Source organism: Larimichthys crocea, chromosome III (assembly GCF_000972845.2).
Source record: "Larimichthys crocea isolate SSNF chromosome III, L_crocea_2.0, whole genome shotgun sequence".
NCBI classification, from domain to species: Eukaryota; Metazoa; Chordata; class Actinopteri; family Sciaenidae; genus Larimichthys; species Larimichthys crocea.
In genome coordinates, this window is record NC_040013.1 from 48,891,201 (window position 1) to 49,018,164 (window position 126,964).

At 41.7% G+C, this 126,964-nt stretch overlaps 2 protein-coding genes across 7 annotated transcripts; both read left to right on the top strand.

The window, feature by feature from the left end:
• The first annotated feature begins 11,504 nt into the window (after window positions 1-11,504).
• sema4c (sema domain, immunoglobulin domain (Ig), transmembrane domain (TM) and short cytoplasmic domain, (semaphorin) 4C) lies at window positions 11,505-96,953 on the top strand. The gene is made up of 17 exons (XM_019266036.2): window positions 11,505-12,158; window positions 38,776-38,900; window positions 55,648-55,856; window positions 70,133-70,287; window positions 75,125-75,187; window positions 77,174-77,272; window positions 77,664-77,760; window positions 78,279-78,398; window positions 79,814-79,968; window positions 82,219-82,394; window positions 84,612-84,756; window positions 85,276-85,489; window positions 88,486-88,601; window positions 89,978-90,135; window positions 90,729-90,820; window positions 91,062-93,615; window positions 95,697-96,953. Exons 3-16 carry the CDS (start codon window positions 55,733-55,735, stop codon window positions 91,955-91,957), a joined length of 2,610 nt encoding a protein of 869 aa, XP_019121581.1. The 5' UTR covers window positions 11,505-12,158; window positions 38,776-38,900; window positions 55,648-55,732; the 3' UTR covers window positions 91,958-93,615; window positions 95,697-96,953.
• A 3,217-nt stretch (window positions 96,954-100,170) lies between these two features.
• cdca2 (cell division cycle associated 2) lies at window positions 100,171-113,430 on the top strand. 6 transcript variants are annotated; one of them, XM_027277975.1, is made up of 15 exons: window positions 100,171-100,535; window positions 101,057-101,237; window positions 101,504-101,640; window positions 103,614-103,782; window positions 104,108-104,262; window positions 104,696-104,842; window positions 105,567-105,687; window positions 107,149-107,474; window positions 107,699-107,732; window positions 107,844-107,918; window positions 108,586-108,698; window positions 108,797-108,856; window positions 109,083-109,154; window positions 110,114-110,270; window positions 111,579-113,430. In XM_027277975.1, the coding sequence occupies exons 2-15, from the start codon at window positions 101,057-101,059 to the stop codon at window positions 112,547-112,549; spliced, it is 2,718 nt and encodes a 905-aa protein (XP_027133776.1). In that variant the 5' UTR covers window positions 100,171-100,535; the 3' UTR covers window positions 112,550-113,430. The 6 variants fall into 6 exon arrangements, with proteins under 6 accessions (XP_027133776.1, XP_027133777.1, XP_019121402.2 ...); XM_027277976.1 differs by having other exon boundaries at window positions 109,086-109,154; XM_019265857.2 differs by having other exon boundaries at window positions 100,172-100,535; window positions 108,794-108,856.
• Window positions 113,431-126,964: the final 13,534 nt, after the last annotated feature.

Here is a 126,964-nt window from a genome sequence, read left to right on the forward strand (position 1 = left end):
ATCTCCATCATTAAATTACCATATGTTTTTTTCATTTGGCAACTGCATCTCCAATTCTCTGGTTGATCCAATCAAATAACACCTCAGCAAGTCCCTGTTTCTAACAAGACACTGTGTATTAACTAAACAAAAGCGTTTGTTTTTGTATGTTAGCTTCATGATAACAAGTCTAAGAGTTTACAGTCATGATACTGGCTCAGAGAGGCTGAGCTAATTGATAATGTAAGCATGCTATGCTCACAATTGTTATGCCCACCTGCTGATATTTATATTATTATTATATTTGAGTGCAGCTAGGGTTGATGGAATTTTATTCGTTTTTTAATTTGGTCACAAACCATATTTTGACTAGATGATGAATCAGGGATCATCAAATTTGTAACAATTCATTCTGAGTAAGACGAATGTCTGTCTGGCCCATTTCCTGCCTTTAGTCAGTTTCCTGAGTTGTCCTTAGTTGACTTGTCTACTTGTCTGCATTCTGTCTGCAATCAGGTCCTAGTTCCATTAGCGCATAATACTTTTGATTCATCATTCATCAGTGTTTGTATTAGACACACAATATCATATGGCTCTCCAGACACTGTCTATGCACACCAGCTATATAACCATGCAGAGCAAATGAAGGTAAAATAAAACTCTAGTTCTTTGCTACCTATTAACCAACTCCTATTTCCAGAATTATGCATACACATATTGAAAGTGGGACAAGTCTGGCCTTAAAGAGGGTAATTCTGCCTTCATATGCTCCACATAAACCCTTCCTTTCAGTCATAAATATGACTTAAAGGCAGTCAAGTTTTTTTGTTCAGAGAAAAGCTGACACTATAACCAAAGTAAGCTTTCAACAGCACACAGGTACTTCCACCGCAGAGATGATAGCATGCATCAGGAGTACAATGGATTATATGTAATAAAATGAAAAATGATGACTGAAATAAAACATAGGAACATATGGCACTAAAAGAGATTTAAAAAAAATAAAAGCTATGTCTGTCCTGTTTGCCAGCAGGTGTTGGCTCAGCTTCCCTGCTTTATTATTCCCTAAAGGTCACATCTCTGCAGTTCAGACTACCATGTTTAATGTTGTGCATGTGTGCGTAACTTAAAATTACAATAGTTCCACCAGCATTTGAAGGCAGCATAATTACTAAAGCGGTGCTGCCCAGTCCCCCACCCACCATCCACCCACCGCCCACTCCTCTCATGGTCTTACTGGGAGGGTTGTTAGAGAGCTGGTTGTGTTTTCTTTGTGCGGCTAGGCCTCGCTATCACATTACTGCACACATGCTGATGCAGCAGCTCCTGCAAACCTCCCAACCCCCCTACCCAACCCCATCCCAACCTTTTTCACAGAGCCACCCTACAGTGGAGTGAAACAAATTACTATTTCAATTTAAGTAATGCCACATTAAACTTTCCAATCGCAGAAATAAGTCGTTACTTTTGTTATCACCACTTCTAAATATAAGATTAAAGTTGAATTATCCAGGAAATACACCCTACCCCCCAGTCGCCGTGATTAATTTTCACAGAATTAGACATCGTCCCCTCACACATTGTGCTGAGCTCAGATGAGAAATGGCAGAAAAGTTAGCTTTGCCTGGAGGAAATATTCTCTCAGCTTTGATTTTATCAAGGAGCACACAGGGAAATTAAGTTGAGTCCCAATTTTAGAGGATAAGAGGATGCAGCTGACAATTTTACAGCATAGGTTATATAGTGATGTAAAAAAAAAACTTTCCAAGGGAGTAATAAGTGAATGAATATATTACTTCTTGAAAGGAATCCAAGATTTCTGTGAGTTACATTACGTCGCATATTAATGATAATCCTCTTTGGCAGTTCTCTCTCAGTCAAAATATAACTCAACTGCCTCTCCTGTCAGTGTTCAGGGACACCAAACAGATTTGGCAACCAATATTATTGCAATATGTTCACTCAGTAAAATTAGGGAGTGTAAGAAAATTATTCAGGTGGGGGAGTGTGCTGAAGCTGCCAGCATGCTCCATCAGAGCTGCTTGTCAGATAGCCTCCAAACTCCCCTCCCTCAAACCTCTCAAAAAACTGCAAAACCCGACAATCCGACATTCACAGTCACTTTGTGCTAAGGTGAGAGAGCAGCGTGGTTGTCAAATGCTCTCTCAAACTTTCTCTTTTTGTTCATTACACTTTGGTGCAATGGTGTGTTTGTATTCCAGCAGAGAGTTTGAAAGATTATTACTTCATCTGCTTCTCTATAACCGCCAATGAAAATCCTTTGAATGCCTTTCAGAACTGCTACAGTACACTTTCTTTTTCCTGACCATGAGCAGTCCCTCAAATAGAAGATTGAATAGAATAGAACAGACATAGAGTGAGGAGACCAGCAAATATGCTGAAAACTTGTTTTTGGATCATTTAACTACAGCTGCTTCTTTTTTTTTTTATATTCTCCTTTCTATTTTACCTTGAAACCAGTACAGTAACTGGAATTAAAATAATGTTGGATTTGTGACAAGCAGTCTCCCAAGATACCAAATCTTTTGCCTCCCTCTGTCATGAAGAGCTCTTTAAATGCACAAACACATTTTAATGTGACTTTTCTACAAGCTAAAGATGATGGAGATGGTGGACAGGACAGGGAAGCCAACAGGTTTTGGTTGGGAACTGTAGTTACAGTAGTGCTCTATGTATTACCAGACTGAAGCAAAAGAAAAAGAAAAAGGATCAGTCAGGGTGTTTATTTTTCCTCCCAGCAGAAAAGGCCTTCAGTGATGGTTTTGGATATGCTGCCCTTTTGGAGACACAGAGCAGTTTTGACCTGGCCTTTCTTCCCTTTTCCTCTCTTTCCTCCCCTCTCTCTCTCACCCAGGAGCTGGAGGGGAGCTTGTAAAGTCAGCAGCCATACGTTGTGTTATAAAAATAATCCAGGTTTTATTGGGATTGCCATGGGAGGGTGGCATGGGTGGGGGTTGAGGGTTAAGTGGTTATACAGCACAATTCACCTCTCTTTCCAGAAAGAACTGCACTGTTATACACTGTACTGACTGCTCCACACACACACACACACTGGGAGACAGAGGCGCTATTGGAAATGGTGATTTCTTGGAGATAGAGCACAAAGGTAAGAGTGTGGACGTGTATGTGCTTTTCCATGTGTATGTGAAGAGGCAGTATATGTGAATCAGCGTGTGGGGGTATTAACAACATGCTGGTATTTAAACTGCTCCTCTAACAATGGGTCTTAAGTCTCTAGCCAGTGCCCACAGTCTGTCTGCTAATGGTACCAGTCCACTCACTAACCCAGCAGGATGGAGACACTCCAGTGGCTCTGTGGAGTGCCAGGAAATGCTAAATATCACTAAATGATCCTATGGAGCCCCATATAAATGCCACATCTGCCTGTAAACAACTCATTTCGGCTTGTGCAGGAGTGTCTGATAGAGATTTCCATGACTCTGACAAGCCTTATTTGAAACAGGGAAGAAGATATGTCAGGTTAAACTCGGAGAACATCTCAGTCAAGTTGGTTTTGGCTAAAGGTCATCGAATAAATGGGTTTGAGCAAGTTCAGACAGTGTCCAAGGCATTTTCAGGGTGATACAATCAGGCCCACATGCAGCACTCGGCTTGAAGGACAAAGGGCTCTAGAAGAAATTGATAGATTAGAAAAGGGCACGGTCAGTCATTTGTCTTTTGTTTTCCCTATCAGAGGCCTTCAGTGTTGCCGGGGACAACATTATAAAGCATGAAAGATTGCCTAGCTTATAGGCATTTATGGCAAGTGTAAGTATTTCGACTGTTTTTCATGGCTGAGCAAGTTGCCCTTTAGGATTGCAAAGATGCCTCGGAAAGGCTTTCCTACGCCCAGGCTCCAGAGAATGCAAGATGTGGTGTAAGGCAGAGGGCTTTGGCAGACAGAGAGAGAAGCTCAGTGTCTGTCCGTCATTGTCCAGACGTCTGAGAGGCCACGCAGGGTCACAGCAGTGGAAAATGCCCTCTGTGGGATGGGCAAGGGTGTGGGAGGTAATAGCGGCTGTCTCCAGAATTTAAACACCGTCAGCCCTTCATATCTGTCTCATCCCTAACAAGATGAACCTGTAAAATTAGCCGGCTGAAATGGGTAGTAGTTACGGTGGCAGAGGGAGTGTCGTGACAGGGATATTTGTCAAGAATTGGATTAAAGCAGATGGCTTTCCTGAAACCTCAAACCAGTGAGATTAGATTTTCACCGATGTACACTGATTGAAGGATGATTGCATTAGATGACATGAGGGTGGAAAAATACAGACAAAAACAAGCTTGATTTGAGCAATGTGGCAGGATCATAATCCTCTGTTGCTTGCACATGGATGCCTTCACCAGGCCATCGTCCTCTGTGTTCGTGAATATAACATAAATGTCATGTGAGGGATGTCACATGCTACATTCCGTTTAATCCAGAGCTGTTATATTTATATTTGTTTTATGTAATGTTGTCATGTTCGGGTTAGGGTTAGTCATTTATTCCACCACGTTGTTCCAAACTGAAATATCTCAAGAGCATGTGAGCATGCTGATGTTATCACTGAGAATATAGGTGTATACAGTATAAACTGTATAATTATTGCTTTAGTATTCTATTGTTGTAGTTGCTATACAGCAACAGCTTCATTAAACATTTGTACTGACAAGAAATTGCTATGACAAACTATAATATGTGTGCCAAATCATGACCCTCAAACTACAACCTTGGAACTTTGCAAATTAAATTTGACAAATACTGCAGATTTCAAAATGTTTTTCCAATGGTTAGATAGTTAGCTTTTAGTTATTTGATGTCCATGAAGGTCTTTTACCACCATCCACGATTTGTTCTGATATTTTGGAGCTGTGAGTAGCTCCTCCATTTCCTTTGTACATTGCATTGTGGTGGAATAGTGCACACTCAAAATTTCACAGGCTTGTAGTCTGAATACTGTTTGGCATATACGTCATTTTGTCATTTTTCCAGTCACACCCAGCATAATTAAAATCCGCTTAGATTTAGTATCATGTATTTAAGACACAGCTTTAGTATTGTTAAATCTAATCATGCATTTAATGAGAATCTACCCGTGGATAAAAAATGCACAGTCACAAAAACACATTTTCAATGCTGCAGTTGGTAGAGCTCGCCACATTCAACATTCGCGGCAGCTTTCTCCAAGCAAACAAGTGGACACGAATGATGTGCATTCATAGCCAACCACCAACAAGCCTAAGGCAGAAAATGGCCTTTTAAAAAAAATGCTTCAATTTTGTTAAATCAAGGATTGTTTTTATTCAGACACTGGCTGAACTTTTGGCATCCCAAATGATCGAATCAAAATGCAGAGATAACCAGAGCCTATTCCCGTGTATCTTCCAGCAAAAGAACAGTACAGTGTAGGAGTTAAGCTGCCCATGTATAATTTCTCTCATGTATTTCAGTGTGTTTGCATATGCATAGCTTCTGAAGAAGATTCATCAGGCAGACTTTGCAGCAACAAGAGTGATGGAGCTGAGGGGAAGTAAGGGCACTGGCTGCTGTTTATTATAGTAAGCCAGCCTAGGGGCCAGGGGCGGAATAGAAGATGGAGAGGGGGAAAGATACAGGGGTCCCAGGGGCCCCAGCCCTGCTTCCCTCAGCAGTTTTTCCCTGTACACTGACAGGCAGCACACTCTCGCTTTGGGACTGGAGAAATCACACTTTTACGGTTTCCAGTGGAATTTAATAACCTCCTGAAATGATTCCCCCTTACTTAAGACAAAAAAATTAGCACTCTGTTATCCCATCAAGAGAGAATGTACAGCAGTGAGGCAATCTATGCAGATATCCAAATTCAGCAGAGATCCAATGCTGATTTATAGGCTTGGCGAATTAAGTGGTAGAAACTTAAGGCTGAACCAGTGGTTTATCTCTGTCATCTAGCTGATCTATCACCCCGACTTAAATTAAGCTCCTTTCTAGTGTAGGAAAAAAAAAAGCACTCTTAAACTGAGCTACCTTGCTTTTTATGAAAGCCTCATTCTTGCCTTTTCTAATCAAGCACCAAAGTTTCAGCTGCAGGTTAGATCAGAAAGATCAAGAATGTTTATGAAGCAGTCATTAAAAGTAATTCTTAGACGATTCTTTTTCCCTCCTGAAAATCCTCTGATTAAAACCTTGCTTGTTGCTTCCTATCGCCCTTTAATGAATATACAAGTTGAATGAAAAGATGTTCTCTTGAGCTGTAATTTCCATCTTCCGTTGGGGGGAAGAGGGAGCTGCTCTTCATATGGGGCATGCTTTAATACACTCATCTCAATAGATATTAACCACCAGGCAATTGCAGAGGCAATGAAACATTTGGGCCATTCATTTCCGTTGAAGACAGGAGACTTCTCCACTTCGTTCCACAAATGTTTACCCATGAAATTGCAATGAGATGAAATGTGACAGATCAGCAGCGGCTGAAAGCGGTTTTCTGTCAAAAAGCTAACGTTGCGAAAAGACCTCTAGATTGATTATGACAACTTTGGTTCTCCGTCGTTTAGAATCAAAGTGCCACTACAGGGTTTTAAAACCATTCATTACTTTTCATTTCAATCTCTTTACGATCCAGCTGATCATCTAGTATCCTAGTTCTGTTCTAAGGTCAGCTCTGCTTATTTTAATTGCACTGATGTCTGTCAAATACAGATTGTGGAAAATATCTATTAGGGAAGTTGTAATAGTTGGATAACAATGAGTTTAATCAAGACATTAAAGAGTCTAAATACTGTAGGCTTTAAATCGTCAGCTTCCTCAACATGTGACACCAGACACATTGACAGATCACATCTTACTGTGATGTTGAAAAAGCTGTGAATTTGACTGTGCTGTTAAAGTCTCCTGCAGACAGTGAAAGGTAACATGAGGTAAATGAGGTAATCGCTCAAAATAACCGTTTCCCAACTCAAACCGTTCCCCGGTATAAGTCTCAGCCAAAGTAAACCCAAAGTCTCACTGTGATGGAAAAGTCCAAACAGAGCAAACTGAGAAGAGCGATGCAAAGAGAGCAGAGGCCCACGGGAGGTGACCTGTGCTCTGCCTCGTAATGAGACTTCACCCCCTTTTTCACTGCCTGGCCTGCTTTCTACATTTGCCAGACGTGTGCTAAATAATGTTGCCGCTTGTCACTCTTTCAACCATGGTAGCACCAGTTCTGAGACACGTTAGGGCTGGAAGAGGTACAAAACAATGATTTTGCATTGAGTCCACCAAATGAGGATACATGAAAGGATGGATATATTTTTTTTGTCCTGCCTTGAAGCTGAAGCTCTTTAGGGTTTAGTTCCCATCAATACGAGCCAAATCTCTTTCTCTGTTGTTGCCGGGGAAGATTGACCTGAATTGTGAATCACTAGAGTTAATCCCTCCTACGTTTACTATATGAAGAGCTGGATTCCCTGAGCCAGCCTCATACAGAGTGTCCTGGAAGCTAACAGTGTGGATTAAGCTGCATTCAGCATCAGGTTGATGTCTGCTTGCACACTGTAGACGTTTCATGTCTTTATGTTGAATCAGTCCTGTCGCTAAATTAAAATGTGACAGGGTACAAAAAAAAATTCAAGATCACGGCAGGATTAGAACAGATATGATAGATGCCAACTACATAGTGCAATGAATACATAAAGTGGGGAGACATTGAAGTTGCAATAAAAAGTTAAATACAGCAATTGCACTTGAGTGGATTAAATTGGTGTGTCTGATACAGCACGACAGTAGTGCAAAGAATACACTTGGCAATGGGATTGACTTAAAGTCCAATAGTTGTTTGAAACAGGAGTAAGGACAATAGATCTGAGGCAGCTGCCCAGAGTATTCAGGGTTTTATTTAGGGGATGGGAGTTGTTGTTTCCGATGATCAAGAGCTTGTCGATCATCTCTCTCGCTCTCTTTAGAATCTAAAGAGTATCCGAGAACAAAGCTGACCTTCCTCGTCAGTCCGTCCAGCCTCTTCTTGTCTGCTATTGAGAGGCTATGGCCCAGCTGACTAATCCATACAAGATAGAAAGAGTAAATGTTCAGGAGACTCCTAGCAGACTCCAAAGGACCATGTGATCTCGTACCTAACCTGCTTTGGGTTCAATCGAACTCTGGTGTGTTTGGGTTGGTGTGAATGGGTCTTTTCAAGCACCAAGCAGACGCTGGTTCAGCCCCGTTTGCAGTGTGAAAGCGAAGCGAGAAACCTGCGGTTTATTGAAAGACCTTATAATCTTAGGATGATCTATTGAATCTCCTCTAAAGTGAAAAGCATCTCCATCTTTTTATCTTCTCATATTAATTTCTGAAAAAGAAAAAAAAAACACATGCTGCTGGAATGCTGTAATTACTTGCGTATCCTTGTTATTGTTTATCAGATGCTGTGAGTAAGCGAGAGCTCCGAGCTGCTGAGTCGCTATCAGCCGCTATCTTTCTTCGCCGCTCTGTCAGCCATTAGCCTATAATTTATACTTTCACACTCGCAAGGCCATTACGCTCAAAGCAATGGCAGTGCTGTATGTGGGAAAGTTTTCACTTTGAGCCTGTTGACGGCTGTACATTGACTGATAAACAGAAACGCTGGCAAATTGAGTGCTCCTTCACGCCCACTGCAGGTGTTCCAACAAAAAAAACTTTCAAAAAAAGGGGGGGCAAAAAAAGCTCCCATTGGACTGGAGGTATGAATTAAATTCCAGTGCAGTTTAGCATGAAACGTGATACATTTTTAAAGTTTAGAAAAAAGAAAGCGAGCCCAGTCTTTGAATGTGCTCTTGTGATGGACAGTTCAAACAGCCCCATCAATCCAAAAAAGGAATATAATAGCGATATGATCATGAAACAGAAGCTGGAGTTGCTTCTAGGACATTTTTAAAGATTTCAAGCAAAGCAGAAAGACTACAATATTGTCTGATCAGCACCATGGATTTCTTAAGTAAGATCTGAATGGCTTTCACAGGCCTAGGGGCCATGAAACTGGCTCAGCATATAGGAAATTGAATAAGAGAATGAGTAAAAAAAACACATATAAAGTTGTTTTGGAATACTGAAACCCTTTTTTTATTTCCCACCAACTGCTGAATCTGCAGCACAGAACATCAATAACAAATTGAACTCGAGGTCAGGAACTTCACACATGACTGCTTCTTCACAAAATACATCTGAAGTCTATTTTATCCAACCTTGGGTGCAAATAATCTCTGCAAATTAAAGTTCATCATAATCCTTGATTTTAAAGTGTTATTGACTGAGACAGACAATGAAAACATAGAGGGAAGGTCATGGTCTACTAATTTCTTGTTTTAAAATGCTTTCTTTTTATTTCAATTCCTAGAAGATCACATTCATCACACTGAGCTCAGCTCTCTAGCTTGAAACCTACATTGCAACAGTGTCTCTAGATGTGGCCCGAGGCCGTGCTACTTCTACTTTTCATCACTGAGCTGTTTTTAACCCACTGCGGAATGAGAGTCCAACTCCAAATTAGTGTCCTAAATCCAAACTCATTAACTTTCAAATCAAATAAATCTGTGCCAGAGCATCTTCACCCTGATGTGTGTGAGATTATGAGCATTATGACTCAGCCTTGTTTGTTTGTTAATCTGTCTGTGTGAGGATTTAGGCAACTATCTTCACAGCATTTCCATTAGGCAGCATGTATATTTAGATGCAGACGGTTCAGGCTTGGCAGAGAGGTGCTAGACACATGCTCACAGACGGCAGTGAACAAAAGTTAAAGTGCTGCGTGTAATCCTGCAGTAGAAGAAACAGTCGAAGATAAGGGGGGGTTAGGCCTGTGTCAGTCTTGGTTTATTGATTTGTGCTCGGGTTAAAAAGCCCCATGGTGTCTGCAGCTGCATCAATATACGGAGGCCAAAATAATTTGTAATATTTTCTGTGCTAATCCACAGAGATTATCAATCTAATATCTAAAATCTTTAAACATAATCTGTGCATTTAATCTTTGGAACATAATCCCATGTGTTGTGTTTTTGTCCTCAGGATTATTAATCTAAAAATTGAATATTTAGGAGGCTGCACGATGCTGTTGTTCAGTCATTGTAACTCATATATTTTATATTCCATCAGTTTAAAATTATTTATATATTTATTTTGTAGTCTAAGTCAACCTAAAATGAGTGGTTTCCTGTCTCCTAAATAATTTCATGCATTCCTGAATTGTTACTGGAGCGTTTGTGTTTTACAATTCCGTACAATTCGAAAACGATTTTATACATAAAGTTCAGTTTACAAGTTACAAGAAGTGCAGCTGTCTGATGTCTTCTGTCTCTGCAGGGAGAATCTAAAACGAGTCTATTTGTTAGAAGGGATTTAGGAAGCCCAATGAATGAATGGTTACATTAAGAGAAATGTAGGGTTTAGTGTTTTTGGAACGTGATGCATATTAGGGACTAAAAGTAATTATATTCCAGCCTCTGCTGCTCAGATTTAGACTAGATGTGTATCTTGTAAGTCCCCCAACTCAATCAAAGTGCAATACTGAATCTCTGGAATATCCCTTAAAGAGATGGTGAGCAGTATTTAGCTGTTTGTACAGACCAAAACTAGTAAAATGTGTTCAAGTGAAAAAAAATAGTTATGGTTATAGATAGACCCTCCAAGGCAATTGTTTGGTTAAAAAGCTTAAGATGTGTCTTCCTGAAGATACTTCAAGTCTTAAACAGATTTTTGGTCTGCCGGTGGATGAAAGTGAGAACAGCCTTCTGGTGTCAGACTCTGTGGAGTGAAGTAACAATAATCAAAACAAAGGGAGGGGGGGGGGATTTTTTTTCATATGTTTGGCATCTTCAGGGCAGAATGTGAACAGTAACATCAGCAGATTAACAGCGATTCACGTTATGATCACAGTGCTGTCACGGGGAGAAGATGCTTCAGACCACAAACCATCCGTTTATAAAAATCACATTATTGATCTCTTCAAGAGACAAAGACAAAATGAATAGAAGATACCGGAAACTATAAAAGTTACATTTACAGTTAAAGGCTCCGTGTGGAAAGAGATGACTCAGAAACAACAGATTATTTTCCCTCAGCTCAGTGCAAACAACTGTGAAGGCGACAATAATAATAATATCACTGTATTAATGCTGTATTGATTTCTTGCAAAGCATTTTCTCTGCCACTGAACAAAAGCCAGGCTGAGACACAGAGAAGGCTTGGAGCATGTGCCTTGCTCACTGGCTCTGCTGCTGGGGCAGGAAATGATGGAGAGTCTAACAATGGTCTCTTTTAACAACAAGGCCACCCTGCTCCTCGACCCCGGTTAAAGGGACCTCGGAGTGTTTCAGGTCAGACCTCAGGTTGGGAAGCAAAACAGACCTTCCCTTTCCTCACAATGAAAATGTCTTAATCAAGCAGTGTAATGGCTGCTGGGGGGCCCCTCGTCTGTGTCGGGGCCCTTGTTCGGAGAGGCTAATGGGCGGAGACCTGTTAGTGTGCCTTTTTTGAAATCCTCCCAAGTCCCTGCTGTGATGCGTACTGCAGAAGTAAGCTGGGGGCGCACACACGCTGCAGCGCCACGCACCCCTCGCTCTCTGTCTCTCTCTCTCTCACACACACACACACACGCACACACACACACACACAAACATCATTTCCAGTGGAGACTGGCACAGAGACGCAGCGCCACGACCACTCCGATATGTCTGTTTGGTGCGGACCGCTGAAAGTTCTGCGCAGAGAGGCGGATAGATTCATCTAGCTCGTCCCAGATAGCGGATTAAATTCACGCTTTGGTTTCTTTCTTTCCTTTTTTTTCCTCCTCTTTTCTCCTCCTCCTCCTCCCTCTCCTCCTCCTCTGGTTTCGTGTTACAAAGCCTTGGGAGGGAGTTGCGCGGAGAGCCAGTTTCTCTGTGCAGAAACTGCATGATAGGATCATATGGCTTGATTTGCCTTATAGTCCAAACATTAAAGAGAGAAAATAGAGGACATAAGAGAAGAGAGAAACCGTGGTCCATTACATCTGTAACTGATGAGGATGTGGAATAATTTATAACTCCGATTCAAAAACAAATCCGAGATAACGGAGAGAGAGAGAGAGAGGAGGGAGAAGGAGAAACGGATACTGGATCTGTCGTCAGAGAAAGACGGAGAGGAAAGCGCAGGACGCGTTGACTGGAATCATCAGCAGCGGGAGCACCGTGATAATAAGGTAAGTTTGGAGCCCCTTTTTGTCGTAATGGTGGTCGCAGTGCTGTGAGGCGGCTGGATTAAAAGTAGACGAAGGAAGCAGAGGCAGAAAACATCCTGATCCGGAGTCTCCGGATCTCCAACTGTTGCCATGAAGCCCCCCTTTTTTTCTTCTTCTTGGAAATAGGACGCCTTCAGGTTCAAAGCGTTGTCTGCACAGATCACTGAGGTGTTGCGTGTTGTCATTTTGGGGCACAATGTGATGCAACTTTATCTCCATTTCGCGCAGTGTAAACACAGCGCACTGCGGTCAGGAGCAGTTGGAAGGGAATCAACTCCGGGCTTTCACTGTAGTCTCTATATCAGAGTGTGTACTGCTGCACAATAACAGTCCAGTTATATATTATGTGTGTTATACCATGGTTATCATGTGTACCGTTTGTGCTCTGATATTATTTATTATGCAGCACTTCAGGGAAAATCAGGTCACATTCTGTTGTTTGTCTGGAGTGTCTGTGCTGCCTCCTAATGAACTTTATGGAACCTTTATTTTTGCTTATTAGTGTTTTGTACCCTCAATGACTTCAACACAATGTTCCAGTAATATTCCTAACTTACTTTGTGACTTGTGCCGGCTGCCTGCACACAGAGTTTTATAGTTTCTCAGAGATGTTATGGCAAAAAAAACACACACACACAAAGTGTACTGCACCCCAGCGTCCTGCTAGAAACATATATATAGATTTAAATAGCCCATCTTCACAGTAGTTCTAGGTGCCATATATGACAGCCCTCATCCTCTTCCAATGCTATAAAAGAGTCTATTGAAATGCTGCGTCTCTTTCCCGCTTGCTCAGCTGGCACTCAAAAATTAAGCTCTCATGGCGACAATAATCCACTGACTTGAGATATTACTTTGGAGTGCTTTCCCCCCTTATTCCCCTTCTGATTTTTTCCCCCTTAATGAAGTAAGTATTAGCTTCAGTTGAGTGATTATTGTAATTACTAAGGGGGCAGGCATCCACACTGGACAGTGAGTAAGGATTTGTGTAAAAAGGTGGTGGTTTAGGAGGAGAAGGAGTGTGTGTGGAGGGGGGTCTGCCTGTTTTTTTGTTTTTTTTTCTTTTTTTACAAGCTGGATGGTGCCACTGCCTGTTAACTAACAGACAGTAATAAAGACAGTAAGGTTTGTGGGGTGAGTTAGTGGAGTCATGTTATTGCCATGTGGGACGGGGGAGGTAGACATCACGACTTTTTATGGCCCGTATTGTGCTTGAACTTTCTGCTTTAATATTTGTGCAATTTTCTCCTAAAGTTTGTCGTAAGATTTCTTTTTCATAAGGCTTGTCGGAATATGTGTGCGTGTTCGTGCTTGGCACCGTGTCATTTGCAAAGATTAATGAAAGTAATATACTGGTAGGATTCAGAGTTAGCTTTGAGCTGCAAGTTGACATTTGCAGTGTAGCGATGTAGCGGAGGATAATCCCACCAAAAATTCACTTTACTCACATTTTAATTTGTGAAATCAACCTCGCAGACCTTTAAGGACAGGAATAATCCTTGATATAAATACACAGAGTCGATTATAAGAGACTGAAGCAGGTTACAAGGAGATGTGATTGAAAACCAGTTTGGCTGTTGCAGCTTTTCCTTCCTGACATCCCTGAAAGAAAAAGCCTTGAGAATACAGTTTTATTCAGGGCAGTTGCAACAAAGACACACACACACACACACACACTGCAGCCCTCTGGCCCCAGATGTTAATGCCTCCATTGAGAGAGCCACAGGACTCCTGCCGACTCGATCTCTACATTGTCGGACAGACAATAGACTCCACATCCTGACCGCCATCCTCCTTCACATCTTCCCTCACACACTCCTCATGCTACTCACACACACACACGCGCAATTCAACAGCACACATTTATGCAGACAAAGAACCACATGCATCATACATATATGCAACCAGCATGCTTTTACAGTTGTGTCGTGTGTGCACATGTGTGTGTATTTATGTGGTCCCCTCCGGGTGGTGTGTTGTACATGTGTCCCAGCTGCCGTCCACTTAACGATGGAGCTGCCAGTAACATCTGCCTGTTATTTTCTCCATCAATCGATTGATTATTTTGTCAATAAAGTGGCAGTAAATAAAGCAGGATGCCCGTCAAAGTTTCCAAGAGCCCAGGGTGACGTCTTCAGATGTTTTTTTCGTCTTAAAGCCAAAGCTGTTAAATTTATCATCACATAAAACGAAGAAAATCTGCAAAATTTTACAAAAACACTCCCAAAGAAACAGTTATAAAAGCTGTTTGAGAAGCAAATCAAGTGATGAATCGGTTCTCAAAATAGTTGCTTGTTAATTTTCTCATCAGTCAGTTAATCAAGCAGTCACTCCAGCTGTATATATCAGTCTGTGAGTTTGCCCATGTGTGACATAAACTGTGTGTTTTGACACCAACGGGCCAACATTGCATCATAGCGGTTATATCGTCACTGCGCCAGATGTCTCCTGTCTGCTGTTTGTGTGTGTGTGTGTGTTGTTAACTCTGTGTCAGGTGCATCACGTCAGTGCAACACACACTGTGGCCCCACATGGCGAGCAGCTGAATGCACGGTAACCTCCTGTGATAACGGGATTTGATTTTTGATGATGGAACTCGTAAAGCTTTGCATGCAGGAGCACATACATCTTTCTTCTTGCTGTTCATTCTGTGGTGCTCTGAGAGCGTATGGATCTGAATTCACCGATGATAATGTATTTTCAATGGTGGTAGATGATTTTTTTTTTTCCCACACCTTCTCCTAAGCAACAGTTGATGTGCCAGCTTCCCACATGAGGGTTTTTTTTTTTTCATTCCGCCAATGATTTAATTTCTCTCGCTCTTATCTGCTTTTCTTTTCTTTCAAAACTCTCGCTCAGAAGCAGATTTGCTTTTTGTTTTTTTCGGCTATTCCAAACTGGTCTGTGTTTCCTGCTGGGTTGGAGGGAGTTCACATCTCTGGCCATGCCCTCTGTGTTCTGATGCTGCATGAACAGAATCGCCCTAACTCTTTTTTCTTTTTCTTTTTTTTGATGCTTCACGGTGTGTGTGTGTGTGTGTGTGTGTGTCTGTGTGTGTGTGTAAAAGAGTGTTGAACAGAGATATGGTTCATGGCAGGCCAGATGCAAGGTCTGGAGAGCAGAAGCAGATGGGTTGTATATGTGTGTGTGTGTGTGTGTGTGTGTGTGTGTGTGTAAAAGAGTGTTGAACAGAGATATGGTTCATGGCAGGCCAGATGCAAGGTCTGGAGAGCAGAAGCAGATGGGTTGTGTGTGTGTGTGTGTGTGTGTGTGTGTGTGTGTGTGCATTTGTGCTGGAGGGGAACAGCGGGAGGCGGGGTTGTGCTGGACAGGCTGATGTTTAGAGAAGAAGGAAGGGAAGGGGCTTGTTTACAAGACCATTATGGTAAATGGGCTTTGGCAGGGTGTAGGGTCAAAGTGATACAAACCTTATTTTTCATGCTTCCAGTGCACATATGCCTGCATTATTATTGCCAGTACATGATCAAGGACCCTATTAGGTATAGACACTTGTGTGTGCATGTGTGTGTGTGTGTGTGTGTGTGTGTCGAGAGACACATCTGTGGACTTAAAATGACGCAGTGACACAGGAACGGAATCTGCCTCACTGAATCACATTAAGGATTTTTAAACATTAGCATATCATTGTTATAATCAAAGATGATAAGACGTCTCATTTCTGTTGTTTAGTTAAAATTAACACCAAAAAGCATGAACAGCATTGTTCCTCTAACTAGGATATTGCTTCTGGTCCTTCCTCCCTAACATCTAGTGATGTGCCCTCATTTCTCTTTGCCTCTCCTGGAGAGGATAAATGTGTCGGGAGGCTTTTTTTGGTTGTTGCGTTGACCTTTCTCCCTCGCCACCATCTGCCATGGTGGAAAAGTTTTACTTCTACAAGCAGAACAACACCCAATCTGCTTCTTCTGCGCACTAAAGTAATATTAATTTGTGGTGCAAATAGATAATGCAACGCTGCAAGTCAAACACACAAAGGAAGCTAGTTAACACATTAGAAGAGACACTGGTGAACATGCCCGCTCCGGCTGAAGTGACTGATTGTCAGTGATGTTGGAAAACAAGCTCCGGCTGAAGTGACTGATTGTCAGTGATGTTGGAAAACAAGCAACATTTAATGTTTGCTGATAATTAGCACATTGTTCTTGTTTTTAGTCCCCCCCCCCCCCAAGAAACCTGTTGGTGAGGTATCTGTGTCTCAGTTCCATACTACGTCTTACATTAAAAACAACACAATATAGTCGGTGTCTCAAGACGGCGTTTATGCATACACAAAAGAGACACACCTCATGACTTGCAGCATTATCTGTGTTCGCAGGGTGTTTCTTTGCGCTGCATATGTGTTGTGAAATCTGCGTTCGTACGTGTCATATTTATGCACAACATTTTCTAAATGCCATCATCAATGTGTTGACGATTCTTCACTTTGCTCATTTCTTTCTTTATTTGCAGCGCGTTGAGCTCTTCTTGGCTTTTCTTGGCTCATTTGTTTACAGAAGTGTTTGGAATGTCCTAAATGTCATGTAGCTATAATTCAGCGATGTTAACAATGCGACAAAAGGCGCTATTAATACAGAACATAAAGTGTGCATGAGCCGAAGCGTGCACACACACACACACACACACTGCGCAACCTCCAGCCTTGTCTCAGTGGCTTTAAGGTCTGTTGAGAACTTTCCATCAGGCACTGAAGATGGATCCACAGGGTTTTGGCAGTGGCTGTGATTGCAGTTGTTCCGAGACGAGAAGCTTTTGCTCTTCTGCAGCTTAGCCCTTCCCTTTGAGCTCTCTCTCTTTCTCTCTCTCTCTCTCTCTCTCTCTATCACCCTCTGTCTGTCACCCACTCACGCACATTTACTTTTTCCCTCCTTCCCTCTTTCCCACTCGTTTCAGGGCTTGATTCGAGTTGCATAATGAGGTCATTTTTGCATTGCCAAAGTGTAAGCACTTACCACTTAAATGGCTCAACTTTAATTGAACAGACAAGTGCGTATTCAGCCTATAGTGAATGAAAACTTCCTCGTACAGAGGGAAGTGTTATACTCCGTTTGGTGACTCTTGCAGTAGTCGCAGTACTCTGGATGTCTTTGTCTCAAATCAATTGAGTTATATCAAATGAAGTCTTATTGGCAGTGCTGTCAAAATTAACATCAATGCCAAAAAATGCAATACTCTCAGAATATAGAACACAAAGCAGTAATAAATATTTGTCACTCTCAATGAATGATGCCCCACCCCACCCCTTTGGGGCAATCAATAAATGAATAAGCCCTGAGGGAGGAAAAGTGTTTCCAGAAAAGTCCGACTGGTGGAAAATTCAATATGGTGCATAGTGACGTCCCTGGAGGCGAATCTGTAAAGCAAGTATAGCTGGATGCACCAGATCTTTTCATTCTTGCAATGTCGACGTTTTGTTTATCGCAGCTTTTTATTCTGACCTGTAATTTCCTCCGCTGTCAGGCTGATCAATGTCATTTTAAAAATGTCAGAATGCAGTGGCGAGAGGCATCACCCAAATCTAATCACTGTCTGAAACAAATGAAGGAACAGATGGAGAGTAATCCATAGACCCCCGCCACAAGGGTGCTTTTCTTATACCCACAACAAAGTCTCTGTCTGCCCTTATGTGACTTGCTCAGGGCCGTTAGAAGGAGCTCGGTGGAGGTGCTGCGCATGGCCTGGGTCGTCTGCATTATTTATCAGTGGTAGAATAGAAGTGGAGGAGAGCCCTGACCTGCTTGTTTGGTAGCAGCTGACCACTATTGGCCATCTGCTGCCCACTAGCTCCGCACTCTCCCTCCCCCTCTCTCTCTCTCATTATCACTCTATCTGTGTTGCTTTCTGTGTATGCATCTGATCTATCAATAACTGGGTTTCATTCCAAGTTTTTATGGAAAGCAGAACACGTAGAGTTGGAGAGGTGAAATGGATTTTTTGCTCACTTGTGATTGAGCAGGGTTCAGTAAAAACAATTGCATAAGAAGTGTTGACAAGGCAGTATTTCAGTACCATACAGCGGGTGTGACAGTGAAAGTGCTAGTGTGTGTCTCTCTGTTTACAATATTATAGTTAATTACAGGAATCATTAAGGAGTTATGAATCTGGATTGATGAAAGTTGCGCTTATCTCAGCATAAAGCCATTTCCTGTCTTTGCTGGTTGACGTGACAAGCTCTCAGTGAAAGCACGACTCCAGGAGGAAGAAATAGTCCAGCGAGTCAACAACTTTAAAACTGCAACTCAAACTTTTTACACTTATGTATGGAATAAAAAGAATTGTTTGACATTTTGGGAAATATGCTCATTTCCTTTCTTGCCAAGCGTTCGATGCGTAGATGGATTCTGTTAAATATAAGGCTGCAGTGAATGCTGAAGTCAAATATAGGATTAATTAGAGAGCTTTGAAGGTGCTGGTAGATGGCTTTTGTTGCATTTTGACAAAATCAGGCGCAGTAGCTCTTCTCCATTGTTTTCTGACAGTCTACACAGCTAAGCTAAGCTAAACTAACCAGCGTCCAGTCAGTCATTTTCTCATCTATCTTCCAAAAGGACAAAAGTGGAAAGCATATTTCCCAGAATGCTGAAGTATTCCTTTAATGAGTTGCCACTGCCGTAACATCCTTTCTTGCTGCTAAGTCATTTCAGTTTCATGTGATGGTATCTACATGAATATCCATACATTTACAGCATCTTTGCCATGTAATGTGTTTTTTAATCTCCTAACTGAGTCAAAGACATACTCAGAGAGAGAAATCTTCATCATATTTGATACTTATCCAGTAATTTCTTTTTCAAATAGCAGCTGGCCTCATCTTTCTTGATTCATCCCATTTCCTGGGTCTGCCCATACTTGGCTGTGGTTGAAATTATAAAGCTGGATTGGGGATAGAGAGATAGTAACATGAACGGCCAAAAACCTTGTCAGCAAGCCAACTGTGTTTCGGGGGCACCATGTAAGGTATTAAGTTTGTTTTCCGAGGCCCCCCGACGCGCCTGTTCGTCGTCTGCTTGTTGTTTTGTGTGTTCTAACTCAGCAGATGTTTTTCTGGCTCAGTTGTCCGCACTGTGTTCTGTGTACAGAGGACTGCTGGAGTTGTTCTCTTTTTTGTTATTCTGGTTTTGGTGACACGTCAAAGCTGTTTGGACCCAGTGTGAATGTGGAGGTTCCTATTGTTTACTGTCAGTTGCCGCAGTGCTGTGTGTGTGTGCACTTTGCATAGAGTGTATCCCCATGCATATTCAGCTCTTGTTTCTTGCTGTTTTCATGCATTGTTATGTGGATAGTGTATGCAAATGTGTATGAGCTACTAGCAAAAGATAACAGTAAAACAGTAAAAACTCACAGGCTGAGTATCTAAGATTGTGTGTGCATGTGGTAATGATGCAGATGTAGTGGGCAGCGGGGGTTGTGTGTAGAGGAAAGTGGTCCCATACCCTCCTCTTTCCCGTGTTAACCAGAGCATAGTAGTTTGTTTTTATGACAGCCTTTTTTTGGCATTGTTCTGGTCCGATAGAGCTCGCCCTTCCTACCGTGGGACTGGCCGTTAGAGGGCAGGAAGTGCCGGGAGTGCGCAGCATGAGCACACACGTACACACATACCGTATTGTACACACACACACACACACACACACACACACACCCTTCCTAAGCTATTGCCCCACATTCACACATAAAGTTTTGAAAGGACAATAAAAAGTTACCCTGCGGCTCACAGGCTGGTAAGCTGCAGTTTATCCAGGAAGGTGCTACAGCCGGGCTAATGGCCTCTCTCCAGGGTAGGCACTACAGTGGGGCCCAGTTCAGGCTTATCAGCAGCAGGAGGGCCCCTACATGGTTGCTCAGTGGAGCTAGTATGTGAGAGGAGCTGTCGGGAGAGCTACCCTTGCTTATTACCTGTTGTGTTTGTCTAATGTTGTCTAATCTCGGCAGAATAGGAAAATCAAAGTTAGTCGTTTAGACTCCTAAATGAAAACATAGATGTTTACTCAGTGTAGCATCTCTAATTGGAAATTCAAAGTTAACTTAGCGTTGCAGCATTTCCTAATTGAACCTGGGCTTATCAAGTCTTACTGGAAAGTCGATACAAGCCTTGTATTGTTGAAATGATCAATTATAGACCAGTGTGGAACAGTAGCACCCGGCCCATTTGGCAAGTGTGAAGATGATGGCGGATAATGTGTGAACTTCAGTGTCTCCACAGAGACCATGGATGCATTTCTTTTCATTCATTCAAGATGTCTTAGGAAATAGCCGGCATGTGTAGAATACAACTGAAAGTGAGATGAACTGACTGACTAATCAGACTTTCCGTCATGAACGTTCGCTTCAGTGTTATCTGAGCCCGTGACTCACCGCTGCTTTTCTTCATCTATAGTGAAGCAGGAAGTGATACAGTGTTCACAGCAGCTGCCGGCTGTACTCCGGCGAAGTAATATGTCACTGTTATTCCAAAGAAAGATTTGCGACATATCCATTGTTTTCATTGAATGAAAAGTAAATAGAAGGTTGTACAGTGCTGTGCCTAAATATCCTGAACCTGCTGTTTGTTTCTGTTGATGATGAAAGTGGTGATATCAGGCAGACAGCAGGAACAACACAGTAAATACTTAATACAGACTGACATTTGGATATTTGATACTGATATGGACAGCAATAGGATAGCCTATTTTTGGATGGCCTGCTTAAACTAAATTGAATATGTTTCATTATTAGAGCTGTGTTGAGGATTTATTATATGGTACGACTTTTAATTCAATTCAATTCAGTTTTATTTATATAGCGGCATATCATAACAAAAGTTATCTCATGACACTTTTCACACAGAGCAGGTCTAGACCGTACTCGAGTAAGGTTTAGGTGCCTGTAATGTTTCACAACATATAACTCCAACACTGTCAGTCTGTGGAAGTCTTCCACAGATAAACTGGATTTATAGTTGTCTATGGAGGAGTTATATTATGGCATAGCTATCTAGCCTGCAGATGTAGCTGCTGTGGCTATACAATATCAAACAAACATTCTTGCCACGAACACTCATTTTTAATTGTCATTTCCAATTCTGGGGAGCGAGATGATAGCTGTTAACCCACAGTAGCTTGCTCGATTAAAGAGCATGAAAATGTATACGTTATAAAATATAAACGTTTGTTACGCTTACATAAAGTATGAATGCAGCTTTATTGAGACATTTCCCAGGGTCTGCTCCTTATTAAAACAGCACTGCTAGATTAGCTGGGCCTGGTTATTAGTGCTAGCTCTGGTTAGCACCTTATTAGCCTCACCTCAAAAATCTCCTTTGAGCCCAGCTGTATCAGCAGCTGCAGATATAATAGTCCTGTTGTCAAGGTGTCGGTCTGGCTTGTGTGCAGGGGGGGGGGGGGGGGGGGTTTAAAGAAGAGAGACAGAGTCTGTGTTTGCCCCCCCCCCACATATACACACATACCCGCCCCCAGTCCTGCTGCAGACTCACCTTTAACCTCGGCTGGTTGCAGCCCCCCCCCCCCCTCTCTCTCCTGCTGCTCTTTTCCAGTCCACTGCTCTCTGCATGGTGTCTGACCGTCTGAAGGGAGGGATGGAAAGAGAACAGAAACATGCCCAATGGGATGAGACCACAATAATATGACAGAAAGGAGATAAAAGAGGAGAGATTGGGAAGAATACAAGGTCAGGGTGGGAAAAAAATAAAGAAAAGTATATAGGTTGCCAGGTTTGCTCCAGTCCTGAGAGAGACAGAGATTCGAAAGTGAGCAAGAAGCCAGCTCACGCAGACAACAGCCCTGAGAAACCAAGATAAGAGCCGACCAGCAGTCAACAATTACACCATCAATTTCCAGGCTGGCTTTCACCTCCTTCTCTCACTCTCTCTTTCAATCTTTCTCATCTTTTCCTTCTTGGAACACACTCTTATTCTCTTTTCTCCCCTTAAGTCCCCACTGCTCTCATCTCTGTGTATTTCTGTAACAGAGCTCTCCACACACGCACGCTCTCTCATATATATATACTGTATTACACTCTGACACATACTGTACAATAATGAAATTACTGTACTTCAGCACAGTTATGAGCTACTTGTATTTTATTTTATTAGTATTCTACTCCACCATATTTAAGAGGGAAACTATTGCACTGATATTAGTTCACTAGTTTATAGGTTGTAAGATTTTATGTAGCAAACCAGCTAAACAAAATTGATGTATTAAATAAAATGAGGTAGATCAAATTATCTGAACCTAACTTGTAATAGAGCATTTTTACATTATATTGCTTTCTTGAGAGAGTTCTCTTTCACTTTAGTGTTCCCAATCTGTGTTCAGCTGAAGATAATGTGAGGCTGCCGAGACCCCACTGGGCACGTCTCCATCATGTCATGGCCACCACGCTGTTTGCGTATTCCTGGCGGAGCCACGATTCTGGGATGCTTCTGAGACAGACTTGAAACATAGACTAGAACAGCCACAATTAGCTCCGGCGGCTGCAGCACATGCAGAACGTGTCACATCCGTGCTAGTGGAATTTTAGCTTTTAGTCAAATTGAGCAGGTATCCTGAAATTTACTGTCCTGTAGGTAAATTTCCCCTTGAGTTCCCCCTTGATTTTCTGCTAACCTTGCACACAGCTACCAGAATGAATAGTTTTCAATGAGCAGAGACAATTGTTGCTCGCTAGTTTGACTTGAGGAAAGGATCAGAATGTTTCTATTATTCGTGTTTTTGCACACACACACACACACACACACACACACACACACACACACTCACAGCCTCTCAAACGCACTCTGACATCAGCGAAATATGCAAGGCCATGTGCATTGTCTCACAAACTCTCACCTGTTCTAACACATTTACACATGTACGCAATTCCACGCACACCTTCATACGCACACTTCAGCTCACACATTGTCTCTATCGTCTCTCTCTCTCTGTCACACACACACACACACACACACACGCACAGGCATATGGAACAGTTTATCTCGCAGTGTTATTTTTTTTTTCATACCTATTAGGCAGAGTCTTTTTTAGGAACGGCAGGGAGGAGGGAAAGGCAAACTCTATTATGATTTTTCCGCCCGAGGATAGATCAGCTTTGGAGAACAAATACACACACATAACACACACAGGCATACACACACGCACACACACACACAAACCTCTGAGCCCCCCTCTGCTTCTACGCGTCAAAAAATCAATAACACATCTCTTTAAAAAATCCTGAAAACTAATGGAAAGAGACAGTGAGAGAGTGTGAGAGGGCTTCTGATGAACCCAGTCAACACACACACGCTTGATGACTGCTATAGATAGATAGATAGATAGATAGATAGATAGATAGATAGATAGAAGTGTAACAGTAAGGTAAGGGAAGCCAGAGTTGTGTCAAATTGAAGCGACCGAGTTAAATCGCTCTCCCTTTTTAAAATTCACTGACCGTCCATCCCTCCATTCCTCCATCCATCCCGTCCTCTCATATCGCTGCAGCTGAACAGCTCTGATTTGTGTACCAGGATTAAATTCCTCAAATTTGCCTTTCACTCCCTGTGGGAGAGGACCATGCTTTTTAATTAATTGATTTTGAAATGAAGTTAGCTGCTCTGTGTGCGTGCGCGTGGGTGTGTGTCTGTGTCTGTTAACCATGTGTGTGTGTGTGTGTGTGTGTGGTTGTGGTGCAGTGTGTCTTTCTCAGCAGAGGGGTGTGGATGTGTGTTTTTCGCTGAGTGTGTGCCTGTATTGTCTGTGCCTTTGTGATTATCTACAGTCGGAGAAGCTGAAGAAAAGGATGCTAAATCTACAGTAAATCAGAAGTGTAAAAATGTGTGTTTTTTAATGGGAGTTATTAGCCGGCCAATTTATTTCCTCTGGTTTTTGTACAGTTTAAACACAAACATAACATCATAATTAGTGAGCTATAGAGGCTTTAGGACAGAGCCAGGCTAGCTGTTTCCCCCTGTTTCCAGTCTTTGTGCTAAGCTAAGCTAATCAACTGTTGGCTGTCGTATTAGAGCATTGATCTTTCATGTCACACTCAGCAAGAAATGTAAGACATATATGTGTTTATATATATATATATATATATTATAGATATATGAAAAAAGTGAAATACCTAAACACCAAAGAGGCTTTAGTTCTTGTTAATCAACAGCAGAAGATCTGATCAAGCCCCATGCACTTCACCTGTCGCTCCACATCTACATTTAGAAATGTGTCGTCCACATAGAGACAGATAGAGGGTATATGAGGGCAAGTTTTAGGAAGTTAGTGGGACTTTGAGACTGTATGCATTATTGTGTCACGCCATCTCAGTTTTGTCTAATAAATGCAACAGTTGCATTTTATGCTGTAGGATTACTGGTGGAACAGATACAGACTTGACAAACAGTGCTGAACTGCTGTGATAAATGGTAATCAGAGCTTACATGAAAAAGGCTTCCCTCAGCATAATTACACGCTTCTACATCTTTTCACCAAACCACTTCTTTGCCACCTGTGTGGTACTCTTTTTTCTGTTTTTTTCCCCTGTTTTTTTGCTAAGCAACGTAGCACCTCGAGTAGTGCTTTTAACTGCAGCTGCTAAAAGGTTGTTGTTCATGAGAAGCAATGTTAGTCTCCATTTTATAGACCATTCATCAAGTTTTACTAAACATGTAGGAAAATGTGTCCATGCAAAATGTTCAGCCTGCTGACCAGAAATCTGAAACTGAAAAAGTATCAGATATAATCTCACATATGTAAGCTGCATGTAAAGTGGAACAGGAATGATTTGTACCTAACACCTAATCTGTTTCATAAGTGTCAGCCCTAAATCATTTCCCAGCAAACTGTCAAGCGAAGGAGGAAGCTGTCATAAACGAGCATGAATTCAATCATGCATGCATCACACGCACAACCTGACAAACACCTGACCTCCATGACAAATTCAGCCTCCCAGGGCGATAAAGTGTTGCCACCAGAAGGTGGGGAAATTTTTATGGCCCAGCCGACAGAGCGAGCTGTAGAGTTGCCACCAAAAAACCATAAGCTGGCAAGTCATAGCCGCTTTAATGTGAGGGTTGTGTCAGCTAACTGTGTGTGTTCTCACTGCTTCATAATTATTAACCAGTGTCAGTATGTGAGGGCGTGAGCACTCCACTCTGCTCTCTGTGTTCACGTGTGTGGGATTTCTCTGTTTTGCAGCTGCATGGACACTTGCTTTGTTCCACAGAGGTGCTGCTGAACGTCTGCCGTATTATGCAGCACACAAAACCGTCCTCTGTAGAGCTGCGTTCGCTCTTAACGTGTGAGGATTGTGTCGCTCATCAGCAGGCCACAGTGTGTGTCACAGCGCTGCTGGTGGATGTGCTGCATGCTGTCAGACCCGTGTGTCTGAGTGTGTGCCTTTGTTTCTCTGAGTCGTCTGCGTGGCTGTTTCTTTGTGTCTGCATCTATGTGTGTGTGTGTGTGTGTGTGTGTGTGTGTGTGTGCTAACCTGTGTGCATCTTGATCTCTTTGTGTCTGAATGCGAGTGTGTAGCACGTGTGTGTATTTGTATCTGCTTCAGTGTTGTTTTGTGTCTGCATCTCTTTTAGTCTTATTAATTATCTTTATCTGCATATTATATGTGTGTGTGTGTGTGTGTGTGTGTGTTACCACAGTTGTATGACAGACAGAGCTCCCGCTAGACTTTATTAACAACATTTACTAGAAACTCTGCTGGGTTCGTCTAAGCCGGGAAGATTAAGACGTGCCCATATACACATAGACACACTCACACACGCAGACACTGATACACACTTTGACACACACTGACTCACAAAGTCACCAGGGGTTTGGGAGGAGAGGAAGTGCATGTGTGTGTGTGTGTGTGTGTTTGTGCGTGGGGGTGAGCTTTGCAAATTTCTTGCCTTGCAACACATACACCATAGAATTCCGACACATTCACACACACTATGTTCTCATTTTTCTGTTCTGTCGTACATACTGCGTCACATCTCCCACACACACACACACACACACACACGCACGTCTCTTAAACATACACACACACACGAGCAGTTTGTAATTAGTATGAAGGCATTAATGCTTGTAGTTATGATTTATGTGTGTGTCTCTTCTCACTCGGGTTGTAGCACTTAGTATGATATCTTAGCTGTCTTGCGTTCCTGCTACGACACGGCCTCCGTATAGCTGATCGTGGCCGTTGTAGACAGTCTAGACAACCGCTCTGCTCCACTTCAAATCTGACAGAAGCTGCGTCAGGCTCCACAAAGCAGATCGAGCCGGGGCAGGAAGTCATACACAGGAATGATCGTATATCGCACTAAAACAGACGAAGAAAGAAACTTTTACTACATGCCCTACTTACTTAAAAGTCAAGTAAATCTGAGCAAGATGACAAAATCAGGCAGCAACATGTTCTGCTTCTGAGACACTCCTGATGGGGTTTGAAGAAGAGGACTTTAAGAAAACTGTGCAGCAGTTACAACGTTATAAAGGCGTGTCCGGTGGAACACACACACAAACCCTCAAACATCTTAGAAAGTGCACCAACGTGTCATTACCAAACTATGAAGACATCAATGCATTTCTCAGTAACTGTCAGTGTGTTTGTGTTTGGTCCATTGAGCATTAAGTTGGAGTTGGTCTATTGGAAATTAGGACTAGTCAATTTCTCATTCTTCATTTAAAGGGAGGGACTGCACCGGTACACGCTGTTCAGACCTGACAGTGAACAAGATGGAGAAAAACAACCTGAAAAAAGTTCAGGGAAAAATTCAACATTTTGAAATTCTGAAAGTTATATGATGAGCTTGGCACTATTTTCACGTCTGTGTGTTATGTACAGAGCTGGAGGACATGATTAGCCTAGCACAGAACATAAAGCATGAAGACTGGAAGATGGAGAAAACAGCAAGCCTGGCTCTCTCCAAATCTCTACACACACAGTTTGTGTTGTTGTTTTTTTCAGGGAATGGCATGCTTGTGAATCGTGAAGTGTTCGGCAACCATATTTCTTTATAAATTGTTCATTTGTAAGCTTTGGTTTGTGTTTATTTTCATTGTAGTCAAAGTCATATTTGCCGTTTTCCTCTGCTTTCAGTCTTTAAACACCCTGTCTTTTCAAACTTCAAAAACGACTTTCATATAGAACTACTACTGTTATTAGAACTACTGACATATTCCTTTATATTACATATATTATATGCTTCAGTTCTATGTTCAGTGTACACAGACAAGAGTGGAATCAATCTTTTCATATAAATCTTAAACAAAACGTGTATTTCCAAAAATGTTTCACCATCGCTTCAAAGAAAAGTGACTCGAGACAGAGATACAGCATCAGGTAGCTAAATAGACTGCAAATAATTGTAACAAGGAGGCAGAGAGAGACAGTCCAATAGACACAAAAGGAAGTCGGAAAGTGCCAGACAAAGCTGAGAAAAAGAGAAAATAGAGGCTGAAATAAATGAAAGAATAGTGAAAACTCAGATAGAGTGAATGGAAGCCAGAGAAGTGTCTGAGATGATGGAAGAGAATATAAAAAAAAAGTGAGATAGTGATGCAGACAGGAAAAGGAAAGCGGCAAAATACTGCAGATAAAAACAACAGAGGCAGAGTGTGTGATTGTTGTCGTCAGCAGCTCTCTGACTTCTGCTCGGTGACCACAGGCCTCCTCTGCACTTCATTTATTGTCAGTCTTTATTTGATTTCTTTGTACCGCTGTCATTTTACCCCCTCCCAGTCCGCCACCCAGACACCCAGCCACTTTTGTTTTTCCATTGCAGCAACAAAATGGCCTAGTTCTTTCCTCTAACCTTGACTTAAAAGGCCAGGGAATGCTCTTTCACTCTTTCAGGCACTATTGTGGCGTGGTGCTTTTGACTTTTTTTTATTCATAGTTTCAGTTAACAGATGCTAATTGAAGTGCTGTGCTCAGTTTTAAGGGTTTTATTTCTACAACTATTAGCGACTACTTTTTAAATTAGCGTGCTGTTGGAGCATGTTCCTTTGAAAATCCCTGCATGTGCCCTAATTTTTATTTCTTTCAACAAACAACAAAGATAGCTGTGTCTTGAATTTGTCACGTCCTTTTTAAGCATACCAATTTGTATTTGTATGCTGCCAGTCTATCTAAACAGTCGGCCCACCACTGGTTTTGGTTATGTGCAGATGTGGCTTCAATTTACCAGACTGCAGACATTTTTCCATCTCAAATTGACTGCTGAGCTTTTGATTCAAGGGCTGACAGCATGTGTCAGCCACCAGCGAGCTTCGCATTTATTCAGAGGTAGGTTTGTTTATGCTGATATTATTCAAAATGGTCTGCAATTAGTGACGGTTGATGGAAAGTTGAAAAAGCTTCCCAGTGACAAAGCTGCATGTGATGACAGTTTGTATGAATAAATTATGGGTTCTAAAAGCTGATCTTTATGTTTTGGTTGGAATAATATCAAGAAGATTTTATTGAGTCGCCATCTGTGATTGTGATGTAGGTGTAATGACTTTTCTCTGGAGCTTTCTTGGCTGTCGGCCTGCGAAACCCTGCAGTGAAGCTCGCCTTAAGGAGCCGCGAACGCACCTTAAAGAATTAGTTTGTACGGTTTTAATTGGACGTCACATGACACTATAAAAGCAGCTTCAGAGAGTTTTCCACCCTGATTAAATCCAACTTGCTCTTTGTAAAAGTCAAATTCCTAAATCCTAAATATGGAGTCGAGCTTCACTCCAATTCAACCTTCCAAACTCCAAATGAAACTGCATCTCCTATTGATGATCGCTCCCTTTCCCACTCCCCCACTTGAAAGAGCAAATTTATCCTTACAACATTACAAGGCGAGCATTCTGCCCGCATCGAACGGCCAGCAACTGCATTTAACAGGTAGCATTACACTTTAACACGGTTTCTCACTGAGCATTACTGCACCATTGATTCCAGTTAGGCTCGCACTGAAAATGGATAAGATGTAAGTGAGCTGAGGGTTTGAGTTGAGAGTTTCATCTCATCTCCACTGGTCCTGACAGTTTAAAGCACATCGAGCAATTGGCTTCAGGCCCGCTAGGATCTCATGACGAGGTGATATAATCCTTGTTGGTCATGGTGTCTGGGCTGCCAGTTGTTTACCATTTAGTGAGCCACAGAGTGCTGAGAGGAGTGTAAATGCCTGGCATCTCTTTGCGTCTATTTCTGAAGAATCATTGAATTTACATTTATATATATACAGTACACCATAAGGCACAATAGTAGATATAGCCTTCCTCAAGAGGACACTTCAGTTCGTTTCTCGTGTGAGGATACACCAAGGCCCGCACTGGAGAAAAAGTATTTTGGGATGTCCTGGGGCTTCAGAGGTTCAAGCTGTATGACTCATACCAACAACACTGTGCTGCTAAAGCTCAGCTGGCAGCATTTGTGTTTGTACCCTCACTGTCTTTGCCATCTCTCCGCTGCATGGCATCCAAAAGAAGCACAGATACCATAAAACAGCTTCGTTGAGGTGGAAAAAGAAATTGCCTTTAAACCAAATGTTAAACGCAGCCTAACCAGAGTGAATGGATGAAATTCACCAGCTGTTCTGCATTTACTGCGCAAGACGATCTGCTGAGGTTGAAGTGTGTCACATGCTCTGCTCCTGAACTCCCTTGAAGGCCTGTAAAGACTTGTAATTTATCATGTAATATGTAACTTACTGCCTATAACAGGACAAACCTTGTTTCATGGTGGGATTCATTAATATGATTATCTGCCACACCCTTTGATTCTGCGGCTGCTGCAAAATAACACTCGTGATTAAACATACATTCAGTTCATGAAAGCTTTTATTTGTTTTGTACTGGAGCTTTGCTGTAGTAAACACTCAGTGTTATGTAATTCATTCCCATGAAGAATTCTCTGGAACAAGCAGCATCATGGGAAGTAGTGTGTCTTGTATTTGGCAGCAACAGCGGCAGTTTGTTTGGAACAACTAAGGGATGTATCTTGTTTAGCGTCCCTCAGTGACAGCCAGCGTGTCTTGAAAAGGAAAAGAGTGCCACCTACAGAAGCCCAAACTTCATCAACAGAACAAACAACAATGAAATATCATATGAGCTAAACTTAGCAGCCTCCTCATTCATTTAAATTAGAACGCTGCATCGGCACAGCAGGGGGGTCTGGATGCAAAAAGATGAAGGGCTGAAAAAGTTCAGACTGACTCTTGATTCACAGGTTGATTTATGCGCCAGACCTCACCTATGCTAATGAGCTTTGCATAGAGACTGAAAGCGCAAGGACATGTTTTATAAAAAAATCAATTTTTGGCTGCAAACGGATGGATGGACACAGTTTACATCACATGGACTTTAGCTTTAACAACAAGTTTTGAAGCCTGATTGGGATGCTCCCTGGTGGCCTCCTTCTGGTGGCCACATCCAGCTGTCAAGACCAAACACAGGGATTATGTATTCCATATGACCTGGGAATATCTCAGGATCCACTAAACAGAAATGGAGGATGTAGCTAGAGAGAAGGACAACCTTGCTTAGTCCAACCTGGGTCTGGATAAGCAGCGGGGAAGAGGATAAATGGATAATCTATAATCTATATGAATATGGATGGATCGATGGAAACAATGCACTGCAAACTGAGAACTATAAAATGTTGTCTTGTAGTGTTATAAACCCGTGTGCAGTGTTCCAAGACCTTTCATGATCATATTTCTGAACGCCTGCTTGCAAACAGATGAAATTCCACCTGTCCTGTTGCATTTCTTTGCTCAAGGGCACTTGAGCATGCCAAATGGCTTTTACACTACATTGATCACAAGTAATATTCCACCTTAAGCCCTGCAGAGCAAACATCACACACACCCAAACACTGAAAGATAAACATACACAAACAGATATGATAGATAGATCAAATATGTGTGGAATCTTCTGCAAACACATTCTTAGGTTTTGATGCAAAAATAATTTTAGCTCCATTCCTCTGCTTCTCTTCTTCTGACTCACTCACACACGCTCACACAACACACCTGTCCCCCTCCCTTAGGCACATCTTGTGGAGAGCCATCCCTCTCCTCTCCTGTCACTGGGAACAAATGAGCCGGGGCATGTTTCTTAGTGTGTGTCTGTAGTGTGTGTGCAGGGCAAACTTCCTGTCGGTCCAGCCTTCCTCTCTTTTGCTTCCCCACCTCCCCAAAAACACACAAGCTCACACACACACACCTGTTCTGCACTGTTACCCTCTGACAGATCACTGACATGCTGTCTCTAGGCCATCCTGCACTGTTGTGTGTGTGTGTATCTGTGTGTGTGTGTGGCTACAGACAACCCCCCTACTGTGTCAGTCTGGCAATTGCCATTTCTCAAGGAGCTAAAGAAGGGAGGGAGTGTGGAGTAAGGATGGAGGGAGTGCGAAGGCCTTGATGTGAGTGCGTTTGTTGTCAGAGGGTTTATTAATAAAGATGACCTCAGCCAGAGCCGCTCAGAGGGTGTGTGTGTGTGTGTGTGTGTGTGTGTGTTATCCTCCCTTTTTTTTTCTCCCATTGTGACTCCTCGATCTAGTCAAATTATTATTATTTTGAGAGGAAGAATTCTAGTTTTATGCATACATTTCGCTGCCTTGTCCTGTCTTCTCTCTTACTCTTTTGTCATTTTGTGGAAACAGTCTGAGGTTGTTGCACTATGTTTGTGTGGACTCATCATGCGTCTTTGCGTGCGTGCAGACTCATCTGTGTGTGTGTGTGCGTGTGTGAGTGTGAGTGTTTGTGTGGGTGGGTGGATACAAGGATAATCCTTCTTGATATAACTCCTTTGTGTCTCGGCGTCCATGGATGTGATTATGTGCTTCATTATGTCGGACTAAACAGGTTGAGTACGATGCGTGCGTGTGTGCAGACGTCAGTAACCTGCTGTGTTGTGTTAAGAAGACCAGATGTCCTCGCAGGAATAGAAAGATGAGTAATTTCCTTCAAAGTGCAGGCCGTTTCTCCTTCTGTCGTCGACCGCCGTCTCACAAGTCACAAGTTTGACTTGGTTAATAGTTAAAGTATCGGTTCATCCAAATGCCAAATAGGCTCCTCGTGGTATCTGACCATGTTAATTACTTTGGTTTGTTTATTAATACGATGATGTAACAGGGTCTAATTGGCTCTAACAAGCAGATAATAATGTACAAACTGAGGCTGATGTTACCACCATCCATTAAAAATGAAACCTTTGAAATTCTGAGCAAAATAAACCCAAAATGAACTACAGTGTTCAGGAGTAGCAAAGTTAGGCAAGCTTGATAAACTATATGTGGAGTCATGTTTGGATGAGGTAGACATGGTCAGTAGTGGGAGGTGATCTCATTTGTTTAGCTGTCGAGCTCCCCTCTGTATCCGTCCCCCAGGGTTGGATCTGGAGCCTGAGTGGGACAGCCAGCCAAGCAATGGCCCCCAGGGGTCCAGCAGTTACTATGGAGGGGGAGGGCAGCCCTCAATTTGCCCTCTGTCTTCCTCACCACAATGAGCACAGAGGCCATTAGGGACAGGGTCCTCCTGCTGCCTGGGAGAGCAACGTAATGAGATAATGCATGAAGTTCACACTGCCACCTACACACACACACATAGACACACACATGCACATGCAGGGGCAGATGCATGTACGCACATGTGCACAAATTAAGCTTCACAAACAAATAACACCCAGTGGAAATATGCAGGTTGCACGCGTATGAACTCACACACGCTCACAGGAGTATATGTATGAATCGATCCCCGTTCAAATATATTACTCTTTAACCTTCCTCTCTGTCAATAATCCTCCACCCATGTAGGGTTCCCTGGCTACTTACTATTTCAGTTGCGGCTCTGACCCCCAGCCAGTTACATTTTGTTGGACAGACAGCAGCAGGAGTGAGAGGAAAGCTAATGAAACAGGATATCCCTGCCTCCAGTTATTCCACAGGAGAAGAAGAAGAAAAATCACACTCGCTCTGACCTTGAATGAGTCTATAAAATGACAGAGTGTGCAAAGAGCGGCTGCATGTTTACCCGCTTTACTTATTCACTGCCAGGCACCATTGTTCTTCAAGGCCCACACAAGACCTGAAATGCTGCATACTCCCCCGTAATGGCTTAGGGTCCCCTTCAGGCGAGACACTGACTCATCAGTTATTCTTCTTTGGAGAGTTCAATCACATATATAATGTAAGGACCGCTGCTGTAAAAATGCAGATACAAAAAAAAAGATGTTTTTGTCAGACAAGCCCAGAGGTCATGAAACTTTGCTATCGCATAAATGTGTGTGTCAACATGCAGCTTGCAAGAGAAACATCCATCCATCCATCCATCCATTATCTGTAACCACTTATACTCATTCAGGGTCACGGTGGGGCTGGAGCCTATACCAGCTGACTTAGGGCGAGAGGCGGGGTACACACTGGACAAGTCTGCAAGAGAAATATAAATTATCTAAAATACAAGACATACTAAATCAACATTTTATCAAACTTACTTTACTTTACTTACTTTTTTAAAAATACAACATTCACTCTTCCCCCATCAATAGATAAAAACAGTCAAACCAAAACAATGAGCTGAAAGACACTAAGTCAGTTTAGCTAAGTGAAAGTACAAAGTCAGATGCTCTGTTTGTCACTACCTTTTAAAGTACATCTAATTCTTGAATCCATTTCTAATAGAAAAATATTTATCCGTTCAGCTTTAGTAAAACTTTTTTAGACTTTACAGACAAGCACTGTTTGTTTGGGATCACTGGCTATAAAATAACATATTTACTTTCTGGCTTTTATTTTGTGAGCAGCACTTTTTCAGCATTCACACCATGAACCGACAGATGGGAAAAGTTGACTTGAGAGGCTATGGAAAGTTGCAGGTTTTTATCATGGGGGACCTCAGCAGGAGGGATTTGTTTGGCTTTACTCCTTTATGAAACAAATATTGGGACTTGGCCTTGTGAATAAGTCCAGGGCCCAAGCCAGTGCTTTACCATCACATCCTCCTGCTTATGTAAACAGATGTCTTTACAGAACACACACACATGCGTGCACAGAGTCTTCTCAACTCATGCACTTATCCCACTAATTTTAGTGGGATTTCCTCTTCTCATGCACATTCACCTTAAAAATAGACTTCATCCAGACCTCATGGTGTGATTCAATCAATTCTACCTTTCAAAACAGATACAAACTTGTGAATTATGTCCCTGTGATACAAAGCACCTGCGATTATGTTGTGGATATATTGACAAATGTGAGTATTTTCCTCTTGTGTGTCTTGCCTCAGTTTGGTTCACACACCAGGTGCTGCTCAGTATTTCGTGTCCACTGTGGCTCCTGTGTTTTCTGGCACAGTGAGAATAATAATCACAGCTCCTCGACTCAAACCAATATCTGTTGCCAAAACCACCCAGCACCGACTCTCTGCCTCACACAGGAAATGAGTGGATGATAGTGGAAAGGTCCCACTTTACTGAAAAAAAAAACAAAAACAAAGAGAAAACACTATCACTTTATCTGTTGACACCAACACACGCAGCGGGGTTTCTTCTTGTCACAGTGCAGAGACAATAGGACTTCCAAACGGCTTGTTCACACTGCCAAAAAATGGTCGATGTGCTCACACCAACTGCAGTGCCAGAGGCTTTGATAGCATCTGTGCTATGGGCTGCAGTTACAAAGACTCTGCAAACTAGGCATTTTCCTCAGGAAAAGTCTCTCTTATTGATGGTTTATAACTAAACTATGCAACTTCATTAAATGCTTTAGTTACAAGTAACAAATAAAGTAACTAAGTAAGAGAGAATATCAGAAATAGACACAATATTGCACATACAAACATGGGCAGACTGGGACAAAAAATCGGCCCTGGCATTTTGGACCAGAGCAGCCCACAAACCCCCTCCCGAGGCGAACTTTTTTCTCGTGCGCCATAGATGCGCCATGCGGCCTAGCCTAACCAGCCCCCCCCCCCGCTCCTGCGCAGCCCACATTGCCCATCGCTAAGCCCAAGAGTGTGTTTGGGGTGTGTGATCTACTCCTTAAATATATATATATCGGAACTTGCCGACCCAAATAGCACGTCGGCCCACCGGGCAAATGCACGGTATGCCAGATTGCCAGTCCGACCCTGCATACAAAGCATGAAGACAAATTCTAAAATGTGTGTGCATAAGAGAATTTCGATGAATAATTGATCCTTCAGCTGAATATTGATTGACGACTCTCACGAGGGATCTCAGTGGGAACTGACTCTGTCGTGCCTGGGTGCTAATAATGGCCCCAGCAAATGGCGGCTACCTCTTAATTTTTGCTTGTAAATCACAACCCTGCGAGTAATAGGCAGCACTTAGAGTGGCCAGGCTTACGACTAAATCACTCTGAAAGACAAAACACTGTAAAGGCGAAATTTGCAGCTCAATCTTATTTTTTACAAACTCTTTTTAAAAGGGGGGGGGGGGGTTATGGTGTGTGAGGTGTGGGTGGATTGATAAGGGGTTTGGAAGTTGGCATTCTTTTCTCAGATCTAACTCTGACCTTGGCCAGATGTCCACCAAGATGGAGTGTGTATATGTGTGTACGTGTGTGTGCCGCCAGCCTGGTTTTCGGAGAGTACTCGGCCCTAATAGGGACTGGCAGGCATTTTGTTGGGCTTTATTGCCACATGCCTCTTCCAATCCTGCTGCTGATTAGAGCTGCCATTACTGGCACACACACACGTGGGTGCACTCTTACAAGGCAGACTCACACACTTTGGCACACGCTCAAAGCTCGGGCCTTTGCATGTGATTAGCATCCCATTGCGTTGTCTTGTGCAGCGATCAAACGGAGCACAAAGTTGTGCTCTTGTCGAGGCAGATTGGAGGAAGTGACGGGTACATCGTCACTCCACTTTTATTCTGCTCATCGGGGTGCTGTCAGCTTAGACAATGTCAAATTTGGTGCAGAGCAATTAAAGACCTTGGCTGTCACAATTGGGCCTGATAGGGGAGGCTCATATAGTGGCAGCGAGCAGGCAAACGCATCAACACAACACATGGATATGCAACACATCCGCCCACGTATGCACGCACACATACATTAACGATAAGCATGCTGGCGATTAGCTCAGAAAGTAAGGGTTTAAACTGTTAGTCATTGCTGATTCACAAGCGGCTGGCTGGGTTCCACACAGCTACTCACTGTGCTGCCTGTCAAATACACACAGGCAGCAAGCAGCTGGAGGTGTGTGTGTGTGTATGTGTGTGTGTGCAGGTGTTCTTGAAATCCAGTTTTTTAACCAGACCCCTCTACTCCCCCTCCACTCCACCCCTCATCCTTCTTTTTGGCCTTGCATGTGTGTGTGTGTGTTATAGACACGAATGCATATTTATGTGTGTGTGTGTGTGTGTGTGTGTGTGTGTGTGTGTGTTTGTGTGGAGCCTTGCAGGGTTTTGGCTGCTGTGTTCTCCTGGATGAAGCCAATGGAAAGCTGAGGTCTGGATGACTTACTTATTTAGGAAAAATCCACAAGAGATGGCCAGTATGCTGCTGTGCTGTCACATAGCGGTGTGTGTGTGTGTGTCTCTGTGTGTGTGTGTTTGAATTCATCCAGCCCTATAGGTAACCCAGCCAGTGGCCTCAGTAGCAGCAGTATATTTCATTTTGCAGAGATTTTTTTTTCCCTAACAGCCTTTAAAGTTATTCTGCTGTTGTTAAAGCTTCAGCAGACACGCCGCCGGTTCAGTCCCAGGTGGAGACACTCACCGAAGGGTTAAACGCTCTACCAGAAGCGTTAACACACACACATACACACACTCTGGCTCTCATATGGTGAGTTACTCATAGCCGTGAGGTTCCTCATTAAGTCTAAATTCACTTTCCAGCACATTTAATTGAACTAACTGGATTTCAGTGGACCTGCCATCAAATAGAGTTTCAGATTTTTACGTAACCTGCTTTTTATTTTCTCGCAACACTCAGAGGAGGGGTCGGGTTACATTTAGAAGCAAGTCAATAGCAGGTTTCATTTTGTCAGTATCCAGGACATTTTTTTTTTATGAGTTAAAACATCAGTTCTTTTAAAAGTCATTGTTAAATGTTAAAAACGTGTTTAATAGAGATTAAAACTGAGCTTTTTCATTTAAGATTTCACATAAATTCACCAAGAAGTCTAAATTGAGAAGTTTTTTTTAAGATTTCTTTTATATAAGAGTTTTGTCAAGGGTCTGTGCAGAGTTTGAGGGGGGTTTGTGTTCAGTCAATAAAGTCTTCTCCAGTCGATATAGTGCAGCTGAGTTTCCAGTGTCTACTTTATTGACAGCAGTGGATGAACTATGATGATGTCAGAGGTGGTGTTGCCTTTGTATGATCCCTCTGTGTAACTCTAGCCAGCTCATAAGTTACTGACAGTATCTGCCTGGCCCTCAGCGTTCTCACTGTGATTACTGAGCCATTGATGTTGACATGAATCTCAGCCTCTACACACACACACACACACACACACACACACACACACGAACCACACACAAACTGGCTGAGACTTGGCAGTTAGTTATGTGATCCGCAGTGTGAACCCTTAGATCCAATGAGCCTTGAGGGTTCAGGTGTGTGTGTGTGTGTGTGTGTGTGTGTGTGTGTGTGTGTGTCTGTGTGTAGATGTGTGTGGCTTTGCATGTGTGTTAATGCATATTAAGACCAAGCTACAACCTCAGTGGCTGTGAAGTGAAGCCAATTCGGTGCCAGAAATTGCAGGTCCTTGAACGTCCACTTGAGGCTGGCTACAGAACAAGTCAGTCTCCATAAGTCCCCATGTTAAAATGTTCACAGCAGAAATAAACATGTTTACAGCCTTTTTGAAACTCACCCACGCAAATTATACTAAGGCTTAAAGTTATGCATTCTACCACACTTTGAGCTCTTCAGAAACCTGTCACGCATATGCTGTCCATTCTTTTTTCTGTCAGTGATTAAGACATAATGAGAAAAGCAATTAAAGCAGCAGATTTCAACATGGAAATTTTTGTGGAACTTGGTGCATGAATTTATGCCATGTCCAATGACAGTGCTGAACTTTGGGGATGAAGGATGAAGGACGCTTAGCTTGTTTCCTCATCTACTTTTATATAATAAGTATATAATATGTAATTATATATTCATTATAAACTCTCCTCAGTATAATTTGCTCCAAAATTGAAGAATGATATACAGTTATGAGATTATTGTTCAAGCTAGAAAGTTTAGCTGAAGTAAGTACACAGAAGATACAAAGTCTGGATGGTTGTTGAGAATCGAAACCACACAATGAATTCTCTCATTCAGTGTTTCTTTTATCGGCGTGTCTGAAGAAAATGAAGCATGTTTGTGGAGTTTAAAACTGGTATAAACTACAGCACTTGCTGTTAAAACTTGAAACTGGTGTGCATATTAGTGGATTAGCACGGTTGGTTGTTTGTGTGTTTATCTGTACTCATGAGTGTGTGCAGGTGCAAGGTTTTCTCCGAGGGAGACGTGAAGATGATTACAGCGGTGTTGCCAATCTCACATACATGTGTGTGTGCACAGAAACACACAGACTTCCACCTCTTCACTCATCATCCCTCTTCTTCTTCTTCTCTGTCTGCTTTAGCCCGATGTGACCTTCATCCGAGCTGAGTGTCTCTATTCAACATTCACGAAGAAGACGGGCAGAGAGACTGCAAAGGACATTAAGAAGAAAGCACAGAGACGCACGAGGGAGGAGGAGAAAATCAAGTAAGAAAGTAAAAACAGAACAAAGGGTGGGGAAGAAAAACACAGCAGCATCTCTTCTAGATCCTCTGAAAACATCCTCTGCAAACAGCACGACTGGCAGGCTAAATGAGAGATGAGAACAGAGGAGAGAAAAGAGGAGGAATGGGGGAGCATGTAAAATGAGTGAAGAATCAAAAGAAATAACGTGGATACGAGGAGGGAAAAGAATAACCGTGCAGGAGGGTAGCTGTTGTCAAAACAGGACGTGGAAATTATAGGCATTTTCAGGTAGTCCCAGAAAAAGAAAAAGAAAAAGATTCTGAAGCAAGACAAAGAGAAAGAAGAGAGAGATGCAAGGGCTGGCAGATAAGAAAAAAGCAAACAGAAAGAAATGGTTGAACTCGGGTAGGATATTGGATTTCAGAGCATTTTGTTAAGATGTTGAAGGTTGGGGTGTGAGAATGCGTGTGTGTGTGTGTGTGTGTGTGTGTGTGTGTGTGTGTATACTCCCCCCTCTTCCTGATTGTGTTGTGTGAGTGAAAGGGAGGTGGCCATATTTCGCCTAAAGTAAAAGAGTGAAAAGCAAGAAATAAGAGAGAAAGAGAGGTAGAAAATAAATGAATGGGTTACAACACTGCCACTTGTAAAGTGAATATGACCATGCACAGAATTCTAAAGCTCAGGTTTACGGGAAATGCTTTTTTGACATGGGTCCAGTTCATTTAACCGTCATCAACTTTAGTCTAAGTCAAAGTCCAAGTGTTTAGTTCATTTAACCTTCATCACCTCGTCTAAAAGTACAAGTACAAGGCATTTCCACTTTTTCAGTTTTAGTTTTATCAACTCTCTAAAATCACTTTGTGAAAATAAAAGCCAGTGTTCAACTGTACAGCTAACTACATTTATATGAGAGAGGTTAAATGCTGCCTTATTACTGTGTACTCATAATATGCTTTATAAGAAGCAGTGTGTGGTTTATTACCTACATGCAGACTGCCCTATGATAAAGGTTGTTGTGGTTGTATGCAATTCAATACATCATCAACTTCTTTTTTGCAATCATTTTCCACCTTACATTGATAAAACTTACGTAAGACATAGACATAAAATTGAGAGTGGTATCAATCAAGTCATCTACCCATGAAAACAAAGCAAGTGGTGCAGATTCCCAAACAAGTAATAAATTAATAAAATGACTGCAACATAACTGACACACAAAGAATATGGGTTGGAAATTTGAAATTTAAAATGATGCTGGACAAGTTGTTAATAAATAACATACAACTATTTATCATTAGGCACATTTATTATGTGATTTAAAATAATTTCTTAATTATTTTTCTTGGATTACTATTATCTGAAAGCACAATAATCATTTGTGTGTGCTACTTGCCACAGATCAGAACAGAGCCCCAACTAGCTGACTACTCCGATACTCATTGTAATCCGCAACCAAGTCTCCATTGTACTCCCTTTTCTCATGAAACCAAAGCCATGGCCTTGTCACTGTAGGACACAGGATATCGCCATGGGTGATATGTATGTGTGTGAGTGTGAGTGCAAGTGTGTAGATGAGTAGGTGGCCATCTATTGTTAAAAGTGTGTGATGAACGGCTCTCTCATTTACAGTCAGTTGTCTTTTTGATCGATCGACTGCAGCTCCGGCAGACTTTAGTCAATTGCCTCGGATTATAAAAAGTCATTTATCCTAACTCACGCCTTCAGAATACAAAGATGCAGAGGCAGAAGAGAAACGCACTTAAACACACAAACATGCACACACATTCCATGACTCCGCACAATAAACACACACAATAAACACCAGACTTGCAATACCAGCCTCAGGCAACACTGCTCTACTCCTCCGAAAGGAAAATTATTCAATAACCTTCAGGACGCCGTCAGACTTTTAAGATAGATTATTTTAACTGTAACTTGCATCAAGGGAACAACTTACCTGTGGTTCAGTAAATGTTTAAAGGTTCAAGGGAAAGAATGACATGAAATGTCATGAAAGCTTTTCTTGTCTATCTCATAGTTTCAACATGGGCATTTTAAACCAAACACAAAACATTATGTGTTGGGGTGCAGTTGCCATTACAACTGTCAATTTGCAACTTCCCTAAAGCTGAGCACACAGTAATCATCTCTGCGCATACTAATATGTAAGGTCACAAATACTATACTTTAAACTGGACTTTCTTCGTTGGTGTATTCATTTTCATCAGTAAGCGAAAACTGTTGGTTAAGCATTGTTTTAGTAAGTGCAGTGTAAAGTCAGTTTCTGCAGGAGTCCCCTGATGCATGGAATGCAATCAGCAGCCGCAGGAAGACGACATTAACTAGACAGAAGTAAAACCAGGAGAGTGGGTGTTCATAAACGTCATCAAAAGAAAGAACTGGTCCAGTCCACGGAAGGATGGCCCGGCAGGCACAGTAACTAGACAGAAGTAAAACCAGGAGAGTGGGTGTTCATAAACGTCATCAAAAGAAAGAACTGGTCCAGTCCACGGAGGCATGGCCCGGTGGCCACAGTAAGTAGACAGAAGTAAAACCAGGAGAGTGGGTGTTCATAAACGTCATCAAAAGAAAGAACTGGTCCAGTCCACAGAGGGTAGCCCAGCGGCCACAGTGTAAGAAAGCACCATTAAATCCAATGACAGGTAATGATTAAAAACAAAACTAATCTCAACATGTCTGACTACAAGGGGGGTGTCACCAATAGGGCCACTCGTCTCAAGGTCAGTGAAGAAACCAACAACACCTAAGGTGATAGGAGACAACAAAATACCTGTAACATAGCAAAACCACAAACTATACACCCAGGCTTCTGTGGCCTGAGGGGAACGATGTTTTGTATTATAATACTAACCATTCTGTTCTTATCTCCTGTTATTTGGTACGAGCTCCGGCTGATGAAGGACCAAGTTGATTATTATTGATGTAGATTATTCAGTAACCTTTTATACCATATATGGTTACAAAACATTATGCGTTGGGGTGCAGTTGCCATTACAACTGTCTGTCAATTAGCAAGATCCCTGAAGCTGAACACACAGTAATCATCTCTGCGCTCACACATACGCAGGTCATAAGTGGGTCATCTCTAAATAGAAAAATAGTGAAAGCATAAAGGATAATACAATTTTTCTAACATCCTCAACCCATATTTTTTCTGCAAATTTGTGTGTTTCTCTCTCTCCCTCGCTGTCACAATGCACTTATCCCTCCTTCTCTCTAGTAATTCTGGATCTCTCTCTCTCTCTCTTTCTCTCTCTCCCTCTCTATCTGTCTCTCACAGCGTGTGTTTATCTCTGTGAGGATATTGGTTGCCGATCATAAATAGCTTTCTCTGACAGGGTGCCATCTGAGAGCTTGGGGAGGGAAAGGTGGAGGGAGGGAGAAAGAGGAGGTAAGAGGGACATGACAGTGAAGAGGGGAGAGATAGAGAGCGCGATAGAGGGAGGAAGAGGACGGGTAAAGGAGTGGAAGATGGATGAAAGATGAAGGTTTGTACATCAAAACAGCTTGACAGGTGTCAGGTATGCACATATAAATGTACTTCACCTCCATGCACATGCAATCACAAGGCAAGGACTGATGTGTTAATGCACACTAACACAACTGTGCACATTGAAATACATGTAGGCTGCATTTAATAGAAAGCAAAGTACTTCTACATTTTTAAGCTCCTGTCATGACTCATTTCCTGCAATAATGTTTCACAACCTTACAGAGCACACAGTAAGTGAGACCTGGTGGGCTTTTAAAGGTCCAGCATGTTGGATTTAGTCCATCGTCTTGTAGTCTTGTAGCAGATTGCAACCCCCTCTTTTCACCCTCTCCTACTTTGGCCATAAAGTGTAAAAGGGTTAGGGTTCTCTATAGCCAGTGCTTAGTTTGTCTCTTCTGCGCTACTGTAGAAAAATGGCAGTTCAACCTGGTGGACAACTGTAGATATAAAAGGAATTCCAAGGAAACAAAATCACAGTTCTCACTGTCAGGTCATTATACACTAATGAAAACATAGTTATGAATATTATATTTCATTTCTGCCATACTTTGGAAATAGAGCTCTGCAAATTATACACACTGGAAGTCAGGAAGTCACTGTGTCTGACCACTAAACAAGAATAACAAGACTTAATATAATTTAAACATGTTATTATGTAAAACTGTTCCTTTAATATAAATCCTCACTGATTCATCTCAGTCTTATTTTTCATTCTCTTAATCTGCTGTCTATGATACTCAACACTAGCTACAACAATGTTTCACAATAAAAGCTTTACAGCAGCCCCAAAACAGCATCAGCCTGCTATTTCCTGGTAGACTTTTAAAGTGAAGCATCTGCAGGAAATGTACTAATCAATGAAAAGACACAAAGTAGCAGAGATTAGAATTATTTAGTAGATGAGTACAGCGTTTCTCTTAAAAATATATGTAGAGCAGCGGATTGATCAGCAGGACATGTTGTTGCACTGATGGAATTAGTGCAGTGCTATTGTACGTTATGTTGAAATGCTTTCAGGGTTGTTAATCACATCAGCTCTTATTTGAGTAATGGCTTCTATGAGAAGTGCAATATATTTCTTTTGTTGCAGTAAGCATACAAGAAGCTTCTGCTGCCAGTTATATTGGCACACACACACACACACACACACACACAAACACGTATACACACAAGCAAGAGATGATGCTTGCCCAAGTGTGCTGGCACACACACAGGTTCCCCTCCGTCTAGTTTGATGAGGTGAACGAGTGTGAACCTGCCGCATCTCGCATTCCTCCGTCCTCTCTCTCCACGCAGCAGCAGTCCTTGTCTCTCTATCGATCTCAGCTTATCTTCCCGTAAACCTGGGCCTCTTTTCTCTCCTGCTCGCCTCGGCACCTCCTACCCTCCTCTCCTCCCTCCTCATTGCTATCGATCAGCCGTGTGTTCAACAAAGTAGAGAGCAGGCAGCGGTTAATGTAGAGCCGGACTGGAGGAGCGCTGCTCGCGGTTCGAGTATCACCTTTCCCTTCTAATGGGCCCAATCAGCCTCTAATAGACCCTGGGCTAGAGCATCGAGGCCCTCCGTCGTCTTCTCACTCCTCTCACCTTTCACTTCTCTCTTGTCTTTGACAAATATCCGCCCGCACTGTATGTCTGCCAGGTACATTTTTAGCTGATGACCGTTGATTTCACTAACTGATCCGATAGCTGCCGTTGGCAGATTTTATTTTATACATTTATTCATCCATGGAAGGATTTGCTCCTGCTGAGTATGCACACGCTTCTTTCAGAAATGTCCTGCTGTGCATTTTTTACAGTAATGCACATTCATTCTTGGGAGCTGCCCAGTTCAACCACATGCTAATTTTGGCCACTGGGAACTGCCCAGTACCAGGAATTCAAGTCTTTCATTGTCTTGAGACATTTCTCAGTCACTGAGCCCATTGAATGCAGCTGGGTTAAGTGCCTTGCTCAAGGGCACTTTCATTGTTAATAGCTGTTGAGTCAGCAAGTGTCTTGCTATTTCCCTATAGGCCTACAGTATTTACTTGCCTTCCGGGCATGTTAAGGTCTTATGAATGAAAAGTAAAAGACTAAAAGTAAAAGGATAAAACTATAAGTGCGTAACAATCGGCACAGGCTACAGAACGCAACTAAAACACATTCTGTTTAAATCCACGTGCATGCTAATGGTTCAAATGTTAACATTACTCAGCAATTTAAGTCACCAATTTGTGTTATTTCTTCTCTCTCTTTTGAAATAGCACATTGTTCTTCTTACTTCGTACTTCTTCCGCTGCTACCCTCCACTATAAAAATTGTATACTTTTTTTAGACTGTCCTGCGACTTACCGTATTATTTTGCCTTTCTGGGTTTCAAAGAACAGAAGAAATCTTTTTTTGGTTCAACTTGTCACATCCAGTAAACGTACAACTGGCATAATAAGTAGACGCTGCTTTGTTCTAAGGGTTCACGAGCAAGCCATGAGGTTGGGAAACTTTCATCTAACCACTTTATTTGGAGATAAACTCAAAATGAACTCCTCTGAAATGTCCATAACAATCATTCATTGGACAACAACTACCAGTTATTGCATGAGTTGAAAGCTGAAGCAGAAAGTCAGTCTGCTTGTTTTGCTCCATGTGTGCACGTTAGCTGTTACGCACATGCACGAATGCGGATTGTATTTTTAGGGACGTGGTTGTAATGCTCACATAACGTCAGACTAACCCTCAGCTCATAAAACCCACAGCAGAGCCTGAGATACGCAACTTCTCATGAACGTGAACACATCTCGGGAGAAAAGGAAATTTGAATTCAGCCGAATCTATATGCTAATTCAGGAGGCGGCTGGAGAGATGGAAAGAGTTAAATGTGCAGGAAGCAGGTAGTGGTTTAGCAGCAAGATTGCAAAGCTCGGTGTCGATACATGAAGAATGAGACAGGTGTGTATGGTCTCCAGAACAACTTCTAACTGTTGCCAGGCTCTTTGGAAAACTTTAAAACTATATAAATATATATAAAACACTCATGTCCCCGAGTAAGAAACTTTAACATGAAAGGCTCGGCCCACAAAGTCCCTCTAACCCTCAACATTTACACTACAGTTGCTCGTATGGTTCCCTTTCAGTCTTGTTTTTCCTCCATCAGCCGTCATTCATCTCTCTGTCAGTGTAACCCTCCTTCCCCACCTGAGTGCCATTAAGGTGTGTGGCTTGTTTTCTATAGGAGTCCAGCTAGGTGTAACCTTTCTGCCCTATGGCACCTCACTGAGATCCAGAGCCCTGGGCTCAGCGTGAACTCCTGAACTCTACCTCAAAAGACCGGAGCTGAAAAGAGAGGAGAGAGGACAGAGAGAGTGGGAGGGAAAGTGAAAGAGCTCTACTGGACAATTAGCCCCCCCAGGAGCATTGTAGGCGGCCTCCCCAAGCCAGAATACGCTGTGAGAGAAACCAAAGCGAGAGGTACTGATTGTGTGGGAGTGTGTGTGTGTCTGTGTGTGCGTCATAGTGTTTTGCATTCACACGCCCAGCGGTTGTTGTTGTGAAATGAGACAGTACGTCGGGTGCCTGCAGGCGTCAATAGGACCATTTCTATTATTCAGAGCTGATTACGGCGCTAAATCGTACAGCAGTGAATACTTTTTAATGAGCTTTGAAATACAACAGAGAAAGTTTGTCAGCCTTTTTGTTCGTCTGGATGTGGCTGGCGGGGGAAAAGAGAATATTTGCCTGAGTGATTTTATTAGTGCTGGTGTGTGAGAAGCAGGTTGCAAGATGTGGATGTATGTGAATCTGCGGCTGTGCATATGCCACGTGATAAAGCATTAAATTTTTTTTTGGGTACATGGTATTTGTCTGGTGTATATATAGGTGTGTGTGCATACATGCAGGAAAATAGTCCATGTACTGTATGTGTCCAGAATTTATATTTAGGATGTAAACATGCACCAGAAAACAGGGTCAATCGTTTGTGTGTTTGTTAGGCAGCTGTTCATAAGCCAGTCCATTGCCTTGAGCAAGGCTGATCGACCGACATGGTGATGATGAGCTTGCACACACACACACACACACACACTCATGTATGTGAATTGAAGACATGTCAAAGCGCCATCCCAACATCCCCATGGCCTGCACAAAGGGGGCAGGCAGGTCGAGGAAGGGCAGAGTGCACGTGGGTTTTTATCATTTCTCGCTGCACTCTTGTGCACTCATCAGAAACAACATATGCCGTGTCGACAGCACAAGGTCGACCAGAGAAGAATCTAAAAGGGAGTCTCAGATGGAGAGACGGAGAGAGGAAAACAGAGACGGTGCTCTCACATCAGAAACCTTGTTATTGTATTTTGTTCAATCTAATTTTTAAAAAATGGTTTCCACAATCAAGTTAAAAGATTTTAAATCTTGAATCTCTCACTAAGCTGATAGTAGTTTTTCACTAGTTCATATCCTGTATATTTACAATTGAAATAGCTTAAACAACCAATCAGCTCAAAGTCCAGTCATAGTTATCTTAATAGACTGATCCAAGCTTGTCTCCATTTTTGCAGCCATTTTGTGATCCTGCATACAAAACTTTGAGTTATGTTTTCCTGATTGTTGGATTTATCAGGATAAAAGTGAAACTATATTATCATATTTCAAACTATATATCACAAAGTATTTAATTCCCTATTTTATCAGTGTGGAACAGATGACCAGCAGGTCTGTTCATTTACTGATTAGCACCTAGGGCTAATGCACAGCTGCTATAGTGATTGGCTGGAATTAAAAAAAATAAAAAAAACACCTCCCTGGGCACAAGGTTGAAAACGTTAGAATTATCTATGAACAGTAACTCTCCAGTCTGGAACTGCATAGTTGTCAACTCTTTGAGGTACATATAAATAGCTTCAGGGGGATTTCATCGATTCAGTCAGACACCTGTCAAATTTGTGGACATGGTAGCAAACAGTTGCCTATTTACACACCCAGCAGATACAGAGCAACATTAGCATTTTTTTCTTTTTTTTTTCTGTTTGTCTGTTTGTTGAATGTTAATCCAATATTCCTTCTCCTAATACCCGGCTCCTCTTCACTATATTCAACAGCTAGTGGCTAACTTTGTCTGTCTTCTGTTTAGTGGCAGGCAGGTAGCGTACAGTGGCTTTATCAGCACTTCTTCACTGAAATCGGCTGCCTGCGGCGGCTGCGGCTGCAGTGAGGTTGATGAGAATGGTGTGAGTGAACCAAAACATTAACAGTGAGCTGAGAGATGTGATCAGAGGCTGCTCCTGCTTTCTGCACATGGGTCAAACTGGGGATGAGCTATTGTTGATCAATAGGTGAGAAATATTCCTACACCATGTTCACTCCCCAGATGTTTGAAGTAAGAGCCGCTCCCATCAGGCGTGCACAGCCCAAAAAACACAGATGGTGTCCGATTAGCTGGACATCAACCTCTCCGGTTTCATCTCTCCTGCGCCTCCTCTTCGTCAGGTCTGAGCAGGTGTTTGGCCCGCAGTCAGAGTCCAAATCAGATCCATTTCATCTGTAATCAGCTGGAGCCATTCGCACTGATGGAAGAGATCAGAGCGCGATCAAAGAATTATAAGCCGACCACGCCTGACCAGCAGACCATGACATGGACAAGGCGGTGAGGGTTGGGGGGGGGCAGTGGGGGATGGTTGTGTGGGCAAGCGAGCATGAGTTACAGCAGGGATGAAAGGAGAGAAGATGGAGATTTGAAGGCCAGTAGAATATCCCAGGAGAGAGACATGAAAGAGCAGGGTGCTGCGGGGGGAGGCTGAGATGTTACACTGCAAACTCTCATGGGAGGTTTTTTTTCTTCTTTTTTTCTGACATTTCCATCACGTGGTGTTTTAAGTCAAATGCGGTGCTCAGTTCCGCTTCAACTTGACGTAATTAGGATGGGAAGTGAATTCCTATCACAATGTGAAAGGGAAGTCAATGACATTAACTTGATGCAGCAGTGGAAAATCATTAATCGTGTGCTAATATGGGAAATCATGTGCTCAGGTGCATGAAAATTGATGGGTGGCTCGCATATTGATGGTAGCAGTTTTAAACTTTCGAGATGTCAACATTGTTTTGGATGCTACAGCGAGCACAGTCATAAATATTTCACATTCATTTTCTACAATCAAGCACAGATTCGCTCACCGCACGCAGCCGATTGAACCCATGGCGTAACATAATTATGATAGCCCCTCCCCACACACCCACACACACACACACACACACACACACACCGCGTAACGCATGAGCTGCACCAGTTGCACTGGCGATACTTACATCACCGGATCAAACCGCTCTTTGATTATCAGTCTTTCATCTGTGCCAGCTCAACATGAACACACTGTACAATCTACCAGCACATCACCCACACACACAAACACACAGCTCTTTTAATGTGAGCTGGTCAGCTTAGTGTTCTCAAACCTACATTCACAGATGAATAGTTAATGCTATCACTTAAATGCAGACTCACTCATGTTTGATATTGATTCAAACACACACACACACACACACACACACACACACACACACTTTACCTAGCTTTAAGTGTCCACCTGTGCCTTTGTACAAAGAGTCTCAGACGCTGAGTATGCATGGTGTGGGGGTGGGTGTGTGTTTCAGTGTCAATGGAGTATACATGTCTGCTCCATTAGCTCCACCACACTGAATAAAAGCAGTGCATCAGCTCCTTTAGCTTCATCTTTCTTGTCACTGTAATATAGAAACTCTGTTTTGGGGGCCTGTTGCACACATGGCTCTGCACCACTGTATGAATAAGTGAGAAGAAATCGCAAAAAAAAAATAAAAAATGCTGAAGTCCATGTTGACTTCCCTCATATCCCACAAGTCATCAATTTTGCAGAGAGCGCTGTAACTTGATCTTTTTTCACTCTGATTTCATAGACATTTTGCTCTGGACTTGAACCCAGAACCTTGAAATGTCTTCTTTGATGCGTAGCCACAGCTGGAACTACTGTATATTTTTGCATTTATATTCATGGCATTTAGCTTAAGCTGTCATACAGAGCGACTTACTTACAGCCTGTGAGCTCCGATTCAAATGATCAAAACTGGGTGTGTGTGTGATTTTTTTTTGTTTCTTAAGTGCTGATCTCTGATCAAAACATTTCAGCTGTAAAAATTCATCTAAATTGGTGAAATTATCATATGATACATCTTTTTCCAAGGCTCTCTGGTGGGTTCACAGACTCCCAGATAATATTTTTGAACCCCCTGAACACATTTGAATAACAAAAATGAAACTAGGTGAACTCAGGTTACAAATTATAATTTGGCAATGAATCTTTCTGTGTTGAAAGATCATGTCTTCAACAATTTATCTTCTGGAGCTCTCTCTGAAAGTAAAGTTCAAAAAGCTGAATGGGGGCCACCAATCAAATTTTTTTTGTGACAACCACTGCATGTTTGATGGCAGTTCCTCTGTGGTTACAGGTAGCAAAGCACTCTCAAGTAATTCTTCTCGGCTGTTAAGTCTTAAAAGTAAAAACATTACAATAAAAGTTTAACCATTTATGCACTGCTGCTCCTAAAAACTTCCCACAATACTGATTCCAAAGTGAAGGAACGTGGCATGAATGTCCTAGAGCTGAACTCATCCCTCCGTCCACGAGGTGTGAAATCGTTTGATCCAGTTTGTTCTATTTCAATGAAACAGCTTTTGTGTGCATGTGTGAGTTTGCCCTTGTGTGCATTTGTGTGTGTGTGTTTTAAATACCCCCGGAGCACTAAAAGGTGGAGGGAAAGGGGAGGGGACGGGACTGCAGGAAGGAAGGAAGGAACAGAGCTGACGGTAGCCGATGTGTTTGTTTTGCAGGGAGGCGAGAGGGGGGATGAAGGGTGGGAGCTGTCCTTTAGTCCATCCGTCTGTAAGTGTGTGTGTGTTTGTGTGTATAGGGGAATTTATGGGTTAATGGGCATTAAGTCTGTCCCAGTGTGATAGGCGGAGTGGAGGGTGTTGGATGATGCACCCTGGCTCTCTGTAACACACAAAAGAGTCAGAGGCCGGGGTCAAAAGTCAAACAATGCCTGGAAGGACGAGCAATTAGCTGGAACTGCACCACGAGATCAGTGTGTGTGTGTGTGTGTCTGCAAGGAAGGGTAGGAAAAGGCTGCCAGGAAAGGAGAGGTGGGGAAAATGAAGGGCAGGAAGAGGACAACGGAAAACACAGACATACAGCGCTGAAGAAAAGAGGACAGACAGATGGGAGTTAAAAACGTTCCTCTCTTCCCTTTTTTTCCCCAACATCCGCTCACTTCGAGGGAAACTGCCCTGCTTTGCTTCTCCCCGCAGGGACTCGTCTTACCTACAAACACACGCACAAGCATACATTCAGGCAAAAAACACACACACATACACATACAAATCGACGAACACACACAAAACACACACAGGAGCTCGGCAGCCTAATCTGAACATGTGGCCTATTTCTCTGTATGTTTTAATGAGCTCTCCGTTGTTGAGTGCTGACTGATATTATTAGTCTGCCGTGTCTCAGCTCATTAGCTAAACTAGGCTCAACAACAACACCAGCAGCTAAAAGATGATTTGATGCCGCCTGCAGAGTTATGTGACACTGCAGGACCTTAAAGAGTCCGTGATGAGAGACAGAGCAAGTGAGTTAATTTGGTCACCGGGGGAGAGAATGAGGCTGAATCTCACTCCTTACGACTCATCGAGGAATCACGAGAGTCATTCTGAGGAAAATACATCAAAGACTGACTTTGGCGTCAATAAAGTTCGCAGCAGATGTTTCTTGAGGATTCAGTGTGCAATTTTATCAGAGTGGTGTCAAGTGATGAGATGCAGTTGACAACAGTGCATGGAAAAAAAAACTGCAGGCTAGCTAATCTGTTCCTAGTTGATTGCTATTGCTCTGCAGTGAATGGCTCAATTTTCTATATTGGCACTTTATGGAATTTTCACTCTGTTATTTGCTAATAAAGCAGCTAAATGAGTCAGTGATGTGAAGACTAGCACTACATCTAGTAGTTATTTACTGCCAGCTCACTATAAATCACTGCTGATACATTGCCATATATTATAAAAGGTGGTGGATAGCAGACATGGGACCAAGTCACACATGTGCAAGTCTCAAGTATTTCATTTTTTGTCAAGTCAAGTCACAAGTCATAAAAACGGCGACTCGAGTCGACTCGAGTCCAAGTCACTAAGTCTCAAGTCCCCATGTCTGGTGGATAGTACTATATACTCAAGTACTATATTTATGTACTCTATTGAGGTACTTGCCTACTTAACTACTATTTTAAGCTAGATGAATATTGTAGCTACATTTGTTAGACTAGTTGTTACCAGTGACAGTATAAAGAATGGACAGCACATGCATGACATCACCGACATGTGGTCATGCTGACGCGATGGGTGCTCAAACAAGCCATCTGTAATGGCACCTACCTCCTACCTGTCAGTCAAAGCGGATACACTGTTAATTATGCACAACTTTAAAGTAATAATAATTTGAATAGGTGAGTTAAAATTTAAAAAAAAATCAGACTCAGTATAGTTGTCATGAACGGAGAAACATTTAAAATGGGGGCATATGGAGGTTGACAGCCTCATGTGGATGTTTTAGGGATTGCAGTTTTTGGTACTTCGTCGTTGGCTTCACTTCACAGACCCAAAGGCTGCTGCTTGAATGTTATACATATAAATCACTATATGTTTTAACATTAAAAGTGTCATACATGATTCATATGTGGGGTAACATTTTACTGATAATGCTTCTGTGCTTCCACTTCCAGTTCTCCACCGCACTGGCAGCAGGTTATTTTATGAGCAGGTTTTTAATGTTACAATGGGCGCATTGAATTTATTATGTAAAATGATGTTTGTTGTTGTACTACACTGGGATGGAGCCGTTCTTTATTCACTATCTAATGTTTCCTCAGCCGCACATTCTGAACAGAGTTGCTGTTTTATTGTGTGACGGACACTCACACTGAACAGAGACTGGGACGTAATTTATATCGAAGTGACCCCTGTGACCTGATCCCATACAACACATCCATCTGGTGATGTAGTGGTGCTATCAGCAGCTGAAATCTGATGCTGAAACCTGTGCTGCAGGTATTTATAAAGGGACTACTGTTCACCCCTTTACTTATAAATCCAGCTTTACGGAACAAGTAGGTGAGCTAACAATTCAAGGAAAATAGACCCACTGTCATCTGACCCTCGCCTTGTAGGTAATACAAATGTCTTGAGCGTCTCACTTTTGTCTATGCCAGCATCCACTGTAAGTGAAAAGGATCTGAATAGACAACATTTTTAAATTATTCTATCGTATTGATGATATTTGATGATGCTCTGAGTGTAACACTTACAATATTATCAGTAGCAAGCTCCTATGCCGTTATACTGGCAGAGTGGAGGAAAGAGAATTGGATAAAGAAACCAAAAAGAGGCAGTAAACATAAAAAGAGCATGTGTAAGTGAGAGCAAGGCGTACGTTGAATATTTTTTAAAGCTTTCTCTCAGGCATGAGCCTTAAATTTCTGTCTCCTCCACCATCGACTCCCTCCTCATCTTCCCGCATAGTGTTTACACACTGCCTTTTCACTTAATCCAGCCTTCAGGATGCCCACTTCACTTCGTTACCTCTCAGCAAAAAGATGGAAGCGTGGAGTCTCATCCAGCCTCTCCAGATGTGTTTTTTTCTTTCTTTCTTTTTTGTCCTTCTCCATAACTCTCTCATTCTTTCAGCTATTCATCCCTGCCTCGCTCCGTCCATCACAATCTCAATCTCGGCTCACTCAAGCGGTGGCCGACAAGGCCTCCACCATCGATCCAATAAAGCTCGTAGTCGGCACTGCAAGGCTTGAAGAGCTTTCACCCAAACCTAGCGTTTAAGCACGCTCATTTAACAGCACGTCGCCATGATCTGGTCTGGGGTGGAGGGTAGTTGGGAAATGTGTGTGTGTGTGTGCATGCGTGAGTGGATGGTGGGGGTTTCTTTCAGCCTCTTCTTATTTTCCTCTTAAAGGTGCAATCAATAACAGTCAAAATAGGTTGGACGTGGGCACACAAACACACACAGATCTCCAAATCTCAATTACATCCCCTGCCAATCCACCAAATAGCCCAAATGTTTATTTGCCAGCACTGGTACTTAATATTCACATGTGGGAATAGATGACAGAGAGAGAGAGCAGGTGACTTCAAATGTGCTACTTCTACAGAGGTGTTTTTGTCTTTGTGCGGGGTTAAAGTAAATACAGTTTGACATTTTGTGCCTGTTTAAAAGTCAATGGATTCCCGTCGCCAATGAGCATGCATCATCAAAGGCACCATTTCACTCGCTGATACGCGGCAGCAGGTGCAGAGAGGAAAGCTTGCAGATGGTGTGCGTGCGTTTCTTTGTGCGTGCAATCTTTGCAATTCAGTTCTTCTGAGGATATTTGATCCTGTTAAGAATACGAACATCCATCATTCCTTTTATCCAAAGTGGTTAGGAAGTCCAGTAATTGGTTTAGTATTACCATAATTAGACTTAGTTTAGATTGTGGTGGGTTTACTATACGGTCAGTTCATCCAAATTACCTGACAGATAAAGTGATATTGGCTTTATGCACTGAGGTTCTGACATATCTGACTCTGTGATTTCTGCCATTTGAGTACAATAGACTGAATAGAAACTTTTCTTTTGGCACTCACAGCATTGAAAAATGACATTTAAATGTAACAGGATCATCTCAAATCTTACTGTGAACTGTCAGTGGAACTACTGACTACTAAAAAGACTCAGGGTCATGAGAACTGTGGGTAGAATGTTTTGTCGATTATCCTCAAGACCGTATTATGCTTCGAACAAAGAGCTTATCAGATCACGTAATGGTGTCTGAAACAAATTTCCAGTGGTATACAACCAGATAATCATATTTAATGATCAGACAAACACATGAAAGATCAGGGTACAACCTCTTTGAAGCGTGCTGACACCTTTAGTAACTTCATCATGTTGCAACATAGTGTAGCAGCAGAAACTGTGGCATCATTGATCATCTGCTGCGGGGAAAAAAACAGACAGTCGTCCAACGTTATTAAAAAAAAATTTTCACACTCCACTAATAAAAATAAACAAGAATAAAAAAGAAATGTATTCATCAAAGACTGGTTGATTTTGCCGTTTCATCTTGAATTTGAGTGCACTTAAGGCTGCATTCAGACAGAATCCACTGCTGCAGCAGGTTTTCCCGTTCATTCTGTTTTGGCTGCAGCGGCGCAGGGTGCAAAAAAAAACACAGCAACCTGCACCAGAGAAGTTGAAGTGATTCACTGCAGAGCCTGATCCTGTTTGAATGCAACACATTTATAGTTATAGTTAACTGATGTTACTGTGTTCATAAAAAATGGCAATACAGTATGACATCAGTTTAGGGGTTAAAAGCTGGCAGGTCCTCAAGCTCGAGAGTGCGCCATAGTCTGCGTCTAAGTATTATTTTAATGTGAAGTTCCTCTTCCTGCCATGTGCATCAGTCTGCAGCACCCTAACAAGTCAGTCATCCTGTGCTGTTATTGGTCTGTAAGCCCGCTCTGTTGCCGCACGCTTGACATGTTCATTAGGTATAAACCAATTCATTTACAACGCAGCGCTATTGGATTGTCCTTGCCTCGACATTCATTTCCCAACACATTGGCGTTTGATGCGTTGCCAGCGCCAATTAACTTTGATAACTCAGCCCCAGTTTAATATACTGCTGCTGAATTGGCTTGACAAGAATGCGAAGATAAGCTATTTTTGAGCTTTTTGAGTGGCGATAGCTGGATTATCACTCCGAGCGAGGGAGGGACAGGGAGAACTTTCCTGCATAAACCCCACCCCAGCACCAAAAGTCATTAAAATGTTTGGTTTGTTTTTGTTGGCAGACACACACGTACAGAGGCACATACACTGATTACAGCTACATCCTTGTTGGCTTTAATGATTTGCATAACTCATTTCTATTTTACATTATTGCAGATTTTGATGACCGTGTTCAATTTTATAGTACATGTTTTCAAAGTGAGAAATTTATCTTTCAGTGCAGCTTGAATGTGCGAACTGTTTTGTGTGGCTTTTTGAAGAATGCTGTAAATACTGTTGTGACAAAATTGTTTCTGATAAACAACCAAGGCAATAAAAGAAGTGAATTGCTGCCTCTAGCTGATGTGTTGTTCTTTCTCTCCCCCCACCCCTCTCTCTCTCTCTCTCTCTCTCTCTCTCTCTCTCTCGGCAGGCTGCCAAGAGCCGGGCTGCTCTTTCGAGTCCCTCTGATCGACTGATTGATCCCTCGATTCATCACTCAACGCCAGTTCCAACGAATGGGAGCTGACATGGGAGCCATGGGTGGGACCAAGGTCTTGCTCCTGGTGTTTTTGGTTGGATGGGAGAAGTCGCTGGGTCTCAACTGGAACCCAGTCCCACGCAAGACTGTTCGATACCAGGGTGAGTGAGCAGCTGATGGACGTGTTAGACCTCGGGGGGCACTGAACATTTCCATGAAAAGCAAGCCGTAAAGAATTGCTTACTCCCGAAAAGTCACAGTGAAAAACAAGTTTTAATCCTGCGTTTCTGTCTTAATTGTTCATTTCTCGTTACATCCTAAACACAGCCTCTGTCCAAAAGAGCTATGTCAAAAGCTTTATTGTTATTTAAATATATTTGAATGTTTCATCCTGATCTCAGACATGATTTTCCAATCAAATATGATACTAGAGACTAGCAAACCCCACCCACCATATAAAACCCACATGTAAGTCAGCTTGGATGCTAGAAGAGAATCTTACCCACACCATCTCCACCCACGATGTTGCTCTGCTTGCTACCTATGAGGTTAGTTACATTTGATTTGATGGATTTATATATTTAAATGAAATTTCTGATTCTCAAATTTCTAATTTCTAGTGGGATCTGGTAGTGCTCATAGTGGCTTGCTGTTGGTCAACATGCAAATTATTCATGTCAGACCATTTTATGGACTGGCATTTGATTCCTCCAAGTTGGCCCTGGGGTGAGTTTATCTGGTCAGGGATTTCGTTCAAAACCAATAATTGGTAAAAATGTATTTCATTACAACAATTTGCATCATATCAGAGGTGGATGTGCTGTGATCCTCCGTAAAACAATACATGAGTCTAATCCTGCAGCTCAACTGTATTTGCACTCTTTATCTCAGCCCTCCTCTGCAGCCAGGCCCAGTTTTCTTCACTGAACAATGCCAATTGTTGCAAACTGAGAAAGAGTCTTTTTTTTTTCTTTTTTTTAATCCCCCAAAGGGGAAGTGCTACATTCTCTCTCTTGGGGATTATGGAAATACTATAAAGAGTGGCCAGAAAATATGGGGAAAGAAGATATATTTTCTCACCTGTCTGTACTACCTATTCCACCTTTCATCCCATATCTATCTCTTCTCCTCCTCTTTCTTTTTGCCTTTGATCCCTCCTCCGTTTTACTTTGTATGCTTCAAGCTCATCACATGAACCTGAAATGCTCACAAAGAGCTCCAATTTCAGCCGCTCCTGAAGAGAATGACGCTCCGTAGCGGTGGTCGTGGTGGAGTGTGGGGGTATTTCAAAAGATGCTTTCTCATGCTGCTATCTCACACCCCCCCCTCTCCTTGTTTTCCATACAGCCCTCACGCCTGCTCTCATCCCTCCGTGCCACAGAGTCGCAGTGGGATGCGAGGATAGAGGTGGGATGGTGGGGGGTAAACAATCGATAAGGCGTCAATACTTTCTGGTAAAGTGCTTCACAGTGACAAAGCAAAGCCGATGTTGGCAGAGAGCACCCCAGATTTCTGCTGCACTTTGGCTAGAACACGCTTGTGGTAAAGACACACCAGACAGTGCAAACAGGGACAGCTGCAAACACACGGTCTTACATGGCAGAAGCAAAAAGAACTGCACTACCAAAAAGTTTCTCGTTTTAAGTATTTCACTGAAAGAAAAAAAAAATCTGCCTGTACAGACAAGATAACTCTGCACTCCTACTGCAGCTTCACTTTTTTTGTCACGGAGGTGTTGCAAATACAAGCCTTGTCATGAATCGTGAGAGAAGGCAGATCACGTCACTTCTGTCATACTTGATTCGAGTGTGGCACTTGTGAGCACCGAAAGATTCTTGACTCCAATTGATTTGCATTGGAAACAAGTGGGATTATCTTAACCGTTGACAGATTTCTCCACATGGTTAAAGAAAAATGAGATTTTCAGGCTCAATACTGGGTTAAATGACTTATATGGATGGGTTCTTGCTACTGTGCTGAGGAGGAGATAGGAGAGGCGAAATGGAAAAACAAAGCTGCAGAAAGAAGGAGGGAGGGAGGGAGGGGAGGGTTGAAAAGAGAGAGAGGAGATATATAACGGAAAGAAAGCAAGAGAGTGATAGAGAGACATGGAGAAAAAGTGGAAGAGAGAGAGGCCAGTCACTAACTGCCTTAAAAGGACAGAAAAGTAGCTTCAGAGAACGACAGAGAGAAAGGAAAAAGCACACACACTGCAGGACATTCACTCTGTTTCATTTTGCATGAAGGCATCATGCTGCACAGACACACAGCATTCATATTAATGTGTGTGTGTGTGTGTGTGTGTGTGTGTGTGTGTGAGAGAGAGAGAGAGAGAGAGAGAGAGAGAGAGAGAGAGAGTTGCTGTGTGCAGGCAGTTTGAGTTTGCAAGACAAAAAGAAAGGCAATGAAAAACCAGAGTGAAAGAAAATGTGGGGGCACAGAGGGCATGTGTGTTTATACCTATTTGTGTAGAGAGCAAGAGAGAGTGTGTGTGTGTGAGTCTGTGTGTATAGCTGTGTGTCTGTCTATCTAATCCCCTTTTGTTTATATGTGTGTGTCAGTGTGTGTACTGCTTAGGCTGGCAGTCTAAGGGATTTGGAGCTCAAGGGAATGCAGGAAGTGTGTGTGTGTGTGTGTGTGTGGGTACGTTGGGTGGGTTATGGTGGGACAGAGATAGTCGAGGAGATAGTTTCTACCCCCACCCAACAAACGTCACCACCATTTGCCAGGCAGTTACACGAGGTTTACATGAGGTTGCAGAAGAAGAAACACAAACATCCTCTCTACGTGTCCCTCTCTGTCCATCCACCTCTTCTTCTTTTGTTTTTTAAAAGTCACATGTTGACATTTCGCGTTTTGGGTTGTTATTCTTTCCCAGACGCTCGTCACGTTTATGGACGGGGGAAAAAAAACATTGTTGGCTCCTAATGAGACATTTATGTACACACATTATGTATGGCTGTCATAGAGCTGCTAATGAGTGCTGTAAATTTACATACTTTTCTTTTCTAATCACTGACACAGTGCATGTATGCTGCTTTCTTTTCACTTTTATGTGGTTTATGTTTTGCATTTATTTCCACATTATACACATTTCTCATTCATCATGTTTTGCTAAAGGTCTTCGCATCCATATTAGCAACAAATCCCAAACCAACCATTTAAATACCCCAACACTTTCTGACTTTGATATCCTTTCAGAGTCCTCCCACTCAAAGCCCATTGGTTCTTAGTTAAGAGGTTCTCTAAATCATCTGGGCCCTAGTAGTAGTAGTAGCTTTTAGCAAAAATCACTCAAAGAGGCATGCATTTGTTGAGGACTATTTTAAGCTGCACATTAATACACGTTTGGAGTACTTACTGCACCTGGATAGCACATAAGGGTTTAACTAAGAATAAACTGCACCCTAATCAAGGAACATGTTACCCAAGGCTCATTCGTGTCTTTTTTTTTAAATAGTTTTTGAACAACTGTCAAGAGCTGTATTGACAGACAAATTAGCTGCATCAGTCTGCACCAACACAGCAGGCAATACTTGTTGATCAGACCCAGAATCATTGTCTTGCATCATAGGTAAGTCTCAGGTTTTGGCTTTGAAGTTCTGTGTCAAGATTCAACATCCAAGTCCAAGTCCCAAAACTTGTGTTTCAAGTCCTGAAGTCATTATAGAATGAAGAAGGGCAGCAACATTAGGCTAATGTCAGAGACAAACAGTTAATGTTATACAATGTTCATCCTTCACTGATGTTCAAAGACAACGTTTAGCCAACCAAATCTTTAATTCAAAAATGTCATTGGTTCATAAATGTTTGCAAAGTCAAGGTTTACATAAGTTATGCAAGCTCTCTGCTAACATTATAGTCAAGCTGACTCAACTTACTGCATTCGTGCATCTGTACGTGTTGAACAAAGTGAGTCTCTGTCTGTGATTTTTGACGATTGATGATTTTTGCCATTGGAGTAAAGGCTAGTGCAAAGTGTACCTGTAACATTAAGTAAGGCTAAGTAATGTCAGTTACACAGCAATATCTATTTTTGATAATATTAGCTGCCATGAGCTAATGGTTGGACCAAGTAAGGTTGTATCTCAAAAACCCCAAAGTGTGTTAGATAAAGCGTCAAGGATTCCTTTCATTACGTGTGATTTATCTAGCCTAACTCAGGTCAGGCTATATCTTGTAATCCAGCAGTTTACACGTGGAAATGAACGATTAGTTGTTGATTCTTTTTTATGGGATTTGTTGTCAATAAGAAAAATAGAGAACATCACCATCTTCTTCTTTAGGATGTATTTTTCTGTCCTCTCCCTCAAGTGTTTTCTATCTTTCACCTTTGCCTCTTACATTGTGTCCCTGTGTCTGACCTGCATTGTCCTTTTTCCTTGTTCTTACTGAATTGGCCACAGATGATCGGAGCGATCATTATGTTATTTTAAGCTACAGCTTAACCTCCAGTGACCGCAGGCAGCACTTCAGCTGATAACACTTCTGTCTTCTCCCACTCCTGTTCTGCCTTCTTCTTCTTTCCCACTCGCTTTTTGGGGGTTTTTCCTGTTGGGTTCATACAATCACACACACACACACACACACACACACACACACACCCTCCTTAGCCCAGCCCAATGACAGAGGCCAGTAAGCCAAAACTATGACAAAACGCAGCAGCTGTGGTTAAACAAAGAAAGGAAGAAAGAAAGAATGAGTGAAAGAAAAGAAAGAGGGAGGTGACGAGAGCAGGAGAACTAGAGCCCTTAGAAACATGATATTTGGTTTGAAAATCTAGCCTGCTTTGATGCAGCAAATGAGCCTGCATCTTTAAAGAAAAGCCAAAGCAAATGTATGCCTCCTGATTTAGAAAAAAAAGAAAAAAAAAGAAAGATAGAATGAGAGATGGTGGGAGAAAAAAAAACAGTGCAGAAGGAGAATGGAAAAGGGACTTTCTCTTTTTTTTCACCCCCCTTCTTTCTGTTTCTCTGCCGTATCTCCCCAAACCCTCCAATTACAGTAATGAGTGGTTGAGAGCGAGGCAGAGGAGGAGGCAGAGAGAGGCTGTACGTGACTGGGAGGATAGATGGGGGAGAAGGGGGGCTGAAAGAAGGAGATTCATCACTGCTTTTTATCTGTTATGAGTGTCACTCGTCCCCTGACCCTGCGCTGATTGGTCAGTGAAGATTAACAGCCGAGACCAGATGTCAGGACCTGGAGGGCTCTCTGTTGTCATACAGACTTTGTGAGAGCTGATGTTTGGGCAAGTGGACACGTGGATTAAAATAAAAACGCCACTCAGGCTGCTCTTATCCAAAGCACCTTCTTGTGGTGGTATCGCCATGGTCGAACTGCTGCATTGCTTTTTAACTGTTAAAAATCACTGCCATCCATTGTTCTTACCCTGGATACAAAAGCAAACATGGCATGAAACGTGGCATGAAAATAACAGAGTTCTGAATCTGTATTTAAATCTGTGGTTGTTTTGACGTCTCACATGTGATAACACCTGACATAGACGCGTGTGGTTTATCACATGTGAAACAGCGTTTTACATGTGATGAGCATGTGCAGGCACATGCGGCGGAGGGTGGGGGGGGGATTCTGGGTTTACAATGTGAGGATTCACTGTTATTCTCAGTTACTGGATTGTAAAATGAATATTTTTGGACTTTGCAGTTTGTGACGGCCATTTTACGATTTCATTTTATGGAGTAAATGATTTGATCATTTCATCCAGCTCTTGAAATGAAAAAAAAGGTGCCAGTTCTTAAACCAACAGCCTAGAGATGCACATATGCATGGAGCATATGGGGACACACATCATGTGCATGAATAACTAGTTTCAGAGTATGATGCTATGTGTATGAACTACCAAAAATATCTGTTTTGGCACAGACCATCTATGAGCAAAGGAACTAGCTTCTGATCTGAATAAAGTAGACAACCTCACAAAGCCGTGTTTGCCTCCACAAATTATTTGAGCAGGAAATGGGTCTATTTCACTCAGACTTTTTGACAGCCTTTCAAGTATCCAAGTAGCTACAGTGTGAGGATGTTTTATCATTATTAAGCTGGGTGTGAGTGTAGCGTTCCACAGTCTTGATGGCTTTTCACTCGAACAAGATTTCCCGCTCTTGTGAATCGACTAAATACTTGTAATTTTTCACTTCAAATTCCAGAACTGCAGCAGTGTCATGCTTCACGCTGCACCCGTCGAGCTCTGCAGGCTCCCCTCTATCTCTCTTTGTGTGTGTCTGTGTGTGTGTCATCACCACAACATTATACAAAAAAAAAAAGGCCCAGCTCTCCACAGCTGGTGCTCGCTGCTTTACCCAGTCATACATGCTGAACCGTGACGCTGGAATGGAAAAACCTCACTTGTGGCATCAACCAGCTCTTGATTTGTTCTGCTTGTTGTGGATTGCAATGGAGACCCCCCACCGTGCAACACCATAACCCCCCGCTTTCATCTACTGCCTTCGCCCCCCGAAAAAACCATCCCCCCACTGGGTTCACTTGTTCTGTTGTTGTGTTAATCCACTTTTACCACTTCCTCTCCTCCCACTCTCTCATCCCTTCATCTCGTCGTCCAATTTCTCCATTACCATGACTTGCTCATTGAAAATAATAATAGGAAAGCTGTATAGAAAACATAACGGACTAACAAAGGCTTACATATTTAAATCATGCAGACAGACAATTATTCACCTTGCACATTCATTATGTATTCATCAATGCACTTGCTGTTGTTCCTTCCCTCCTCATGTTGCAGTCTAAATAATCCTATGAATCTAATTAACAATATCATATACTCTATAAGAACCTAAGCTCAGTCAACAATTGACAGCAGGGATTTGAGCACATCTTTTTTTTGAGTAAAAGCATGTATATCTTTCCCTTTCTTGTCTCTCTCTGTCTCCATGCTCTCATTCTGTCGTACACCTGACTCTCCTGTGAACTTGTCGTCTGTTCAGGCAGACAAAGCTTGAGCATCCACGTGGGAGTCTGCGAGCCTTTGTGCGAGCCGTGTTGTTTCTTTTTTTTCCTTCAAAGAAGGGGAACCTGCTCGGATGAAGGTCTGACGCTGCGCGCGCACGGGCTCGGGTATATCTGCCTGTTTGTGTGGGTGCTGCGCAACGTCTCTCCCTCCTGTCTGTCTGTCTCTGTCTCTCATTCGGTGTTTGTCGCTGCTTCAAAGCTCTCCCCAAAATAGGCCTTTAATCATAGTTTGGTGTGTGAGTGGCTCGGCGGTTAGAAGCTATAAGCAGAGGCTGGATGTATTTATAGCAGACACGGAGAGGGAGGCTGGAGCTCCACTGGAAGGCTGATGGAGGCAGATTACAGAGGCCCGGATCGAGACCTTTTCAGCCGGCCATGAAGCAACAGGCGCTGCCCATCGTCTTCTTTCTCCTCCCCCCTTCTCCTCCACCCCGCATGGGAGTTCTGTTTGGTCAGGCTCGGCTTTGGCTTGGTTGGCTTTGGGCTGGGCTGGATGGTGAAGCAGAGACATGACCCTGAGATACCCTGCAATGAAGTGCATACATGAAGATATACAAGCACATTATATATATAAACTATGCATACTCTCATATTGTGTTTCCATGGAGTCACACTATTAAATGTCACCATGAAGCTTCCAGGATTAACAAAAAATCTAAGTTCACACACATTCTATCACTGCTTCATTTCCTATCATCAGACAGCCTTTAGCTTCAGTTCATTTTAGTACATTATGAAATCTCATGCAGCCTTCAAACTATCATATCATGGCTAATCCATCAAAGTAAGCATTGTCTGTCCTTTCTGCTAAATTCCAAAAAAAGCAAAACACATTCAATACAACTCAATAAGTGAGCCGCTGAGCTGCTACTTTTTATTATGAGATATCAACAAATTCACATGATGCTTCTCATAAACACTATGGGTGTATTATAGTTCCCTCCATCGTATCATCCTCTTGCTAATGTTTCATCTGAAGCTGGATTATTGCTGCAGTCGTGCGCAGGGACTGAGGGAAAACTCGAAAACACTCGAGGACGCTTAAAACACCCAAACATTTAGTATGCCAAGCATCAAATGTGCAAGACATACAATAAGCATAAACAAGCAAAAAAAAAAATCAATGAGAGGCGGCTAATGTGAAATTGGTAGTTGCAGGCAATAGCTCTCCACTGTTATGGCTCAGATGTTGCAGCTTCCTGTCATCAAACAAATAGTTATTCCAAACAGTAATGTTCACATTTCTATTACTACACAATGCTGGAATGGATTGCAATTATAATACAAAATAATAACTTTTGAGATATCAAATATGAAGCTATGTTGGTTTAGCTATAGCATAACCTGACATTTTATAAAGTTCAGTTTTTGTATTAAACAAATGAGATATAACAGGTTCATTATTGTGCTTTAGAGGTGCTCATAGGCAGATTCTGTTATCTATGGACAAAGTGAGGCTGGCCGTTCCCCCCCTCGTTGGGACTAGATTTAAAAAAACAGGCCGAAACAGGTTCACTGTGATGGTTTATATTTCTCAATCATGTTTCATGTCACTGCAAGTTGAAATGAAATGCATAAAATATATAACAGCTGCCTGAGGGGAAAGATCTGAAAACATGGTAAAATTGTCAGGAGTATAGCCCACATGAGCTTTATTTAATGAGCTAAATGTGCAGTTCTGGTATAAACAGTCATGTGTTTATATTATATGAATCAATTAGAGTTTTTAGTTATCAACGATTTATAATCCACCCACATCCAAAACCTGCTACACTCATTGTCTCTTTTTATTAGTCTTTTTTATCACAGTGTCACACCCCTCTAAAGACAAACACACACACACACACACACACACACACACACACACACACACACACACACACACACAGAGCCTGTGAGGAGGTCTTGCAGTGATTTCTGATCACCTCTGTTTCCTGCGATACTGACCTCGGTCAGGGCCCCTGAGTCGTTCATCTTTTGTATTCTCCTTTTCTACTCGGACGTTCTATTTTTGCCTTTTCTTGTTTGTCATCTGTTGGACTCATAATGCCTCCCCTCATCTGTGCCCCTCCATTTTTTATTCGCACTCTTTTATTTATATTCCGCCTTCTCTTCCGCTCGCTGCAAACTGTTGTCTCCGAGCATCAAAAGCCTTGTAATTTAACCCGAACTGACGCACACTCACCAGGTTCTTCGAATAATGGAAAAGTCTGAACACAATCTCAGTTTAAAGCCTGAAACTGTTTTCAAATTCAAATTGTACATACAGTAAGGATCCCGTGGCATCACAGAATAAGATGTACAATTTTTTTTTTTTTCTTTTATGCTTCAGAGTTCATGGACCTTCTTGCTGTTTTTTTCTTCTGCTCAGTCAGAGCATAGGATTCTTTTTTTTCCCCCTACAGCTGTAAAAACATCAAAAAAGATATTTTCCTTAAACCTACACGGACTACGTTTACATGAACTCACACACGGTCTTTCCAAAAACACACACACTTGTTCACTTGCACATAAATAGTGATGAACCACAGGTGTGTGTGTGTGTGTGTGTGTGTGTGTGTGTGTGTGTGTGTGTGTGTGTGTGTGCCTCACATAGGGCAGTTAGCCTCAGGGCTGCCACAGTGTGGTCGCAGATGGTAAGTGCATCTGCCTGTATTGCCTCTTCATGGCACGGTCGCCGATGACTCCAAACAAGCCACTCGGAGCAAAACTTTGCCCCTGTTGGTGGAGAGACGTTCGAGTCACTGAGCAGGTACGCTGGAGGACTATTCAGGACTCTGAGTCTGAGTGTGTGTATGTGTGTTTGCCAATGAAATGTGTGTTTTAGCTTACGCACAAACTTTATATTCTTTGTGTGTTCAGACGTGCACTGATTTGCGTGTATGGCCACGTACCTTAACACAAGTGTGAGCTTGTGTGTGTATTGTGTGTGTAACTCAGTAGAAGTGTGTCAGCTCTGGAGTTTTTTCGCCCGGCTGTGTGGAACACAGCAGATGTGCTCAGCTCTCCCTGAGGATGCCTCCTCTCCGTCTCTCCCTCTCTCTCTTTCCTTTCACTCAGTCTCATCAAGCTCCTTCATCCGTACATACCCTCCAATGTTTATACGCCGCTGCTCTTAAGATAATAAGCTGACTTCAGTACTTATCCCCCCTCCTTCCTTTGGTTACTTATTCCCTCCTCTCTTCTATCTTTCTGTGCCACAACATGTCATCTCTCCAGTCTTTGTTTTGATCATAACTTTTGACTGACCGTGTTTGCTATAATGTTTGTGATCCACACACGCACGGCAGCTGGTTGGCAGCAGGGTTTAAGTAAAGAGTTTGACATGATGGTCAAAACACTTTCAGATACAGAAGAACTAATCTGGTGCCAACAAACATGAAACACTGGCTATTCTTATGCCCAGTCAAATTTCATGTAGATAAATACTCATGGATAATATCAGTTTTTCCTGTGTCTGAGACACACACAAATATTTAAGGATCCAGAAAGACTTTTGGTTTGATATGACTGCTGTTGGTTTAAGTTGAACTGTGCAGTTATAGCTTCAACTTGATGAATGTTAAATTAAAGCTCATTTTTATACTCTAATTTTACAGCCATGCCAGAAAATTTAATTATTACTCAAGATTAAGTAAAAAAAACAGGCTACTGAGGGATGACAAGATTGGAAAAACATTTTTTTATATATATATATATATATATATTTTGGGGGACTTTTGGAATTGTCTTGATGCAGGTCTGGCCCACATTCTGCAAATTAAAAAAACAAAAAAACATGATTCTTGTTTTTCTTGATTCTGGTGCCACCTTTGGTCTAATACTGTCACTGCATCATGTTTTGGACTCTGTTGAAACCAATGGTGTGTGTGTGTTTTTTTTTTTTATAAATTCAATGCAGCAGGTGTAAAAATCACCTTGTATTATTAACAAAAAAACAAAGCTTCCAAAAAATTACTATTGTAACGTCTGTAACAGGTTTTGCTCAACAGGGCTCTCAAACTCTGCCGACTAAACGAAAATTCTTCATTTCAGTGTCACGTGGCAAATGTCGATGTTTGTGTGTTCGATGATGTAAATAAAAGAAAAATTGTCTTGCTGGGCAAACAGCTGTTGACTGCACCAAACTTCCACTCACTAACTTGTTCTGGAGCTTTCGACCACGTCACAATTGTCGTGCCTCTGTGGATGTTCTCACTTTCCATTTCCATCGAGCACTTTCAGCACCTGTCATGCAGCTTGAAAGTTGAGCTTGTTTTTCTTGATCTTCGTCTCCCCTCCGGTGTAAAATGGTCGGCGCGTTTCATGTGATTGCTCTCAACTGAAAGGACTGCTGGTTTTCTGTGGAAATAAAAGGCATCACTTTACATGCAGCAGGTATAGGAAGGGAAAGTGATCGCCTCCTATACCTGCTGCACATGAAGTCATGCAACAAAATCTAGAACTGACCTTAAAAAACAGTTCAGTGACAACAATCAACAGTGTCTTAACACTTATAATTATAATAGTTACAGCATCAAGCTTCCAGTAAGTAAGATGTCATACTTTTCTAACCTTCATTTCTTTTATATCACACATGGACACACACACACACAGAGACGCAGCCTGCTCCATGTATATAAGTCTATTTAGTCCCAACTAGGCCACAGCATCACATGAGCAGTTAGTCACACCATAAATCACACCGGCTCCTGCTATTCCCCCGCTAGATTTCAGCTATTTTCAGTCGGGGAAATGGCGAAAGAAGTAAAGAAATATTCATGCTGTGGAAAACAAAAAAAGAAATATTCTTTTTCAATTTATGAGATTGCATTACGCGCGTCGCAGGCTGTCATCGGCCCGCGTTTCGCACACATCAGCCCAGATGAAGTGAGAGAGAGGAGGAGAGAGAGAACAAGGTGACACTACAAGCAACAAGAGTGTGGATAATGAAAACTAAACACCATCCTTTCTCTCGTTCCTCCTGTCTCTGTCTTGCTTTCTCATCTGCTCTGCACCACTAGTTTGTCTGTATGCTAGTCAGGGGATTTGAATGCTGTGTGTGTGTGTGTGAGAGAGAGAGAGTGTGTGAACAGCAAAACAGTGGGTGCATCTTTTTTAAATTTTGATGAAAAAAGTCAGCTCTGGTTTTGCAGCAAAGCCTGCAGATGGGACCGGGGAGAGAACATTTTGTGATTTTCTCATAATCTTTTCGAGATTGTTTGTGTAGGTCGGCGAGCAGCAACATGAGAAACAACCCCAAAAATATGGGCAGTCCTTAAACAAATTAGACAGTCCCGAGATAAAGCACATCGATCCAGCTATTTGATCAATAACTGGGTTTACAAAGGGAGCTAATATTCCGTTAATGCTCTGAGTGATAGCCCAATTAGTGGAAAAGGCTTCATTTAGGACGTGTATTAAAATGTGATCTGCATCTTCATGCTCAGAACAATCTAATCACACCTGCAGATTTACTCCCATCATCATTTGCTCGCATTTATAAGCAATCTTAAGCTCTGCATTCTGTCCACATTGTCGCTCAGATCTCATTTTCAATTTGCAATAATACCTCTCTTGGTCCGACTTAATCCCTGTATATTGTTGTGCATAGGCTCTCTGTCTATCTTAGATTAAGCGGCTCCTCTCAATGCTGCAGTGCTGAGTGTATGCGTCTTTTCACAATCTCCAGTCTAGGAGCTGTGTTAAACTCAGACAAAATACAATTCAGTTTGTTTTCCAAGACAAGATTAGCCAGTTTTCTCAATTTGAAAATTACCAGTCTTAATGGAATTTGTATTGAACACGTCTGTGAATGCAAACCTCCTGACATCTGGCTCACTTTTAAAACTCACTGGCTGATTGAAGCTGTTGGAGGTTAGTTTCTTTTACCGATGAAAAGATTTGATTCTGCAGATTGTGCTGACTTGTGACCATTTGTATCACTCCTATATTTTAGTGCTATCATCTTCTTTTCTCCATCACTATACTACCACTTTAATAGCTTTGGATGCTGCCTTCACACTGCTGTTGGATTCATAACTGCTCTCTGTAACGGCACAAGTGCACTTTTCATCAAAACAAGGGCTGGTGGGGCGAGAGCATCATTGCTTCTTGTTTATTTGCACGGCTTTTCTAAATAGGCGACCACCTTATCTCACTTCTGACATGCAGATCTGGAACTTATCAGACTTGCCCCAAAGGCTAGTTTGTGCTCTGGGTACATAAAGTAAATACAGAGCTTGGGAAGCTTTCAGTGCTGAGTTACATCCTGCGGGAATATAGTTTACAACAGATACAGAAGCTAGATAATGTGGTTAGTCTCAGCACACTCATTATCACCTGATGAGTTATAACCGTGAGAGCTTTTAGTAAAAACTTTCATAACTTCAGATATGTATGTTCTGTTATGTATGCAGATGTTTTATCACTTTCACTGTCCTTCTTCATTTCAAGTGTTCTTTATCTGAAGGATGGATTATTGTAAATTCAATGTGTTACTTTATTCAGGTTGTCGACACAGCAGAGGTGTAAATGGTTTCAAATTGAATCTTGTAGCCGCATAAATGGAAAGAAACAGCTGTCTGCTCAACCAGAGGAGTTAATTTTGTGAGCATTAATGTCTCAACCATTAGCTTTGGGCTGCTTGTAGGCAGCTGAATAAGCTGCAAACACAACACTGTCATAATTATCACTTTTATAAAGCCGATATGATAAATGTGTTATGTGACAAATGTAGCGTTCCCTTTCGAGTTGTGTCCAGTCGGTCCAATATTCATTCTTGTTTTAGCTCTGTTTTCCATTCTTTAAAAGCTCCTGAAGGAAATATCTGGTTCTTCAGCTGTTAAAGGCTATACTTAACAGCTAGCTGCTAACTTTGTGCGTCGGCCGGGGCAAATAGTAAGTGTCAGAGCTTTTTCAGTGAAAACAGCTGCCTGCTGAGCCTTGAAATAATATTGATGAGAACATCTGAACCAAAACAGTAAAGCTGTAGGCTGTAAAAACAAAACAATGAGCTGAAAGATGCTAAAATATCTTTTTTTCCAAACATATAAACTATTCTTTATTAAGATAATTGCAGAAATCTTAACAAGTAGATCAGGTGAGGTGGTTGAAGTTCATGACCACATGAACTGGCCACAGGATTAAAATGTGCAGAAGCTCTCTGAGGCTGTGACTCAGCAGCATCTGAAAGCTCTGTAAGACAACATGCAGTTCCTAATGAAAAGCAAAGCTGTGGGTGAGAGGTACCATTCACAGTACAAGCAGAATGGATGACATTAAACTATAGGTGGCAGAGTGGGCGAGGCTTGGTGGTGTGAATAAGCTGAGAGATCAACAAATTTCAACAAGTGAAGTGTGAAATGTTCTTCTCAGGTTTTATTTGGTCGTCTTTCAACAGAGCAGGTGTGTTATATTCCAGCTATGTATTATCAGTAATGTTCTGATGCATCTGTGCGTCTCTCTCCAGGTGTGTTGGACAGCATGGCGAGGTTCAGCGTTCAGGGAGTGTTCAACTACAGCATGCTGACTCTGTCCGACCACGAGAGGGTTTTGTACGTTGGAGCACGGGAGGTGTTGTTCGCCCTGGACCCCAATGACATCAGCAAACAGCTACGGCCACAGGTAACACACATAAACGCACACACTCTCACGCACACACACACACACACGCACAAACTTTAAAGGCTTTATTTTCTACCACTTAAGGGCTTTTAAACTTACATTTACAAAAGTTCAATATGGAAAGGAAGGAAGTATCTCAACAAAAAGCAATTATATTCACAACATGGTCTGACTAACAGTCGCTGCAAACACCCACGCGTTCTAAAGGCCTTGGTAGAAATGCGAGGAATTGAATGATAACACGGAAGATTTCATATCACAGCGCTTTATGATGGACAGTTCAAGAACAAAAAGCAATCTCCTGCACACAGCCCGAGCACCGCAGATAGACGCACATTTGAAATAGTTAATTGAAACACCTCATTCACACATTCAATTATGATATTAACTGTGATATAATTATTATAGAAACGCTTCAAATATTACAGAGGTTCAGCTCGGATAAGAAGGCAAGGAAAGAAAACAGAAAAGCCCGATCTCTGCCTTCACCACACTTCTTTGCTGCCTATTAACTTCCAGACTGACCTTATTTTATTTTATTTATTTATTTATTCTACTCGTTTTAGACTCAAGGACATTCAGAACACACACACACACACACACACACACACACACACACACAAATTCTGGCAGATAATCAAAGAGCCAAATAATACCATAATAAAGTCGACTGAGTCATACTCGTTGTTTAGTGTTTTATTGGTCTGCCCTGTGCTTCTTTTATTAAATTTTCAGGCTTTCTAGACGCTAATAATGTACAAACTGTCAAGCAATTCAATACCTTCTCAAAATGTATTAAAATGTCCTTCTTGAAGGGTCAGCTTGCAAATATAATAAAACTTTATTAATTGCTGCTTTAAGCCAAGAGCTCTCCAGTATGTCAACTTTTCCAAGGCAGAAAACAGCCTTGCTTTTTGGTTTGACTTTTTTGGCTTTTTGAAAGTTTAAACCAAAAACCACAAACTTTTATAGCATCTTTTTCTCCAACCATAGAAAACCATGTAGGCCTATATGGAGCAACGTGTGGTAAAACATTATCATACAGATCAGAAGCTGAATACGTAAATAAATTATATTGTTAGTTAGTTGTGAACCGATAATGCTTTGGCTACTGTTATGAGAGTTTATGCTGCAGCAGTATGCAGTATAGCGTATGGAGAATACATATTATGTGCACTGGCTGGTACATTCTGATGATGAAAGTTACCTTCAGTTAGATAACTGCTTAGTATATTTAGCCATCAGTGATATCATAATCATATCATCATTATATACACCATCATCACAACCTGAACTATAAATTATAATTCATTGCTGTCCCATATTATCTGCTTTAACTGGCTTCCAATCAAGTTCAGGATTTATTTGAAGGTTCTTCTTTTCACATATAGAGCCCTGCATGGTCAGGCACCACAATACATCACAGTCTGTCCTTACATCACAAGTAGATCACTGGGACACTCTTCCATGGTGTTGTAGACCTTCATTCTGCAGTCTCTGTAGTAACCTTTGAAAAGCAGCCCATTTATTCAAACTGGTCTTTCTCTAGCCTGCTGTATGATCATGCTTTGCTCATGTATTGTATTTATTTTATTTTATTTATATTGCTCTTGTGACGCACTTTGTGACCTTGTTTTATAATACTATTGATGTATGATTATGTGTAGTGTTGCAACTTTTGAAACATGAAATCTAGCTATAAAAATCACCCTAACCTGCCACAAAAATAAGGTTATAGCACATTCAGGATGATAATGTAAATAAACGTTAATCAGGAACAATATTTTTTCAGGAGCAGCTTTTATATGTTTTGGATTCAGTCCAGATGTTTTTCTGACATTTTGCAAAGTTAGTACTTTATTTTGAAGTTATTTATGTTAACTGTTGCTAAAAGCCTCCAATGGTAATACTGTGAGTAAGCTGCCAAATATTAAGATCCTAATATTTGTGGCTATTGGCTCCAATATTTCACTTCTATCAGCGCAAACCACTGTGAACGCGTGGGAGTACACAGGCAGTCACACCAGTACACTTGCACAGGCTTTAACCCTGTATCTTAGAGTTTATGATGCACTTATTCAATCTATTTTTTTTTTTTATTGCCCTTGGTTTAATTTGTGTATCGTGTTTTTCTGCGTAGCACTCTAAGGCAAACCTGTTTGTTAAAAGACCCCTATAAATACTCTTGACTTGATCTGATATAAACATACAGAGATGCTAAAGCTTCTGACACCCAATCTGGTTTCGCTTCGCTCTCTCAATAATTGGTCCATATTGCAATCAATACAATTACAGCAGTCCAATAAATGTGCAGTGAGCAGCCTGCAGCGGTTTGGGGATTGTTATCTGATTTACCGCCGTAATGAGCAGTTATTAGATTCACACACACACGCACGCAGTCACACGCGACACTGGCACAAGCTGTTTGAGTGAGGGTTATGAGTCTTACAGTAATGATAAGACCACCTGTTGTCAGCCCCCAGTGTACAATGTAGAGAGAAGAAGCCAACACAGAGAAATGAGTGCACAAGGACGAGGGAATAGTCCATCCCCTCTGTCACCATCTGCCCATCACTCTCTCTCACCCCTCCTCCCCTCTCCTTCCTTTTACTGCTACTCTTTTATTCCTTTGCTGCTGTCTTTCCTCATGTCTGTCTTCTTTCCATGAATATTTTCCAGTGATATTCTTCTGATGATTTTGGTTTTGATTGATTATTTATTTATTTATTTATTTATTTATTGGCACACAGCTTCCATTCGTGTCTGAAGTGCTTACTCACTTCATTATTTAGTTATGTTATCTCTGCATAAAACAGCACTGATGTGAATTTGACTAAATTTGCAAATGTAATGCACTTTTTTCTGCTCCAGCATTTTTAATTTTGCAAATGTTTTTCAAATGACATTTGCTCTACAAATTAAAGGCCATCATTGTACGCTATATTGCTGTTTGAACCAGCACTTTGAGTGACTTCAATTTAAGTTTTTTTGTTATTCATTAGCTAATGGTGTAGACTATTATTTCTCTGTTATGTAGATGATAAAACATGCCCGTGCCTTTCAAAATGCTGAAGGTTTATAGCACAGAGGTCTCAAAATAAATGTTCCCATCTCATTTTCAGAGTTTAAGATCTTTTCACTGACTATGTAAGGTATTTTCCAAATGTACTTTGGATTTGCCACATGAAGACTCTACTGTGCATTAATGAGAGGTAGAGAACGTTTATCTAGCCAGATGTGTCTTTGATCCGTGTGGAGCAAACAAAGTGGATTTCTTGGATTATATAATAAAGTAGACAGTGTGAGGTGACTAATGGGAATCCCCTGAGAGCAAATTAGAAGCAACAATAAACTGCAGGTGCCGCTATGATGCTGCTATATTTTTACATAATCTTCCTTTTAAAAAAGTGCATTTGTTAAAACTACAGATCATACAGGTAATATTTTACAGCCATCCAAGCTAATAATTAATACAGTCATTAAATCTTAACAATTGTAACTCCTCTACAATGACCATGGGAATTCTGAGAATTAAGTGGACAGTGGTAGGGAGGGGAAATATGAAATATTATTACATTAAATGTGAAATGTACCGATCACAGAATTCTAACTTAGCTAAATAAAAAAGACTTATATAGGATATGTTACTCGCTACACAAACAGTCTACCTATATCCTATATTTAAATCCAGTCAAGTAGATCTTGACTTCTGTATTCTGAATTTGCAGCAACCCTTTGCCTGTAATGACCAGTGTAATTATTTCTAATGGTGTGGAAACCTCTTAGTAAATTCAGTTCATATTTTGGACCTCTGTCCACGGAGCAAAGTTCAGCCATGTGTCACACGGTCATTAAAAAAAGCAGCTACTGTAAATAATGCTAAACAGCAACAGTCATCAGTTAAACAAAGTATGGACGTGCACTGTGGAAGAGTTTTTTATTTGCTTCCCTCTTACGTGTTTCAGCAGAATCGGGAGGGCAAACGCTCGTCAGTGGAGTAATACTTTCTACAAGTGCATTATGGTGCACTTTCTTGCCGGTCTGTCTTTGATCCTTTAAACAATGGTATAATCATTAGGGAATTTTGCTGCAGTAAGGACTTCATGGGTCTCCTACCTACCACTAACAGTTTGATGGAGCCAATTCACCGCTGCCAAAGATCGAAGTCTCTGCAGTGGTTCTTTTTCCCTGTACCACCTGAGCGGCTCAGTCTACACATTTCCCATGCTTGTGACCCTGGCTTCTTGCTTCCTTAGGTTGCATAATGTAGATATGCAAGAATTTGCAAGGAATCTCGTCCATGGAACATTTTAACAGACTTTTATGTAGCTTTAGTCCATGGTAAACCTGTATAACTTTGTACTCCAATCTTCTGGAAAGCCACTCTGTACCTATCCAGGTGTGCAGTGCCCTTGACCCTTCATCCTTTTTAATGCTAATAACTATTAACTTATTCAGAAAATTTAATTTCCAACATTTTTTTTTTTTTTTTTTTTTACAGTGAGATCAAATAAATGTATCAACCAACCCTGTTCTCCTCTACTCGTGAAATGCTTTTGTGAATCTGTGGTTGTTGCCATAGTTACAGCAGCTAGTGGTCAAAAGTACAGAGTCTTCAGATCGAGTTAAGCAAAATGGCAGCAAGGAAGGTGTGATTTTTTGCCATGATGTGCGTCTTGTCAGAGCTGATGTCATTTACACATCTATTTACAGTGTAACTCATTTCCATGCTTTATGCCAAGGAATGAAAATGATATACATAACTGCAGAATGTATTACTTATGGGCCAAAGACTTACATGTTGCCCACATCTAATCTGTCTCTTTCTTTTCTCCAGATTGACTGGCCGGCTCCGCAGGATAAGAAGAGAGAGTGTGTTGCCAAGGGGAAGAACAACCAGGTTAGATGGATTTTAGCTGACAGTCTTTGGGGTTACCTTCCATGCTCAAGGGCACTATGGCAGTATTTTCAGACAGATAGTTTATGATAGCAGCATTAATCACTTCACTTTGCTCAATTACATTTTGTCAAGTCAGTCGTGGGTTTCTAACTGGAAATCTTCCAGTCATTACATTAGCACACAGTGCATCTCCCGGACAGGCTTGGTATCAGCAACTTTTATGGTGGTTCGATTTAGGAAGTGTTTTGCCTCGAGCAACAAAAGAAGGGTGAAGTCCTGCTCCAAAAACAATCACTGAGGCTTTATCACTTTAGTAATACTAAATAAAGCAATACAAATATTACAAAAGAATCCAAACACATTGTTGTTACCTTGTGTCAATACAAGTGTACACATCTTTGTTTTTTGGGCTGATAGTCTTTTGCAGATTAACACATAGTTTATGCATTATACTACATTAAGCCATATAAAATGTAGTCATACATGTGGTTTTAGCATTAAAGGAATAAGGCAACATTTTGAGAAATATGTTTGCTTTCTTGCTGGTAGTTAATATTAGAGAGAAGGCGAATACCACTCTAATATCTGTGGTTAAGTATGACGCTACCAGACACAGCTGACTGTCCACCACTTCCTCAAGCATCACAGTGATGAGAAGAAATCTGTAAGTCGGTGCCCAACCAAGAATTAGTCCAGGACATAATGGCCCTGGCTTCTCGCTGCTCAGGCTGCATAATGTAGATATGCAAGAATTTGCAAGGAATCTCGTTTAATATTTTATAAAAGCACACAACTTTTGGAAATGGGGGTGAAAACTTCTCTCGTTGCACAACACAAACTTTTGATGTGGTTTAAAAGAACCAAAAGGGAAATAGTTCTTTAGAGTAAAACGAATTTAACTAAAATTGGATCCAAAGGAAACATGAGGAATCTGAATAACTGGAGTTTTAAAAATACCCCAGTGTTTTCAAGTAGTTATTAAAACCTAATGTGAATTCAACCCTGGTTTTTGGTGTTAAAATACAGTGTGATGGTGGTGCGATGGTCCAGTCAAAATATGCTGTTGAGCTGCTTTAGCCTATAGCTGTGTTTGTATCTGTAATCATAGCTTACATATGGTTGTACAATTTATATATAACAGGAATTGGTTTACTATGGAAGAATCACCATATGATCTTTACACTGTTCGTCATTATATTTAATCATGATCTTTTTATGTAATGTTGAGGATTTGGGCTTCAAAGAGGCCCGTCTGCCAGACAGATCTCATCCTGATTATCCTCACTGATTGCAGTAAAAATGTGAATTGTGAATGAATATTAACGGAAAACGTTTTTTGCTCATATTACAGCCGTGAGATACAGATATTGTTTTGCTGCTGCAACAGCAACATCAACTGGATGCACTGAATTATTCATTCCTCTAGCATCATGTGTGAGCATCTGATTCCAGTTTCATTCAAAGAGTTTTATTGTTTGCCACAGTGCAGACATTAAAGGCCCCTCTCCATAAAACACTGCATAAATTATATTGTTAATTACTCACGTATTCTTTGAATGGAAACGATCTGACGTTTTTTGTTCAGTTCAGAGGTTACTCAGATAATGTGGCTGCAATACAAGATCATCTACTAAGCTTTGTCTTTCATAGGAAACTGAACACTTGTATGACAGTGTTTCATTTCATACACAAATAAAGAGTCAAATGTAGCTTTTGTAGGCTTCCGGTGTTCGGTGTCTTCACCATTTATACACCCATACTAAGAAAAGAAAAATTGATTTTACACATTTTTAATAAAAGCATATTATCAGCAAACACGATCTGATATCAGAGTTATTGGGGTGTTTCAGGTAAAAGGGGTTTTAAAGGGATTTAAAGTAAGTTACAGTGTGTAGAGGGTACTGCAAGTCTTCATGCAGGAACAGGCTTCAGCACTGATTAATAAAGACAACACCATTCTAACAATTCCTCTTCCTCCCTTCACAGACCGAGTGCTTCAACTACATCCGTTTCCTGCAGAGCTATAACCATACACACCTCTACACCTGCGGCACCTACGCCTTCCAGCCCAAATGCACCTACGTGGTAAGAATACACGTGTATATGTGTTTCCCTCGACACCGAGTTATTGTGAGCCAACACTGACAGGTGTCAACTCACGATTTCCATCTGACCTCAAGCTTAGACCGCTGTGTGACGAAATAAAAATAAATGCCATGGGAGAAAAAAAAAGTATCTCCTGCTGGGTTAGTTGGATGTGTGAATGCTAGCGTGTGTGTGCATATATGTGACGCTGATGTGACAGGACAAGTTGGTGAGGGGAGAAGCTGTGGTTCTTGTAATGGACAGACAGCGCTGACAGCTGTGTCATGTAGGTCATAACACACACTGACCACAGACCACCTGTGTTCCTTATTTTGTGCGTGTTTCTGTGTGTGTGTGTGTGTGTGTGTGTGTGTGTGTGTGTTGTGTGCAGAATGCAGACCATTTTACCCTCAACACTGCAGCCCTGGAAGACGGGAAGGGTAAATGCCCATATGACCCTGCCAAGGGGCATACTGGCCTGATAGTGGGTGAGTAAAATTGTGTGTGAGTGTTGGTGTGAGAACTATACATACTGTAGCTTTATGTAAATGCATGCATGTGTTATGTATTTCATAATTTGGGGTTTCTGAATAGGTGTAATGATCATTTTAAAGTAGAAAATTAGCCATTGGCAGTCATATCAACACCAAACACACATTGAGCCCCTGTGGTTCCTTCTCGGCAGTCTCAAAGGTAAAGTGAGCAGCACCATGTTTTTACAGCTCTAGCAGAAAGCATAAAATGTCCATCAAACCTCGACAAACCACTTCTGCAGCATTTCCCGTCTGTTTTCTACTCATACGACTGCCCTGAGAGTCCAAAAGTCCAATTTAACTTTGCATGCTGCGTTCATTTCTGTGAATGAACCTACAGTCACACGTTCTTTTATTCTTTTTTTGTGTGTGTGTGTCTCCCCACTGAACCACTGACCTTCTCTCATTGTGAGTCTCTACTATTGCAGCTGAAATACCAGAATTAAACTAAAGCTTGCATTTTGTTGGTACAGATAATGAGCTGTACTCAGCAACGCTCAACAACTTCCTGGGTACAGAGCCAGTCATTCTGAGGAACCTAGGCCAACAGCACTACAGTATGAAGAGCGAATACTTGCCTGCCTGGTTAAATGGTAAGTGAAACAGAGAACATGATAAAAACAAAGAGACAAGAGGTAAACCTGCCGGCTGAAAGAGACAGGGAGGGATGCAAAGGTGATGAAACTCAGAAAACATAACATGAGGCATTTTTTTAATTTTTCATAACAAGAGACCATCTTCCAAACAACTACCAACTACTGTACAAACTTAAGATACCCAGTATTACTTTTAACAGTAAAACTGGGTTTGGCAAACTACTACTAATTGTACTTTCAGAGGAGAATTGAAAAATTCAATATAATTGCTAATAATTGTACAGGATTAAACTTAAATCTTCAACATTCATCAGTTCAGGCTTACGTTTTTTTTTTTTTCCAAAGAACTGCGACAGTGACAAATTAAATATGTATTGAAATAAAATTAATCACATTAGAGGTTGATAACGTTGGCTCCTTCTTCTCATTTTAACAAAGTTTCATTTTTTTTAAAAAAAGAGCCAGAAACATGCTAAAGAACAAGAGAAAGACAAATGAGTCGCAGGAAATGAAGCACAGGACTCGGCTATGCCGAAGGATCGTTATCTGTCCAGGGGGAAGAGGGGGCGATGGTGGTGGGGAAAGGAGTGAATCACTTGGAGAGAAATGAAGAGGAGAGAAGGGGGTGAAGTCACAGCAAGAAAATGGGTGATGAAAGAAGAGACATTAGGATTGGTGATGAAAAGATAGAAAGAGAGAGAGAGGTGAGGGGAATGAAGAATGGGGGAACATACAGATGAGGCTGGGGTTTGGACCGATGTGTCCGTTTATTATGCTGATACAGAGCTTTTATTAAAAAATCAACCAATGAAACTAGCCTTAATGTAAGTGGAGCAGCTTCTGACCAGCCTAAAATCATTTAATTGGACTGGGTTTCAGTGGATGTTGTAGCTTAAAATGCTTCTTTGGAGGCTTTTCCACTGAAAAGAACAGTCCATCTGGGAAAACATTATATCCTTGTGAATTTAAAGAAAGCACCTTTGCATAACGATGGTTGAATTTATTGCCCCCAGCAGCCTGAGTCAAAAAATGTCTCTGTCTGCCTTTTTTTTAAAAGAAGAAAAAAACATATCATTCACAACCTAATGAGGACTGGATATAGTGAGAATCAAAGAAAGACGGGAAGGACCAAAGGACAAAATGGGTTCTAATAGGGAGCACTCGAGAGACAGGGAGTGAGAAATGACTGGAGGAGAGATGAGGCGAAGCAAGGAGTGATGATAGAAAATAGACAGAGAGGTGAGAAGGGGTGGCAGGGAATGAGATGGAGGTGTCAAGCTTGTGTGTCTGTGTGTGTGTGTCCAAATGCCCCTTTAGGCTGAGGCTGTCTATTTGTTCAGCTGTGATGTACGTCTTTACTATGGTGTGTAAATACACTTTCTGATACAACTTTTCTGTGTTTGTGTATGCAGAGCCAGACTTTGTGGGCTCAGCCCTGGTGAGGGAGAGCCTCGGCAGTAAAGAGGGGGGGGACGACGACAAGATCTACTTCTTCTTCAGCGAGCGAGCGTTGGAGCTGGATTGTGACACTGAGCTCACTGTGGCCAGGGTGGCCCGCGTCTGCAAGGTAATCCTTCAGTAGATAACCAAAACGGATCAGAAAAGTAAAATCAGTAAAATCGTCTTATTCTCACTGTGTGTAGATGTGTGGAAGTTTATTAATGATGAAAATCAATCTGCAAGTGACTGTTAAAGACAACAAATGAAGTTTTGACTGCAAAATCATATTTTAATGCATGCTTGGCTGCTTTCTCCAGCTGTTTTGGCAGCTGTGTCTGAGCATTTAATAACATAAGACAGCAGTTGCTAACGGTTTGGGGCTCACAGGTTTCAACAGGAGATGCCTATATAAGGAGGCAATCAGTAGATTTGTTTTAAAGCTTCACGCGAGGGATACAAACTGCATAGAGCATGCCACAAGATAGCTAACACAGGAGGTACAGCTGTTCACTTAAGCTTGGACACACAGACAGACACATCAGCCATGTTGTATCTATGCATCTCCAGTCTTCTGTCCTGAAATGAGGACAGATTTGAACCGTCCCTTACTCACCAAAGCATATGAATTCAGCTCAACACCAGTTTACCAACATTATGTTATGTGGAGGAAAAATCCATGACCATAGAGCTATTTTTAATTAATGACATTCATTTGCCTAATTAATGACCTCATTAGTTTAACTGATTCGGTTTGATATACCGCAGTGATTATGGCGTCAGACGTCAGAGGAGCTTCATGCCGTGAGGAGAATCACTCCGTTTAGACTTTAAACTGCAATTCCTTTTATTCTGCATAATTTCAGTCAGCTTTCAGTTAACGCAACACAGATTTGGTGTCATGTTGCACGTAGAACCGGGTCACATTGAGGCTCTGCAAAATAGAGACAGATTGTTAACAGTCTGAGGAGATGTGTGTAATTAAGTGCACAATATATTATGTACTGTTTTATGGGAAGTGCCCTTTAATGCCTGCGCTGTGATGAACAATTGAATGAAATTAGAAACAGATGCTCACACATGATGTGTACTAGAGCAGTGAGTAATTTAGTGCATTCTGCTGATATTTCTATTGCAGCAGAAGCACGATGTCTGTGTCTGCTGCTGTAATATGAGCATTTGCATTTTTAAATTCCTTTTTCACAGCTTATGCCATCACAGAGGATAATAGGAATGAGACGTGTCTGGCAGACAGGCCAGAGACTACTCATCAATATATAATAATGCAATGCTTATTGTATTATTGAATGTTATTGTTATATTTATTCTGTATTTCAATGGTGCCCTTGAACATTGCAGGGTCTAAATGCTTCTTAACCTGACAACAGTTCAGTCAGCCAATTCTTCTAGAGCAACTTTATGATTATGTGGATATAGAATATGTACAGAGACGGTATTTGGAGTAAAAGGTGAGGCTAATGAGATTTAACATAAGCACCAGCATAATAGAGCTAGAAAGTGAGCCGAGCACTGTGAGTGGAGTTGCATTTGTATTCACACCCAACAGTGATGTCACGGCGAACTGACCACACCCTATAGTACACTTCTACATCACTGCAGCAAGATGAGAGGTTATAGAAGAAAAAACAAAACTTCCAGCTGCTGTGAAGTTTAAATATCCTTCTTTATTGAAAAGGTTGTGTTGGATATGCTGCTGAGAGCAGAACAGAGTGTCATTGACAGTATAATGAATAACCAGGCCTTCTGGGTCTGCGGGTAAAGCCAACGTGGAAGTTCCTTAAATCTGCATTGCTTCTAATGGCCAGCAGGGCTGTCCGATTTTATTGAGCTTTAAGAAAAAATGATCCTACTTCTAACTTGATTTATCGCCTCAGTAAACAGTTTCTGCATGAGTTTACAGTCTCAATCTCTAGTTCCAAGTCATTTTCTATACAGATGGATGTTCATTTTGTGAATTATAGTCCCATTCAGAGTAAAAGAGTAAAGCAGGGTTTGCTTTAGGGTGTAGCTACCTTGTGATTGACTTTCTCATGGCTCTTTTAGACACAACCCTGACAACGAAGCACCATGCTCTGAAACTGATTATTTCCTTTGGGTTGCATCATGCCACAACAAGAAACTCAGATTACACTGTTAAACTAGGCAGTGCTGATCAAGATTGCATTGACCGTTTCTGGCCTCAGACGTCCTGCTTAAAAACAAGCGCAGCCCAACTCATGGCACACTAGCTCCACGCTCTCGAAATATGGTCACTTCTGGCTCAGAACAACCAAGATGGTTACAATAAAATGGTTGTCCACATATCGATGGGCGACGTCACGGGAGGTTTACACATTTTTCCTGATATGTCCTCTCTCAGGGGGATCTGGGTGGTACAAGGACCCTGCAGAAGAAGTGGACCACCTTCCAGAAAGCTCGGCTGGAGTGCTCCCTCCCCGAGCGTCACATCTCCTTCAATAACCTGAGGGCAGTCTTCACACTGCAGGGCCCGGACTGGCGGGGAACCACCTTCTTTGGCATCTTCCACGCCCAGTGGTGAGTCAGAGCGAACGCTGTCAGAGAGGAGAGGAAAACGGAAAACTGTAGATATAGCTCAAGTTTAGCACATCCTCAGATAAATGAGTTAATTACTACATGTGGCATCCGCAATCAGGGCGAGACACTACACTTTGTCTACATGTCAGATAGTCTGCTTTTTAATAAAATCATGGGTCAGCCAGTCACTCTGATAGGAGGGCTCTAATTATGTACTTTATGTGATTAGCTATTTACTGTATAATCAGGCCTTTAAGTGACAGTAATGTGAGCTATTTTCAGTGGGTACAACTCAAGTGTGTTTGAATATGTTTTATTGGTGATTTAACGTCATTAACTTAAGGATGTTTCAGATGATAGCTAACCCATTTGCTGAACAACAATCAGGTCTTCTACTACAAACATAAACAAGAAGGAGACATATTTTTATTTAAAAATGTCCCCTTTAAAAATCATTGGGTTTTTTCATTTTAAATCCATCCTTAAAAAAACAGCTAACAGAAGGGCTGTTCTGTTCCAGTAAGTAGTCCCATGTCCATTCTCGACACTGTTTTTTAGTCGCGTCAAACTGACCACTCGTTACTTATTATACCGTCCAATTTGAGTGCTGTGACTCAACTATTTTATTTTTTCATGGGAGCAGAAAATCCTTATTATATACTTCAGGGTAAATTGCATCTCTTGAACGGGCTGATCAGGGACGACAGACTTTTTGATTCTTATTGTTGTCCACTGTGTTTTTAGCTTGATATAATGAATGAAGGATAAAATAAACATTTTCCTTCTAAATTATTTTGAAGTGTGATAATTAAACTAGGTAATTAGAAGGGTGTTTTTAGTAGCATAAGACTGGCATGTGTTAGACCACTACACAACTATAATGTGTTAATGAGTAACTTATAAGCAAAGAAATAGGAGCGAGGGCAGGAGGTTTTCTTTGGGAGGAAAGTTGGAGACTTTCTCTGTCTCCGAGTAATGCCCTTTGATGCAGGTCTTTTGTGTTCTTCAGTAAGATATCATATCGCAAAGTGAACCAGCTTTGAACTTTAAGCTTTGTTTCCTCATTCAGAGTTCCTATTGCTGCTGACAAAAAGGCCTAATCATTTTTTCTATGTGTGACTCGCTGGGGATTCCTCAAAGCCCTCTGGCTTTGATAGAGATAACATTAAGATAATTGGACATTATGTAAATGATGACTCTGAGTTCAAGCCATAATCTGACTGTATAGTCTAGCTTTTAAACTTGCTAAAACATCAGTGCTATCCTTTGGTTTTGACGTACACCTTTATAAAACCCTGTGACACTGCTGCACATCAACAGTACTGTTTCACACTAGAGAAGCACTCAATTAATGGGCACAGCCTCTTCTTCCGTCTTAACAGTGACAGAACACACTCTATTTAAAGCTAAATATAGAGCTGTGTACCTACATCAATGTTCCATAAGACTGTAAATTTAAGACTTTGCTACTTCCTGAGTAGATGTTGTCCTTCTAAAGAGCCAATCTAGAATTTAGTTACTTTGAGGGCAAAAATCTATATTTTGCATCAATATGTCACAGCCTCACTTTAAGAGCTAAATAAAAAAAGATGTTTTCATTCCAATGAATAAGCATGAAAATCAAATATATTTGTGAGATGAGGAATACAAGTATGATTTAATGTGTCTGGGTCATGCGTCAATACCTAATTTCAATCTCACTTGGGGTCTAAAATTAGGTTGGAACATCCCACACCCCCGACCTTCCCGTTAAATGAAATGCATTTCCTGAGTCACAGCACCGACTAATTGATTTCAGCGGCCTATCAAGGCAGTATATTACATTTACATCAATTTGAACATCAGCTTGCTCCGCTGCAGAAAGAGTGAAGATGTGTCAACACATGAAATCATTCCAGCTCGCTCAGTAAAGGACCGTTTAGGCTGTAGAGTTATTTTGCTATAAATACAGTATTTACTGAAAAGAAAGTTTTGCTCAGCTTGACACTCCTACTGTGAACTGTGTGTCCTAAAGTGTATTGTACTCAATTCCTCCATATTCCATTCTGCTTAATATATCTTTAAATACTCCTAGTGATTGTCTGGCTTTACTTGCACAGCATTCAGATTCTACTTGCGACTGAAAAGTCACTTCTTTCACAAGTGAATGACAGTTTGTCTCTCGGTTTTTACTGCCCCACATCATAAATTCACTGCTTTGCTGCCGCCATGTTTCAGGGGTGACGTGGACGTGTCAGCAGTGTGCCAGTACCAGATCAGTGATGTGAAGAAGGTGTTTGAAGGAGCCTACAAAGAGTACAGGGAGGCATCCCAAAGATGGGGACGCTACACCGGTGTTTTGCCAATCCCACGGCCTGGATCGGTAAGAAACAGCAAGCTTGATTTTTGATATCAGAAAGCAAGAAAAGAATTGTTCTAAAATGTAAGAGAGGGGGTGGTTTGTCAACTACTGTGTCACAAAAGGAGAGCTGAAAGGGCAGAGGAGGGTTGATAAAAGACGGTGAGAGAAAGAGGGAAGTGAAAATGGGTGGTGTGGGGTACTTCAGCAAAGGAAGGGCAAAAGCTGGCATGACACGAAAAGCTAAGAATGTAATGATCCAGGACGAAAGGAAAGGAAGCAGAGGAAGGGGTGTGATGGCAAGCGGAGGTGAGAGCGAGAGAGAAACAAAGATGGAGAAGAGGAGAGAAGGAGGGAGGGACATCTCAAAGCCAACTAGCCATGCCAACCAGTGCCAGCTGCAGCTAAAAAGTTTCCTCCTCTTCCCTTTTCTCCTTCTTGGCCCTCTCATTCTTCCCTTCATCCTTCCCTCAATTCCTTTTCATCCTCCATTTCTCCATGCATTTTCCTCCTCTGTCTCTCCGTCCTCTGTTTGTGCTGCAGTGTATAACCAACTCAGACAGGGAGAACGGCTACGACAGTTCTCTGCAGCTGCCTGACGCCACGCTCAACTTTGCCAAGAAGCACCCGCTGATGGATGACAAAGCTCTAGCCCGCCCCCTGCTGCTCACCAAGGGCGTCAACTTCACGAGGCTGGCAGTGGATCGGGTTAGCGCCCTTGACCAGCGAGTGTACAACATGCTCTTCATTGGCACAGGTACGACTTACATCAGGATTCCAACTGTTGCTGCAACAATGGCGCCATTTGTTGTTTTAGTTGAAAGTTGATTACTGAAAATATTAAAATACTAATACTAATACTTTAAGTGGAAATGTACTTCCAACCAGTCGGCACAATATTTAGACTTTTGTTGCTTCATCTTGAAATTTAAATTTTTTAAATGGTTTCGGGCAAATACACTTAAACTCAACAGTTTCAACTTACTGTAACTTCAACTGACAGTTCAAATTATTTGAGTGCTTTTAAGCTAAAAATAATAACAGGTTTGCCTTATCTTCTAAGTTTCTTCTAAGTAACTCTCCAGATTTAGAGTGATCAAATTAGGCCTTATAAGTTAAACTAGATGTTTTTGGCAGAGTTGGTGGATTGCTTTATGGAACACATGGTGTGCTCCTGTCATTTGTTCACCTGCTTTTGTATGGTGTTCTCCATGTGGCAGAGAAAACATATCCTAGGTACACAGTCTTTCTGCATATTCCTCTGTTCCCCCACTGCGGGTGTGTGCATGTCTGTGCCTGTGCCTGCGCCTGTGTGTGTGTGTGTTGAGGGGAGTTGCACACAGTATTTGTTGAAGAGATGAGAGCTTACAAGCCATGGCAGCAGACAGGGACAGGTACTGGCATTAGGTATGGTGGCACAAAACAACATGCCATCTGGCCAGACTTCAGCTAGGTTTCAATTAAGGACTTGATTTGCATGCTGAGATCCATCTTCATGCATCAAAGGAAACGTCTACGTATGCGTGACTTAATTAATATCTCCAGTCAGTAGCCATCGGGCCCATATGCAGGTGTCCTGTTTTGGCGTAGATCTGAAGTCAGCCAGCCCTCCTAGTGTGTTAATCTTGAATAACACAGATCTGACAGTGGATTCCAGGGAATGTAAATTTAAATGCAACCCATCTCATGAATGGAGAGAGACTCAACTACTTACCATTCAGATCACTGCAGCCACAGAGTCACTGTGGCAACTGACAGTGTGACAACAGCGGACTCGGGGGTTCTCTGCTGGCAAGCAGGGAGGCCGACCCGGACACACACACACACACACACAAGTGGACACACAGCACACACATGAGTAACGCTCACAAATGGATACATACACACACGCGCAGAGGCATATACATGCTTGCACTCCCTGAGCCAAGTGCAGTCATCCCCGCTTGTCGTGCTTCACAGCACAAACTCAACAGGGCCCTTGGCAGACATGCGCTCATAGTGCCAATTGGGCTGCGGGCTTGATTAGCTATTAGCTGCAGCATAGCGACAGCTGATGTGAGAAGAGAGAGGCAGCGCTTGTCGAGGGTGTTTTTCAGAAAAAAACAGGCTTCAGGATTGAGGGATTAGCCGACACTGGTCCCTGATGCCGCAAGAGGCGAATGTGATGATATGCCTGCTGCTCGCTATGTTTGTGTGTGTGTGTGTGTTTACACGTCCATGCATTTACTTCTCTAAAGCCTCCGTTGGCCACCGGGTTAGCTTTTCACATTATCCGTGACAGTCTCTTAATCAAGAGGACCACACAAGAAAACACGTCAGCACGTAGTACACTGCTCCATCCATAGATGCGCACACACACATCAAGGTCACCCCACCAGCTGTGCCTGAAACACCTTTCATCACAGGGGATCTGAACTTGTTCACAATGCCCTACATGAAAGGAGCGCAGGATCTCCTCTTCCTCCTCCTCCTCCTCCTCCTCCTCCTCCAGCATTAGCTCTCCACATGCCACTTGAAAACATCTTCAAATGTCTCTGATAATATTACCATTACCCAAGGTCTGAAAAGGCCAGACACAGCATCTGGACTCTTTTAAATTCACCACTAGATATTTTCTTGCTGTGCCGATCTCAGAAATGCAGCTGTACATTCTGGCAAGAGAAGTTGTTTTCGTTTTCATTTTCTGTCTTTCTCAGTTGCAGAGTAGCATGAAATTTTAGTGCAGCTGCCGTTAAAGTTTCATAAATTGAAGTTGATGAAAGTTACAGACAACCCCATGACACTGTCATCATGTGTCACCGCTTCTGTCCCCCCGGAGCTGACTTTTTTTTCCGTGGACAGGTCTTCCTTCTTATCTTTCACGGACCTTTTTCACAGCAGGCGTTTTTGCGTCATAACAGCACAGATGTCATTAATAACATAGATTAAAGCTGTATTCTTAGGTGCTCCAGTTCCAGGGCCTTGCTATTTGCAGGCTGGCTCTCTGGCATGAATATACGGAGCAACCCAAATATCATTAATGTTATTAGTTTCACCTGTGCTATTCCTGCCGTGACAAGTCAAATATAAGCATTAAACCTTAAAAGAGCCATTACTGGAGCTATGGTAATTTCTGTCCAGCTGGTAGGCATAACATTAACAGATAGCAACCAAGGAACAGTCGGTACACACAGTTTTTCAGCTTGTGTTTTAATATTGAAATCAATTGTTTTGGCCTCGAAGGAGTCATAATACCTCACCATTACTATTTTAATGAACTTCCATGCCGTCGCAGGCGTGTGACCACAAATGCATTAATACGTCATTAATATTTAGGGAAGATTACAGTGCAGTCAGTGTTTGTGTTCCGATCATTAATAATTAAATGGACTGATCTGCAGTCACAGGTGTATGGATACATTTATGATATCACATCTTTTTATTCAAATGAACCGGTGTGCAGTCACAGGTGTGTGTGTGTGTATGTGGGTAAATATTTTTTAATATCATATCAATGTTATTTAAATGAGTTGGTCTGCTGTCAAAGATGTGTGTTTATCAGGTACTTTGTATTAGGACTCCGAGTGCTCAAGCTACCTGTTGGGTTTTTATGCATGTCATGAAAAATGGCTCTGAGTGGATAAAAGAAGGTCTATTGCACTGAAATGAACTTAAATTGAAAGTTTGACTGAACAGAAAAAAGTGAAATGAGCTAAAGCTTCTTTCCTCTTCCTCTTCCTCTTCCTCTTCCTCTTCCTCTCCTGTGTCCTGCAGCGGAGGGCTGGTTGCAAAGGGTGGTGATCCTGGGCTCCGAGGCCCACGTGATAGAGGAGATCCAGCTGTTTGAGACAGCCCAACCAGTGGACAGCCTGACCATTTCACACACCAAGGTAAGGAAAAGGGAATAGGATGTTCTCAGTCAATGATGATCGCAGAATCTGTTTTTATTGGGGAAATGCATTTTCAGCATGTGTAAACAGTTGTATAATCTCTGCTGTGGGTCTGGAGAAGTTTTGTCTCGGCTTGAACTAGCCTTGGAGACTTGAATCACAAACTGGATAACTGGGGGCATGGAAAAATTACAATTCAGGGAGGACCTGATAAAATTATACATGCAGCATTTTTGGAGCTAGTCAATCCTGCTCCCACCTCCGTACAGCCAGTGGCCAGTCACAGCATAAGTGGACTTGATTGTTGCATTGTCAGTTTTGGAAACTGTCAGTTCCAGCCCTCTTATGTCAGATTGGTGGGAAGTCTTTTATACAGACTGGGCTCAATAAAACAAATCGAGGCAGAAGGAATTTTAATAAGAAGAAAGTAGCTCTTCTTTTATTTTAATCATTTGAGCTTCCAGCTGCTCCCACTCAGTATTGTTAAGCCTAGCCATGTGCATATTGTTGTCATGGACTGTATTGTCTTCTGTCTTTCTGACAGATGAGAAATCTTAATGGTCTCTCTGGGGAAGAGTTGTTCAAAGTGTCTTTGTTGTTTTGGTAATCTGCTGCCTGGCCAGCACATCTACCACGGTTCTGTACTTCATCTGATCACATCCCTGGAAAGTATAGTTCCTTTAGCTTGCTTTAATATTGCATTGCTTGCTCACCAGTATTTACTGATAACAGCAGGACTTTGTCTTCTGCTGATCTGTTAATACTCGTTTTGCTATTGACAATAGAAACACAGTCAGTCCGGTGCCATTGGCCTGGTGCCACTCAACAGACGTTTTTATCAACACTACCCTTTTTCAGATCAAGTGTCGCCTCATGAATCCAAAACCCTCTTCCCAATAACAGTAATTACAGTCTTTCACCACAGCGGGGACTTGAACCTCAGCCTCTGTTGTTTTCTCAATCTCGCTGCCCTATTAACTGAGCCTGTGTGTTGACAGCGGCAGTGTCCCCATAGCTCTACAATGGCATGTCCGCCAATCGATTCACTTTTGACGGGGCGTTCCCAGAACTAAATCCCACAGCTTATCTCATTAATGCTGGCTTAGCCGCGACTAGACATTTTATAACTGCTTTCGCGAAAAGAGCGCAACCCAGATTGGATTGGACGAGGGTCGTGGGGGAGAATGTTATTGTAATTGAGAGTGATTATCCCATTATCTCCTCTAACCCCAAACTGAGTCACTCTCCTCCTCTGTTTATCTTCCTTCTTGTTTTTCATCTCTCTCGCTCTGGTTTCTGTCTCTGTTTGATGGCTGGACCTGTTCTTTGTCTTCCTCATTATCTCTTCTTCTATTTCTCTCTCTGTTTCCCTGTAGAAGTATGTGTACATCGGCTCTCGTTCTGAGGTTCTCCAGCTGCCCTTGGCCAACTGCAGCCGCTATCAGTCTCAGCCAGACTGTCTGCTCGCGAGGGACCCCTACTGCGCTTGGGACAGTGAGGGTCGGGCCTGTGTCCGCACTGACCTCCACCGCGGGTGAGATGAATGAACCTATGCGTTCATACTGTATAGTAAATATGCATCAGTATTGATATTTTGAACCTTGGTATTGATATTTTAAAACAAGCTTCTGAATCTGAAATTGGAAAGGCCCCAGAAACAGTCTTTAGATATGAAATGTAATATTGACACCCACACTATTGAGTAGTCTTTTGGCTGGATGAGCAGCAGTTTCATTGCAGGTTTTATAAACTTTGACCCTGAATTTGTTGTAAAAAGTCCTCTTCAGCTATGTGTGTGATTTTCCTGCTAATCCCTGTAAAACAAACATAACAAGATTAAATTAAGATTAAGATACTAAGTGATCTTCTGCATATCATGACTGATTTGCCATATCTTTGTTATAATGAAAGGCTGATATACTGTATCTGTCTAAGAACATTTATGGGTTATTTGTAGCTGAAATTGAATCGCAATTATCTTACTGTATCCTCTATCTAGTTATTTTGAGTGCTATTACTATTACACAACAGATTACATATGCACATTGTTGTCTGTGGTACTCTGTATCCTTTAGTTCAAGCGAGAGACCATTATTAATCTTTTTTTTTTTTTCCTTTTCCCTCCAGATCCACCTCCTCCCTGTCACAGGACCTCATGCTGGAAAGGTTCAGCCGAGGAAAAGCCAAGTTCGATAAACCCGTCTCCATTCCCAGCCCTGGTGAGTATGAGGTCACACCTCAGTAGTGGCCCCCTGTGGGAATTGTCTGTCACTGCAGGAACAAGTCCATAGCAAGGAACAAGAAAGGACTTGGAGTTGGACTGAGTGAATACATTTTAATTGAGCTGAATAAACTGAATTAATTACAGAATTAGCTGCTGTAGAATATGAATTGGAATTCTAATGGATGATATTATAACTAACCTTCTCTCTTTCCCACCCTTCTCCTGTTCCTCTGCAGAGCACTCCCGTCTAAGGAACATAACGGTAGTGGTGGGGTCTGACATGGTGCTGCCTTGCCAGCTTGTCTCTAACCTGGCTCAACCCTGCTGGGTTCTCAACGACCGTGAGCTCCAGCTGGGTGACCCCGAGGCGGGAGGGCCACGCTTTGATCGGACCCTCAAGGCCCTCGTCGTTCCTGAAGCGGGCCAGATGCAAGCAGGACGCTATATCTGCTACTCTGAAGAGCAGGGGGTCAAGTTTCAGACGGAGCGCTACCAGGTGGCTGTAGTAGCTAGTGCTCCAGTCTTCATGGAGGCCCGGGCTCCAGACAGCAGCATGGGGCTCTTCTGGGTGTTGGTCATCACCCTCGGAGCGGCGTGCCTGCTGCTCCTTGTAGCAGCTCTTTACCTCCGTAGGAGGCTGAAGCTTGCACTGGGTAAGGGAGCCGACATGAAGCCTCTTGAGAGCACCCTGGTCTACCCCATCACGCTGCCCAAAGAGCCACCCACCTTTGTGCCCAGCAAGATGCCCACCGACGAGGACCGTTTCTGGGAGACAGGTGCCAACTACTACTACTCAGATGGCTCGCTGAAAATCGTTCCCGGTCACGCCCTTGGACCCACCACTGTTAGCAGCACGGCGTCACCCAGCACCATTCCCGGCCAGCCCATCCACTCCCCCAGCCGTCTCAGCCTCACCAACATCCGAGGCTCTGGTAGCAACGGCTACATCCGCCTCAACCTGAGCACTGCAGGGGAGGATAGGGCTAGCGGGGCTGGCGCTGGGGGCGGCGGGCTTGGAGGCCTGGGCATGAGCGGGAACGACTACTCCAGCCCCTTCAAGGAAGAGCTGAGACGCACTCTACAGCAGAGAAGCGTGCTTCCCGACGCCAACCCGGAGGAGTCGTCCGTCTAGGCCTGTCCTCCTCCGTCTCCATTCCCTGAGTTGGAAAATCAAAACAACCAACCTACCTCCCTCCTTTTGAGGATGCCTGCTCTCTCTCTCTTTCAGTGACACGCTGTCAATACCCCATGCTCTCTCTGTCTCTCTCGCTCAGCCAATGCCTGTTTGGCTCACTGTAGACATTTATAGCACACAGCATGTTAAATATACACACTCATACACCATGTTCGCCAACATGCACTACTATTATTATTGTGTCCTGGGTAACATGCAGTCATGATTGTGGCTTTCTCTTCTTCCACTGTGCAATCGCCACCTGTGTAAATTGTGTATTTAAAAAGGCTGAACGCAGAGGAGAACACCTCAAGCATGGAAACTAAACAAATGGCGTTACATGTCTTCTGAAGGGCACATTTCTTTTACGTTGAGTGGACCAAGTGAGGCGTTTAGCCCCCTGTGCTAAAATCAGTTGACGGACGAAAAATGCAACTGACTGGAAATATGTATTGATTCTCTGTCCTTCTGTTCCCCTGAGACTTTTTCAGCTTACTGCACTAAAAAACTGGAAGCGTGTCTTCCCTTTTTGTATTTGTGAGCCAAGAGCGTGAGAGCGGTATAAAAAGACTAATTAATCTCGAAGCAAGACGACAATCATGTCCCCGTAGCAGGAGCTCTTCGCGGGACCGAGAGGAGACGAGAGAGAGAGCGAGAGACAAAGAGAGAGGAAATGAAATGGAAAATGAAGTGAATTGGAGTGAAAGACACAAGAGGGTTTTTGAATGAAGGACAATCTCTCAAGACTTTCTCTGCTCAATTTATATTTTTTCCCCAATGTTGTATTTACCCCAGAGAAATTCCTTGATCCTTCCATTTAATTTGTTGTGATAGTTGGTTTGAATTAAGACATTTCTTGTTGTTCTTTTTCTATGTCTTACGGACTACAGCAGTGTTCAAATAGTTATCAACCGGCTAATGGCTCTCCTCTGTGAATGACAATGCGAGGGCAAGCGCTCACATTCCTTGCTCAGCCCCTGCACGGTGACCTTCAAGCGCACCTTCAAGTCCAATATAGGCTACTACAAGTGCACTCCAAACGACATTTATTAGAGTCACATTGTGTAAGAGACAAGTGTTTGTTCGAGCCCTTTTGGACGTTTGTTCGTCTCTTTAGAAAGAAAAAGGCTATTTGCATTCAGCTCTTCGCAGCGGAACAATAACCGCACACTTAATTCCAAATTGAAGCTGACATGAAGACATTAGGCATGGAGAATGTAGTTGAACCCTCACTGTTGCGACCGCTGTGGATGTCTCAATAAGTGCTTTATATCTTACGTGTTTGGTGAGGGTGGTAACTTGCACTGCCAAGAAGGAAACTACACCTCCCACACACACACTTACACACTTACACAATTAAGGTCCTATGAATGAAAACCATCCTGGACTATAGTGTGTTTCTGACACACCCTTAAACTCCATGAAATCCCCCCCTCTTACCGATGCCCAGAGACTGAACTGGGGCTACTGTGGACAGAGGAAGAGCACTGTAAAACACACCAACACAAAAAGAAGACACACACAATGTTGACTGAGGAATGGACAGACAGGAATAATTGCTGCTGTGCTGACAAACTGCTGGCTCCAGGCAGGAAGCAGTCGTGAACCAATGAAAGGTATTGTTCCACTTAATTAAATTCATGCAAACAGATTTAAGCAAAGTCCTAACCTTTAATGATTTCCAATTTAGCTGTTTTGGCTGCTCGGCATAGTGTTAAGAAAGATTTAGTCTATTTATGTGGCTGTCTTTTTTTCACCATATTACTACAAGGAATCATTCAGCATTTTGGGAAGTGCACTTATACGCTCCTTTGGTGAGAATTAGAAGAGAAAATCGATGCCACTCTTATATTTGTCAGTTAAACCTGCAGCATGCAACTTTTGCCACCCCTTTTGACAGTGAGCGTTGTTACACAAACACTGTCAAGGCGCATTTATGATGCCTGCAGTGTTACGCTATGATGTAGTGTGTTCCATCACTGTGGTAGCTTCCGCTTTCAGCTCTAGCAAACCAATCATTGCTGGTTGACTTGAAACACATTCCAGGGTGTGGAATGCCACCACAAACACTAGATTTAAAAACCCTATATACTGCAGAATACAAAGATTTTGGCTGTAAAATTGTAAAAGTTCTGCACTGCTGGTTTAAACAAGCTGTAACCATGACATGGGTAGCTAAAGTGACATAAAAACTGGAAGCTGAGAGAACACATGTAGAAGCCCAATAAATAACACACCATGTTTTGTATTTAGTCTGTGTTCCACACTGCTCAGGGTCCTGCATTTACAGATGATTTAATGCATTATTATTGGCTGTACCGCCTGATCCACACTGAGCATGTGCAACTCTCAACAGAGATGCAAAGAAAGCAAGCTGGCCTGCTTATTGGCTTTATACACCATGAGCTCCAGAAAAAACAGTGTGTTTGAATCAGAATGTTAATGATTAAGATGTCTTCTCGATGCAGTCTGATGAGGTCTATGATATGAATATATATGGACCAGATCGGGCAGGATATACAGTGGACTGGAAACACGGCCTCCGTACACTTTACAATGTACAGCCAATCATAATGTACTAATATATTATATATGATATATAAACGCAGGACCTTGAGCACATCTGGCAGGCTGAGCACATCTGGAACAGACAGTGGCCAAGAAATTGTCTGGCAAATAACCCCAATGTCAAACTGCAATTTGTCATTTTCAGATGGATTGGTGTCACTCTTCTCTCTGCTATGAAGCAAATAAGTGTTCTATCCAAAATGTTAAACATCATTATCATGACAAGAAATTACACATTTACATCATCCTCTGTTGCTTCAAAGTAGCACCACTTGAGCCACTTGCAGCTTGCACATCTAGCATTATCCATGATTAGAACATGAAGGTAAAGCTAATGTAGCTTGGGTTATTTCTAGAGCTTTTTTAAAATCAGAATGTATTTATTAATCTGGATGTAGTATCCTAATGCAGATATTAGCATTTAGCTCAAAACACTGCTGTGCCTGTACCCTGAAGCCTCATAACGAGTCTAGTTAGTCTGTTAGTCTTGCTACATAGTCTGCACCATTTAAAAAGTCTCCTTCTCGTCAAATGCTGTCCTTGTGTACACTTTTATTAAAGCGTGAGGGAGGAGAGAGTTGCATCAAAAAAGTTACTTTTATGCAGGAGATAAGAAAAGGACCCACGCTGCCCGAAGCCTGCAACTAGAACATTTTATTGAAGAAAAAAAACGCTTCAATCTGACAAGGATCAAAATAAGTTGACCTCAGGAAGACCTTTGTCAGTGTGAAACTGTTTAATAATGTTCTCCTGGCAAGATTCAGACAGTATATGGGACCTTTTCATACCAATCTTCTACTCAAAACTGACAGATAACTACATATTAGTTTTGGCTTGACAAATTCTCACATAACTTTATGTATTATATATAGTTTTGTCTCTTCTCCTGTCACATACAGTGATTAAATCAGGTATAATGCAGCGTTAGCATATAGTCAGACTAAATCGTCTAACTTACCATCCTGCCCAAAATGTTTTGTGTTCCAAGGTGATGTAACAATGTCCCAAAAAGTCTGACCTACTTTCTGTTCTAATTTCAAGGAAACTTTGAAAAACAGTGAACACTACATATGTTTGCTGTTACTAACTTTATATTATTTTGTCCTCTTTCTTTGTTTTTGTCCATCAGGGGTGGCTTTTATTTTTGGGACGTGTCTGTCGGGACCAGAGGAGCACAGCAAGAAGGAAGGGGAGGACAAAAATACCCTGTTTTGCCCCCACTGTGTACAGAGCGCTGAGAGAGATGTAGAATATCAAAATGATCCCAAGGTTGAAGAGGTACTCAGCCAACGAGCTCCATCCTACTGTTGCATGATCCTCTGCAAGTGGACTATACTTCTTTGATATGATCATCCTTGTACAAGTGCATCATTTTGATCGACCATTTTTGGACTTTTACAGACACAAATATTGTGGAACACTAATGCCCTCTTTGAAAAAAACAAAAACAAAATATGTCTGATTTTATGGTTCAAGGGTTGTACAGGAATTCATGGCTGCGTTTCAACATGTTTACTTTTTCTGTGCCTCTTCACCTTTTGGATAAGCCAAAGTAGACTGCAGTTGCTTTTGTTCTTGTTGAAATGCTTAAATTAATTTTATTTGATTCCAGATCGATATATTTAAGTCTGAGCAGTCCGTCCACTTTGCTACACTGAGCTGATGTCTGCAACCTTTCTGCATATATTATCTGCAGATAGATTTTCCCACAAGATGGACTTCCTGTTTACTTCCTGTTTTTATATGTCAGTAGTGGTCTGCTGAACCCAATTCTTTATCCCCCTCAATTCATGAAAGGCTGAATAATGTCACAAAACTTTAACCTATATTTAATTTAAAAGCCCCCAAAAACCAAATATATATCTGTTGATTCAAAGCAGATCAGTGATGAGAATGTGTCCACTTTATATTAAATCCCCTGAAGCAGAAAACATATAAGCTCTTTACACTGGTACTTGGTTTTGTCTTAATATATTTCCCTGTTAAAGTTGGGCTTTTCTTTTCAGATGTTGCAAAAACAAACAAAAAAAAGAAAAAAAAAGATAAAGGCATACAGGTTTCAAGCTTGAAAAAAAATGCATGTGTAATGTACTTTATGTGCATTTCTTCAGTTCTTACACATTTGTTTGCTCATAGTATTTCCTCTCAGACAAGGCTTTAAGTTCTGCTGTTTGTTTTGTTTTTTTATTATTTGTATTATTCTATTATCATCCAGTTTTATTTTGCCCCATTTTTGCTTGTCTGTTATTGATATTTTATGTTTGTTAAAATATGTTAAGTAACTTATTTCACTTGTACAAACATGTTGATATTTATTATCATTGTACATATGTCCTTATTTTTTATATGTGTATATATACACAAATAAAAATAGAGATATATTTGAGGTGTGTGAGTTCGTTTGTTAAGAAAGGAATCTTAAGTAAGTAAGTAAGTAAGTAAGGTAAGTTATAGGAAATAATGCTCAGCCTTTGTCGTATATCATTTTCTGTGGCTCCGGGGAGTTTTGTCAGTGATGTCATCAGAGTAGACTACAGATTTCTAACTAAATTTCTAGCAGAAAGCTTCTATTACATACTGCAGGCATAGATTGGTTTACCAAAGCACAGGAGTCTAACAAAAGAAAGATAATGGCCCTTTCAAATGATCCAAAATGTACCTACTTACTTGAATGCCCTTATACAGGCATATGTAGAATCTAAAAGTCAGGATGTCTCAATCAGCAGTGCTTGGATTTTGATCATTCATTGGAAAATCTGTCTCTTGTTTGTTTACGTTTATTAGGGACCATGTACAATTAAAACATAAATGTTGCCATTTCATGCATTGTACCAGAGTTAGCCTCAGGCTAATTTACATCCGCAGTCCCTGGCAGGACATAAAACATAAAAAAACATATGAACATATACATAAATGCAATAGACAAGTCACTCATGACGCACACAAACACACACAACATAAAAACATTCTGTCAGCACCATAAATCAGTGGTTACAGTTTTGACTGTTTTTTAGTGAAAATTTCAGCTGTGACTTAAAGCTCCTGATGGAGAGACAGCTCTTTAAATCAACTGCCAGTGCATTCCACTGTGTTGCGGCCTTAAAAGAAAAAGAAGACTGCCCAAAAGTTATGGAAGGTATACTACAGTCGTAAACAGATGCTATTCTTGAGGATCGAATGGAACTAGCAGGACGATGACCTACAAACTCCAAAAGACATGCTGGGGCCAGACCGTGTAGAATCCTAAACACCAGACACAAGCTTGAAAACTCTCTGAAGTTTTCAAAGCTTAATAAATGGTGTTTCTCTAGAATATTACAGTGGTGGTAATGAAGTGGTTTTTTATCAAGAATTTTTATAGCTTGTTTATATAGTGATTTTAGCGGTCTAATGGTAGATTCATTGGCCTGCCCCCAACAGGTGATGCAATATGAAATATGTGAGAAAATAAGACCATGCATAAATGTTTTGGCTACATCCATAGGAAGCAACGATCTTATATGTCTAAAATTAGCCAGGTTATATTTAATTGTTTTTGTCATTTTTTTAATGTGCTTTTTGAAGTTGAGGTTAGAATTCAGTGTAACACCAAGATATTTTAATTCGGTAACTATATCTATGGATTCATGTCTAATTTTAATGCTTGCATTTGGAGCCTGCTTCTATAGTTTTACAAAAGAACATGCCCTTTGTCTTACTTATGTTTAGAGTAAGATAGGACTGTTCAAGCCATTGAGCCACACCTTGCAAAGCATTTGTTAATTTCTTTGCTGCTATCGGAGCATTTTTGCCATGAACAAACAGGACAGTATTATCTGCATACAATTGTACATCAACTCCATTACAGTGTTGTGGCAGGTCATTGATATATAAACTAAAAAGAAGAGGACCCAACACAGATCCTTGAGGCACGCCCATTGTGTTTTTAACATAATTTGAGTATGCATCTTTGACTCTCACACATTGTACCCTATTTGAAAGATATGCGGAGAGCCATGTCAGTGTTTGTGTGGAAAAATTAAAATAAGAGAGCTTGGAGATTTGTACGTCCACTAACTTTTAAGTGCAACACTAAATCACTGGAATATTCCCATAACACATAGATAATGAAATGTAAGTAAATGCTGGATGATGTTTGTGTATTTGAAGTGATTTAAATCAGTTGCACTTTTCTGTTGACATGAAACTCAGCATTTGGAACAAGGCAAATACTTGAGCTCATTAGCCTTAAATTTAGTCAGTTAGTCAGTCAACTTATCCAACGCGATCATTTGAAATATAGTCTTTTGGTTTGCAGAGCTCTATGTATCACTGTGCTGGCCGTTCTATTTTCTCAAAATAAGACTTCTAGTTCCAATCCAGTTGTAAGCATTTCATTTTGGACAGAAACTCCTACACTTGCAGGCTTATTTCACCTGTGAATGTCTAAAGTTGTTTCATTTCCTCAGCCTCTACCATGCAACAGCAACAACAAGTCAAGCATCCATCGACTTGCACAGCCTTGCCTGGTGTCAACAGAAGAAGCCACATGCTTCATGTGGTCGACAGTACCGGCTGTAGAAAGAGGCTCACAGTTGCATCTGATCTCCGTGTATTCAGCTGCGCCACAGACACTGAAACCTCACAAAAGGGAGGAACTCTGTGTGTGTTTGCGACTGGTGTGTGTGTGTGGGCTTTACTGAGCTTTTCAACAGTAGACCACAGCTCACCCACCTGTTTGGGATTATTGATTTTCAGTCACAAAGATTTATGTAAAACCATTGTAAACCACATGAAAATAGCTTCTATACAGGTTAAACAGACAATGCTAATACTACAATGCTAATTGCATTTTCCTGAAGTGCCATTCATTTTGTTTTATGCTGATAGTAACAGAGCATCAAACCTTTTTACTTTTATGTAGCACATCTAACAAAGCCACATTTAAAAAACAAAACAAAAAAAGAATGTGAATGTAAACATAGTGCTATGTTTCACTGTTGTGGCCCAAAACCCACATCTCTATCTATCTCTATGTGTGTTAAAAAGACAATACAATACAGAATGTGACAAAATATATAATGATATATCTCCAACAGGAGTTGCCTGTCTAAATGAGTCTGGGGGAGTTTAAACTTTTAGCATCAGCTATGAGAAAGGGATACACTCCAGTTCCAGTTGTTTGGTTTCAAGACAACCAACAGCAGATGGGGTTCGACAGAAGTGGGACCAATTTCCAGCCCAGCTGGATTGTTGAAGTTTTTCTCCAAAAACATGAAAATGGCTGATTTTCCATGCTTTTATGCATCTGCACTGTTTGCTCAGTATGAATTTTAATTAATGGGGAACTGATGTTATTACAAGGGCACATAAATAAATCAGTCAAACCTGAAAAAGTGAATAGAAAAAGTTTCTGTTTTTGTTTTGTTTGCTTGTTTTTTGGTTTTGTAGTAGCTACATTTCAAGCCATGGGCCACACATTATCTATCTATCTATCTATCTATCTATCTATCTATCTATCTATCCTGCTTTGACGTTTGAAGGTCACGTGGTATCTCACTCGGCATTTCTATTGGACAGTTCATATTAAACGAGTTCCGGTCCCCTTCAAGCTCTTAAAAAATACGGAAGTTAGTTCCTCTCAACGATACAATTTCCCAGTTATTGTTAGTTTTTTGAATATCGTGACTCGTTTCGTCTCGCATTTTTATTTATTTTTTACATTTTTAAGCGTGTCTCTGAAGCTGTGTGCGTGTGTTGTTTATGAGCGCTGCTGACTTTCCCGCGGAGGGTTTTGCACGCAGCCACTTGCTCTGGCGTGGAGCGTGATTTGAATCGCTCTCTGCTCCTTTTTTTTAATCGTTTGATATTTTTTGGGAACATGTATTGAGTTATGAGTGGCCTTTTTGCCATGACACAGTAGTATATGTATTTATATATATAGATGTATATATTTTAACAGCAGCTGTCATTATCTTACGTTTACAAGGTAAGTATTCCACTTACTCCATTATTTTCAACACTGCGGTTGCTACTGTGAGCTAACGTCCTGAACACAGCGTCATGACCGACTTAATGTTACCGTTAAACAACAATTACCGTTACCGTCTTTCTCCGAGTTAGTCGTCGATAACAACATTAAGTCCCTGGCAGAAAGCTACTTTAGATGTTTAATGGCTACCGAAGCGTTCAGTGCATTGGCTATTAAACAGACGTATTCATTATGATGACGCATGTTGGACGCTAACCTAACTTAGCCCTGGCGCGTATGTCGCAGATATGTCGATAACTATATTAGGCTCGTGTTTAAACGCTGCGTTTTGCAACCTTATAGACTTTGGCATCAAGTTTTGCTCATGTTATTGTTCACTGCCATGGCCTACAAGCATTAGCCTTAAAGCAACACATTAATGAGTGACCCTAATGAGTCATCCATCTTAAGTTCTCCCACATTACTGTTGACACATGCTCCTGTGGTTCAAAAAATGTTTTCATTTTTTTTCTGTGCAGATGGCTAACGTGCTGACTGAGGGAAACCAGTTGGAGAAAGTGTTGTCTCCTTCAGAAGAAGTGGACTGCCCTCCTGTTTTGGACGACACCTCAGCCCCCCTGAATTTCTCTGGGCTCACACCTTGTCAGTTTGGCATCTCTGCCCAGAGTTTCACCCCAGCATCACTGTCCAATCGCAAAGGTGAGACGACTGCTCTGTTGCGTTTACATAGTCTTCCATAGACGGACCTATTCACTTTGTATGGATGCTGCTGTGCTCAGCCATGAGAAATGTTGTATACTGTAGGGTTTGTTATAATCTGTAATACTATAACCATCCACAAAGAAACATGTGAGTATGTTAAGCCATACTACAGCCACAAATGCGACCAAAGCAGAAACCTTTCAGCACCACTCGTGTTTAAAATTAGAGACAACTACAAAGAGTTATTGTCCTTCCTGTTCTAGATAAGTCTCGTCTAGCACAAATAAAGTTAAGGCGGAGGTCCAACATCGGTGTCCGGGGCTCCCCTGAGACAAATTCCCTCATCCGCTTCATGGCACAGCAGAGGATGAAGACTCCACCAACCTTCCAAACTCCAGAGGTGAGATGCTCGACTTGTCAGACGCGTACACAATAGCAAATAAATAAATAAATTTAATTTCCCATTCATTATTTACTGTGATGCTTGCACTGGCCTGCCCCCTGTCTGCAGTGCATAATTGATGATGATAATTAATAATAAAAAGAGCAATTTGCTTCAAGTAAACAGAGGCCCTTAAATAATATCTTGTGGAACCTCACATCAGTTTCAGTAAAATTAGACAAATTACTGCTTAATATCAACAGAAGAGTTTAGCATCATTCGTCACATATAAAAGAGCAATCCTAATAGATAGATCAACACAAGTTTCATTCAGCAAATGAGCAATGATGGCACTCTCACTGCGGCAGTGACAACTGAATGATAGAATGACTTCAGACAAATGCTCTTCAGTGTTTCCCGCAGACTGATTTTCAGTTCTGGTGGTACGCACCATAAAATATTAAGATGAGCAGCCGGGTGGCATTTTAACATGGTCAGATGGCGCAGCAGGCAGTCTGTAATTTATGTTTGTGTTTATAATGTTTGTTTGCTCTGCATATTCCAGACTTGAAACAAAAAATATCACAAGGTGTGAATTCAATAGAAATAAGCTGTGCAAACTACACCTTTGTGAAACGTATCATGAACGTGGTGTGCATGATTTATCTGCTCTTTTGTCTTCCTCTGTTCAGAAGTGCACCAACATAATGGCTCCACTGGAAAATGACAGTGAAGCTTAAGTTCTGTCATTTTTTCTTTGCTTGGCTCTGGAGCTTTGGAGAAAAGAGTTTCTGAACTGGGGTTGTATGAGGTAGAGCAGTAAACAGCAGTCAGCTTGACCCCAAGTAGTCAGGAGGAATAACAGAGGAGCAGTGCTATACGCTGCTGTGGATGAACGGGGGAAAAAACACACTTAAGCCACGCACAAAAAAAATCAAAAATACTGGCTGAAGAGTACATTATATTAAGAATCTTCTTCATACCTTTAACTTTCTGCCAGACACACTTTTTTCTTTGGCACTAACCGTAGGACTAACCATATTCCTAGCATAAGCCCAACTGTGCTGTACACTGCGTTATGCTGCATATCAGCTGTTTGGATCAGAGTTACAGCCAGAAAAACACAAGCACACACCGACTGTGAAATCTTTAGAAATGTGAAGTTCAGTCTGCTTTCACAACTAGTTGATTTGTAGCATATTAGAGTGCACAGCACAGTATGTTCTATGGTTAATGCCAAGGAAAAAGGCTGTCTGTCGACAAAGTAAAGCCGTGAAAATATTCTTAATTTATTGTACAATTAATAGATGTACACTTAATGTTGTTGTCTTTGAGCTTTAATTGTTACCAAATATGTTTTTCTGGCTGCTGACCCTATCCACTGCAGGGTATAGTAGCTTCTGTGCTGGAACTTCTGTCGGTTTCTCCAAACTGGGCCAGCTGACTTCTGTCTATTGTAGGTAACACACTGACCGTGGAAGCACTTGAAAATACTGGGCTACCACTTTAATGTATTTGGTTGTCCATCCTTGTTACAGCCTTTTGTCTTTACTGTAAAGCATCCACAAATCAAAATATGTTTCAGTTATTTAAACAGTGTTTTAATTGGATTAACAAAAGACAACCTCTCAGTATTTGTTGTTGATTTCTGACATTTACATCAGCACTGCTGAATGGTAGGAGGTAAACTAAACAGCCTAACAACTACCTAATATAGTGTTACTTTTTTGTCAGGGAAAACTACCATTTCTCAGGTGGTGATTCTGATACTAAAGGAATAAATCACAGGTCAAACCTTTGCTTGAAAGAAAGTGTTCCTTCGCTCTCACGTGAATAAAAATGGCAGAATATTCCCAAGCATGAGACTTACTATGATTTGCCTGTTAGATGATGTGCTGCCTCTCAGTAAGACCACTTCAGTAATTTCGGAAGTCTATGACCTGTCAAGCCTCATCGCTGAGCAGATATGTTTGTTTTTGTGTCTCGACTAGCAGCTTGTCAGAGGTAGCCCCTTCACTCCCCGGGTCGCCTCCACACTAAGGCAAAAGATGGCCTCCTTCCAGAACCTGATGGATGTGGAAGAAAGCGAGGTCTGTGGTCCAGAGCCAAGGCAGGACAGCAACACTGGAAGATGCATCAAGACAAGAGATTATCTGTCTGGTGAGGATGCCTCATTGCCACAGGATTAATAGTTTCATTTCTTAACAAGGATCTATGCCAGTCAGATTTCTTTATGATGTCTGGAGGCACTGTTCAAAAGCAATGGATTAATGTACAGCACAGTGTAAGCCTGACTCTGACAACATCTTACAACAGTCATTCCTTTTCAGCGTGGTCAGCTTCTTAAATCGGCCAGTTTCTGAGCTGTTTACTGCTGCATCTCCATTTCTTACTCCATTTACTCATATGTCCCCAAGTCCCGTTCATATCCGTATGTATATGTAACGTGCTATTTGTGTGTGTGTACGCCCCCCCCCCCTCTCAGATGGGAACAGTCATAATGAAGGGAAGGAGAACCACCAACCGCCTGTGACACCCACACCCAGCAAGAGGAGGCGCCTGGGGCCCCTGGAAACCTGCGAGTTGGAGATTAGAGAGAGCAGTGCTCCTAACCTCAACACAAGTTTGAAGGAGCAGAAGGTGCACTCACTCAGACCGTGTACTTGCTTGACTGCTGTAAATAATTTAGCTAAAAGGTTTTACTTCTCTATACTTGACTTCTGTTGAATCTGCTGATTATTTTTAACTGAATGGCAGATCTCAGTGTGACTTTTTTGACTGCAAGCATCCAAAAAGAGGAAAAACTAGCATTCTCAAGCAAACCACATTTAATTTAAGTGCCAGGTATCAAGTTTTATTTATTTATCACTGCGTCTTTTTGTCTTTTGGTTTTTAGCTCAGAGCGTCTGCTTTTATTCTGTACGTGCAGTATCAAGTTGAATGTCTTCTGTATCTTTCTATGCACTAAAACAGTAGCTTGATTTGTATTTTCTGTAGCAGTGGTAGTGTTCTTCCTGTTGTGGTGCTATGCAACATAATGAAAACAGTGTGAATTCTTTGATCATATCCAAAGGAGGACGAAGAGCCAGTGACGCAGACTGTGACACAAGAACCACTGCCATCCTGTGAGACTGTGGAGGAGGCCCAAGCTGTAGTTCTATCCCCACCCTTTCATGTTGACTTTGAGCTTCAAGCATGTTCTCCTACTAAGAAACAACAGGTCAGGCCTTAATCCAGACTGCAACACACAAACACATGCACACAGAAGTTAGGCATGAATCACAAAGAAGCTGGTGACTGAGACTTTTAGTGATGCTGCTGTGACACACATGGCTTCCCACTGTGATGCTAACACACAAAAGCAGAGCCAGGCCAACTCTGTCAGTCTCTGCTCTTAACCAAGCACTTTCTTGCTCTGAAGTCACTGGTCATGCAGGCAACTAGGTAATTTTTTAGAAATGTTACTGTGTCACTTTTAAAGGTCCAGTGTGTCACCTTTACAGAATATGTCAGAGATGAAATATAATATACGTAACTATGTTTTTATTTGTGTATAATGAGCAGAAAATAAGAATCACCTCAGAATGAGCTGTTTATATCGTCAGACGCTGTAGGCCCTCTTCCACTTAGTGTTGAACCTGAAATGTGACTGAAGCTGAGGCTATCCAGCTCGATTCATGGACTAAACTCTGATACTCTACCTGTTGTGTTCTGGCTTTGTTTATTTCATTTACCTAGCTTCTAAAGTCTGACTCGCAATTTAGGGAAATAGTGACACAAAGAAGTTTAATTTGGTTTGTGTCCGATGTAAAGGAAGTCTACATTAAGATAATAAGATGGATTGATTAATGTCAGGGTTAGAAATCACACTCTGTATCAGTTCCTCTCCTTGAACCACAGTCCAACAGAATGGGAGCTCTCATGTGTCTCATGTCTCTCAACAGGACAGTTTGTTTGAACTCCAAAGCCAACCACCTGATGATCCTGCAGCCACTTCACCAAGCCGACCTGCATCCTCCTTCCACATCCCCTCTTTCCCCTCTCTGCTGGAGATGAAGCCCACAGGTAAACCCACAGTGCTCTCTGTGAACATGCAACAGTAACTGGCCTTTTATCTTGGTTTAACCCTGCCTTTGAAGCTCGGTGTATATAGAGCTAAACTTGATGCAATAGCTCTAGGCTGCATTTGAGTGTCAACACAACTACAAGGAATTTCAGCGTGCGTCAACGTTTTCACCAATTTGTGTCATAAATATCAGGACATTGTGTTTGTATTTGTTTTGGAGAGGAGTGAAAAAGATTTATTTTTAATTTAAGATGCAGCTTGGAAGCAGGGTCGACATAAAATGTTTTGTGTTACAGTCAAAGTATGGGGTAGGCCTCCCCAGGAGGGCTCCACAGTTTCAGAGGAGGCTCAGTGAATGGAAGTGAAAAAATATTACATCAGTTATAAAAAGGAAATCACATAAAACAGCCTAAATGTGTGTGATTCAGTTCAAGAGATGGCTCAGAGATGCATTAGTTTTGAGCAATTATACTGTTATCTCTTTCTCAGAGTCAGAAACTAAAGAATGCCCAGAGACTTTTTATGTGTTGCTGTATATATGTTTAACAGCAATATTAAGCTATATCAGCTCATAAATATTGGCTGTATTTATTGGCTATATTAATGTCCATGAGATCAAATGACCTTATCATGTCACATGCATCCAGGAACTAAGGGAGAGTGAGTGGGCATCTTTTTCCAAGCTTTGTCTGTCTTACAATAATGTCCACCATGATCTGTACCTTCATGGACTGCACACAGCAGTTTGCACATGACTCATGTCTTCTCTAGTGTTTTGTCTCCGTCCCTTTTCATGCTTTTCTTTTGTTGTTGTTGCTCATCAGTGAATTCTTAACTTTTTACTTTTCTGTTCCTGCCTCAGTATCAGCCATAATTACAAAATATAATGTCACAAATTCTCAAAAAGAAAAATCTCTGCCTAACTGCCTAACTATTTATTCAACTTCCAGTTCCTCCTGCCATGAATCATATTGTGTTTTCGCAGAAAGGTTGTCACAATACCAGCGTTTCTGTTTCTGCAGCAGCATGAGCCTTGTGTATGTGGGCTTGTTGTTTATGACGTAGCTCATCGAGACTGTTCATACCGTATGACAGGGGCACCGACCAAGTGTGTTCAGTGTTGCTTCACCTGGTCTGTGCTTGTCAAATAACTGTATTCCCATCTTCAACATAATATAGATAACGTCTCTCTGTGATTGTCAGTAGTTCACAAAGAAGAACAGTGAGGTGGAGGTTGTCCACTAGTTAATAATGAAAATGTCAAATCTGTTGATTAAACTTGCAGGCACTTCAAACTATAGATCCATCTTTAATCAGCTTGTTTGTTCTGATTATGTTATTATTGTTGTTTAATATCAAACACAAAGTTCGATGTACACAATGTAAGAAAGTATCCTTTCTGCCACTTTACACTGTGTAAGGGCAACAAAGTAAAATTCAAGCTTTTACTGTCTTTTCAGAAGACGATGACTCCACTGAAAAGTCCACGGTTAAGATCAAGAAAAAGAGCGTGTGCTTTGGAGGTCCGCTCTCTCCTGAGTTCTTTGATAAGAACTTGCCTCCCAGCACCCCATTACAAAAGGGGGGCACACCAGCCCGAGCACCCACACCAGGTGGGAGCTTAAAGCTGCGCTCACTGCTGAAGACGCCGCAGAGGAGTGAATCTCAAACACCACAAACTCAGCCAGACCTCTGCAGCCCCACTGCGTTTGGTGCCTCACCTACACTCGCAATGCCTCGCAGTCGCAGAGTGCGGTGTGTGGAAGAGGACAGTGGAGATGGAAAGGTACGGAGTGTCAGGATCTATTCACAAAGTTTCTGTGCTGGTAGCACAGAGTTTATACTGTATGTCATAATATTCAGGTTTTTTTCTTCAAGTCTAGTTGTAAATTACGATTGGCTAAAATTCTGAAGAAGATGAGTTATGGTGTTTATTTTTTGTATATTATTGACAAAACCCAGGATATGACTATCTGCTTTTCTCTATTTTCTGTTTTCTCTTCAATGAAGCAGCCTGCAGACTCTGCAGTGACACATGATACAGGTTGGTCATTACAGTTTATTCCCCCTGACATTTATAGCTTATTGTTGTTAAGAGAATGCAGACAAACTCTGTTTGTGTGATGACAACTCCTTCTGTTTGTTGCCTTTTCAGAATGTACGTGGGACACCCAGCCGTTGAATCTAAACAACACTTTCCATGAGGAGTCTCTTTCTCAGATGGTGACAGGTGATCTACCAGCATATTTCTCCTTTTTTCCCACCTTTCATTGTCACTAGATTTTAAGATGCCCAGATCAATGGACCGCCGATCATTGAGATCACAGCGCAAAAGCTGATGAATGATACACGTGGTATTTGTTTACTAGAGGATCTTGTACTAGATCTCCTAACATATCGGATATTGGAATCAATCTGCAGATTTTCCAGTTAAAACCAGACATTTCTATGTATGTTAGTATACGTTATTTCCTATTGTTTCCTTTTCCATGTTTAGTTTTTTAGTAAAGCAGAGGAAGAGACTGTGATGAGTCAGAATTTTACGGGGGGGAAAAGTTGATCGATTTTCTGACTTTTAATGAATTTCAAGGACATGGTGATCAAAACTGGCCCATCTCTATTCTCTACTGTCTCGTGACACGTTTGTGTGTCAACTGAACAGAAATGGGGTTTCACTTTGTTGTGTGTATCTCAAACGGCTCAGATTACTCATTTAATCTACAAGTGTCTAAGACGTTAGAGAAGTCAGTGAAGTTAAACCACTGTATCAAAGAAAGAACAGGGCGGCTGTACCCAAGTCCAGTGGCACGTAGTCTCATTTACTATGCTGTATTACCTGCAGCTGACTCCAGTAGTTCTCAGTTCAGGTTTAATTCTAATCCTAAACCTTTCCTCAGAGAACACACCCTCCCAGTTGAATGAGCTGATGTCCTTACTAAAGGAGGAGGAACAACATGAAGCAGGAATGAAAGCTGAAGCTCCAGCCCAAACAAGAAACCAAAGGAAACAGGTTATTGTTGTATTAATAGTCATCTCTCTTCTAGATATTCATTGTGAGTACATTCTTGTACCGTGAACTAAAAAACTTTTAAATCCTTTCCACAGCAGCCACCAGAGTGTGAATCCACCAGCAAGGCTCCGGTGCGCTCCAGCAGTCGAAAGAGAAAGGTCTGCTATTACTATGAACTGCTATGAGTTTGATCTTACTGTAGAAATCTCCATTTACCAGACAAGGAGCTTTCTAATAATTTAGGAGTCATAACATGCACCTATTTATGTACTGTTTAATTCCACTAGATCAGTACTTAATTAGGATATCTACTTTGTGTGTGTAAGAGTGTGGCAGAGAGACGGCCTGTATAACATATCCTCACAGCAGCTCTGTTTCCCTCAGCAGTCAGAGGAGAGTGAACCTGTGAAGAGGTCGACACGCTCTGCTGCCAAGTTGGCCTCTGGGAAGATGAAGGTACGTTGGCTGAGTCTGCTCGTTTGATTTCTCTTTACACCACTTCACTGAGGGATCTGCAGACAAGCCTTTCCTAGAGGCTTTCCTGGAGCTGATAGCTAACTACAGCTTAACTTTGGCTGGGCTCGGGAACAGATCTGTGTTATTGTATGTTTATATGATATACCACCACAGATTTCTCATCCTTGACAGAGGAATATAAATAATGGGAATTCCATTATGAAATCTTAAAATGAATTGATGAAAAAAACAAAAAAATTAGTTTGACATGGTGTAAAGATAAAGTAACAAAAATAGAACTGCATCACATCATTAATGGATACTCCTTTCACTTTGACACCAACATGTGGCTAGGGCTGGGCGATATGTCTATTTTAATCTATATCGATATATTTTCAAACGTGATATAGCGCGAGACCATATGGTTAATATTGATATAGTTTATTTTGCATTAACATTACTATACATTTCTTCCCTTGAGCTACCAGTTCGCTTTTATTTCTCCCTGCCTCTGTCCAGGTCTCCCACTGCTTGTTGACATTGTCACATCAGAGTCTCCAATAACTCCAGAAAAAGTAGCTAGATTTGTCGCTAGTCGCTTTTTAGGGAAAAACAAATGGCTAGAGGGTCTGAAGAGTCACTAAATTGTCAACACTGGACCACGGATTAGTGTGTCAATAAGCAACCGAAGCAGCAGGATTAGAGGTGGTGCACAGGTCTGGACCTGTGTGTCAGCTGTTGCAGTGCATTGTGGGATTTGTAGTATATGTGGTGGGAGGGTGATTTCCCGGCAGGCCATTACTTATAGACGTATGAAATTATCCGACCACGGAAAAATATTGATAGATATCAAGTATCACCATTCAGTTAAAAAGATATTGATATGACTTTTGGACCATATCGCCCAGCCCTACGTGTGGCTAAATGTATTTCTAACGATGCAGATTGTCTTTCCACAGACGACCTCCACAGCAGCACGTCAGTGGAACAGGGATGTGGACCGCTCCCTGTATGGCTCTCGGGCGTATGCCTCCAAGAATCCTACCTTGAGTCCCATCACAGAGAGGTTGTCCTTCAGCCAGGGAGCACAGCAGGCTCCCTCTATGAGCTGCACAGGTGAACACAGACAGTAACTAACTTTATCTGACAGTAGTAATGGTTCACTGTGGAGTTTGCTTGTGTGCTATTATGTGGGGGGGGGGACTTTGTAATCACTGAAAAAAAATTTTCACTCTATACATTTTCCTCAATATACCACACCAGAATTCTCGCCAGCGCTTTATATGGTTGCGGCCCGCTACGCTAAAATTTCAGACCGCAACGGCAATTTCCCCCCGTTACGTTATTTTTAATATAGCGTAACGGCTGTTTTTCTTTTTCGTCACCATCGTCAAAAGTTTTTTTTTTTTCCTGCGCACTTCAGCAGTTTTCAAGGTGTCAAAATCAGCTGACGTTTGCTTGTGCTGTCTTCCTACAATGGTGTAGCCGACGTTTGATGAACCTACACATGCGTACTCTGCGCTGTTGATTTTAGGTTGCTAGGAGAAGATGCCTGGAAATCAGTTCCCCGAGAGAGAGAGAGGGAAAAAACGACAACTGAACTCCCGCTCGATCCAGTGATAGCTTTTCTTTTGAGCTGGACTTTGAGCGGACTTCGGTGATGTCATAATTATAACAATGAATGACGGACCCCCTCGCAAAAAAAGCGACATTCGTTCTTTTCTTCATGGTCAGAAATGTAAGTGCACCAGTTATACCTGCTTTCCATCACGCTTGAAACTAAACAACACTTTGATGAATGGAAACGTCTACCTTGTAGGCAGGTTTAGCAATGACAGGACGTAGGCCCTATCGGTGTTTTTAGTGCTAATTTAGGCTACTGGATCCCACTGTGGCTGACATTAACACACTAGTAATCTGCCTGCATCCATCCATCATTATATTTCTTAAGGAGACAGACACAAGAGAGGTTGGAGCAGATGAAGGAGGACAGGTCATAGGAGGTAGTGGAAAGGAGATAAGCAGGTGTGCAGGTAACACACTGCCAAGATCCAAAGATGTAACAATTTTCCACTAAGTATATACAACATAAAAAATGCAATTTATTCCCTCCAGGTACCTCAAATATGGCCCATTTTGGGCACAATTTTCAAAATTTTCGCATCAAGGAAGGGGGGTCGGGACCCCCCTTCCTTGATGCGACCCGCACCATCCCCCCGCTCGGTCGCTACGCTCCCTCGCCTTACCCCATTACTCTAAAAGAAATTCCTGGTGGAAACCCTGCACACATCAGAATTTTCTGTCTGTATAAAGCTGCTCCAAATCAATTGCCCCCAGTGGGATTAATAAAGTTGTTTTGAATTCTGACTGAATTTGAGAAATTAATTTTCCTGACATTTTGTCTTTTGTCATTTTTTCCAACAGCCCCAAATCATGAGACAAAGTTGAACCCTGAGATGATTAACAGCTGTGAAGGAACAGATGACCCCTCTGTTTCAAATGCTTTGGAAAATCCTTCTGAAGATTCCATCACATCTGCCAACTCCAGTAAAGAAAGCACCACAGGGAAGGACAGGAGGCTGTCAGGGCCGAGGGTCAGAGGACGAGGACTGAAGAAAAGAAAGGTCAGTGTTGCTGATGATGTCCTGCTCTGTAAGGAGACTCTGGACCAGACTGGAGGAAAGACTGAGGATCCCTGTGAAGACCAAACCAGTACAAAGCCTGAGGAGTCAAAGGAGGCCCCACTGACCCACACTGACCCTGAACAGGAAGGAGTCAACACTAAACTTACTGCCCAGACTTCTGCAGATACACACCACATAGACTTAGGTGGAAAATTAGAACGTGATTTCAGTCTGGAGGCGACCACCTTAGACTGCCCACCTTCAGGTGAGGAATCCAACATCGCAACATCGAGTCTGCCATTAGAACCAGCACAGAGAAAGACCAAGCGAGGCAGGAGGAGATCTGTAAACAGCTCAGTCCTACAGGAGCAAGGGAACCAGACAGAAGAGCACCAAATGAGCCATGAAGTAGAGGAGAAGGATCAGGGAGACCAAGCAGCTCGCCAGCAGGAAAACAGCATCAGGTCGAGCTCTGATAGTCAGGAAGAAGAGGGAGCAGCCACCTTGTCCCTCGCCCCCTGGCAGTGTGACTTTAATTTCGAGGATGTGTTCAAACCTGTCACCACTAGAGGGCAGCGCTCCGTACGCCGCAGCCTGAGGAACCAGAACAACGACGAGCTCAGCAGCAACAGTGCAGGTCTGGCCTGGCTACCGCGGACCTCCCCTGACTCCAGCAAAGAGTCCCGCAGGAGGACGAGAGGCCGGCGGCTCAGCACTGCTCCACCTGTCCAGCCTCCACTCCCTGAGGAGGCGCAAGACACTTTTAAATGACTTTACAAGAGAACTGAGAATAAAGGGGCACAGCCACCAAGTTCATTCCACTTTCATCGATACCTGCCCTGTTTTCTTGAAATTAAATGCAGTGATTTTTTTTTTTTTCTAAAGAACAGGCTGTTTGTTTTCTATTAGCTAAAACATTGACGCTTTTCTTCCCTGTGAATTATTAGAGCTGGCCGGTAATTTGCAGCCAGTTTCCCTCCGCTAACCAAGCAAGTCAATACAGTGAGAGCCCAATCATCTCTGCTGACCACCTCCTGATCAATATCCAACCACTCAGCTGGTAATCACAGTGCATCTCCAGTCTCCCTCTCCAAAGTCACTGGATCGAGCATCCTCAAGTCAATACCTACTCTTTGTGGATAGATGAAGATGGCTGTGCTGTATTCACCATCTGTCAGGCTGTGTTGGTGGGGGTGGGGGTGGGGGTGAATAATAAGAATAGTAATGAGGGGAGAAAAGGTGACTTACACACAGAAATCTAATTGATATTGTTCATTTATGATCGCTGTAATGGTTTTATTTTTTTGTCTTTTTATTGATCAGAACTGTTGACATGCAGGGAAATGTCCAGAAGAGCTCCCTGTCTCATTGTGTTATCTGAACTTTTAATGGATGGGTTTAATATACTGTTGATAATTTTTAGTAATAGCCAGGCTGATTGAAACTGTCTTACACATTGCATCAAAGTCTAAATAAGTTAGTGTGATGTCTGTGTGAGCAGAAATGTACTGTGTTGCACCATGGTTCTGATTGAAATGCTGCGGTGCCATGTGAAGACCTCACTGCATCAAACTGTGTTCATCTAACCAAATGATTTAGACTCGTTTGGAAGGAATTCATCCAGATAATAAAGCAGCCACTATCTCCACAAATGTGATGTTCCAGCTGTGTGGTAAGTTCAGTGCAAGTACAGCAGCTTTTCCTCTCACATACACCGCGACCTTTAGTCATTACTGTATGCACCGCTACAGGAAATGACCACTCCGATCTACATTTTGAACACGGCCAAATGTCTGGAAGTAAATTGACCTCTGACCTGAGATTCCACCAGTCGCAGATTCAAATCAGCTCCTCTTTACTGGCTCCATCCATCTGTCAGAGCGGAATGGAGACAGCAGTAACAAATTGAGTTTCAAATTCAGTTCACATAGGAAAATTGGCTCCCAGAATGATGCATGACTGTAATCTATCCATCACTGGGTAATTGACTCCCTCCTTTTACATCAAGTCAGAGTCACTTGGCTGAAGGACACCAGAGGTTTCTGGCTTGGAGCGTGTGCCAAGGTCTCTTCTGTATTCCCCCTGGAAGACAAATGGACAGAATCATATAGCTGCTGATATAGTTCTGGGGGGTGACGCAGTGGCGTTACTGTGCCATCTGGTGGTGGACCTGAGGAGCTGCAGCTGCCAGTTATTTGCCTGTCAGCTTGATCAAGTATGAGGAGATGAAAGAAGTCACAGGAACTGATGTTATCGTCCAGACAGGAAATCATCTAATAGGTGCACATTCATTTATGTCGGAGGAGGTTTCTGTTGGCTGCTACTGCAGAACAAGAATCACTTCCAGCTTGTTAGTGTGCGTTGTTTTATAGTATTGTGCGTCCATGTTATGACTGATTTTAAAACTTAGAACTTTGAGCATCTTTGTGATTTGTTTTGTGTGAGTGTACAGTCAAACTGCTGCACATCTATACAAGTGAGTGTGGGGGTGTGTTTTGTGAGTGTGTGAGAGGGGTGTGAAGCTGAAGCCCCTGTCTCTGGCAGACGGGCATAGTGAAGACGGCTTAACACAAGAACAATGGGGTCCTTTGACCAAAACGACGCCCCCAAGACATGTGGCCTCCTGTCACCGTGGCAACCCCCCATGGGACAGGGAGCGGGCTGACAGCTGGAGAGGAGGACTTACAAAAATGGAGTCCATTTCTTTCCGCTGAAGCTCCCCTGCTCTATATCTTTCCCCTCTTCCCCCTGTCTTCCTTTACTCAAGGCCCTTATGAATGTGGCTTACATCTCATTTTACAGCTTCATGTGATTGACCTCACAGGCTTATAGCCCATCCAACTCCTCCAGACAAAAAAGAGTTAAAGAGACGACAACAAATCAAGCCTTTATGGGCTCTTGTTTCTGTCAGTAATAAGAGAGCATTGATCTCATTGACAAATATGGGCCTGAGCCGCAAGATTTCACACTCACTGTACACTTGATTTTACGCCTCATTTTAAAATGGATGAGCACTTTCTACACCCACACAAAGAGGCATAATCAGTTATTTGTACCTCCAGATTTAGAGACTTTCGTCTTTCAATTAGTTAATTAGTAGCTGAATGGTATTAAGTTGTCCCGCTGCCTCAGTCTTTTCTGTGCTCGATGCTGTGAGCCCTCTATTATTGATGCTCAGAGGCGCGCTCTCTAAAGCCCTGCACAGCTCTCCTATGGAGCTAAAGACAGCAGGAGGAGGCCAACAAACAAAGGCAGGACAACAACAAGAGACCCTCTAGCTACTCTCAGTTTGGTTTTCTGTCCAAGTGTGTCTGCGTGCTGCAGCTGTGGCTGGCTCAGACCTGCTTTAAACAGCTGCTTCTACAGACAGCAAGATGTTCAATAGATTTTTAGTGTTTAATTGAAAAACAAAACAAAACTGCTCCATAGTTCATCTGGGAAATCTGTCCTCTGTCATGCATGCTGTGGGCTCATCCACACTATCAATGTTATTGCTCTATTGGAACCATATGAGCCAATGATAGCTGCTTTTTTTCAAATGTGTGATGTGATATCAGAGTATCTTAAAGTACGTACCCAAATTCAGTGCTTTATGATGATGAGATTAAATATTTTCATGCCTTCAACGTCTTTCAACGAAAATTGCTGCTTAACGCCTGCAGAAAACACTCTGCAGGTGTTAAGTTAAAAAAGAAGTGCATGTACCAGAGCTCTGCAGCCCGCTCTTCTGCATAACGCACCTGAACTACCAACTAAAAATATGTGTTGTTTCACCTTTAGCCTCCAGCGAAGCGCCAGAGCTCTTTGTCAAACTGTAGGTACTCCAAATCTGTCAGATATTCCTTCATTTGGATTGGGTGACATTTTGAGAAGGTGGATGTGAAAATGTGAAGAAAGATATAAAGATGTTGGTGTATAAGAAACTTTATAGCTCCTATGTGTGGGTGTACAGCAGTTTTTATAAAGTGCTGTCACCGTCTGCAGAGTGAGGCCAGAGGAGGGAAAGGAGACAACCAGCAACATCCTGTTTGTGTCAGGAAGCAACAGGATTTATGGTAAACAGGACGACTTCTTCTTTTTGACACAGGCACTAACAACACTGTTTGTATGCTGGTCTCAAGACAAACAGTAAAGTCAGTGTTAAGTGTGGTGATCTGCCCAGTAACATACCTGTACAAATCTCCACATTGTCTGGGCTTGTCCAAACTCGATTCATTCTCCACTGATACAATGTGGGAAAGTGTCCTCAGATGAGGAAAAACGGTGTCTGCTTCAACGTTAACTCTACCCACATATCTTGTACTGAGGATATGTCTGGAGATTTTATGAATTTCTGATTTCGGTGTTGTAGGAAATCTTTATCCAAAAGGTTTGGTGCCTTAAAAGATCATTTTACTCATCAGTGGAAGTAGAACTGCAGATGTTCCTCTCAAGATGTCAACTTTGCTTGATAAAACCAAAAAATCTCTAATATCTATTTATCTAGTTACAGACACAATAAGGAGGAGAACTCTATGATTTAAACAAACAATAGTATGTGCTCACAATTGCTTGTATATTTGTATTAAATTCTGCCAGAATTTGTATTTTATATCAGTTTCATCGGTTGTTTCCTATTTTATATCCACAACAGAGATACATTGAACTGTCTCATATCATTGGTTTCTTGCTGAGTTTGAATCTACTCATGTTTTCCCCATGTTCACATGAGCTTCCTCCACATTCCGCTAACATGCATTCCCTCTGGGCGTATATGTGAGCTATGCCTTTTTGTCCATCTGTGTGGTGGACCTGTCCAGGGTGTTTCCCAGAGAGTTTCAGGTCCCCTCCCTGTATTTAGTAGAAGCAGAGATGGTGCTGGGAAGCACCAAAGAGCAGATCACTACGCCGCAGGCCTAAATCTTAAATTCACAATGTTATCTTGTCCGTCTGAGTTGTACTAGTCCTGGGTGGAGGAGTCAGCTAACATCTTCAATGTTGTCTCCAGAGAATGGAGGCAGCCTGCCATGGCAACAGGAAGACAAGAACTTTTTTATGGTTGTTTCTTGAAGAAATCCCAGAAGGGAAGCTCTATCTTCAACTCTGTGTGAGCATCGAGCTGAAGGGCACTGAAGGCAGATACTACTTGTTCTGCAAAGGGGCCTCAGAGATTTAGCTTAAAAAGTGCTGTAAACTGAGCTCTGGTAGAGAAACAGAATATGTTGCTCTGCACAAGAAATTCTATACATTTATTTAGTAAGTTATGAAAATATAAGGTAGCATGAACACATAATATGACCTGTCCTGTATGTCCTGACTGAACAGTTACCACTATGATATTTTGATTGTTTTACGGACATTCAGGGTCCGCAGAGGATGAACCCTGATCACTATGGTGATGCAAGACGTCTCCTGCTACGCCACAATGAGGTTGATTTGTGGTTTGTAGTGAAATGCCTCGACAACTATCAGATATAGAGATAGATATACAGAATGGTGTACTACAGGTATTCATGCTCCCCACAGGATCACAACTTTGTTGATCCTCTGACTCTGATTCCCATCAACCACAGTTCTAATTTAATCTTAATTAGCAAATGTCAACATGCTAAAATGCTAGATTAAGATGGAAAACATTACACCTGCTAAACATTAGCATGTTAGCATTGTCATTGTGAGTATATTGGGATTCTTACATGAGCATTTAGCTCAGTACAACCTCAGAGCTGTTATCGCTGGAGATTTTGTTAACATCTCACTGTGAGCAGCTTTAAATGAAACTACTTTTTACTCAATAAATATGAAAACTGAATGGGTTTGAGGGTTACCCAGAGTACAGCTTTCCCTCATATCCAACATTACAAAAACACTCACTCAAAGTGTTGTGCACAGGGATGAGAACAAATCATAGATACTTAGTTGTGATGACAGTGATAGATCTCTAAAATATCTTCTTTAGGTGTTCAGTTGAGTTGATATCTGCACTGGGTTGCACCAGCCATGTGCAAGTTATCTCTTAAGTTTGGGTAAGTCCTTCTAACTACCAGTAAATCAACTAGAACATAATTGGCCAATCAATGAGAGTTGAGATGAGCTAAGAGTTGCATGGTCATGGTTACTGTGTGCATTACCACGCCACTTGGCATTGTAACACATGGTAGTAAGCAAATAGTTATGTTGTAACTTGTGTTAGTGCAAAAGCTTTTTAGTGATGCATAAATCACACCTTAGTAATAATTTCTGTTAGAACTAGGCTGAGTTTGAACTCACACACAACTGGTGCAACAGGCTGCTGGTAACTGCAAAATCAAACCATTTAATGAAACATTGTGCACCATATATTCATCTACATTCATTTATTTATTCCGGTTTTTCTTAAAATGTGTCACCCATCCATAGATTGTAGTGTAGATAGCAGAGTGGGACAGTGCAACAGATTTCTGCCAAGATGTTGAAAAACTGAAACTCTCATTCAGTATGAGCTACTATGAAGGAGCATTAGTACACACATGATGCTGTCAGACAGAATGCTAGAAATGTTCAAATAACCAGTGCGTAAACTTTCCACTAAATTCATGCAGTCCATGCAACATCCAGGATTTTGCAATATAAATCCAGTTATAGTGCAAGCACGACTGTGCAGGTATTTGTACTTAACTCTGCGTGTTTTCTGTGTGTATTAATCCACTCACTAAAGCCCTCACAGAGCCGGAGGTGACCTGATCAAGATCTGCAGTGGTTGGCCGCTCTGTGAGAAATGAGGCAGGCTGACATGTGTCGGCCATGATGAATGAGCAGGTGTTTGGGTCGGTGTTAAGTAAATGGAGTCATTATTGATGACCTCAGAGCTCCCTGTGTGTTGCCAGTATCAGTGATGACTTCCAGGCCCTTGCTGCAGCAAAAGGGGATGTTGTGATTCTGTGGGTCAGGGAAGGACGTGCAGCCTCGGGGCCAGTCTTGTAGTGTCTGCCATGGCGAGGTTAAGTTGAGTTACTTGGTCTGGTGACCTCAAAGAGGGAAGCTCACTGCACTGAAGCTTCTGTGTGGCCTGGCTGTTACTTGTTCCTGTCATGATCATTAGAGCTCAAAGCTCTTTATTTTGATGGTTTACCTTACCACATGCTCATATGTGCAGGTAGATTTAAGAAAACATCTATAAACATAGCTATACAAGGCTGTGCTACTGTGCTAAATGCTAGGGGTGAAAGTTATGAATCACTTTGGCTGTTTTTCAGTTCAGTAGTACTGACGACCCTCTCCACCCTGTCTGCCTGTTGTTTGTGCGGCTGCTCGCTGTGCAGGTGCTGGAGGTGGGTGTGGTCATCAGAAAACTAGCAACACCTTTGACCTGTGGGTTCATTGCTGGTTCTCTCTCCGCCCTGGGACGTCAATTTGGTTTTCTGGTCAGCCTCTGGTTTGTATTACTGCACTGTACTAAACTACACTCATACACTTGCTCACTCAGTCATGCATCCATCCACACTGCTGACTGTACTAATTACTAATCCCAGTATTGGTTATGTTTATGTTAAGTATGTTCAAACAGTACAAAACTCAGAGAGAGAGTTATTGAATCATGATATATACATTATACAATACATTTTAGACATTGTAAATAGTGTAAATAACTATTGTAGCTGCAAACAGCTGATTTGTAATGGAATATCTACATAGATGTTCAGAGGCCCATTATCAGCAACCATCACTCCTGTGTTCCAATTGCATGTTGTGTTTGCAAATCCAAGTTCATCATTTTAAATGACTAACTGGTCATTAGAAACACCTTTTGCAATCATGGTAGCATAGCTGAAAACTGTTGTGCCGATTAAAGAAGCAATAAAACTGCCCTTCTTTAGACTATGTGAGTGTCTGGAGCATCAGCAATTGTGGGTTCCATTACAGGCTCAAAATGGCCAGAAACAAAGAAATTTCTTTTGAAACGTCTCAGTCTATTCTTGTTCTGAGAAATGAAGGCTATTCAATGCGAGAAATTGCCAAGAAACTGAAGATCTCGTACTATTCACGTCACAGAGCAGTGCTAGATGTTGAAGTAGATGCTTCAGGAAGCATGGGATGAAAACCTCTTCAGATTACCTTCACAAATTGACCAGTAGAATGAAAAAGGTCTGCAAGGCTGTAATTGCTGCAAATGGAGGATTCTTTTATTAAAGCCAAGTTTGAAGGAAACAATTATTATTTCAATTAAAAATCATTATTTCTAACCTTGTCAGTGGCTATATTTCCTATTCATTTTGCAATATGTCCTGTTTAAACTAATTTCTATGTTTTCAGCAGTGAACTGACTGACAGGTTGACTTTCTATCTAGAGAACCACACCAATAACATGACTTAATATTCAAAAATATTTAAAAATAAATATTTTTAATATAAGACATATACATATACTGTATACTCGTCCCAGTTTGTAGTAGGGTTGTGCAATTTCACTTTCTAAAAATATAAACTATTTCACAGGTGTAAAGCATCAATCACCATCAATCTTAATAAAATGAATTATGTGTCGCTCTTTTTGTGACAGCTAATAAAGTGGTGGAAATGCATGCTACATGTAAAAAGGCTGAAAACTAACTAGACCCGAGTTTACCCTCCACTCCATCTCTGTGGATGTCTGTTTCCAGGCAGGAAACGTGTATGCGGAAAGCCTGGATGGATGAATCATGATATCATCATCACTCTCTGCAGCAGTTTCTCTTGTCTTTCTCCATATGAAAAACACAGCCAGTCCTCTGTCACTGTCACCTGTGCTAGATACTGTTATCCCACAGGACTGATGGTATTTATCACCTTCAGTGTGCTATGCATGCATGTCACTTTGTTACACATCTCTCAGGATAATCTGTGATTTTAATTTACTGCAATATGATTACTTAACATGCTCCATCTGTTGCCTCTCGCTAGCACAGGGGGGAGACAAACATGCATATCTTTACACAGACAAGAATTAAATTATTCAATTAGGCACCATATTGAATGAATAACTGATTCACCACAGTTTACATAATAACAACACAGATCATTACTGCCTCTGTAATGCAATTTGGGGCGACCGTGGCGGGCTCATCATTCATGGGAATGTACACTTTTTTGCCCCCATTACCCTGCACTAATCTGAAAGTGGTATCGTTAATATAAATGACTGCGAACTGAATGGCTTTTAATATATATTGCATGGCTCATATTGATGAAATCAAGGGATCACATCATTTGCGTTCAATTGTCCATTAACCAACATATCCTTTTTGACATTGCTCCCGACGCTTAATGGAATTGATTAGGAAGGTCTTCATGTTCTCTTTCTGGTGTGAGACAAGCTTGTTGTGTAAGTGAACTCTTGTTAAAAAGGTGGGGGTAGCCTGTAGTTGGGAGGGATGGAGGTGGGGGAGAAGTAGACAAAGCCTGCTGAGCTCCAGAGGTTAAGTCCCCACCACCACCACCACCAGGCCCACAGGAATGTGTGTGTGTGTGTGAGAGTCCTGGAGGCTGCATTGTTGTCTGTAGTGCATCCTGCTCTGCAAACACTGCGGAGCTGCCATACTCCAAGACTCCAAGCTTAAACTTGGGAAGGAGCCTGTAATGTGGGAGGTCTGGATACCAAACAGCCAAACAAGCATCATGTGATATTACTGTTTGTTGTGTGGAAGTGAATTAAAGCTCTGTTGAGCAGTAGATAAGTCATAAATAAACTTACTCTTAAGAAAAGCACTTCGATGCTGTTTAAGCGAGGTGAACACAACAAACCACCAGAACTAATATAAACTGAAAAGGGAAGGCCATGTTTTTAATTATCCCCCTTCCCATCTTCATTGTTTCCACTTTCACTTTATCAAGCAAAGTATTCAATGCTGTGAAAACTCCCTGCTATCTTCTTCACTGTCTAGACTTGTTTGGTTTGTTGGTGTTTTTTTTTTTGTTGTTGTTTATAGCTGCTGCTGTGATTGCCTTGGTGTAGAACCAGAAGAATGAAGCTGCCAGGCTGCCATAGGCAGCATTGACAAATAATAAAAGCAATGCTCATGTTACCAGAGATGTGAGTAAGCCTGCAATACATCTATAGTAAAAAATTATATATTGGAGTCAGGAAGCCAAAAAACAGAGTGAACTGACTGAAATGAAAAGTTTTACTCTATGCAATAGAAAAGTTTGACATTTTGCAAAATAATAAATTAATAATAATACACAGTAGATCGCTATTACACTCATGTTTGTGCATTACATACAAAGATAAAGCCAGGATACAGTTAGCACTAAGACTAGAAACAGTCTTAAGTGTAACAAAAATCACCTTCCAGTGACTATGAAGCTCACTAATATTAGTTATGTTATATCTTGCTTGTCCGTTTAACCCATACTAAGTGTAAAAATTACAATTTGTGGTTTTGCTTGAGGTTGCTGGACTATTTCTTAGACTTTTTGTAACATGTTTCTACATTTTGATTTTTGTACAGATTGGGAAAACAACATATAACAATTAGAAAGCCATGGAGGTGTCAGTAGGTGGACTTTGGTACCTTTGGACAGACCTATGCTAGCTGTATCCCTCTGTTTACAGTCTGCGTGCTTAGCTAAGCTAAGCTAAGCTAAGCTATGATAACTGACTGTAGCTGCATATTTAGTGTACAAACATGAAAGTGGCATCAAGCTTTTTATGTAACTCTTGGCAAAAAGCGAATAAGTGTATTCATCAAAACTACAGTCTTAAGGTCTAGATGATGCAGATGATACTATTCTCTCTCTCTCTCTCTCTCTCTCTCTCTCTATATATATATATATATATATGTCCCTGGTTCTGAATGCATTCCAGATATCACTTCTTAATAATACATTGTAAATTGTTTTACATATACGCTGTGTTCTCTACATCCATCTTTGTCTCTGACTATTCTGCCATTCAATATTTATTCAAACATTGACATTCAAAAATGATCTTCACAAAATTTTGACAAAAGTCTTGTCTGCATAGGATGAGGAGAAGAGTTCTACAACACCTTTGCTCAAAACCGCTAGCCTGGCTCGTTCAAAGGCAACAAAATCCACTTACCAGCCTCACCAAAGCTACTAATTAACACATAATATATCCAACGCTTAATCCAACCAAAAAGTGAGAAAGCAACAATTTGCAGTTTAATGGGCTTATGTGTTGGACTATTTTTGACCAAGAGCAGTTGCCAGGCAAGGAAGTTTGCCCTTTTCCCAATCTCTATGCTAATGCCTGTCTCTTATTAACCATAAAGCTATTGTTCAGTCAACTTTTCTGTCTGCACTTGATTATAGGGACATTGTATACTGCCCACATGTATACATCCACAAAGTTGGATGGACTTCCTTACTTAACTATATTTATATTCTTTTACAAAGACATGTTCGTCTGACTATCAGCATTTTCTTGTCCTTAGGTCTTGATCTCAATGAGACCACCTGATTAAAAGAAACAACTTTTGAATTACCTACGTAGATGTGTCAGGGGTTTTCCTGCTTCAGCACTATTGATTACTGTGACTGTTTCCTCCTCTGCTGCACTTAATAGTGTTAAAGTCAGAGCTATTTGTGCATGTTAATGGCCTTGTCAGAGGCCCTTGCGTGAAATGTTCCTACACTTAAAACAACTGTTAACTACAGCAGGACAATTGATTTGTCAAACAAAGTAGTTCTCCACATTTCCCTCCACTGCTTATGTCTCGTGTACAAGAGTACTCTGAGGCACTCTTAGGCACTTCTGGGTTCAAGTGAAGGAGGTGGTGTTCTCAGGAATATTTCAGACAGGAGGAGTCGGAGGTGTCTGGCTTGACTTTCAGCTCAGTGCCGACAAGCTGCACTTCACCTTCCAGCTGCTCCCTATCCCTTTGGATTCAAGGCAGGGGAGGGAGCAGGGGCCACAGGGAGGGAGGGTGGGAGGAGGGGTTTGGATGGTGGTTGGGGTCACTGGACGGGTGGGGGCACGCTCTTGGGTGGACAGGCCCTGGAAATTTCCGTTGTATGTTTCAGCTCTTTTCAGGATAGGAGGGGTTTGGAGTTGGAGTTTGGGTTGTGTGTGGGGGGGTGGAGTGGTTGGGTTGGGGTGGGGTTTGGGGACTTGGCAGCCGGCCAGCCACAGCAGGAAGCTTGCTAGTTTCACACGGACAAAAAAAAGCAGTCCTGGACATTGCCTGGCTGTCTGAGCGCAGAACTCCAGTCATCACCCAAAAAAACAGGAACTCAGAAATGAGGTCTGCAGGGGTGGTGGCACATTTTGACTGCTACTTACTCACAGCTGCATATTTCATGTTGGCAAAGTAAAAGGCATCAGCCAGAGGAGATGCATTTCCCAATTTTCCTTTCAGCTGAGTCACTTCCAGACTTCCACTTGATAATGTCTTATTCTCAAGTTGTCATAAAATGACCCCATACACCAGACATTTCCACATTACCGAAGTAGCCAAACCTGCCACAGATGTATGGCAGTATGGGTTGATATTAATTGGTCGTGTGTCAAGTGGCCTTGTTTACTTGGAAAATGTCCCCTCAGCAGGAATCAATATGTAAACATCCTCATTTACTGAACCTTAACAGGCGATCAGTCAGGTCCTATTTTAAGCCCATTTCACAATAGGGGGTTTGACATGTATCTGCAAAGGGATCTAGAATAAAAACAACAGAAGAAACTATTTATAAGCTGTATGGAAACTGGCCAACTCACTATTAAATACCAACACCAACAGAACTTCTACAACAACAATAACAACACAACAGCAAGGATGAAATGTTTTAGATTAGTATGGATGCTGTAAGTTTATTTAGCCTGGCAAACATCCAGCTTTTAAACCAGAGGCAGGAAGAAGTGGAGCAGAGCAGGAGCCAGCAGGCTCAACAGAAGGCCTGGAGAGCAGGAGGTGCTGCTGTGCATCAGGTGGACAGGATGTGTGTGTGTGTGTGTGTGTGTGTGTGTGTGTGTGTGTGTGTGTGTGTCGTAGAGAGGGGAGGGATGCAGGGGGCAGGTGGACACTGGTGCAGCTTGCTGGGGGCTCAGGGCCCCTAGCAGGTGGATGCACAGAGAATAGAAATTAAAAAAAGGAGGGATTACGGGGATGAAAGAAAGCTAAGGATTACTTGTCTCCTTTTCTCCACCAAAAAGAGAATACAAGCCAAGGGTCTCATACCAAAACACCCATTTGCGGGTGAGGGTGAGGGTGAAATGTATCACTCAATGCAGCACATTTTCAACCATATGATCAGAACCTGTTCATCTTAGCCAAGAATGTTGGATTATTTTTCTAATGGTCATTTATTTGTTAAATAAAGTGATCAATTGTTTGTTTGTAAAACATAAAAAATTTGGAAAATATCCCAGATTTCCCAGAGCCAAAAGTGATGTCTTCAAAATTGCATATTCAAGATATGTAATTTACAAAGAGGTAGGCAAACTCTAACATGTGAGAATTTAGAACCAGAGGATTAATTTTTCTGCATATTGCTGGTAAACATAGCTTAGCATAAAGACTGGAAGCAGAGGAACAGATAGAACAGTTTTGTCTAAGGGTAATGTAATTAACCTAGCAGCACCTCTAAAGCTCACTAATAAACATGTCAAATCACACTATTTACAAAGTGTAAAACCAAGAAGTTGTGGTTTTAGAAGGGGTTATGTGGTGGACTATTTCTTGGCCAGGAGCAGTCTCCATAAAGGCTTCAAGGAATCATTACTCATGTGCGGACTCAACTTTTTTTTTCTTTCTTTTTTCTTTTTTTTTTTTGGAAATGAGCTTGGTGCTGGTGCCGGATTTTGCTATGGACCATGGACAGGCTAGATGTTTCTCTGTTTACAGTATTTATGCTTAGCTATACTAACCAGCTGCTGGCTGTAGCTTCAAATTTCCCACAGAGACTGATATCAATCTTCTCATTTAACTTTCTGCGAGAAACCAAACCACATGTTCCAAAATGGGAAACTATTCCCTGACTTTTATGCAGAATGCATTATTTCTATAGCCTATTTTTACACACTTAGGTGTACTGTAATAATTATCATAACAATTTGTAACATCTTAGGTGAGTTCCAGCAAAATTGTGTGTAAATTACATCCCTGCCCTCATCTCCCACCTCCTGAAGAAGTTGACTAATTTGCAATAAGTAAAAGTCTTCAAGTTGTGCATCTGCCTCCATTTTTCTGAATGAAAATCAATATGATCTTATCACAGTTGAAATGACTCTACAGTACTCCACCCTCATACCTCACACAGGTTAGTGTGTTTCTCTTGTTGTGTATTGGTGAACATGGCCTGTGCATTGGCTTATGGCACACAACATTATTTATTCATGGCCAGGAACGATAGATGTGGTGCAAGCTTCTCCAGAGTATTGTCCATCTGTTAGCTGGCCTACTGTACACACTAATGTAATATGTGAGTCCTCAGGAGACGTACTAATAGCCGCTCATGTGTTAACGCTTCACACTATTTATCTGTGTAATAACACTACCGTTAATTATAATTAGTGCCTTGTCATTGGAACGTGATTTATCTGTCCCTGAAGAAGTGCAAGACAAACAGTGAGTAAAGTGTGACCTTACCGCTTTTATTTGATCACCACTGTGCTGACAGTAGTTTGCCCTCTCGCAAGACACTTCTAACCTGGGAAACACCTCAGGTCTAATTGCTCCCTATAAGACGCTTTATAATCTGTCTCTGAGGACTGCTGTACACATCATTTTACACAAAGCTGCAGATAATTTAATTTCCACCCAGGGAGCTTTCGGCATTAGCCTGTAATAGAAAAGGAAGATTGCTGCCAGATTTCCGACACAAGTGTCTCTCTATCACCATGATCATGAAATTGAAGCAGCAAAATCAGTTTTCCTCTATTGATTGTGTTTCTCCTGAATAAGAAGGTTGTACTTAAGTTGTTGAAACTCCCCCAAGGCAAACTACAGGGGGGGAATATGTGATACTTAGCAGTCATTGTGTAGATCGCTTTGTGTGAATCATAGTCTCATGCCTAACATTACAGTTTTGAATTTTTATACAACATACATTAAGCTATAAGTAGCTCACATTGAGTGTGAATTGATTCAAAAAGCACTGAGAGTTATAACTTTACATTATGTTGCTCCCATCTGCCACCAGATGCTGTAATTGATGTTGCACTGAGAACTGAGAACTGAGAAAGGAAAAAAAACTCTCCACACATAAATTATAAGGAGAAGGTGTTAGGCT

Bases quoted from the DNA above. Each gene is read 5' to 3' on its own strand.
- sema4c (XM_019266036.2), top strand. From the start codon at position 55,733: ATGGGAGCTGACATGGGAGCCATGGGTGGGACCAAGGTCTTGCTCCTG. The intron at 79,969-82,218 runs GTAATCCTTCAG...GTCCTCTCTCAG, and splicing joins GGGTGGCCCGCGTCTGCAAG to GGGGATCTGGGTGGTACAAG. The intron at 82,395-84,611 runs GTGAGTCAGAGC...GCCATGTTTCAG, and splicing joins GGCATCTTCCACGCCCAGTG to GGGTGACGTGGACGTGTCAG.
- cdca2 (XM_019265857.2), top strand. From the start codon at position 101,057: ATGGCTAACGTGCTGACTGAGGGAAACCAGTTGGAGAAAGTGTTGTCT. The intron at 105,688-107,148 runs GTAAACCCACAG...CTGTCTTTTCAG, and splicing joins GCTGGAGATGAAGCCCACAG to AAGACGATGACTCCACTGAA. The intron at 107,475-107,698 runs GTACGGAGTGTC...TCTTCAATGAAG, and splicing joins AGGACAGTGGAGATGGAAAG to CAGCCTGCAGACTCTGCAGT.